Source organism: Cinclus cinclus, chromosome 12 (assembly GCF_963662255.1).
Source record: "Cinclus cinclus chromosome 12, bCinCin1.1, whole genome shotgun sequence".
Lineage (NCBI taxonomy): Eukaryota > Metazoa > Chordata > Aves > Passeriformes > Cinclidae > Cinclus > Cinclus cinclus.
In genome coordinates, this window is record NC_085057.1 from 9,251,617 (window position 1) to 9,374,859 (window position 123,243).

General features: G+C 45.6%; 3 protein-coding genes across 3 annotated transcripts; all 3 read right to left on the reverse strand.

Annotated features, from left to right (window-relative positions):
* Positions 1-2,172: 2,172 nt before the first annotated feature.
* On the reverse strand, positions 2,173-67,364 carry SETD5 (SET domain containing 5). Its single transcript, XM_062500472.1, has 24 exons — positions 67,240-67,364; positions 41,481-41,655; positions 37,626-37,731; positions 36,533-36,744; positions 36,154-36,212; positions 35,562-35,749; positions 34,474-34,512; positions 32,709-32,951; positions 27,730-27,878; positions 27,291-27,408; positions 26,771-26,880; positions 26,239-26,485; positions 25,968-26,048; positions 23,357-23,620; positions 22,183-22,503; positions 21,460-21,702; positions 18,119-18,248; positions 16,687-16,940; positions 14,292-14,348; positions 12,426-12,893; positions 10,458-10,744; positions 7,669-7,802; positions 4,611-4,684; positions 2,173-4,430 (listed from the first exon to the last, which is right to left on the reverse strand). Exons 2-24 carry the CDS (start codon positions 41,549-41,551, stop codon positions 3,831-3,833), a joined length of 4,455 nt encoding a protein of 1,484 aa, XP_062356456.1. The 5' UTR covers positions 41,552-41,655; positions 67,240-67,364; the 3' UTR covers positions 2,173-3,830.
* Positions 67,365-68,452: 1,088 nt separating this feature from the next.
* LOC134048659 (SRSF protein kinase 2-like) lies at positions 68,453-77,776 on the reverse strand. Its single transcript, XM_062500575.1, has 11 exons — positions 77,731-77,776; positions 77,487-77,595; positions 76,913-77,000; positions 74,684-74,771; positions 74,329-74,435; positions 72,329-72,491; positions 71,062-71,147; positions 70,513-70,620; positions 70,042-70,111; positions 69,866-69,958; positions 68,453-68,640 (listed from the first exon to the last, which is right to left on the reverse strand). Exons 1-11 carry the CDS (start codon positions 77,774-77,776, stop codon positions 68,453-68,455), a joined length of 1,146 nt encoding a protein of 381 aa, XP_062356559.1.
* A 7,858-nt stretch (positions 77,777-85,634) lies between these two features.
* On the reverse strand, positions 85,635-121,291 carry PLXNB1 (plexin B1). The gene is made up of 36 exons (XM_062500403.1): positions 120,158-121,291; positions 115,463-115,645; positions 114,918-115,046; positions 113,022-113,122; positions 112,247-112,379; positions 111,402-111,558; positions 108,452-108,560; positions 108,246-108,354; positions 106,796-107,659; positions 106,551-106,676; positions 105,330-105,452; positions 104,268-104,361; positions 103,854-104,020; positions 102,678-102,829; positions 100,712-100,817; positions 99,213-99,349; positions 98,426-98,602; positions 98,074-98,242; positions 96,718-96,960; positions 95,297-95,473; positions 94,815-94,963; positions 94,361-94,461; positions 93,368-93,585; positions 93,001-93,179; positions 92,436-92,502; positions 91,762-91,908; positions 91,113-91,290; positions 90,191-90,294; positions 89,446-89,530; positions 88,550-88,716; positions 88,032-88,192; positions 87,643-87,790; positions 86,871-86,935; positions 86,713-86,788; positions 86,282-86,356; positions 85,635-85,739 (listed from the first exon to the last, which is right to left on the reverse strand). Exons 1-36 carry the CDS (start codon positions 121,289-121,291, stop codon positions 85,635-85,637), a joined length of 6,615 nt encoding a protein of 2,204 aa, XP_062356387.1.
* Positions 121,292-123,243: the final 1,952 nt, after the last annotated feature.

Consider the following 123,243-nt stretch of genomic DNA (forward strand, 5'->3'; position numbering starts at 1 on the left):
CCTCCCCATCCCCATACGGTGCTTTATCTCCACTGGTGACAGCAAGGCTTTCCCTGCCACACGGCATGGCCGGGTGTACCCGAGCACTCCTGTACCCACCCGGCCTCCTGGCTGTACCTCGCTGGCCCACGGTGATGGTGTGCAGGGAGTCGGTGGCTGCTGCTACTGAGTCCGACGGTCTCCAAGGCCTCACACAGCAGCCGAGAGCTGACACCCCGGCACGGGTGGCTGCAGCCTGGCTGTGCCTCTGCTGGCCAGACCAGCGTGTGTGTGGGCTTCCCCTGGCCACAGGGGCTTGGGTCACGACAGCCCTCGCAATGCAATAAAATCCTCAGCACTGGCCGTGTCTCAGTGCGAGCAGCTGGGGCTCCTTGCAGGGCCCAAGGCAGGGCCCCCAGAGGCTTTGTGGGGGCCCTGGCAGGGCTGGACCCAGGCACTGGGCAAGGCCAGGGAACAGGGCAAGTGGGAGCAGGGAGCAGAGCGGGACCACGGGCCTGGGATGGGGCCACGGAGCGTGGAAGCTGCTGGGGGATGGCAGTGAAGAACTCTGCAGGACCCAGTGCTGCACCAGGGGCTGGCTGGAGCAGGTAAGTGCTGCCCTGAGGCCCTGCAGGGTGGCGGTGGGGGATGGAGCTGTGCCAAAACACCATCTGGGAGCCAAAGCCACCCGGGATGGAGTGGGTGCCAGCACTCCTGCCAGTGCCCTATGCCAGCCATGAGCCCAGCGGTGCCCAGATCCCTCTGACAGCTGCCCCCAGAACGAGGTCAACCAGAACCCACAGCGCCCAGGTCTTGCCAGATTGCGAGTGCTGTTGCCAGCTGAATTGGAAAAACAAACCAAGAAAATCAGTGGAGAAAGGAATACAGTAGCTGTAATATATCTGTATTTTAGTACAAAGTTTGATACAGTGTTTCACAAAACCTTATTGAAAAATATAATTCAAACCAGATGAGCTCGGAGCCCTGTGTTGTGGGGAGGGTTGGGATGGGTTTTTCCTGGCCATCACCAAAGGAGGTGGTCTGCAAGGAGGCCAAAGAAGCCCCTGTGAGTGCCTTGAATTGTGGTGTGGAGCACACCCTGCAGCCTGCGGAGCTGAGCCTCCACCCACATGGGCTGGCACACAAAGAGGGGCTCTGGCCAGAGGGAGTCCCCTCTGAGAAAGTTTCTGTCCCACTTCAGGGGCAAAGCACGGGGTGGGGCAGGGATCCCATTCATCTCTAGGAGCCTTTGAACCTGTCCCTTCTGCCTGTCCACACTGCATGACGTGTGGTCTTGTCAGCTCACTAACACAGACTGATAGGAACCTCCTGAAATTCATCAAATTCCAGTGTCTTGATGGAAGAAAACTACATAGCCAGTCAGTCCAGTGGCATTCTCTGGTAGAGTGGGGAGAGCATTCCAGGCTGTGTGAGGGCAGCATGGGGAGCTCTGGGACTTGTAGAGCTTTGGCCAGGTCTGGCTCCCCCGGTGTGGGACACACTCACAGCTCAGGTGAGCCCTGCAGGTGGCAGGAGAGGTTGACACAAGAGCAGGGTTGGTACTACCCACAGTTGCTTTCAGGGAAGTAGTGGAGATGGAACCACTCTTTTGGGGGATGAAAAATGACAGAATGAACCGTGACAGATGCTGTCCCACAGTGCCAGGAGGAACATTCTCACAGTGAGGGTGGTCAAAGACCAGAGGCCATAGGCACCTCAAACCAGCACTTGCAGACACACCTGGTAGGCCCCCCGCCAGGCTTCCTAAGGAAAAGTCTAGCAGTATGAAAACCAGGTATGAATACCGGGTTCTGGCACAGCAGAAAACAGGTTTTAAAGTAGGTGCAGTGGTGCAGGGGACATTCGCCACATCCATCTCCTCCCCAAATGAGCTCGGGCAAGAACAGCAGCAGCAGAGCCAAAAATCTCACAACCCCAGCCAGAAGCTTGGAGAATTTCCTCAGGAAGAGCAGCTCGCACAGCAGTTCCTAGCTTCACCTGGCAGAAGGCAGAAGGCAGGTCTGCAAAGCTGCTTCTGCAAGGATTTGCTTACCCTGCAGGAGACAGGGAAGACTTACATGCCCTCACCCCCTTGCCTTATGTCCTGGGCACCAGCGCTCAAGATAGTAAGAAATTCAACAATACAAGTTTTCAAGTTAAGTATTTTTATTATCAAAATTATTACATCTCTTGTGAAAGTTCAAATGTTACAGCATGGTGTAAAAACTCCACTAGAGTAAGAAGCTACAGCCCTCACCTTTCCTAGAGCTTTCCAGGGTCCCTCCCTCCTGCCCCCTGCTGTGCCCGAAGGTGCTGGAGCCTCTGGGCAGGGCCTCCCTGGCCCCCTCCCTCCACCTGGCAGGGCAGAGCCCGCCTGCCCCGTGCTGCTCAGAGCACGAAAGGGGAGGCTGCACCTCCAGGGCTAAGCCAAGTGAAGTTTACACCTATTTTATACAGTATACAGACACCCAACTGTGGGGTGACAAGTTCCATCCCAACACGCTCACAGCCAGACAGTGTGAGAAAGTTACTCTTTGTTTCAATATTTTAAAAGTCTCCCCTAGGCTGAACAAACACCTGATTTCAATTGTGAATTAGAGAAATCTGTAACAGTCCTAAAAAAAGAGGAAGAAGACTGTGCATCTGCAAGGAGAGGGGAGACAGACTCACAGCATTATGTTATCCAAGAGAAAGGAGAAGTTCCACTGCAGCACCAGGGATGACACCTGTCATATATTAGCTAACCTACTATGGTTATAACTGAATATAAAATTAGATAAATAAAAACACGCCCGATATTACAGTAAACAAGTGAGAAAGAAGCTGGCAATCGTATGGAATTGAACACACAGCGTACTGTGTCTGGGCTGGCTCTCCTGCCACGCTCGGCCGGTGACAGTGGCTGGGAAAGACCCCACGTGGCGCTGCCCGGAGAGCGCCTCTGGCTCGGCACAGACCGGGTGCCCACCCAGCACTGCTCCTTGCAGCACCCCTGCTCCTCTGCCTGCAGCCCCCCGTGCGCCGCAGCATCACTTGACCGATCAGGCCCCCGGCCATCCCCTGTGCGTTGCGCATCAGCAGCCAGAGAGCCACGAGGCAGCACGTGGCAGCACGGCCCCAGCCGTGCTCCTGTTCACAGATTCTTTAGGCGACCTTAAAAACACTCATTCACGACAGACCTGCAATGAAGCAGCACACGACAGCGCACCCCGGATCCTCTGCAGCCACAGGCACACGCTCCAAACCCCTCCCGTGCTGTTTGCATTTGCAGAGACTCTCTTGTCCTGGAAAAAGCTCTGACGGTGGCAGTGGTGACCCAGGCCCAAAGGCAGCCGTGTGCGCTCGTCTGCTTGTGACTGGAATGATCGTAACGGATTAAAGCCCTCCCCAGAACGCACTGAGAACCTGACCTATAAAGAGATCGAAGTTAACTTCCCCCAACATAACATTTCCTTTAAACTGCTTTTGACTTCAGAACTGTGTCCGTGCTGCATGAGTGACTGTGGCCATGGGCACGGACCAGAGACAGAGGCTGTGCCACAGTCATTGCACTTGAACCATTTGCTTTTTTTTTCCTTTTTTTTTTTTTTTTGTTTCTTTTTGTTTTTGCAATGTACCCACATGTCAGGGAACTGCTTTGCTACAGTCTCTGCCTCAGAGAAATCTGTGTTCTCCTACCAGACCAGAGGCCAATACTGCTCACAAATCTCACCCGTGCATTTTCGACCTCAGCCTCTGACCCCTGGCACCTCAGCATCAGGTGCAAGCTCCCAACACCGGCCCAGGAGCCACTTCCAGAGATAACTGGAAGGAGCTATGGGCAGTTTTGTCCTCCTGAAGTCCAGGCAGCCCTAGGAAAGTCCTGTTTGAGTCTTTACTCCAGAACCTTGAAGCTGCTGCAGTCTGTACTGATGGACACTGCTTCCCCCGCGGTGCGGATAGTGTTGTGCATTGGAAATCACAGCGCCCCGGGAGCCCTGGTAGAGAACAGACTGCCCAGAGTTCGGCAGGCTGATAGTCCGCAAGTCTGACTGTAGTGACCGAGCACTTTGGGGAGCAGAGGAAGAGCCCGACACGCCTGTGCAGGGCTGGGAGCCCGACTCCGAGGAGAGAGAGTCCACAGCTGTCTGCTGTGCCGGGCTGGCAGCCGCAGGGCAGCTCTTCCTCAGGAGGCTGCTGCTGACACTGCCAGAGTGCTGCTGGCTGCTGAAATACCCCGAATTCCCTGCAAAAAGGGCAGAGGAGTCTGTGGAGACCGAGTGGGCAGGGCTGGAATATGAGGTGGAGGAGAGGGACGTTTCCGAGGAACCATGGGACAGGCTGTGTCCTGTCCTCTGTGCTGCTGCTCGGTAGCTGTATCCAGGAGACGGCACGAGGTGCCCTCGGTACGGGGAGGAGCTCTGCTGGAGCAGGGTCTGTGATTCTGCCTGGGGACTGTCAGACTGCAGCAGCTGAACAAGGCATGCGGAAAAAAAAAAGGAAAAGGCATGTCAGGCTGACTTCCCCGTTTCCTATCTGCTTCTCATCCTAAGGTGCTTAGGACAGCACTGTGAACAATGGCAGCTAAACACTGTTTCCCTCCTTATAAAAGCTTTTTTCAGAATGGGCAGATGAGATATGAAACCATTTACCTGGTAGCTGTATCGAGAAGGACTGTAAACTGCTGGTCCTTTGTGGGCTTCTGGAGTGTCTCCTTCTGCTGCATCTGCAATGTACGGGCAAGATGTTAAACTTCACCTCACTGACCGAGGTGACAGCAGCTCCCTCTCAAATGACACCGCACAGTCCAGCCCTTGCGCTCTGCATTCAGCACCAGCTGAGATCAGAGCAGCCTCTCCAGCCACCAGCATTTCAGAAACTGAAGAAGCCCAGCAAAAGACAGTTGGGAACTCTTAACATGTGTCAACAGCCACATGTGTAAGAGTGGCAGCTCCCTTCACACCAGTGTGCTCTGGTTTATCACAAAGCCCACCTGCCTTGGACCAGCCTGTCTGAATGACCACACCTGGAGATAATGCACAGGCACAGCCAGGGCTCCCCTGGCTCTTCAGTGGAATATGAGAGGCAGAAGATGTTTTTTAAGGACTGTGCAATTTCTTACACAGACTTGGTTACAGGAATCCACACTGGATACAGTTACAGCTCAGGAGATAACACTGCCCTTCTAAAGAGGGCTCTCAGCAGAATCCTGTGGTGGGTTTTAACTCACAGGCACACCCAGAGCTTCCAAAGCCAGACATCCTGTGCTGCCATTTTGGGGACTATGATTTACAAGCCAACTGAATTGCTTCAGAGATACACCTGGAACTCAGAAATGCCTGTTTTTCTAACAGGCCAAGATGATGAAAATGCTTTGAGGTTTGAAGGTCACTGGGAGCATACAGCACACACTGATCCACCTCAGATAGGTAGGAGACCAAGAGGAATAAAATGCTTCCTGACAGAGTAAGCACTTTCTTGCACTTCAAGGGTGGGTGATTTTTTTGTCCTACCATATCATTGAATTTGACCTGGTGTAGGCAAGAAGTACTTACTGCAGTGACACACAGCCACTGTGCCACCTGTGTGCTTCAGCTGCTACCCCCTTAACCATGGCTGGTGATCCTGCTTTCTGCAGGAGGGGTGAAGCTGCTGGGACTAGATGATTTAATATCAGAAATCTCCTGCAGACTACTGAGACAGAATTGTTTATCTGCAGCATCTCAGGGATTCTCAGCAGCCACGTTTGAAATGCCTTGGTGAAACAGTGTTGGTATTAGTATCAAATTTATATGACAGATGTGTCTCAGTCATGAAACAGGACACGCTGCCTCAGTATGCTCTGTACTTCTGCCAGATACTCTGGCTTTGCCCCAGCTGCACTGGCACAAGCATCAGTGCCAGTACTGTCTGTGGTTCTGCTGTCTACTGTCCTCTCTGTGCTACACCACAGTGCTGGCTTAGCTAACATGGATCTGGATGTAGCTCTTGTCTGTTCTTGAGGCTCAGAAATTCCCTCAGGGCACAGGCCTGCACAGGGGTGTGAAACTTCCAGCATGCCTCCTGTGCCACCTTCCACTTCTGAAATGCCATTGATGCAGCAAGGGGCTGTTTGGTGACATTCCAAGTACTGCAGAATGGCAAAATCCAGACATTTAGGGCATGTCTTGTTAAAAAGTCATGCACGAAGAGCTGTTCAATCCAGAGATCGGTGTGATTAACAGAAGTCTAGTATGAGAATCACAAGAAATCTAAAGATTTCTGCAAGAAACTGTTTCTTAAAAGGCTGGGCACACCAGCAGGGCTGCACAGTTTGCTGGCACTGCCTGTTCCCAGAAAGAAACCTTGACAAGTTCAAGACTACTGAAAGACTAAATTACAAAGGGTAAATAAACTATGACCTTCCTGAATTTGCTTTATGTAAACTTAAAAGCTAGAGCCAACATCTTCCTCCCCTATTCTCAATACCTGCACAAGGGAAGGACATGAATAACTGCTTTTCTTGGCTGTACCGGCCTGTGCCAACCTAAAGCATATATGAAATGACAGGTTTTGCTGAGGTTCTCAGAAGCGTGCAATGCACATAAATTCCATTTCATTGCTACATGCCTCATCAGCAAGCCCTCCAACTTTGGGATTTTTTAACTTCCTGTTAGTATTAGCTGTTATAGCATCAAGTGAAAATGTGCATCTTCATAACTCCTCCAGGTGCTCCCAGGAACAGCAGGGACTCAGCCACCCATTTGTTTCACTAAGAAGCAGAGCAGCAACTGGGGGAGGGGAGATGGCTCAAAGAATCTAAACAAGAATCTAAACAAGCTGCTGAAGAAATTGCCAGAGCAAGCAAAAGAAGAAAAAACATACTTTGCTGTGCTAGGATGAAGGAGACAAAACAACTTTTGTCAGCTGCAGCATTAGGTTTTCACAACTCAAAAAGGAATGGAGTTTATGTAACAAGAAAGAATTTATCACTGCAGATGAAAGTTTAACTCCATCCTAGTTCTTGGGTAACACAGAAGAGCCAGAGCTGTACAGGTTACACTGGGCAAAGACCTGTTCCAAGAGCCTGGATTTTGCTTACCCTTCTAAAAAAATAACTAAGAAAGCCACTTCTACTGGTATGGGAAAGACAGGGAAAAGACTCCCAGTAGGGTCCCATGAAACTGTGACATATTTGATAGGGAAAGAGGACTTCCTCTGAAGACTAGATGAAGAAAAAGCACTAAAAAGTATGTCTAGGGAGAACTCCAAATGAGAAGTCAATTTTTGAAGCTGGTCTCAAACACACCTTACTGTAGCTGGGGAAAAGTGTGATTTGGAATGAAGGAAATACACACTTGCCCTAAACTGCTCAGAAACAAGGTAATACACATGTCTGAATTCACCCAGTGACCATTAAATGACAGCTCTTTCAGAGCACAGAAAGTGCTAACCCATCTGTCCAAGGATAAAGAAGCTGTTCCTGTCAGAGTCAAGGTGCAGGCATCTTGAATTCAATCACTGGAAAAGATCTACAGGTCTCCCAGGTCTAACAGAAGAGGGATACAGGCTCAAGCAATATCTGAATAACAGTAAAGTTTGGTTTGCAGAAGGCAGCTTTGATAATGTTAAAGATGAAGGTACAACAAACCAACTTGAGAGACAACTGGAAAAGTTATCCAAGCACATAATTTCCCACCAAGCAAATGTCCAAAAGTTTCACTGTCCTACCTGCATCTCTCTCAAGAGCACTGTCCTGGGTAGGGGAGGATTCGTGTCTCTGGGACACCTTTGCACCGCTCCGCAGCACCTTCTCCAGCATCCCCCGGCCTTCCCGCAGCCTCTCCACTGATGTTGGGACCATCCTGCAACAAAACCCCAGGAACAGCTGAGGATTGCTGTGACACAGCTGAGAGCAATGTGACCAATGCACAGGGGATCAGACACTACCAGCTCTTTGGATAGATGAGGAACAAACTTCTCAAGTGCTTTTGCCATGTAAAAAAACCTCCAGTGGGATTTCAGGTCCCTGCTGTCATGATGCCACTGCCATCAGAACACCAAGTCTTTAATCAAAAACATGGTATAAGCATCCAGTTCAGTAAATCACATTTCAGAAAAACTGCTTTGAGATTCAACACCTTTCTTAAAATCCTGGTATTGGCTGCAGTTATTTTCCATAATTACATTCATTCAAACTAAGCAGAAGCAAACTCAATACCTTTATGTTAATACAGTGCCAAGACAGTATAGCTCAGCAATACCTGAGCAGAACTAGCTGGGCCATTTTGCCCACTACTGCCACTTTGTCCTGTTTATTTTGTAGTGTGAAAACTTTCCACTCAAGATTAATGCTAGGTATTGTTCCGTTTTATAAGTGTCTGGTCTAAGGATGAAAAAGAGGTGAAGTGGCTTTCCTAAAGCCAAACTGTTGAAGAAAAACAGAGCTACAGACAAACCCCAGGCTGCTGGGTCAATATTCCATCTACCACACACAGGACCATCAAAATGTCTTTGGAAAATGTCTTTTAACCTACAGACAGCATCACCATGACCAGGGATTTACAATTCCTTTACTCTGGACATTGATGAATTTGTGCCTTAAAAATGCCAGAATTTAAATATTTAGATTATATTAAATGCATTGCATATGATGCAAGCATGCAGATTAACTGCATATTGACTGATTTCTTTATTTAATTTTTATTAAGATATATTGAAAACTGTGCTTTCCATTAGATTTTTTTTTATTATTTTGTTTGCTTGGAGACTTGTTTTCTGCAAGGCTGGGTTTACTGGGCAGCAGCACATCTGTTTACATTGTGATGGCTTTATCCTGGCAACTGAAATAAATTTTTCTTAAAGAAAGCTATTCTCAATTATTGCAGAATTCAGCAAAAATCTGGAAAACTCTACACATTAAGGCATAGAATTTTAGTTCCCACCAATCTCTTCTGTTCCTAATATTATTGTGAATGTCTGGAAATGTATCTGATATATAAACACACGGAGTGAAAGATGAAACTGGGTCACTTCACCTCAGTAACAGGTTCCAATATATTTTTTAAAAGTAGAAGGTGAGTGTACAGTTGTCAGCCATGCCCATTAAAACATAGAAACCCAAGACTTTTAAAGGCAACAAGTCTCCTTAAACCCACTTCAAAATGTATCAGCATGGTTTCAACTTTATATCCAGTGTGCCATAACAATAGGATCTTTATTCCAACACAATACTTACTCCTGAAACACGTGGGAAACTGAAGCCAGAGCAGAACCTGCTGAGGGAGCAGCAGATGAAGCTCACAGAACACAAAAGATGGTACTAAAGCAGAGATGCCACACTGATACCCCACCCTGAACTAGTTTTAGTTCATTCAGCTGATTGGCTTTTTGCCTACTCTTTCACAGGCAGAAGGAAGAACAGGAGGAGAACGACATGGGCTATTACCCCTTTTATAGAATATTTGAATATAAAATAATAATGATAAACAAATCATTATCAGACTGCCTCAGCTGTGGCCAGTCCCAGTATCTGGCAGAAGGTAAGCTGGTAGACAGAAAACAATCTGAGAGGTAAAAGACAAATTGCTTCTATTAAACTCTGCTTGAAAAGTGATGGAAAAAGGAAGGAAACAGATCTATTACTCCTCCAAATTCACCCAAATGCTTTCAACACAATCTTCATACTTCTCACTGCCCTCAGCATTGCTTTGAATCTCTGCTCATGCCACCACCCTGCCACTACCCAAACAGTGACCCAACCATGTATGTGGAGATCAGCATCAGGAAAGGGGGGCGTCTGTGTCTGTGTGTGCCTTTCTGCTGGTGATGTGCACGACCAGAACCTGACTCCAGAGCAGCAGAGCCCATGCTTTACACAGCTCCAGTCAGCAGAACCTCCCACCCATCACTGGCACTGCAATGCCACACTTGGCAATTCAGTGCACTACTTCGTGTTTTGGACCAGGTTCAAATGTGTTTGAAGACTTTCCCCTTATCAAACCTTCTCATGGTAACCATGATAAAGGTGCTCTGTCCATGCCTTAGGCACACCACTGACCAGAGTTTGGTAAATTAGCAAAGCTGGAGTTGTAGCACAGTCCCTGCTTCTCTAATGTGAAGTTACAGAACCTGTGAGCTTTCCTTCAGAACAGGAGCGGACTTAGTACCACTCATGTCCAAAAAGAGTGAAAGTTCAGCAAAAAAAGACCTGGATTAGACTTTCATTGCCTGGGCACAACCTTACAACCCCAGACCTCAAAAAGGAACCGGTGGAAGAGCAACGACTGCTTAAGTTTATACCCTTCAAGACAGATTTTTGATATCCAAGTCAAGAACTTAGACAGGCTAAGAAGAGTGCTGGTATCCTTCACAGTTGTTCAGCAATTATGAAAGAGAACAATACCACGACACCCAAATGAATCCATCTCACTGCACATATTTTTAGGGAAATGCCTCCTGGGGAATTTGGTCCTTCCCCATGGAGCAACATCAGGCTTGCCTGGAAGGGTAATACTTACCACCTACTGCTGATGCTCTCCTGGGATTTACTGAGCGATGATGAGGAACTACAGCCCCTCGAGTCTGGTGGGCTGATGTCCTCCACGTGAGGCAGGGAGGGATGAGAAGGGGAGAAGCCACTCTGTGGGGAGGACGGAGTTCGTGCCGCGGAGCCTGGCAGGCCGTTCCCATCCCCGTCGGCCCCGGAGCCGCCGCTGCCCTGCCGGGTGGGGGTCCCTGCCCCGCGCCCGGAATCGCCGCCCTCCTTGGCCTCCTGTTTCCGCTTGCGGTACTCGAGGAGCGATACCTGGGGGAGAAAATAGAGCCATGAGGCAGGGAACGCAGAACACTAGGACAAGGGGAGGAACAGGCCCACGCGGCATTCAAAAAATTCTTCTGGGTCTGCAGGTAAAACTTGAAAAGGCATACTGGGATTATCAACTCTTGCTGGATCTGCAGGCACTCCAGAAAAGAGCAGTGGTGCAAATTCAGTCTGCCATAATCACCCATCTTTTACTTTTTATGACAAATAAATCAGCAGAAACATCCAGCTGATTTGCTTCTCTAACCACCTGGATTTTCACTTTAGTTCAGGAGATGCATATTCAAGCAACAACCTTCTATAACCTCCCTCCTCTCAAAACCCTCCATACATGCTCTCTGGTTCACAGCATTATGTAATTTTTTTTTTTCAGTATCTGTACATCCTCAAAACAGGTAATAAGAGTCTTCTTCAGAGAACTGGTATCTTCAGTGCCCAATTCATCTGTACTAGTTCAGCCACATTAACACTAAAAGCTTGCTGAAGCCTTGCACAGAATTTTAACTTGGTTAGAGCAGGTTCCTGCTATGGAGGCATTGCAAACTTCCAGCACTACCACCAAAACAAACTGCTTGTAGCAAAGGCAGAATGTGTTTTGGGCAAAGCAGTCTCAGATTTGTCAAAGACACCAACCAAAGATAAAGCATCCTCAAAACATAAGGTCAGCAGAACAAAAAAGACACAAATATTTCCAGCTGAGAACTTACCTTTAAGCGTGCCTTCCCTCAGAGTTATTATGAGGCAAGGAGCCATAAAGGACTCACAGAAGGCAGCTCTGCTGAAGAATTTATCAGCTATTACTCAGTGCCCGTGCAGAAGGCTTTATGGTGCTAAAATATTGAACAGGGTATTTCCAAAAGTAACTCAACACATGAAGGTTTTAAGTAAAGTGCAATTTAAAAAGAAAAACCAAGGGAAAAAGAACCAAGGGACTCCAGAAATGAAAAGGAAATAAGATATTCCATGCAGCTGGACTCTTATACAAGTGATCTGAGTTACCACACTTGCCATAAAAAAATCCAAGCACAGGAAAAGGCACTGATATTTGTCCCATGAGTACTCAATTTTACCACAGCACTACCTTAACATTGTACCTCAGTTTTAGTCCCATGAGGGTCACTGGCCTGCTGTAAGAAATGAGTATGTATTTGCTTTTGTTAAGCTATATTCATGTGTTTTCAGTTTCAAAGACCTAAATTTTAAATAACCTTCATGTTACTCGTGTTGCAATCTTATGGAAATGTTCTAATATGTTCTAGTAAACAGCCTATGTTTTCTTTTGAAACATTACACCCTCTTTCCTAGTAAGGACCCTTTTCATTCTGATAAATAACACCTCTCCCAGCTGTACAGCTGCACTGTGTTATTGCTCGGGGTCTTGTCTCAGTTTAACAACTGTTAATGAAAGCTGCCAGCATCCTGCTCGTTTTTCTGTGATCCCAGAAGATGTATTTGCACTGTGGTGTCTTTTTTTTCCACTTCTCACATCAAAATCTTGCCTTAAGGGTAGCTCTCTCTCCCGTAACAACTGTTTTCACCTAGGCACTGGATGCCTGGATAACTTGCCCAGACTCTCTCCATTCTCCCTGTAAGTCTTTGCAGAAACCTGAGTGGGAACTCTTAAACATCATGCCAATCTAAGAATTTCTTTTACAGGAGTACTTGCCTTCTTCCTTTGTGGTGGATTCTGGGGAGCAGCTCTGGTGCCTTCAGAAGCCCTCTCGCTGCAGGGGGACATGGATCCATGCACTGTCTCTTTGAGCAGCCCTGACTCGTGTCTGCTGAAATACCCTTCTGCAGGAGAGCTGCAGCATCCTGCTTCTGAATTCACTGGCTTCCTCTCTCCCAAAGGAGGAGACCCCCGCAACAACCCATCCACACGTGGCATAGCGTTCAGTGGGGAGAAGGCATACATTAAATTAAACTCTGTCCGAAAAGCCTGATCAGAGCTTCGTAGCAGCATCTGTGCTTCCCCACTTTTCCCTGGGAAGTTCATCTCTGAAGCAGAGTTTATGGAGGATTGTGGAGCCACATCAGAGGATGCAAAGCTGAGCAGCGACGGCCGTTCCTGGCAGGTGTTTGCACTGGAATCCAGGTACCCACCCTTCAAATCCAGGTCAGATCGGAGGCAGACCTGGAAAATCCAAGAAGGATATAAGGAAGGGGGTCAAGCAAGGGTAGGGAGTGAAATTTAAGTCAGAAAACCTTCTGTACAGTGCTAGCTTCCTGTTTCCCTATTCCTTTCTGATTACCCCTTTGGTTCTTTCCTGTACTGTTCTGCTCGTTCCACAGGGGAATGACAAAGACTAAACAATGATCAGTTCAGCTGTCCAACATGGGATGCCCTTTCCTGTTCTGCAATCCTTCTGCAGCAAGAAGATAAAGCTCAACACTATCCCCAGGCACTTAATGAATTAAACTCAGCATTTTCAATTGCCTCATACATTCCCGAGTTGATGTTAACACAGAGCAGTAGCCAGGAGAGAATAGAACAGACCTGCTGTCCTTCTGCTGTTTTACTAGCCAAGTTGTTGCCTGTCCCAAGTCAGCCACTACTAACTTCCTAACAATAAAATACCCAGGACCTCTAAGCCATTTGTTTTCACTTATTGTGAGCTTTGGAAATCTCTAACAATAGTACATTCATTTAATTTTTGCTGCAGTCTTACATTTTACAATTTCCAACAAAACCACAATGGCATCATCTTTGTGCTGTCAGAGTTTGTGGAGCACTAGGCAATGATACAACAGTATATTAATTTATCTCCTTAATGTGCCAAAAACCCTCCAGGGCAGCAGAATAATCGTCTCCTTCACCACATTAATATGTCAGGATCTCAGACAATGACTATAACTGACAAGATTTCATCCTCTTTGCAGAGGGAAAAACACAGAACATCAGGCACCAGCTCTGCTCTCCTGCTGTCACTGAGAACATTTACCCTGCTGTATTACAGCTCCAAGTAATCCACCACATTTGAGATGAGCACGTATTTTCTACTATGAAACAGTCACTGAGAGAAGTAGTTAATCTCATCTTTTACAACAGGTCAGGATAAGCAAAGTACTACTTTTTAGCATCTCCTCAGTATTTTCAGTCTGCAAGTAAGTAGGTGGTAAGTCAAGGCTAAAGAGAGCAGGTCAGGTGTACCACTGTGTGTTCGCCAGTCAAAACAAGTGGTGAATGCTTTCCCTTCCCCAGCAGTCATTTGGTCACTACTCAATAAATTTCACAGACCACTCATGGGCTGGTCTGAGTCTGAAATTGGTGATGGTAATTCCAGGGTCCCCAAATCTCTTGCCTGCACCTCAGTAGCTGAGACATACTGAGGCTTTGCACTGTCTGTTTCCCACCAGGGCCAACAAGCGAATCAAATTACAGTCTTCAGTTTGTTTCTTTTTTTTGTGATAACCTTGAAAACTCTCCTCAGCCTTATTGTGACTTAAGCTCCACCCTTATTCCCAGTGCCTGCACACTCCTCCCTCCCCTCCCACCACCCACACAGCCCACACGTTCAGGTGCCATAACTACCTCAGGTGACATGGACTCGGGCCTATGCGGAGGGGAGCTCTCGGGGGAGGATACGTTCTAGAGGAGGGAAAAGCATCTAGTTATTCATCTACTTCAAAAGTCAAGAGGCAATTACAACATACAAATCACACAGGTTAGCAATTGCAATTCTAAGCAACTATCCCAACAACTGGCCCCAGCCTGGATACCATCATGGTTGGTTAAGTAGTTTCCAAAGCTTCCTGGAAGCACAGACAGGACTGGGTTCCTGCATCTCATGATGCAGCTTAGTACCTGAAACAGAGCCCATGAATGTTAAGAAAAGCAGTAGCTAACCCTTTGTATTTCTGATGCTGTCTGATAGACTTTGCACCATGAAGTATAGAGAAAGACACTTATGGTTTTTAGTCTGAGAACATGGGACAGAAGAAAAGCTGGTTTAGCCCAGAAAGTAAACTAAGATCCCCCAAAGACTAAGATGACTTTTCACAGACATACACTATAAAACAGACATGTCTCTTTCAATCCACTGTGGGCCACCTTTCCAGCTCAACACAAGACAAGAGGTGTGAGCAGCCAGCTTTATGAAATGTTGTATCATATGAGCACCCATCAGTGAAGGCAGTGTATACATGTGACACTACAGTTAAAGGCTCTTCTCAAGCACTTCCCTTTCCATGTTACTGAGCAGGCCTAAAATAGAATCAGAGAGGCAGGATTCCCAGAGTTATGTTGCTATCAGAGAAATACAGCAAGAGTCACTGTTTTCTGCAAAGTAGAAAACCTCAGAAAACTGAGGAATCTCACAAATTTCTTAACAAAAAGTTCTGACACACTGCACAAAAATAGCAGAGGCACGTCATCATGCTTTTGGCCACTCTTATGAATATGGAGGGGTCAAGCATCCTCTAAATTGTTTCCACTCTAAAAAGTTCACAAAACTGAGTCTGAAAAACCTCAATCTGTAAAAACATGACAAACAGAGCTTCAGAAGCTTGTGACAGAAGTTTTATAGAGAGCAGCTAGGAAATCAGTCAAGAAGGAAGTTTCTTAAAAATGGTATTTCCTAGTAAGACAAGATGTCAACTCACAACTTCTGCTTGCTTAAGGAAGCTTGTGAACTGATGGAAGAATTTTTCTGTTGCTCTCTCCCCACAGTGCCACAGGTTTTTACTTGGGGAAATGCATTCACTCATTCAAACTTTGGTCCAGTGAGTTGTTAAGATTCTTTTCAAGAGGAAAAAAGGTAAAAGGCAAGTAAGTTCTAGATACCTATCGAAATCAAGGCTAACTAACACCAAAGTAGAAAGGAGTGATTAGACTGTGGAGGTTCATGGCAGCAGTGCCCTGACCTGTCACCTCAACCACTGCAAGGGTTTCCAGTAAACCTTTTTCTGTTTGAAACAGTCTTTCATCTCTCTCCTCAGTGCTCCACAATCTTCCCTGCTAAACTTTATAGACCTGCCTCTAAAACAGCTTGCAAGAAAGGACTCTCAACCAAAATAATCAAAGTACACTACGTTGAAAGTCCCAGGAAGGAATATTTACTCTGTGGCAAAAGAGATGAGGGATTCCTGCAGGACAGTCAGTCCCTGGTATGGAGCAGGCCATCACTAGAGCATTTTTTAAAATGGTTTTAACTGGCAGAGTATGAGCAGCTGTTCTGAAGTCTTCCAATAGGTTTTTAAAATGAAAATATACAATACTATAAAATAAAATTAAACCTGCAAACAGCATGATCCCTATTCACAGGCACAGAGTGGAGTGTCCTGACTGGATGAATACTGGTAAGTCTCCCACAGAGTTCAGAGCAATGGAAACCACCTACAGCTTGCTCATTAATTCTGCTAATTTTTGCAGAAGGAAACTATCAAGAAATTAAAAGTATTAAGGCAATTTCCTTCTACCCAGTCCACTTAAAGAAAACCAGAGAATATAGGGGAAGATGACATGAAGTATTACTACCATACTTGGGATTACTGAAAGCTGTTTGGGGAAAGAGGAGCCATGGATCTCTTACAGCCTCTGAGAAATGGAATACTTGTACTCTTTGGAAGCGGCAGGGATTGAGAACCCCATTTGCACAGAGATCTGAAGTGGCAGAGACGATTAAAGATCACTGAAAAACCTGAGAAATTTAGGAGCTACTCTGCAGAAATAGAAAAAAAGGTAAGACTAATGTTATTGATAGCTACAAACTGAAGGGAGGCTGAGCTGTAGCAAAGTTTGACATTTCACAGAGCAGGAGATCTGTCCAGAAATGAAGGAGAAGAAAAAGGCAGCAGTGTTCTTGAGGCTAAGACTGTGATGCTGCTCAGGAATACATACTCAAAAAGGAAGGCATCCCGAGTTCCACCTCTGCCACAAACATTGCTGTTCTTTTCTTTTTAGCACACCCAGTCCCGGGCAGATTTACCTCGAACTGTAGTGGAGTATTGCAGCGGCTGGCAGCCAGAGAGGGGATGGGTGAGAACATGATGCCGTAACCATTGCGAGTCTCCTCCTCCCCGGGCAGCGACGAGCAAGGCGTGGCCAGCTGCGGGCTCGCAGCGCCGGGGACCGAAGGGACGGGAGGCGGGGGCGTCACAGGAGACAGCGGCCGCAGCAGCTTCTTAACGTTTTGCTCCATCAGGTAGCGAGACTTCCATTTCTTCAGGGGACTCAGCAAGTCTGAAACACAAACCGAGCTGAGGACACGGCTGAGCCACTGACCTTGAGCAAATAACACGCTGTCGTCTTTCCCCTACTCCCAGTCCAAACGAAACCCAGGAGTCTTCAATGTAACTACAAAAGACTCCTAAAAATGAAGTACCTCTGAATTACTTCTACATCAATGTCCAGATGCTGGTAACAGAACAATACATCATCAGGTACATGCAGTGAACAAGGAAAGCAAATATTTCAACTAGAAGCAAGCACAAGAGGGAGCTAGGGGAAAGGAAGACAGGAAAGGTTAAAAAGAGAGGAAAATACAGGAGAGAGGTCAGAGGACACATCATTGTGATTCTTACAAACAAATCAGAGGCAGCTCAATTATCATTACCTGAACCTAATAGTTCCTTATAGGCTACATCAATACAGCCCAAGCACATTTCCATTTCCACAAAAGATTAAAGCCCTTCCCTCAGGCCTGCCTCTCTTCAAAATAATAATTTGCAATGCTTAGTTAAAAAAAACAAAAAACAAAAAATTCACCAGCAAATTCTACAGGTTAGGTCTTGCTCGAGACATACATTTATTGGTTCTGGCATTCTGTTTATTTCCTATTCATCTAACCTTTCAATAAACAAACTTGTATTATCTGTGTGATATCTAGCTTCCTGTCATCCTTGGAAAACTGATCCCTGACTGGGCTGATCTTCACCGTCTTTCTCTGTAAATTCAGACATAATATTTAACCATTCTGCTACTTTACTCACAGATTTTAGCTTCTCCATCCTTGAGACTTAGTAATTTTACTACATGCCTGTAAGATTTTGCTACATCTTCCTATAGTCGGCAGGTATTTAGTTGTCCTTTTAAGAGCATCTTGCTGGAAAGAGATGATCCTGGGCTCTCTTCCTTCTACCCCCTCCCTTCCATTGTACAAGAAATCCCTGAGCACTGAGCTTGATAATGCAATATTGATTATCTTTTCTGAGATAACTGAGCAACTTTACGGATGCTCAAGCTAGAATGGGTCTGCAGAAATATGAATGAACGGCAAAGCAACATTCTCACCTACCCATAAACTGCCATCAGGCAGCAGGACACATTAAGATGTCACTTGTACAGCTGCCTTTGGTATTCAGCACCTTCCCCAGCCTGACTCCAGTGCCCAGGCTGCCCTGATGGTGCTGAGCACTTACCTGTGTCATCTTTGCAGATGCTGGAGGAGCTGCTGTTCTCATTGCTTTGGTATAGACACTGGGTTCTGTTCTCTTGTGGAGCTGGTGAGGTCTGAGTCATCCCCTCTTCCAGGGCTTGTTTGATCCAGCGCTGAAACAGAACGAGACTGCATAAACGTGAAACTCCTCGGGTACTTTCTCTGCAATCCTGCAGGATTTACTCCAACTCCTACACTTGTGTGGAGCAGGGCAGGCTGCTCAGCAGCCTGGTGTTACCTCGCTGGCGTGCGCTCGGTGGGAGTGCAGTAGAACACGGCTGTCAGCACTGAGCCCACCACCTACTATGGTGGGGCTGTGCCCTTTCTGACATGAGTTCTGGGAGCAGCAATCATCAGCAGTAACAGAGGTAAGTAAAGAGCAAATTATAAATATAAAAATGCAGGATGGTGGTACCTAAAACTATTAAAACAACAATAATTGAAAAGAAAAGGGACACAGATATCATGAACGATCTACAACCACTGATTTTTGCAAAAAAAAAAAAAAAAAAAAAAAAAAAAAAAAAAAAAAAAGCTGCTTCCTGCCTGGGGGAGCAAATTTGAGCAAAAAAAAAATCTGATTAAAATGCAAGCAGCAGTTTTCAAGGAAGGTAAGCCAAGAAAAAATAATAAAAGCAAGTCTTTTCTTCAGCTACTAATAAAAAAGATAAGTCATGGTAGTCTTCTGAACATGGCCAATTAATAATGTTTCACATCTCACAGAAACGAACATGAACTGAAGCCTCAGCAAATCAGCTGCTGCAGTGTGTGTGCTAGCCCTGTATCTTGATACAAACTGACTCCTGATGGCAGGCAGGAACCTTTGCTTATTCTATTATAGAAGCAACTGCCACAATATAAAGGAAAACACTCAGGTTATCCAGTTAAATGATGGCAAACTGCAGGAAAAAAGCAAACAGCAATTTTCATTTGTGTAGTTTACCCAGGGGACTCACTTTACCAGACTCTTCTTGTCCTAGAGAGGTTTAAAACTGTACTTTTACCTTTCAGCAATCCACAGTTCATCTTCATGCCAGCAATGTGTATCCTATTAGATATACACGTGTGTCTTACGATTCCTCAAAACTATTGTGAAAGTATATCACAAACTCAGTGGCCACAATCCTCAAAGTGAAAACTTCAATGCGAGGATGAAGAGCAGGTGGCAGGATCTATTTTGATGGCCTTCACTACCGTACAGCAGATGCTCCTTCTCTGTTCAAATGGAACTCAAGGGATCCCACTGTGGCCACCAGCAAAAGGGAGAAGTGCCAGCCAGTCTGGAGCACCTCTACCTCATACATGACATCTGGTCTGACAGCCAAGTCACTACACAGTGTGTGATTAACATGAGAGCAGGTTACACTTCAGTTTCCTTGTGAGGTTCAGACACTACCATGCTTTGGATGCAAACTGACATCATCAGCTGAATTTCTGGCACAGTTCTGAGTAGTTTAAGGATGAGGCCTGCTGACAATCCAAGAAAATATGTAATCTATTTCAACTGCCTTTATAAATCAACCTACTTGGCTGAGTAGTCAAAAGTAGACAAGACACAGATCAGGTCTTAAGAGAGTGTATCATCAAGTTCTGGACTATTTCTAGACCTCAGCCTGGCTGAAAAGGAGTTTTGCGAGTTTTCTAAACATTCCTGAATGTGAGAAGCAGATTTCTACATCTCCAGAGTCTTAAGTCATAAAACCACCAAATGCTAAAAAGCATTTTCCAAGAAAAAGCCAGGGGTCTCCTATGAAATGGATGAAACCCCTCACTAGAATAGATAACAATTACTTACATTCAAAAAGTAGAAATCTAACAAATTATTTCTGCAACATCTGTTCTGGACACAGCAACTTTCAGTACTTTATTAACTACGTAATGGAACAGGCACTGTATTTAAGTTTTCAGATTAAGAAACAAGAATGCTAGATTATACCACTAATAATTGGGTAACAAATAGAGAAAAACACGACACAGCTTAGCACAGGTTAGAACAATCAATTCTACAATTACAGGCTATAAAATTAATATGTTCCAGCTGCAGCACAACATCCGGTCTTGGACACAATTTCAAGGAAGGTGTGGACTAAATGGAAGTCATCCATAGTGAGGCTGACTAGCCTGACTCCCTATCCAGCAGTGAGAATTATCTTTTGACTAGAAAAGAGTCAAATGCAACAGACTAGAAGACTTGTTCCATGACAGTAGTTTTCCCTCAATTTTGAGCTCGCTGCCAGTTGTATGGCAACTGCACCGAGCACAGAAGTCCAAATAACTCTGCCAGCTTTGTTCTGGATGGCTCTCTCTTCCCTGGGATTCAAAGAAACTGTTAAGGTTGAAAAGAAGCTCAAACTTTGCAGTTCTCAGCCTAAGGATGCATGAGGGAGGTTGCCCAGCACACAGAAACAGGGGTTGTCATACACCTATATATGAGCCATGAAGAGCTTTACCTATGAAGGAAATACTGAAGAGATTGTTAGGGCACAACAACAAATTGGCTGAAGGTGGAAAACAGTGAAGTCCAAAGATTCTTTCTGGAAAAGTACCCTCAAACAAAGGAAGGTAAAGAAACCAGGACATGGTACCTGAAAGTCACCACAAGAGGTATTAATTGTTCTCAGGTTAATCACACAGGAACTGGAAAGTCTCTGAGCAAAACCAACAGGCAACAGGGAATGGACTCTGATACAAATTTGACTGAGTGAACTACCCTGCCTTCCCTGCAGATGGGTAAATACTGGCTTTTACTGGTCATCTGTGGAGGAACTAAATCCTTAGCTGGGCCTGGTTCAGGCTTCCTGCATGGCCTCAAGTGTCTGTTGTAGATAGGCAGTCTGTGATGCCAAACAAAGAGCTGTGGACTTGTTCTTGTGAACAGGCAAACTCAAAGGTTTTAAACCACAAAGGCTTTCCAAAGACAATGGATCTTAACTGAGGTATTGGATTCTAGAGGTCCTCTGCAGCACAGCCCTATCCCCACAATGCCAACCATCCTCTGACTATGAAAGTAGTAACATAAAACTTCCTAAGGGAAGCAATCAACACTCTTTGAATTGTGTATGCTGGATAATAAACAGCCACTGCAGATCTGGAAGTACATGTTTCTAAAAGTGCAGATACAGAACAGTTGTTCTACCATGGCAAAAGGCAAGGATGAAAACTGAACTCTGGCAAGGCGATCAGCAGTGACAGCCTGGACACTGCATCAGTACATAAACTCAGCGAGAATACATGTAAATAAACTCCAAAAGGACACAACAGCTTTACAAGGGGGGCAGTAAGATGAGTGTACATCGTGTAAAGGTAGGACATGAACAAACATACCTTCTTACAGGAGCTGTAAATGCCATCCAACAGAAAGGGCCTTCGACGTCTCTCAGGGTTGAAAGGTGAACCAAAGCGAATGTAGTGTTTAGGTGTGGTACAAATCAGCGGGGAGTGCACGAGACCTGGCAACATATTTAGGGTAGTGGCCAAAACTGTTGGGTCTGTAGTAATGCGCAGAGGACACTCAATTGGACACTCCTGCTTTTCTGCCTTGTCGTTCAGCCATTCCGTAACAAGGTACTGAAGGAGGAAACACACACGTCAGTGCAACCAGCACAGGTAAAGAAGAAAGGCAATATGGCACAGTGGTGTATAGGAAGCAATGCTTAGGTCAGCCCGCATGCTAAAACCCCCCTCCTTCTCAACAGGAAGGACTTCCTGTGTCAAATCCAATTCTCACCTGTTGGAGACACAACCCAATGTCACAGAAGTAGCTCGATTTTATGCTCCATTCGTCTTATTAGAAGATTCTCCAAAAACTCGATCACCCTGTTCAAAACTAGTTTCTAGACACAAAACTAAATGTATTAATAGCTAATTTATGCCCAGTATGTAGCAGGTGCCTGCTAGTTTCTGCAATTTTTCCTCCTTTCCAACTTTATCCTAGCTTGTACATGACAGTTGCAGTCACATTCCTTCGTGGTCTTCAATTCTAAGTTGGAAGTTAACCTCTTTCCTGCATCCTAAATGAGCACTTGATCATATTTTGATCATATTTACCTTTTTTGTTTTGGGGTACTTTACTGCAGCTCGATTAGACTGGGATCCCGTAGCCAGGATAGCAGTTGGGTCAGATCCTGTCAACTGTCTGCCTTCTCCTGGCCCTTCCACATTGCTGACATCTGTTGTGGTTACCAAGCTGGCAGTGCTTCCTTCCTCTGGGACAGCCTGTGTGAGTTCAGCTTGCTGGGAACTGGCTTGTTTCTGCCTTCTCAGTCTTTGTGCTGAACTGGTCCGGTATCGAGAGAAGCGACTTTTTGGTCGGGGCCTGGAGGGTTTTGCTGGAGCTGGCTTAGTCACTGTTTTTTCGGGGACAGCATCCTACAAAATAAACTGTCATTAGTCTGAGCACCTCTAAGAGTATTCCTTTTCTCTGCATACAGGATTGAGAATTGAGATTTATTTATTGACACTACCTGACTCTCAAAATCTTGTTGGACTCTGTGTTGGTTCATAAGATGGCCTTGGGGACCCTTCAACACTGGCACATTATCGTTTTGTCTTCTGCATTCTTAAAGGACAGAACATGGGTCTTTAGGAAGAAAGCAGCAATAGGAAACTTGCTGCTTGTCTCAAGGTAACTGCTCTTATTCCTGACCTGAGCTGACACGAAGCACTCCAGGGAAGTGTCTAAGCCCTGCCATAAAATGGGAACACATGCATCCAAAGCAGACTGGGTAAAAACAAACAAACAAACAAACCAAAAAAAAAAAAAAAGAAGAAGAAAAAAAAAAAAAGAACTTTCCATCACTGCACTTATGCATCCAACTTAAGCTCACACCAGTACAAAAGGGGTTCACCTGGAAAAGGAGCTGGGCTTGTTCAGCCCAGAGAGGACTGAGGGGGTTGTAACAGCAGTCTTCCTACAAACAGCCTGAAGCCACTAAGAAGATGCAGTGGTGCATCAGTGGACATACACTGAAATGAGAGGTTCAGACTGGATACATGGCAAATGTTTTTCAACCTAACAGTCATGAATTGGAAGAGGTGTAATCTCCATCCCTAGGGGTTTTGAAGAGAAGACTGGGTAAAACACTGGCTTCAGAGCTGTCCCTACCTAACTCAGAATGGACTAGAGAGCCCACAAAGCTCCTCCCCACCTGAACAATCTGATGATCAGAAACGCTGCACCTGAGCTTCGTACAACATAGCAAACAGTTCTATGTCATCTTACCGCTATTTGTGAGGACCGCCGTGTGTTCACCCCAGTAGTGCTGGTACTGTTAGAAACGGGAGGAGGAGGAGCACTCAGTGCTGAACTTCCATCTTCAGTTTCAGGAGTCTCTGTTTTTACTTCTTCCACCTCAGGAGCTTCAGAATTGATGTTGATTTCAGCATCAGTGCTGTTACGGTCTGATGGTTGCTCTCGTCTCCTCTTTCTCTTTTCTAAGTTTTCAAACATGTGCATGATGGCTTCTACCTTTCTGTCTTCCCGGGACTACAACAGAAGGGTAAATTGAAGTAAGCATGGTGAATTATGCACATAAACAAGGCAAGAACAGATATGGGAAGCCGAACAAAGAGAACAACTACCAAACAACAATGACAAAAGCCAGAGAGAGGACAGAGAGAAGCAGTTCTTATCAGTTATTTGCATTTTTCAATATGGCAAATTTCCCAGAATAACAACATAATCATGTGTTTGCAGCGCAAGTAGAAGAACTCGACTTTGTTCTTAAACAGGACCACTTAGATACTATTGAGTTATATTTATAAAACAGCCACAAGGAAATGCATAATTTTGAAGAATTAAAAACCGTAAGAAAGCCTAAGTAGAGTGAAGAGATGACTTGGAAACAAATAGAGCTATTTGCTAATGACCAAACGTTAGAACCGAACAGAAGCCAGGGGCAACAGAAGTACGTGATTCAGTAATTTGCAGCAAGTGTAATACACCACACAAGCTGATTAAAATGTTCCAGATTCATTCTTCTCACAGCAAGAATGTCAGAAGATGACCCAGCTCAAAAAAAAAAGCTCTAGTCTAAGCAGCTTACATAGTGGATAAGAAAAACGGAACATGAGAGAACAGAGAGGCAAAACAAGTCAATTTAGCTGGTAAACAGAAAGGACAGGAAATCTTATCACCTGGCTGTGTCAGGAATAATTGGTAATTATGCATCTAAAAAGCCCAGTACAATAATGTTGTAATGACTGGAAAGAATCAAGTGGGTTTTAAGAAGTGGGGTCAAGAGTCTTCTGAGATTTATGATGGAGAAAGTATCTTGGAGCTCACAGCGTGGCCTTTACAGTTTTCTGTTAAGAAATACTATACACACACACACACACACACATACAAAGGGAGACTGGGGGAACTATAGATATGGGTATTTACCTGATGCCAAATATAGAAAACTGAATCTCATTAAAGCAGATTAACTGGTGCAATCTACAGGAACAGGGTTACAGGCTGATGGGAAACTAACACTTATGCTTACTGAACTATTCTGTCCCAAAAAGAGATCAGCCTCCCTGCATTAAAATGAAATCTTCTCTCCAAGCTTCAAGGCCAACCTGATGGATGACTGCTCTCTTTCAAATTTCAGTGGAGACTGACTGCTTTATCTCATCACTTCTAAAAAATCCATCAATTAATCCAAGGATCTCTCTGCTGGATGGCCCTTGGTTCTCCAGCTTGCTGCACTATCTTAACATTTAAAGCATTCTCAGGCAATTTACACTTGGCAGATGTGTATCTCTGATTAGAGGAGGACAAGTGGTTATGATATTGGTGAGCAAAGAAAAAAAGGGAATTCCTAGCTTCAATACATTTGTTGGCTGGTAAAAGGATGGGAGCAATTTTTCTGGTTTTCCTCCTTGGGTTTCTGGTTGATTGGTTGTTTTAATTGTGTATTTTCATTTTTGTTTGGATTTTTCTTGTTTATTTAAAGTAATGAATTAAGAGCCAGAGTGGCTCCATTCACATGCATAAAACATTCTAATCCAAGCAGCAGTCCCAGGAGCCATAAGCAACACAAGGAAAAAACCACTAAATTTACTCAGTAAAACAAAGGCTAAAAAAGGACTATATTATCAAAGATCCCAGAGCACTAAGATACATTTTGATCAAGAAGACTGGTTAAGATGACAATAATTTGGAAACACAGAGATTTCCTAAGTAAGTACCAATAGAACTGTTGGTGGTCTACCCCTCTTACTAACTTTTGCAACTTGATCCTACCCTTTTCCCTACATGGCAACATGTTTATGAAACCATACACTGAACAGATACCTGTTTACAAATATAACCCAGCAAAAATTATTAAGTTTTAAGAAAAATCAGGTTCTGATTCATGGTATGATTGAACTGAAGATATTCCTGCTCACTGAGGGGGGTAGGACTAGGTGACCTTTGATAGTCCCTTCCAACTCAAACTATGCTATGGCTCAATATAGTGCCATAAATTCTTGTACTGGCAATAAGGAAGGGCAGCTGGAACATAAAAAACATCCAATTACCTTTTTTGGAATCTCGTGCTGATGGTTTTGCTAAAGCTGTGTTTTAGACTATAGAACTGTGCTGAAAGTAACAGTTAAACCTTTCAACGAAGAAACAAATCTATAGTGTATCTCCTAATGTGCAGCACCTGAAGAACATAAATCCTGTGACTCTAAGTCACAAAACTTGGGGCGTTTTTTACTCCCCCCCACATTAATCACATTACTGAAGATCAGTAACAGATGGGATTTGTGTCCAAACAAGTGAAATAACCAACTGGACCTGTTGGTCACTGCATGAAGCAAGACCTAAAGAGGGTGATACCCAGACAGAGAAAGGTACTTGCCCGTCTGCTGTGGACCAAGGCTCCCTGTTCCTCTACAGGCTCCTCTTTTTCCCCTTCTTGTTTCTCCTCCTTCTCTTGAATCTGAGAGAGAGACCCAGATTTAGTAACCCAGTACTGTTTCAAAGTTACCAAGATTTCTATGGTAATTTAAGGTGCTAAAGCTTTAAAAAAAGGGTGCCTGCAGTTTCTGTTCTGAGGATTCCAATGCCATTGGATCGGACTCCTGCAGCACTGAATGGTAACATACATAACAAGGGGCCAAAGATTTTACCTCATTGTCACTGACTGCTGCAGGTTCCTCAGGAACTTCCTCAGTTTGCTGACTGCTGTTCTCATCCGACGCAATGCTCTGCTGTTCCATTTCTAGCTCCTTTCGGCGGGCCTTTCGCCGGCGTGTTTCTGCCCCAATCAGTGTGCCTAAAACAGGTGGAGGTAGGTGTTCTGCAGCATTTGGGCTACGTTTCTGCACAGGGCAATTCCGGTTCCCCTTGTGACACGCACAGTCCACTTTATAATTGCTGCTCCAAAACACAAACATAATTCGTGTCACTCTTCATTTCTCAACCCCTGCACAGAGACATTCAATACATCTCCTACTAAACATCTCACCACGTGCCAAAGCAAGGACAGCAGGCTACCTTATGGCCTCTATTGTAGAATATGCCAGCAGAACTGGACAGAATAGCCGGGAAATGCAATTCAGTAGAAAACGGAGCAATATGTAGAATGCGAGGAAAGGGCTGGAGGAAGATGTCCAGTCCAGGAGGGCAGTGGAGAGCTCCCGGGCGAGGTGAAGGACTCACCAGATGTTGTACTCATAGTCAAAGGCGATGGTAACCTCTGTGTCCTTGGCAATGGTGGCAACAGCATAGATGCACAGGTGGATCATCCCATCAGCAATCACATGACGAACCTTGTTAACAAAGCAGAAAGAAACTGATGTCTCCACAGGCTCTATTTCCTACTTCCAAGACGAAAGCCTCCTTTTGCAAAATAGCTCTTATTCTACTCTGTGAATAATTACCCTAAATTCTCCACAGGGAAAAGCCTGCTTCACTGCTCCTGTTTCATACTGTGCTCTTCCACTTAAAACTACTACAGCCTGCTTAATCTCAGTATCATTGTGCAGCCAAAAGAAAAGCATAAAAGAAATCTTTCTCTTCCAAAAAAATCTCCCTCATGTTCGAAGTAGAAACCATCAGACAAGCAAGAGACACAGAGAATTTACCACATTTATTTAGTGCATTTTAAGTTAAGGAAAGCACTAAGCTTGTGTAAAAGATGTATTTGCAATTACAGTGACAATGAAGAGAGAGAATTTACCTCTGCATTTGGAGTGCAGGATCGCCTGATGAACCTGGCATCATTACCAAAGGTGCGGGCATCTACACACATCTCAACGCCATTGAACTTGGAGTAGAACAGCACAAAGGGATATGGCCTGGAGAAGCAACAGGACATCTCAATCCCAAAATACCTGATTCCCACAGACTGTTGTTAACAGGTATCCCTCACTTCACTGGAAGCAGCACTTCCATCAGCACTATTGCTCTGGGGGGCTTACATACTTCCAACAATTTAAAACATCTGTTTCAGAGGGTTTGGTCCATAAGCAGAGCATCAAGCTGAGGTGGCATATTTGATTTCCCATTTTTATGCAAGGCACAGCTGACAGGACACTGTAAGTGAGCACTATCCCATAGAGACACCAGTCTCTCTGTGCCATGATGCTCTCATACCAATCATTTCATAGTACTCTTACTTTTTGAAGAAATGCCCATTGACCTCGAATTGCTGTCGTAACATAACTTTCCCTCGATACTCAATTATAAGGGTATCTAGTGCCAAGTCTCTTGCTGCCCTCAGGATCTTCCGGTGCTTCTGAACCCGAGTCACCCTTCCCAGCTGCAGCTGTAACAAAAAAATCAAAGCAAAAGAGGAAAATTTGAACCAAAGGCCTCTAGATTATGAAGAATATTTTACCTAGATAAAAAGAAAATAATATTCTAATAGCAACACACAGAAACTCTGCCAGGTGAAATATTATTTATTTTGTAACAATTTAGTCATGGCAACTAACCTTGATAATATCAATCAAAAGTAAACAGCATTTATTCCTTTCCTTCAACAATAGTCTGACAAATCTATTAGACCAAGTATTTCAGTATTGCAGCTAGGAGGCATAACCAGACCTGTCACTTGCTACTAACTGGGAATTGCTTTGCAATTATGGCCACTTTCACAGCCAGAATAATTCAGATCTTCCCTAAATTGTGGGATGTCACACATTCAGAGGACAAAAATGCAAGCTTTTGCTTCTGCAGAGGATGGTAAATTCCAGCAAACAGGCCAAAGACTTAAGCTGACAATTTCCATCTCCATCCAGAAACTTCTCTATGTATCTCTGCTCAGCTAGTTTTTTAACATGAGGAAACAAATTTTTAATGAAGCAGTGACAGCTCGTTAAAACATATGTTAAATTCTACAGCTCTGTTACAATAGATTTTCACAAGAATGTGTCTTGACACCATGAAACCACAACATTCTTTAAGCACAGACCTCCAAATACAACATATTTTCAGTGCTGTTCTTGCTCCCTCCTAAGCATTCTATTCACTGCTCATAAGGGCCTAGTTCTGATACTTTTCCTGACTGAATTGAAGCATAAGTGCTCTGACTTCAGTAATAATGACAGTCATGCATCTAAACTGGGAGTAAACCACAAAATTTTACTGAAAGCAAGTTCCCGACTTTTCCTGAGAGAGCTCTCATTAGAAACAGCTACTGAGCACTCTCATGAAATGGATAAGAATTAGTTGAAAGGGCTTAGCCTGAATAATGACAGAACACACCTTGTGGAAATAAAAGCTGATGTCTTAAGGCAGCACTCAGCACTGGGAACCCAGCAAAACTCTCATACTGAGCACAAGAAAAAACTGAACCACAGATCTTTTAAACCTTTTCTTCTGACTGTGATCTAGTATCTCCACTGTGTAAAACCTCCTCAGGAAAATGACTTTTGTTGTAGCTCTAAGACATTATACTGTAGATCTTGGATGAGCTAGTAAAGTAAGATCTATTTGTTGACTTCTCTCACTCAGATTCAGGATAAAGACAGTTTTATAAAAATATTAATTTGAAATCTATACATATGGGAGTAATGGTCAAGAGTTCCTCTTGCGATACAATCCAGTGCTACATTTTTCATGCCTATGGGGTTTATCTGTCTTATACCACTCTATCTGCCAGCAATTGGGAAAACCTGGATATATGTATTGGAGACTCTGAAGAGCCTTGCAGAGTGCTCATCTCTTCAGTTCTTGGGTCCTGACAGAAGTTCACAAAGAAATCCCTGAGTCCACTCAAGGGGCGTAACAGAAACATGTTCTTTCCAGATTAACAAGCTGCACTGTTGGGCCTGATTTCTGATCAACAAACCCATGACATGAGCGAACTGTAGGATGAGACTGTTTGCACTACGTGGAGTAGTGGCTAAATTAGTTTTAGCACTTTGACATATCCAACTGTGGCAACAAAGAGTAAATAAATAGGACCAGATTTCCTAGTGTAGGACAGGAGATAAGAAGAAAGTATATGAAGTTATTAGATGAATTAGGACCCAGCGTGTCTCCAGCTGAATAATTCTGTTTCTATACTATCACCAATTTGTTTTCATACTTTCTCACCAATGCTCACCTAAGTCCTACACAGGAGGGTTGGACCAGATGATCTTCAGTAGTTCCTCCCAACCTTAACTGTTCTACGACTCTAATAAACGAAATCATATGTTTCAGAGATGCAAGTTAATGTCTGGTAGCCTTCACTCTCACCTTTGCCCCATGACTGACTTGTATTACTCTTCACCTCATGCCAGAAAACAGATTGGGGAATATAGGTGGGATAAGGTAGAGTGGTGAAAGGAGGAGAAAGTCCGTGCAGGAAAGAGAAGCTCTGCATCTGTAGAACTTATTTGAGTTTGGTGAAACAGGAATGATCTCACAGCTCTTCTGGTAAGACACAGCTCAGCTTGTTTTCATTCTCTGAATTTAGAAATATGAAGTGGATTAGCTGCCATGCCTTCATGTGTGAAAAGAACAAATGATTTTATTCATGTCACAGGCTAGGGACTGCTGACTGCTAATCAGCCAAAACTGTTCTGATATGTTTGTAGAGCAACATCTGCATAATACTCAGTGGCTTTATTTTATAAAGGACCTTTTGCTCTTCACTTCAGAATGTGAAATCAGTCAGGGGTTTGAGCTCAAGTCAGCAATTATCAGAGGCAACAAAGGGCAAACACTAACCCTGGGTTTGGTTTGGCAACAACAGTCAGGAAAGTGATTCACAGCTTTCAGTTTGTCGAGCAACTGGCAGTAGCCAGGACTAAGATGATTTTATTCATAACACTACACAGCTTCATATTTTTACAGCTTTCACTTTGCATCATGAGGACAGCTGAGAACTGGTTTATCATAAAATCACAACATTTAGGTTAGAAAAGCCCTCTAAGATCGAGTTCAACTGTTAACCCGCCACTATCCAGTCCATCACTAACCCATATCCCTCAGTGCCACATCCACAAGTCTTAAATACCTCCAGGAATACTGGACTCCACCACTTCCCCAAGCAGCCTGTTCCAGTTTGGTAAACCTTCTGCTTAAAAAAAAAAAAAAAATAAAAAAAAAATCCTAATATCTAATGTAAACCTCCCCTGGTACAACTTGAGACCATTTCCATTACCTAAAATATTCCAATGAACAAAATCCCGTATCCTCCATGTGTAACTCTTGACTCATCTTTCCCTATTCTTCCTGGTTTGAGGAAGCTTTTAGGTCACATCTCAATCTCTTTTAAGTATATCATAAGCATCATTGTTGACCTAAGTCAAATGACTCTCTGAACTATTAAGAGTATGCAGGGCATATAAAACATTATTTTTATTCCCTTCTCCTCTCTCCAGAGTCTTCACGGCCAAAGAGAGCAGCAACAATATTTCTGCACAGCTGACAAATTTATACTGGCACAGCCTCCTGTGATTTTTCTCTAAATCAAAGCACCTATTTTCTCTTATCTGACTGAAAAGCTACTTTTGTGTTCAATAATGATACCTGGTTAACAGAGAACTGATGCAAACCAAGAAGCCTTCTCAGTTTACCTACCAAAGATGAGACAAATGAGTGAAACAAAAATAGAACACTGTGCCTGAGAGCATGTGCTCCACACCTATGCAGGTGCTCTCCTCACAACGCTCCATGGCCACCTCCTGAGCAGAGACAACAGGACATTAAGAGCAGACAAGCTGCAACCCCATCAGCCACCTGTTTTTTCTTTTTTCCTCAGGGTCCAAGAGAAACTACAAAGCCACAAAGTCCTCTGACACCTTCCCAGCATGTGCAATGACAAGTAACTACCAACAGCTTGTTCACAGTAACTACAGCTCACTATGAAGTTTTTCAAGTTCCTACTTTTTTGTTTCTTTGGTATGTATCACATTTGGAGTCTTCTGATTTGGAATGCTGGCCACATTTTCCTATGGGAAAACCTATGTCTGTACTGGGAAGGGAGAGGTTGAGATAGGATGACAAGAACAAATGCATTTATGTATGGTATCTTTTACAGTCTTGTGTCATGCTGTACATATATCAAGAAACACAGCATGTGTTTTATTACTTATTTCAGGACTTTTCCTAAAACCCATGTGAGGCAGACAGAATTGATTACATTTAGTCTCAAAAAAGATTAAGAATTCTAGAGAAGTAGAACTTCTTCTTCTCTGCATTTCCTCAGCTGCTCTCTTTAGAAATGCTACTCACATAGCCAGCAAGAAGTGTTTCTCCCCAGCACTCCCCTGCCAAGAAATCATATTTATTGTAGAACCAGAGGAAAGAATGCAAGAAAGTTTGGTCCAAAGTTCTCTTCCTGCACTCTCCCTTACTGGCAATATCTGTGCTCTGCCTGAAATGCTTCACCTGCATGAAAGCAGAGGGAAAGGTGGGAGGGAGCACATGAACTTCACTGAGTGAGTCAGCTGATACAAACAAGAATGATTCAAGCACAAACATATACCTGATATTCAGGTTTCTGACTTTGCTCCCTTTACACAGAAGAAGTGCCCCACTTCTCTTTTGGAGTCCACTCTTTGAGATGCAACTATCTCCATTCTCCTGGACAAAGAAGGCCCAGAAAAGCCTAAACTGTGTAGGAATGCTGTGCTCTATTCAATAAAGCACAGGTAAGATGAAACAACAGTTAAGAAGAGTATGAGTGGGGAGGAGACATACACCATACAAACACATTGTTTTCCTGTTTCTGCTTGCTTGGTGACAAGACACTAGCCACTGCTTGTGCAGTATTTGGAATTTGCAAGAGTCCAAATAGTCCAAAATATTGAAATAATATTGAAAAGTTCTTTAAAATAGTCTTCCACACAACATGAGTCGAGAAATAAAAAGTAAATAAAGCAGGAAATTTCCTGTCTCCAGCAAGTGAAAGATCTGGTTCTGCCTCAGGTCATTCAGTGACCAAAGTATTATGGTAAAATACGTGTTACCCACATCCCAGAAATGTGCAAAATATCCCCAGCTTAGCAACACTGTCTTGGTCTAATGCAAGTATTTGTGAATCTCTCTCTGTACTGACATAATTTCTGATTCACTGTGTATCAAACCTATGCCTGTTGGTCTGAACTACAATACTGCTTAACCATGTCCTGACCCACTCCTCTGTCCTGCTTGTTCTTACCTGCATCTGGGACCCAATAACTGTATTATTGCATGCCAGCTCTGTTTTGTTGATTGTGTCCAGCATAGCAGTTTTGCCCACATAGTCTTTATTAGAGTTTAGGTGACGCTCCAGCAAGTTCTGCACATCAGCACTGTACTGGTTCGTGAAGGCTTCCTCATACTGGTCCGTCCAGAGGCGTATCCGATTCTCCCACCCTTCAGCTGTGTTTTCATCCAAGGCATGTGCTTCAGAAGGGGAATTCTGCACCAAACAGCAAAGAATGAATAGAGAGTACACAGCAGGAAAACCTATCCACAGTGCTCCAAGCACATGAATAAGCTACAAAAAATAGGAAAATCTGCTCCTCGGTTATGAGGACACATTTTTCAGCATCTGCATCCTCTAGAACACTGTGCAACAGTGTCACTTAGAAATGTACTGAGATTTCTGTGCAGAACTAAGACCTCTTTAAAGTTGGTATTTGGCACTGCTACATAAAATAAAATTAGGCTAGCACATGCCAGAAAAAAAAATTGTAAGCCACTTTGGAAAAATAATTAAGCACATTAAAAAAGCAAAGGCACAGAATACACAAAGGGAAATAAATCTCACGTAGGATTGTCCTACAGTCAACCCACTCATGGCTAACACAATGATCGATGATGTTGACTGCACCTCAATCTTTGCAGTGACTGATCCAAAAATAGTCCTGAACCTTGTAGCTAAATGGTCACCAGAGTTTCAAGAAACTGAATGTAGAGCATAAGCTAATACCCAGAGGGTTAAAACTGCAAGTCCTAAGTAGAGTAAAGAAGAGAGGGCAAAATCAGGTAATCCGTTTAGACTGTCTTGTAAAGGAGGGGAAAACAGAAGCTGGTAGAAAAAAAAATTACTTAAGCTTCATTTTTTACTTGGCAGTAGTTGAACTAGTTCAACAAATACTCCAGAGCTCAGTAACTCAACTGGCTTCATAAAACACTGAGACACATATGACACTGAGGTCTTAGTAACAAGGACAAGTGAAGAGCAATCATTACTTTAATCATATATATTAAAAACAGTAAGAGTTTAATGCATTTTTACCCTCTCAAGTCACTTGCATACTATGGAGATGGTGCATAGGAACACCACAGGACTGTCCTCTTTCCTCTGAGCCACCTGCTAGAAGCCACTGCCAGATGCAGGACTGGGGTCAGGTGAAAGTGAGCAAACCTTAAGGCACCTCTTGTGTGTCTAGAAACAAATGCAGCTCACAGTTCAATTCTACTTTTTTTGTCAAACCTCCCTATTCAATGGCCACACCTACCACTATTGCAGGAAGTCAGAGATAAATATATTGTCCCATCCATCCCCAGTAGGAGGATGTGGAGAGAAACAAGGCAGCACTATTAGGGACTCCCAGTATTAAACTTATGAACTACTTTGATGTCCAAGCTTGAAATAGCTTTGATGCAATCAAACAATGACTGCCCTCACAGAAGAGCAGCCACAACCAGTTCTATATCCCTTACATCAAACACCCCACTCCCAAGTGCCATGAATCAATCACCTCTCAGAACTGGATTGCATTATCTGACTGGAAGCTATCAGAAGCAAAGGGAAGGTTCAAGGGGCAATTCCTGTGATACCCTTTTGAATAGGCCTCCTTTTGGTGCACTGCAAGGTTTGAGTCTATTACAAGGCTGGCCCCACAAACAGAAATCCCCCAGGCAAACCAAAAGAGGGACAGAATAAAGGGGAAATAACTTCACCACCATCACAGAAGGTTGTAATTTCTACTCACCTTCATCCTCAGAGACTTTCGTGAGCCCTCTCGAAAAGCCTGTCCCCCAGACAAGGAGAGAGAGAGAAAAAAGAAAGTATTATAAATTTCCTAAGAATTAGGACCCTAGAACCACACAAAATCTTAGTCCAATCCTTAATAAAAGATAGCAAGAATTACAGGAAAACCTGTAAACACAAGAAACAACGGACCTGAACAAAAAGAGACTCTGCAATGCAAATCCAGTGGAAACTGCTGAAAAGGTTGATGGCCAGGATTTCTGAACTAAAAAAGCATGCCTCACACTTAAGTAAAAATGCCAAGATCAAAACCCAAACTGTTGCAACTAACCCCACTTGCTTTGATACAAGAAAGGTCCAGCAAGAGAATCAAAGTGGTTCACAACAAAAAAATAACCCCTCCAGACCTCACAGTGCTCCTGCCCCCAGAGTTTTATTTAATCAGTGCCTACCAGAAGAACTTCAAGGGAAACCTAACCTGTGGAAAATCATGGTAAAGCTGGCAGATGATGGGAAAGAACCAGCTGCTCACACATTTGCATTCCAATATAAGCAATTCAAAATTATTTCAGTCCCCAAACCCTCATAAACAAGACAGTAAAGTCATCCCTCAACAAATGTTCAGCACTACCTACACAGTTTTCCACACAGGCACTCTGTCCCCGAAGAACAGTGCCAAGCAGCTCTGCCGCCCAAATTCCTCAACAAAGCCTGCTAAAAAATACCATGCTCTCCTCATTTTTCATTCTATTCACAGACTGACCCTTTTCCACAAACAGCCAGACTCCAAAAGCTATTTCCCCAAATCCTAATACAGCAAAAGGAAAAAAGATGTAATTGAGTCCACGCGCTGAGCATGAATGGACAGCATTGGGAAATAAGGGTGGAGTTCCAGCAAGGTAATTTTTAAACCAACAGCCACGTACCCAAGCAGGTCACAAATACAAGGCATCCCATTATTACACCCAAAAGAGCAATTCTTGACAGAACAAAAATTTCTTGTCTACTGCCAGCTTGTCAACCTGCTCCTAACAACACTCTGCACAGCATTTGGTAGGAACTGCAGCAACCTTGTCTCACTCCACATACCTTGATTTTTTTGGTCTTTGGAGCAGCACGAGCCTTTTCTGTACTCCTCTTCCTCTTCTTGGGTTTGCTCCTGCGGACGCGGTTGACGGTCAGCGTGATGCTGGTCGGCGTGTGCTGCGTGGCCGTGTACAGCACTGTGGAGGGAGAGAGTTCTTCATCCCAGCTCTCAGTGGCACTGCTGTCCCCGCCTAGAGAGACAAGTGCTTCATAAGCAACAGCTTCTCATCCCTGAGAGCACAGCTTATGCTTATGTCCATCTTCATCAGGACAACTTGCTGCACCTGCACAGCTCTTCCCTGAGAGAACTACACCACCTCTGTTTTCCCACCCAAACTGGGAACAGGTGTTCCAAACTTCTGGTATGTCACTGAATGGCACTGATGAAAATTATCCTTTACTGTTCACAAGATAATCTGATTCTCCCTAGAGCTAACTGAGGTGAAGCGTAAGGAGAGGAGAAAATCCCAGTGGTTGGGAGGCAAAGAACATTAGCTGGCACTGATCAGTTAGATGATTACAGCATCCAAAAGACAAAGGTCTTGTAGAAAGAAAATAAAAGTCACCATTATCAGAATTATAACCTCAAACTCACCTGACACGTTGTCCTGCTTCCGGCGGCGGAGTCTGATCACCTTCCCCCTGCTCATTCCTCTGCCAAAGGAGAATGCACAATTGAAGCTGGTTTGTAGGAGTAAAGTCACTTGAAATTCAACAGGATGTCACAAGATGCGTGCCCTCAGTGGGGCCCAGGATGATAAGAACATCGATTTAACATCCTCATCTCCACTCCTGGTGCCACCAACACTTGTCAGGCTGACAACGCAAAGGAGGAGGGTCAATACTGGGTAAAGCACTGGAAAGAATGCTCCAGTTAGCAAAAGGAAGTCTGTCCCACAGCCCAAAGGTGACACGGTTCAGTAAGAGCAGTCAACAGAAGGAGCAGCCCAGATCTGCACTGCACCAAAGCTTACCTGCACTTTTCACACTTGAGGAGGAAACCATCTTGGGAGACACTGCAGTGGCACCAAGTGGGAATTGATTCTCCTTCTGAGGAGCTCTCACTATCCCCGGAGTTCTCCTCATCAGGCGAGTGCAGGCCATTCAGTTCTGCACGAGGTATAATGGTCTGGACAGGAGGAGAGGCTGGCGGCGTTGGAGGAGGAGGGGCTCCATAATTATGATCCTGAAAATGAGTATTTGCAGTACCACTTTTAATGTGAAGATACGATGCCTAGAAACTGAAGTCCCAAATCCACAGTTCCCAGGTTAATATTTAACTGGTGTAAAACAATAGCCTGAATTCCTCAACCTACCAAGAAAGTACAGTAATAGCTCTGAAACATGTAAATTATTTCCTTCAGCACCGATAAATTAAACTCAAAACCTATGAAAACAACCAGGCTATTTCGACATTAACTGTTGTACTGCTAATAATCTGAGATGACATAAGTGTTTAAACAGTGGAACCAGCTGCCCTGAGATGTAGTTTCTGTCTGTAGAGATATTCAAAACTCAACTGGACATGGTCTTGAGCAACCTGCTCAAGCAGAGTCATCTTGAGCAGGGAGGTTGGATTATGTGATCTCAAGAGGCCCCTTCCAACCTCAGTGATTTTGTGGCACCCTGTTTATCCCACAGCTTCAAGCCATGCTCCCACTCTTCCTGACTGCTTCTCGATTCTCATTGTTTTAAGTTACCACTGTGAAAATCTGCACAGTTGAAACAAGTATAAATAGTGCACAATAAACCAAATAGGACATAAAATTACCAGAAAAATATTATATATCCATATATACTCACACTTCATTCATATACTTCATTCAATTAAAAATCTATCACCTAGAACACTAATAAAGCTTGCTGTAGAGTATGCAAGACTTCACAAACAATAAACACAGAAATGAAAAATGTATGGCAGAACTCAGCTTAGTTCTGACTTAGTGTTCCCTAATAAATAAGCCAAAACTCCTAAGGCTTAAAAAAATAGGCAAAGAACTATGGAACAAGGAGAAACGAGTAAAAGTAGACAGTAAAGAGCTGATTCACTGCAGAGAGAGTACTCACTGCGTAAGGCAGCCCGCGATAGCTGTGTTTCTGGGTGGCCCCATAGCCGTGGCTGGAGTACACATTCTTCTCACTGACAGCTGGACTAGCTTCCACAGACTCTGGGCTGCAGAAAGGGCCAGAAGTAAAACCCATCAATACAACATCATTTTTTTTAGTGCCAGTATTTCACTGCTCTTTTCTATTGAACACATGAGCTCAAAATGAAAAAACTTCATGAAATCGAGGTGGTGTCATGTGTTTCACCAAGCATCATGTGTGCAGAAGTTGTACAGGATGAACCTGCTTTCAGAGGGAAGGAACTGAGTATGGGCCACCCTATATAGCTCATTAAACTAGGTCTCAGTCTCGGAAGTTAAAAAGGTAATTAGCATGTAAGAAGCTCAGTTTCCTTATTGTTGAGGAAATTGGGTCTAGTTCAGCATTCGCATCTGAACCCAGCTAGCCTAATCTCAAAGCCACTGAACAGTACTGCCATTTTATCTCTGCAACAGCTTATTTCAACTGCAGCTAAGCAGCTTTCCTGCAGCTGTGCTTGTTTCTCTCTCCCTCAGATACCAATTGTTACTGAGTCCAACATCCTGTGATAAAGCCTGCATGAAAACTGCAGCTATCCTGACAGCAACTACCAGGAACTGGAGATTCCTGTTACAAAGAGACAACAAAATCCATGACCTGGTCAGACAGTGGCCACAGACAGATCAGATTCACCCTGCGTTTTCTATACAGCAGCCTGCAGTGAGCCTAACAGGAAATATGCTGCTGTGGTACAATGCACTCTTCCACCACAGGGTGGTGAAAAAAAACAGCTAAAAATCAAAGGTATATCCTCAGCAGAAAGCTGCAGAAACCCTACTCAGAGAAGGGACAGCTGCAATTCAATGCAGGGGATATTAGATAATGAGGCTACAGACAGAACACCAGCAAGGAAACAGGCTGTCTTCTGTTACAAGTAGAAGATACAAGTCAGATAGCCTTTGCACAGATCAGAAGTAGGGCCTGTATCAGAATATGGCAGAATATTACTGAATCATGTCTGCATTTGAAATCTTCATCAAAATTACAGCATGGAGCTGATCAAGCAGGGAAGAAAAATACAGAAAAGGAAAACTTTACCTCGGACTTTTGCTGCTCTGGTGAGATCTCACAGGATTCTCAGTGGGTCCTACATGGTCAGTGTGAAACAGGCACCATCAAACAATCATGCATGGGGAAGTGCTTAGGCACCCAAGAAGAGTAACCCTTTGCCCTTTGGACTTCCTATTAGCTCTTGAAATCTCTGCTGCACTGAAGTTTGCCCCACCCTGCCACTCAACCTCATCTATTATACAAGGCACCAACCTCTGATCTTCTGACTTATTCTGGCGTAAGGTGGATCTGCCTTCACAACATAAAGGGGCAATAATTTATTGTACAAAGAACTGCAGAAAGCAGAAGACATTGCACCTATGAAAACAACACTTCTGTAGCTCAAGATTTAGGTGCACGACACGATAAATTCAGTTAGTTTTCAATGTGACTACCGCCAGCTAAACTGTCAGAAGCAGGAGATATAGATGACTTCTCTCAAAGGATATACTTCTTAATAAAAGGTACCATGTAGAGCTTGCCACATAATCCAGCCTTCGCAACAATCCTTTAGGACTTTCAGATTGGTACAGTGTCAAATCCCATTCAGGTTTAATAACACTTTCAGAAATATTTCAATATTAGAAGGAAAAGAGCCTAAATAATCTAAGCAGCAGATACATCCTCTGCCCAAGTCACCCACATTCTTAACCACAGACTGGAATACCAGCAATGCTGCCGCAAGCATTAGCAATAAAACTTCAGGATTGTTGGTGCAACGGTGTCCAGGGGCAACAACGCTGAGGCCCATGCTTCCTTCGCAGCAGCACGCCAAGGAGCTTCCACACCTTTCAATATGCAGTCAGATTAACACAGCAAAACTACTCTGCAGCCTCCATGTCACCCTCAGATGAACAGCAACACCCTACACCATTTTCACCTCCTCTCTGTATCAGAGGCAGGGGAAGATGCTAAAGCTCAGCCTGTAAAGAGCATCAGCTGGGTTTCCTTTTACCTTCCTCACTGACTTCATGATGCATATCTTGGAATCAATTCCTGGTAAGAGGTACAAAGCTCAGGTACCCCAGACTTTATGCATCAAACCAGAAAGTTTCAGAGGCGAAGTGAAGGACAGCCTTAACTTTGAACAGACCCATGAAGGACACTTCAGCAGTAACAGTGCATCGATGCAAAGCCTGGAGAATAAAGTTCTGGTATTCCCAGTTTTTAGAAAACAGGCAGAGAAACCAATTCAGAAATCTTCGAATGCCTTTTTTCAAAAAGCACTCTAGCCTAGACTCAAGTTAGATGGACCTACAAATTTCTTACAAGGGAGAAAGAAAATGCTTTGCAGAAGGTTTACAGTCAGTCTTTTTGATACCTAAATGCTACAAGGGACACATGCGCAGATACATCTGGCTCTTCTCCCTTCCACGCTCAGCTTTGAAAGCAAAGTACATGAGCAAACTATTTAGCACTCTTCCTCCTGTCATAAACAGTTTAAAATTCCTGCATGTTGAGTCTTCAAAGTGCTGCTGTGGGAGAAGCAGGGTGACAAGCAATACTAAATGTTAGATCTTGAAAAGTGAAGGATCATGTAACCAGTGCAGATGAGTGACTTACTAGATTCTGATTCCCCATTTAAAAACAACGTGCAAAAATGTGGGCTTTAGGATGGAATGAAGCATCACGAAGAAGAATGGCTAGAATGGGGCCAGTGCCAAGACAGACAAAAAAGAGCATTAGCAGTCTTGCAGAGAGTACGACTGCATAGTCAAACTCTATGCATAGTCAAATCAGGGTGAGATGGAAGGAAAAAACAATGATTCATACCTTAGCCCACCGCTCTTACAGATCAAAATTAATAGTCTGGAGCAATTTCTGTTCTACACTGATCCAGCTGACATGCAGGTTATTTGCACAGTAGATACCTTTAAATAATACATGGGAGAAACCTATCTCCAAAACGTCATTTGTAGATTTTTGTAAAGAGATACTACAGCCTGTGTTTCAAAGAAGGATGCAGGCAAGCAGGAGGTAGAAGCACACAGAAATAAATTTCAGCCCTCACTCTCATCCCTGACAAAAACATACTCTCATCCTAGCTGACATCATCCTAACAAGGGTTTTAAGAAAAGATCACAATGCAGTATTTCCTGATTTTGAAATGCTCCTGACTCTGCAGAAGCAGTCTTTTAAAAGAAATGTAAGTCCCCTCCAACAGGCCTCAGAGATACAGCTGCAGTGAGAGGCCTGTACATGGTCTTGTAGTGGGGACTTCAAAGGATGCTCTCTGAGGTGTGCTCTTTGGAGTCTGCTCAGGGGCAGAAACAAAATTAAGGTGCCTACCCAGGCTAATGCTGTCTCACATCTCTGTCAAACTCCAAAGGTGTCCACAAATCAATCACAGAAGACTGGTACCAAGTCTGAGCTAATAGGCTCTGCTGAAGGAAAGGTTTAGCACACTGATCCCTCACATTACAGCTGCTGGAAAAGGAGCTGGCTTATACTATGCCAACATCAAGCCTGAGTACAGCAAACACACGACTGCCTGCACTTGAATGCCCCATGCTGTTGGAATTCTCCTTTTCCCCATAACCTCTGTCAAACTTACCAATTTCCATAACACTGCATTTGTCAGCACCCATCTCTCATACAGCCAGTGGACCAGCAGCCCCTTTCTCCCGAGAGGAGAAAGCACTGGCACCAATCCTACAGCCCGACTCCAGGTCAGCCCTCTGGCACCCTCCCGTTCTCCTTTCTCCTCATCCATGGGGTAACACTCACTCCGATCCTGCAGCCATGTCGGAGTAGGACGTATCTGGTGTGGTGACTCCCAGAGGGATTGCAATGCTCATGACGCCCGTCGGGGATCACGGAGTCCAGAGGGCAGCGACTGGCCGCTCCGAGGGCGGAGAGGAGCCGCAGAGCCTCGGCCAACACGTCACGGACATGGGGAAACCTACCGGGGTAGAAACAAAGCATTGCATCTCCGTTACAGGATAAGGTCTCCCTGTATGCCTCTAAAGAAGGCCTTCACAGCAAAGAAACGCAGAAATAGATTTCCATCAGTGACACGCCACATCATTTTTACTTCATATTCATCTGTAGGGCCAGAGAAGAGGTAGATGGCAGTACTTTGTTGGGGAGGTCGGGGTTTTTTTTACATTGTTGGACTGACATGCAACGAGCTGCTCTGCCTTAAAGCTGATAATGATAGTTCCTCCCTCCCCCAAGTAAACGTAGGACTAATTATCAGATAAGTAATCTATTAGCTCCTTCTGTATATAAGCAGCAGCTGTCACCTCTCACCCACAGGCCTCCAAACAGCATTTCCTAACTCTTTCCCCAAACAAGCTGCAGGCAAAATCCCATCTCTGTGGAGAACTAGACAATGCCAGGGTGGGCCGAGCTGAGACTCTCCCTGGAGATCAGTCTGTACGTGCATTTGCTAGGCCTACAGCACAGGTGAGTGTGAGCGGCAGAGCAGCTGCTCCCACACCACCGACGGCTCCCCTGGCCAGGAGGCCCGTGCTGGACCCTGCACCGGCGGCTCAGCGGGCCTCGACTGTCCGTGACACCTCCCCACGGCAGAGCCACGTCAGACGCCGGGGCGCGGGGAGGAACGCGGCGGGAGCATTGGCTGCGTGCGGAGAGCCGGGTGAGTCACGGCGGCCCCGGGGCGCAGCCGCCGCCGTGCCGGGGAAGCCCGGCCTCCGCCTTCCCTGCTGCCCACGGCGCTTTGCTACGGCCTCCACAGAAATCGCCCCTAAACGCGGCCTTGCTAGGGTCGGATGGCGGCCGGAGGTGAAACGGGATCAGCTCCTCGTTATGTAAATAACCTCAATAACACAGATGAGTATAGAGGAGCTATTATTCTACACAGCTCAAGAGACCTCCCCACACGCACACAACACAGAGAGAAGCTGCGTTTCTGCACGCGGCAAAGGTAGCTCCAAAACCAAAGAAAAACGGTGACAAGCACCCTGTCTGCACGTCAGACTTTAAGGGCAGCCTCGAATAGTTTCCACTGCCTTTCCCTGGCTCTGGCAGCGCAGACAAGCCAGCCTGCTGTCACATGCTCCCCGGCATCTCGGGGCCCTGCCAGCAAACCCTCCTGGGCTACAGAGAGGCCGTGAGCCAACTTTTCCTGTGGGCAGTGAATTTCTCACATGGAACTGCCTTTGGACACCACAGTCCAGCCATTGTTTAATACACAAAACCCCCAGAAAGACAAAAACATTCACTGTAAGGGCAAATCAAGAGTGAGAGTCAGAAAGTTTAAATGCTACATGCTATGTTGCCTTTTTCTGTCTTAAAAGGCAGGCCACTTCTCTTGGTATAAGGAAATACTTTCCTTCTTCTGCATACATCCCTGTGGAAAATCTTTCAGATATTATGACAGGCAAACAGTGAATTACAGAAGTGGCACATAAAGATTTCTAAGTGGTCTGTGGCAATTCCCTGTTATGCCCCAAAGCAATGGTCTCATGGGGAGGTGGGAGATGAAAAAAGGAAACAGGCAGGACTAAGCTCACAAGTAGTTCCAACCCAAAACAGCCCAGTGTCCTTGAGTGTGTTTCCTGGAAAAAAAATTAAAATAAAAGGACCTTCCAGAAGTGTCTTATTTACCCTTTCTCATGCTTGTGACAAGAGTTGTGATTTCTACACTGACACAAGATGAGACAAATTGCTCCTAAAATACAGCTAAAAGCTACAGACATCAATCCCTGCTTCAACTGAGACACCTAAAACTCTAGCATACGGTTAAAAGAAATAAGACAAGTTTCTCAGTGTCTGAAGCATCCTTCCCTTTAAGGGACATGGAAAACTCTTCTTCTCCCCACACCCAGTCATCCTTCTAAATATTTGTTTAGATGTTTTTCCCTCTATTGATCTCACGCCTTTGCCAATGACCATACCCAGCTGGCAGCAGCCCGACATTTCATCAGGACAAATTCCAGCCTCCTGCCTGCCTGTGACTCAGCAGAACTGGAAGATTTCAGGTGCAGCCTCTGGACTAGAGAGTCACAGGATATCTAGTCAGTCCAGGGGTAACTGGAACAAGTTTTCATCCACTTCTTACAGGAAACCCTCTTTCTATCAGCACTGGGCAAATGCTGCTGCACTGATATGGTCTGATAACTCCCATTTTTAGGAAGATTACTGGAGAAACATGAAATAGCAAACCGAAAGGTTAAACAAGGCAAATTCCAGTTCAGTTTTGTGTTGACCCCAGCAATACTTGCCCAAACTATCACCAATGCTCAGATTTTACTGTTTGGTGCTGCTATTTTATGTACACTATCAACTCTGACAATGTGACAACTGAAAATGAATTGCTGAGACCAACTTCAAGTGCTGTCCAAGACCACATCACCTTCAGGCTACATTACAGTCTGGACTCCATGAAGCTTGGCCTGCTAACATGCAAAACATCATCCTGACAGAAAATGTTTGGGCTGAGATCTAAATGTTCACCTATCAAACTGGCCAATTTCCTGGATATTCAATCCTCAAGGTCCTTCCTACCTCTACTCCCAAAAATACAGCTGTGTATGGGAAAAAAAACCCAAAAACCAGAAATCACACCCAGTTCTCTCTGCTGCTACTGGAGTAAGTTTTGTTAAAATTCAAAGTCTTCATTCAAATCTAATGAGCTTCAGACCACAGCACAAATCTGTCTCCCTTACAACACAATTCTTGAAATCCAATGGAAATGGGAATTTTGATGACCTAACAGGTAAATAATATCTATCTGGTTTTGAAAATTCTGCATTTAAAGACACTTCCCCCCCCCCCCCCCCCACATTTGGCACCTACACACCAGCCTCCTTAACCAGTCATGCTGGTATAAAGATACCTGGTCTTCCCCAACATCATCAGAACAGCTCAGATGAGCATCCACCCACACAGCCACCCCAGCTGGGATCCCCAGCTCTCACTCAGGGCAGGTCACACACCAAGGGACTCACCCATTGTGAATGGCTGCCTTGGCTACACAGAGAATATATGCTATTCAGTTATTTCAGGTAACATCCTGTACTGACAGAAAGGACTGTAATAAATCTAAGCTGGCCAAGCAAAGGTTAAGCAATACCTGCTGCTGTAAAAGTGAATTTAGTTTTTGGAACTGTTTAGGATGCAACGGCTGCAGCACTGCATTGGCTCACTTCCACTGCCAGTCCCATCCATGTACAAATAAAGCAGATGCAGAAAATTTACTGCTGGAAACTCTATTACTTGTGGTGTTAAAAGTCTGTACTAACAGGGAGAATCAAACGTGGTGAGTCAAAGAGCTCACCAGAGCTTCCTCCTTCAAGACGTGGTCATTCCTGTTTTCACTCGTGTCCCAGTCATACAGACACCTCCGGGCACCCATAGTGTGCAACACCTGGTAACAGACTCTACAAAGTATTTGTGAGAGTCATAAAAAATTCACCTGCAGATGAAAAACCCCAGGCACAGCCTCACAGACTGCATGTGCTATCTAAATTCAGACTCCATCACCCTTTGGGGCTGCTCAGGTGATGCTGTCCAATCTCAGGGGGGACAGAACATGTCCCTTGCACCCTCCCATGGTCACAGATTCAAGGGCAAAGCAGTTACCAAATAGGGAGAGGACAGATTCATCTTGTTCCTCTACAGAGTCAGTGTACATATGTGAGTCTATGTCCACAGAGGGCCTGAAATACTTTACCACTGTGCATCCAGTGCCTCACGGCCAAGAAAGATAAAGAGGCAACACTTGTACAAACGTATCATGGACAAACTGACAAAAGCTTTTCCTGAATATGCAAAACTTCAACAAGTGAGCCAGGGCAGAGAGAACAGGGAAATCACCTCCATGTGCACTGATAGCTACCACTTCTTCTTTGCAGATAGTAAAGGACAGATAAACACTTCCTTTACCTCTCCCCACACTTCCCAACAACTCCAGTTATTGGAGTCCCAAACTGGAAACAGATTCCAGACTTTTGACAACCCAGAATTACTAGTGTCTGAACAATAACCACCATCATCTTCTCTATGCTCAGCAATGGGCCTCTAAGTCACCTACAAAGGATGGAGCTCCATGTATATATAACGAGTTGCACATCTTTAAGCTCCCATGCCATTACCAGTCATATCAAATTCAGAGCACTTTTTTCTCCTGCACCTCATACTGCCACAGGCCAGTCCAGAGCTGGTGGAAAACTGGTAATAGCAGCTCTGCCATGTAGCCTTCTTTGGCATCCTCTCCACCAGCCTCATTTGGGACAGAGACAGCAAGGTCTGATGAGTTCATACTTAGACTGTCATCTGCACCAGTGGCAAATCACTCAGCATGTGGAGCAGCGCAACAAGTGTTAGCATCTTAGATCTTCATTCACCTTTTCCCTTGGAAATTTCAGAATAATCAAAATCTATGGGACATCTAATGTAAACAGGAACAGCTTCCATTACCATGCTGAAAACGTCCTCTCATCAGCCAGTGCCAGTCAAAATATGAGCACAGTCCACCTGAGTCCAATCAGGCACTGCCTGTACACATACAAACCTCATGTCAAGGTCAGATCTTCACAGAAGGGAAAGCACCTTTAGAGCAAACAGAATCAGAGCAAGGTTTTCTGTGTTTAACAGGTAAAAAAATGCATCCAATTCCCTGAATTTCAGGCATGTTGTTCTGTAAGGACATCTACACAGACACAGGGACAGAGCAGATAAATCCTTAAATCATTTACCTCCAACTTACTGTGAAACAGATTGCTAAAAGTACTTGAATTATGCCTCAATCTACCAATACAAATGCTTAGCTCTGCTCTGAAAACAAACTGGGTTCACTAAGCAGAAAGGAAACAACTGTGCCAGTTTTAAAGAATGAAATATTGATATAAGTATTCACTATTATCATTAGATCCATAAATCATCTGCTAGTGGTCTGACAAAGCAAGACAGCAATTTTATCCCACGGGGTCTGGAAGAACTCAGTCCTGGTGCACCACAGAAAGGATCAAAGTAACCGGCAAGACTGGTATTCATTACTAGCTATGCGTACCATGATAACCAAATTTTTGACAAGTATAGAGCAATGCTTAAAGATTTATCTGTCTTAGACCTTTCTCAAAACTGTCGCCTGGTTTATATGTATGTAGCCATATGCAAAAAGAAATGCTTGTATGTACACATTTGGTTCAGAGTTAATTTTGCTCTCTGGGATCTAGAGAACTTTCACAGAACACCGACAAGCTCTTAGAACAAGAATAACAGCATTTTAAAATTGTAAAATGTCAAAAAGCAATAGCCCAGTGAGACCTGTTCCTGCTCACCACACTTAGAAGAACTGGAGTCAAAGATCAGGGAATGGTAAGACTACTGCTTTTAGGATATGGGTGATTTAAAACACTTTTGGTATCCATGGGCCTACGCATCAGTCAAGTTGTTCCGTACAAGATATGAAAACATATTAACAATTCCCATTATTCTTGAAGTGCTCTATGAAAGCACTACAAACTACCTAAACATGTTTATGAATAGACCTACTTAGCTATTGTCAGCATGATAAAGTTGTTCAGCGAAGGCTACACAAGCCATTATTAAAACTGAGTTATAAGAAAGTTAAACTGATTTTGATAAAATTTGGAAACAGATGAAAAGTAAGTAAATTTCATTTTAAAAAAGTTAAACTAGGTTTAAGCCATTTTAAGGCAATTTTCACCATATCCATCCACAGGATTCCATCATTTCATCTCATGAAGAAAACATCAATTTTAGTTAAACTCCTCTGTGAACTACACCTTAAGGGACTACATATGATGAGAGAGCAACTGAGAGAAATTAAACCATCAAGCAGAGGAATTACAAAATGCATAGTCAAGTACTCTCAGCAAGTCACCAAGACTGCAAAAATTACTTTGAAAAGCAAAAAGAATAACCTCAAAACTTTGCTGCTGCTGCGTCAGCGGTCAAGACATTACCCTAACCAAAACAAAATCCTGTTTTCCTTTTGAAATCTTTAAAGGTTTCAGATACTATGATAAAAAAATAGATGAGAAATTTAATAAGATATAAAAAAGGGCAGGTAAGACTTTTCCTCCAGAAATACCTTCTCCTGGACAATTCAGTCACATCCTTGATAGTTCAATACACTCCAGAGGTGAAGATGTTAGACAGGGTTTGTTTGGACTTTATTAAAACACCCAGTTTGCACCACAGTACCTTTACTGGAAAGTTTACTTTCTATTGATTTTAAACTGGTTGAAGAGTCAGACGTAAAGATAATTCAATAAAAATGCAGTATTAGAAAGCAGCAGGAAATTACAGAGTAGCAGTGATCATGGCAGACCAAATTATTCTGAGGTATGTTTATGTAGAGGTGGCAGGCACAGTCCAGGGAACTTTGCCTGCACCCCATTCTGATGAGAAGGGACCTGGCAGCATTTGCTGAGCAGGTGACACAGACCATGTTTTAAAGGAATGACAACAGTGTAATACAAAAAGAAGTATCCCAACTAAGAACTTCATATTAAAGTCCACATAACTTTAAGGGTCAAATAGAAGAAGCCTTCAAGAAAATGTCACAACACTATAAAAATTTGGAATCATCAAAATAAAATTAAAAGAGTAACAGAAATAGTGGAGAAATTCAGAAAAATCCCATAGACTCAAAAAGAACCCCTTTCTATGCTAAAAACATTGCTTTACAGTGGCTGTCTCTCACAGCATTCCAGTTGGTGAAGGTGACAAATTCTTCTAACATTGAAGCATTTAAAATTTTATTTTTAAATTTAGTGTATTTTATTATATTTATTACATTTTATTTTTGAAAATACTCTTCCCTAGTACTTTCTGGAAATTATATAGTAATACAAGAAAAAAAAAGGATTACACATAAGGCACTACAGTTGAAGATACAAAGATTACTAAAGTACATGGAACAGGAAAGAGGAAAAATATCCCTTTTCTCTTCCAGTTCCACAGACTTTTGATTTTGTAACAGTAATGGGGCAAAACTATTCTGCAGTGCGGGGAACACATTCTAATTGCTATGCTGGTCCTATACTGTGAGGTTGCTGCTCTCTTTTCCCATGAGGTTAAGGAGAACAGTCAAATGTCTGTATGTCACAAAAATACAAACAAAAAGGTTCGGAACAGATACTCTGAGATTAAGAGTTTGACAACCAACCTCCAGTGGATCCAGCTGTGGCAGCTGATGTTACTGTTGTGACTGTCTCCTCTAAGTCTTTGCCAAAACAGGTGGCAGGAAGGAAACACTGCCATGTCTCATCAATTGCAGTTGATGCCAAGAAGACTGGACTAAAAGCAGAAACAGGTAAAATATATGATCCCTTTTAGGGGCAATACATTTCTGCAATGGGGCAGGTAACTAGAAACAGCAATATCAGAATCACCACTGCTCAGTCCACCACACCTTGTCGATATATATCCCCTTATTTTCAGGTTTTAAGAGACCTGCCTACTCCAGAAAACAACTATGGATCAAGTAAGACTCAAGATTAATTTAAATAATGTAAATAACACTGGTTTAATCTTAGCAGACCAAAGTGCTTCCTTGTTCTAAATTTTGTTGCTTGTGGATGCAATAGTACTCACATGAACGGTTTTATGCATGCAACAATTAAACTTTCCTAAGTAGACAAACCTTAAATTTAAAAACTTGTCAGACAACCCCCCCCCCCCCCCCAAAAGAAAAAACCTTTAGACCTTGAAATTGCATTTTGAAGGTATTTCAGAGAGAAAAGCCTGTACCACATGCAAGGTCAGAGGGAAACTCGGCAATAAAGGGCAATAACTAGGATCAAATCCAAAGCCAGAGAATTACAGTTCCCATGAGAATTCAGACAGTCCAGAGTCACGGGAAGTCGCTGAATATAGCAGGGGAATCAGCAGAATTTACTGGCACAGAGCACATCCCAAACTTACAACCAGTGGAAAGCTAACCACTAACAAGCTGCCAAGAGTAGGACTGCAACCTCCACTCCTAGTATCGGAAAAAAGATTTCTGCATAATCCCACTAAATACTCTGTGCCTGTGCCTCGAGGTCTCGCTGTACGTCCTTTATACATCTATTTAAGGCCCCCACGTGACGAGGCTGCCTGCCCGGCCACTCCCCGCCGGGGCGAACAAGCCAGCTTCAGAGGCGACTCCGGCAGCGCTCCCGAGGCACACGTTGCATCAGCCAGGTGTGCAGGAAGCGGCGGAGAAAAAGCAGCTGCTGACGAGGGGGCTCTCGGACGGAGGCCGCTTCAGGAATCCCATGGAAAGGACGACAGGAAGGAGAGAGACGCTCCGCACACAGAACAAGCTTCATCGGCTTCAGAAAGCCTTTGTGCTGGGGCTCCGGACCTGGCCTTTCTCCCAGAGATGATGCAACACTAAGGAACAAGGTCCGTGCCAGAGAAAACTATTCACAGGCTATGCAGATGGCAAGGCAGCCAAAGGCTCTCGGATCAAAACATGCCAGAGCCCCCCAGGCTCGGCAAGCCCCCCCAGGATTCTCCATTTCACACTGCAGCCTCGCTCCTAGCACGACCCCGGCTTAAGGCGGAATGAAGGACTTTACAACGGCGAGAAAGAAGTTTTTTTTTTTTTTTTAAAAAGTGTTTTAAAGTCCTGCAAAAATCACAGCTCGTTCTCTGATCTGTTGGGAGGAAAGAGATGGGGAAGAGACTGAGCTCAAAGCCTCCAATCTCCCACACAGGGATCCTCCCATCACCGCGGCTTGCCAGCGCACGCCTGAGCTCCCCAAACACGTAGGACAGCTCTGCGCTCGCCGGCAGCCTCGGCCTGCTCTCACACATCAGGAAACCACGCAGGGACTGCCCGGGCAGCCATGGCAACATCACACAGTGTGGCAATTATGGAGCCGCAGCTCCCACGCGAAGGTTCAGCCCTGCTTTCCATTACAGGGCTCGTTTTGACCCTTCCCCCCCCTGCCCAAACCATCACCGAGTGCTATTCCAGCTCCAACCTGGCCTCTGTGGTTTGTGACTGGCAAGTTTTGCAGCCTTGCACCTGGGCTCGAGATCATACAAATACATTTTTCTCCGTGTTGTAAGGAAGTTACTCCAGGCTTGTGTAACGCTCTTGAGCTGCGTTCCACAAACGCTGGTCTGTTCGATGTGCCTCGAGTGAGAAACCAGGTGACAAAAACACCTGCAGCTAGTGCCACACAGGGCAAGAGTCAGATCCATTACTGAGCTACATAATCACTGCTATGCGTTAAAATCCAGTGAGTTTTACGGGATTTTGGCAATATTCCCGTGTTGTGACAGGTTACAAGGGTCAGCCTGCTGCCCTATCCCACCACATCCCCTTCTCAGGGACATCACCAACTGGACTCCCAGGACCTGGTGCCCAGTTGCACTCTTGGTCATGTAAGATGGTTCTGGGACCCCTAGTAAATTCACACATTTCTGGCAGACAGGCTTTTACTAGCACAAAACCTGTAAGAGAGCAGACTGAGTCCATAGGACAGTGGTGGAGAGCAATCATGAGAGCTAAAGGCAGCATCACCCTTAGCTCCCCTTCTGGGGCTTCCAACCACTCTGATGCTCAACAATGTCCAAGAGATGTTCTTTATCATGTTTCACTTGTCTGGATGAGTTGCATCTCACACTATATGGTATTTTGACACTGGCAAGATATACACTGATCCCAAAATACAGGTACTACTGACTTGGCATGCCCCAGCTGTGCATGTTGTATCCTCCATATACAGTGGATGTTCACCCAGTAGTCAGATTTACAGAATAAGACAGCAGCCAACAATATATTGGCCCAACCAGACTTAAGGAATATAAATTTTTACAAGTTATTTTGGTAAGGTTTTTGTAAAACTTAAAATAAAATCACAGACTTGCTCTTACAATCTCAGAGAAAAAGGTGTAGTGCCTATTCAGGAAACTCCCAAACATCTACTTCCTAACTGCTGGCAAGAAATGCAAAGTTTGGTGAGAGTGCTGAGAGCCACGATCCCTTTTTTGAATAGCCCATTTTTTTATTAACAAGATAAAAAGCAGATAATCCAGCTGAACACATTCTCAAAGTAAATGCAGATCACCAAAAATTAGCAGTAAAACACCTGCCACCAGTGACTGAAAAAAGACAAAAATCACTTGAGCCTGATTTATTTCTGATGACTTGCACATAAATTAGTAGTTTCTTCCTCTGAGAAGAGCACAGGACACCATCAACTACACCTTAACTGCTTGTGGGTGGTAACACAGGAACACTGACATCAAACAGTTGGCCAAGAGTGCTCATACAGAGCTCACACGAAATCAATGCTGAGTGAGTGGTTGTGTAAAACATCTTCGTAATGCTATCTGCTACCTTCATCTTTTTTGAATGTTGAATTATGAGCAGAGTAATATTCAGGATATTTGTCATGATTATCATAAATGCAACTAAGCACATATATGTACAACCACACAATGAAGCAAAGAGGTTGAAACGCAAGAAGTTGCCCAGGCTGAACAGACTGACAGCCCTCCTCCAGCAGGTCCTCTCCATCAGCCTTGTGATACTGTGGAGAAGGGGACAATGACACAGCTGAGAGGGAAGGCAAAGAAGAGGGAAATTTCCCTACTTCTAAACTAAGCCCTCACAACCTTTTTTGTGTGCAGCACTGCGAGCTGCTCCTGCAGGTTAAGGCAGACAGGGCTGTCTGGACAAGGTGAGCAGCAGGGGCTGTTGCACTTGATCTCGAAGCTGGAGGTCTTTGCTTTGTGCTGTGCACTGCCCCAACACGTTCCTACAGTTTGCCATCCCTCTAGCCCTAAGCAAGGAAACTTCCAGCTGCCAGACAACTTCTTTCCCACCTCAGAAACTGCACAATTTATGTGACAAATTGATAAAAAACGTTTAGAAAATGTTCTGCTGCCTTCTCTTCCACAGGACATAGAAGCATTTTCTTACTTCACAGTTGTAGAGGTGACAGCAATGGGGCTCCTCCCTGACTCGACCTGAAGGAGGAAGAGAGGAGAGGCAGGAATGCAGCCACACAGGAGAAAAGAGCAGCCCAGGTAGCTCAACGTCCTCCTCTGCACAGGCAAGGACGAGCATGCACTCAGGCAGAACCAACCATGAGAGTTCCACCTGTACAAAGCAGCAGATTTTGAGAGCTACCAGAAGGGAATTTAAGAGCTCTGCATGTCTGCAGAGGCATCTGGAACAAGGTAATCTGTGGAAATATAGAAACTTGGCAGCTGTCAAGGGAGTGGTGGAATGCACAACTGCAAATAAAAAGTAGAAGCATGATCTGGAGCCATTACCAAACTGAGTCACTCGATTTCCCAGGTGAATTTACAAAGTGATGGACAAGTAGAATTGCTAAAGTACTTTCATTTGGATGGCATGAAAACCAGCAAACAAGTGCCATTAGAACACCACTTCTTACAATTATTTGTTTCAAACACAAATAAACTTTCTGAACAAGTCCAGTTAACTTGAGAGATAGAGAATATCCCACGTTCATTTCAGAATTAAATCTACCAGGAGAGTCAGTGCTTACTCTCAGAGGAATTATAATCATATTGCCATTGTGCCATTTTTTTTCATACTGTTTCTAAAAAAGGATGAAAAAGATTTACAGACTTCTGCTGTGGTCAACCAGAATGCAGGAATGCTCATCTGAATACAGTGAGTGTACACAGTTACATCACGGCTTCTCTGCAGGGGCTTTCAGAAAGCCATAACCATATCTTAAACATCTGAAGCAACATAGTATGGGAGAGAGCTGCGTTCCAATCATGCACACCACAAAGCATTACATTTCAAGAGTTCCCTTCACATCTTATGTGTGTTATGCAAGGCAGTATTCTAGCACCAGATTAACTATTTCTCCTCTAAATTCATCTTGATTTCGTGATCTTGGCTGTGACTGCAAGTTCATGCACCTGATCATGACACAAAATCTTCAAAGATTCTTAAACTCCAGAGTCAGGAAAGGCATATTATCATAATTTTAAAAAAAATAAATCGCAATATATTTTCTCCAAAAAGAAGTTGGGCCTTTCATAAAAGACTGAGAGGAATGTTTGTTCCTTTCCCCTCGCCTGTAAACAAATCCAGTGTTTAATTACTATCATCACTAAGAAACTGTACTTCAAAATTGAATTTGTCTAACCTCAGATGATACTGCTATGTCTTTGTCAGCAAAGACACAAATCTCACAAGTCCTTTTAGAGAAAGAACAAGTCCTCTCTCAATTGTCTTTTCAATAAGCTGAGTAAGTTGAGCTCCTTTAAACCTCACATCATGAGGCTGATTTTCCAGTCCCTGGATCATTTCTGCAGCTGTCCTTTGAATTCTCTCCAAATACACTGGCATTCTTCTTGAAGCATGGAAACCAAAATTCAATACCAGTATCAGTCTCAACACTGCTGTGTTTATAAGATTACTTATTTTGCTTCACATTCCTTCCCCCCACTTTTTTTTATTTCTCCTCCTCAATATGCCCAAGAATCACATTAACCCTTTTAAATAAAATAATGGCCCAAGTACAATGTGGAGGCAACAAGCTGTAAAGACCTTAAAGCCTTTTGAGCTGCTGCTTTCCAAAATGCTGTTTCACAGTTTATAGGTGGGTCTGCAACTTTGCTAACAAATGCATCACCTTGCAAGTGGATGGATTCATATCTTTTGTTGAAATGTGACAAAACAACTCAGAGATCCCTAAATATACTTTATTATCCCACTAGCACCTCTCTAGTGATCAAGAATTATCAAATATTTTATGCTATCCAGATAAAAAGAATCTAAAGAACAGTGAGTTAAAATCTGATTTCATCTTACAACCATCTCTAAAGCTAGTTGTATCCTTGCCAAGTTCCAGTCTCACATATTTCAGGTCTCCACTGTTAATGCAATTTCTCCAGCATAAACATTTCCAGTATCACAGCCTTCTTCCTCCTATCTTTTGCCCTCTCCACCTAAAACAGGCATGTCCCCCCACACCTCCTACACCCAGTGTAACTTGCACTCAATCACTGAATAATCCAGATTTGAAGGGACCACTGAAGGTTAAAGTAACTGAAACACTGTCTCCCTCCCCCCAAAGCAGGGCCAACTTGGATCAGTTGCTCAGGGCATTGCTCATTTCTTCTCCAGAGCCACTAAGTCTTTGCGTAATTATGTATTTGAAGGCCAGAAATAACCTCCTGATGATCTGACTTTCCACCTAACAAAGACTGGAAAATCTCACCTAGTCATTTTTACACTTGGCATTGCATCTTACAGGAGAGCTAGGCTGTGTTTGTCAAGCACAGCCTGAAAAACAATATATGGATTTACCACAAAAGTCATGCAATGCATTGCAGCCTTGAGGTCCCCAAGCAGCACCAACTCAAGCCATTAAGTCTTCACAGTGAGCACAGTGTATTTGTAGTTCTTATGAAACAAACTGTAGAACTTTTTTTTTTAGAATGAAACTACATCAAACACTTTCTCAGAAGCCTTTGAGAAATGTTTCCAACTACCCAAGTGAAGCTCAGCTGCAAGTACCCCTCCTAAGTAGACCTTCCCCTGCATACATATGTGACTCAAGATGCTAGCTTCCCCAGTTTCATGAAATGTGTATTAATGGAAAATGTACTGATAGAATTTTAAATGTCATCTTCCATGTCCACAGTCATAAGACTTATCAGCACCTCTCTTTAGCAATACATTTATTTAACAACATACTCACAACATCAGTTTTCTTGACTACCTACACAAGGCTGTCCATCATCCCTTAACTAGCACAGAGTATCTCTCAACTCACACATGCTAGTTCCTACAAAGCTTACAAGTTTCTGCTTGTCACTAAGAAAAATCTCCCCCACCCCTCCAAAACCTCCATAATTACATAAACAAAGGACTTGTGTGGAAATACATTTATCCATATAAAAGTATTTCATAATAGTGAAGTTATCACCCTTTCCTTGAAGAACAGCTAAGTGAAATCCAAGTGACTAAGAGCAGGGCTTCATGTAATGTAACAGCATGAACTACTACACTGAAATTAGACATTAGCCAAGGTCCTGTGATCTCCTCACCTCATATTCTTCCTCAATCATCCATTTTTGGCCCTGTCAGAGATGAACAAACTCTTCAGTCTGATTCAAGAGAGTCACCCTTGTTCTCTCAGGTTACATTCTCTGCTCTCCTGTCTGGAATTATTAGTGTTGTATTCTCTGCCAACAACAAGGAATCTCTTTAAGCTTGAAAAAACGTGAAACAGAATAAAATAAAAAAATCCCATCACATGAGTAAATGAGGCTTGGCAGTATGATGGATGTTGCAGGTTCACAAATATGAAGGTACTCTGAGGATGATGGCTTGTGCCTGTTACAGCTTCACATCTTCACATGAGCATAAAAGGTTTGCCGCATTCAGGAGGGAGATGCTCAACTATTTAGATTGGACGCATTTTATATAAGACTGAAGATGACTAAGTCACAGCTGGACAGATTATGTTCTGGAAACAAGCTATGCATTCCTCCCTGTACCTTAAACAACAGCATTTCCTCATCTGCATCTTTTCTCCTTTCTCTTTCAAACACAAGATGCTGAATTCTCACAAGAGAAAAAAAAAAAACCATCCAGAAAATATTCAGGGCAATGTGCTTTAACCGAAAGGAATTTCACATGCACCACTCATCATAGGGCTAATTTGATTTTGTCATTACGGAAAAACTGAGAATTATTGAGACCTCAGCTGGGTAACAGTTGGATAGGAGAATGATCTCAACACAGAAAGAAAACAGTACAGACAGGAATTATCCTCCTGAATAATGCAGATAGATTTTGTGCGCACTAGACATCCAAACATGGTTTACCAAAGTACTCTGAAGGCCCCTTTACATAGCTTATCAGTCCTGTGGCTACAAATCAGTAGCAGGATTGCTCATAACCCAAACTACCTTGGAGCATTACAAAGCTAGTGAAAAGGGGCAGGCAAAACACCCTGGCTCACACTACCATTCTTCCCCATCATCAGCTGATACAGTTGTTTCCACCTGTATCCACTATGTAATGCACTCCCCACCACACCTACTAACAGCAGTATTAAAACCAATGACAGCTTTACTGAAAGAAACTGAAGATACACAGAGAAGGAACACAACACTAGAGAACATGGACATATAGGCAGAAATGATGACTGGCATGGGTGAGAGAGCCACCTAATACTGCAATTTGCACCACTAGACCAGAAGCCAAAAAAAAAAAAAAACCACCAAAACTAAACATGTTGTACCTCCACACTGACTAAGATATCCTATGTGAGCCAATTCCTGTTTTGTGCCTCAATATTTTTATCAGTAAAATCAAAAAGCACTTAGAAAAAAAAATTCAGTCACTGGCCACTTCACACGTTTCGTTCCTGTTCAGTAAAGGCTAAGGACCCATGCATGCATCCTGGGAGAGAAGTGGCAGACTCCAAAAAATCAGTGATGATCAGTGTAACTGCAGAGATTCTGACCTAAGCTAAATTACACCTTTTCACTACTAAGAAAATTTCATAGAAAGTCCCATTGTTCAAGATTAATTCCTACATTTTAAACTCGTGTACCATTTCTCAACAACTTCAGCAAAAAGTTTCCATAATTTTTTAAATATGTGTCAAGGCCACTTTTTTCCTCCTTCACAACCTTCCCTTCATGTAAAACTGAAAATTTTAGAATTCCTTTCAAGTACTGCCCCAGCCTAGTGACTCTCATGGGAACTGACTGCTTCACTATTACTCAGAAAAAGGAATGACGCCTAAACTCTGACACTGCAAGAGCAAAAGAAAGCTACAAACTTTGCTTACAAGAACAGCCTGCTCCCCATCCATCTCTGCTGTGCAACACTGTTAAAAAAAAAATAAAAATTCAAGCAAATAATTTCACTGAGAGGATCCTGGTTATACTTTCTTACAGTTCTGCAAAAACCACAGAACTTACGTCAACGTTCGGACATCCCAATTCATTCTCCCTAAGATCCACTTTCCACATGTGATTCAACAAATTTCTGCTGACCAGTTTAAAGCTGACAGTCCCAAGCTGCACACAAGAGAGGTTTAACTAATGACTGACGGTTTTAAGGTGTAGTCTCGTTTTTAGAACATGCTAATGCTTTATTCTTTATTAATTTATCACTGCTGTCTGCACATGTAAGACTCAGAAATGCAGGAGCAGGAAACAGGAACTGTGACACATCAATTTCAACTCTTATGTTATTCCATGGCAGCTTGTGGGGAACATCTTTTTCCAGTTTGTGAGTTTTTAATCTTCTTACAAATTCTGTACCTGAACATTTCATAAAGGATACTTTGAACCTGCAGTGGCCAAGAGAATCCACTGGAGATCAAACCTGTGTTATCAGATGCAAACACTTCTTTGCTCAGTTTCTTGACTTTGAGTGACCCACACACCATGCTCCAAGTGTTTCAGGAGCTAAGCTGGAAAGGTAACAACCACCACTCTTAGCAGCACTAATGGTGATTTCCATAGGTGTGAAAAGAATGTCAGCAGCCTGGGACTTGGGCATTCAAGTGTCTTCCACCTCAGGCAGAGCATGCAAGAAACATCTCCTCCAAACAGTCCCACTGCAGGGTAGAGTTAAGGTATTTCCTTTGCCTATCTCACAAGTCACAGCTTTAACCTCAGCAGAGATCTTCCTGCTGATAAGTGACATATCTAAAGAGACAGATTTGGGACGGCATACCCCAAAATGCAATGTCCTAGTATAACTTTCCACCTCCTGCCCAGCCATTGTCACAGATAAACGATGTGTTCCAACCCTGAGTCCTTATCCTGGGGCATGGGCAGGGAGCAGACACAAGCATTCAGATGGAGTCCCCAGAGCTCTCCATACACATCACCCCAGTGCTCACCTGGGCATTCAGATGCCACATTGCAAAAGTCAAAACAACTGCTGTCAGCTGTAAGGATAAGACAGCACATACACACTGCTTGGTTCCCTGATGGCAGTGATTGATTTGGGGCTATTTGCAAATGTTTTCATTAAATAAAAGGTTACCCTTGCAACAGCTGAGATTTCTTGCTTATGAGACATACTGCTCACACCCATCATGAATTTTTTTTGCACAGTAATACGTGTTTGGAGATGTCATGACATGCTAACATTTAAATACCTTTATTCAAACACAAAACAGCCAAAATGCTGCCTCAAGTTCTGTTAGACCAAGTAGTCTCACTAGGTACAAGACAAAGCCTCAGCTTGCAGACAACAGCAGCACACAACAGGATCTGCAGTGCACAGACAATTGCTTTATTTCAAATTTGCTATAACCAAGTTTCCCATATTAAAGAAATAGGATTGAAGTTTCTTCTGCAACTGGCCTTGGCTGAATTACATTTTTGTGTTGCTCCAGTCATACTATATATATTTTCAGTGAAGTTACAGGGAATTAATGCTGTGATCTTTTTTTATACATTTGACAGTCTATCTTCAGTAATTTGCAATTTTCTGCACACCTTGGTATTTCATTACCCATAACAACTGGCAAGAAAATACAAAACACTTCCTAATTCGTAGGTTAAGGAAAAAGAAAACCCAAAACATTGTGTGGTGCATTTACTTACACAGATTAGTAATATTTTTATACTAATTAACTTTTTGCCATCTTCCAAAATGAGCCATCGCTCCAGTTTTCAGCTGTATTGACTTTCTGCAAAAGTATACCTACAAGATTTTGCTGTTTTGAAACAGTTCAGCACGAAGCTTAGGGTGTAACACTTCTCCATCACAGATCAAACCTACATTAAAACTCTCATATGACCAGTTTCTCAGACAAGAACAGATGAAGCCAAGACAATATCAGCAAAAGCAAGAAAGTAAGTGTTTGTCTAAATAAAGCACTCCACACACAGTGATCAAGGGCACAAAGCTCTCAGACTGGCACAGGTTTGTCAGCATGCAGTGGATGGTGGCTCACTCTCCTTTCAGAGGAGTGGGAAGTTACAGGGGACAGCCTGAGCTGGCCGCACTGGGTGCGGCACCAAAAGGCGGAGACCCTGTTCCCCTTCTCCGGTCCCCACCACATCCTCTGCACTTCCACCCATATGCTCTCCCCTATTTATTTCATGAGGGCTCTGGATGCCTGACAAATCTCTCAGTGAGCCAGTTCAGTTCACTATCTTGGCAAAAAAATAATCCAGCAAAACGCAAAACATAAAATAATCCTAACACAGCTTTCTCCTGGGTTAGCAAACTGGAGGAGTTCAGAAAAGGAATCCAGCAGGAACCAGAGCTGGCAAACAAAAAAGGCAGAACTCCCCGTTGGGTGAGAGAGCAAGGGGGAACAAAGCTTCCCCCATTCAGCAGCAGAGCAGTTGGATATGCTCAGCTGTCTCGTGGAACTTCACCCGGAGTAACCTCGCTCGCAGGGTGCAGTTCTGCAATAGTTTCAAGCTGACTTCAGCTGGCACAGCTTCAGTGCAGCGTCTCCATCCCTCCCTGCACTGGTGCTAACCTGACCCCACAGTCAAGCAGTTCTGGCAGAAGCCAGCAGAAAACTCTTCCTTTCAATAATGAAAAGCACTTGTTTTCTGAGTGGTAGTCTTCCTGAATAGTTCACTACTGGGGCAGGCATGGGCCAAAGTGACATTGGGAAGAAGAGGGCTGTCACTCCGAACCGCCATGGAACACTACTGTGCACCAAAAACCTGCACAAAGCTGTACAAGGGAATATACTGTGTGTTGCAAGTACCCATTCCAGTTTAACACACAAATTTCCATACACAAGCAAATCCTGAGGTGGAAATCAGAAGAACTGCACAACAAGGCGAGTTTGTGACAAGCTCAGAACCTGACTTTCACCCTGCAAGTATTCTTGCTCCCCCTTAACTTCCAGGCCATCTTGAACACCAACATCCTTAAGTTTATAAAACTGCAAGAGAACTTTGAACCAACAAGTCAGTCTCCTTTACAGTCAAGCAGAGCCTACTTAATCAAGCATTCATCTTTTCTTCAAAGATTCCCTTTAGGTGTATTTATACAGGAAGCTTCCAGATCTTTGCTGCAGGGAAAGTTAATCTAGAGCCACATTACTGAAAACATTTTTGCAACATTTTAAGTTACTCCACCACTGAAACACAGCAAATAATGTTTTAGTGTCTTCAGTTAAAGGCCACACAAATGCAAAAGGCTTGTGTACTCTTCCAAGTATCTATAAATTGATAGTGCAGCTCAGGTTGAGGCATGCTATTTTAAGGGCTCCATGTTAAACCCCGAGGGCACTTCAGTTTCCCAAATCACCGGTTCTCAAACTTTTCCCAGTGTACTTCTTCCTGCCTACAAACAAGGATACGTTCTCACCTCTTCACCCTCTCCCATAAAAACAGTTGAGAAGTGCTCCTTTGCAGCAGTTTCCACACCAGCATCCTGCATGGGTTCCAGTCCTAAAATCTGACTTAAAGCATTCCCAGAAAGATGTAATTTGGGCAGAGGCAGCACTGGGAAACATGACCACACTGAAAAATATGCCTCTGTTCCCATTCTCTGCACTACCCAGAGCTGTGATGAGAAGTTTCAGTCTTCCTGGTGCCATCCTTCCACCAGCTATAACTCTGCACCTCCCATGTTCTGCTCCCAGAAGCAAGAAGTGACCTTCTGTCCTACTATGTGAGCAATACTGTCTTATGTGGGCTTCCTTATTCAAATACGACCATCAACATAATCCTCAAAAAAATTCTCTGCCACTTATTTTCATGATTCAAAGTCAGGCAAAACCAGGAGGCCACATAATCTGATACCAATGAACTAAAACTCCAAGCTGCATCCTCTTTTTTTTTCCTTTATTGAATCAGTAGCAGCAGGCATGTTCTCCATTACTGAAGTTTGGTGGAAGCCTCTCACACACCTTCCCTATCAACAAGCTGCATTTCAAACTGCCTTCTTTAAAGTCAAGAAAGAAAGAAAGTACCAGAAAGAACTTCAAACTGTTCTCCAGGTTGCTGGCACAGTCACTGAAAACATTTTGTCCTGTAAATCAGCAAGGCTGCAGAAGAAAACCCTGGTATGAGTTCTGTGAGGACAACAGGAACAGGCCTGAGTCACTAAATGAGCAGCTACCAAATCCACACAACATCTTCTTGTCAATGTGTATGATTGTAATTGTAATCATGCTCTAAATACGAACACATCAAAAACACCGTGACCTTTCTACTATGAAATTACTTTGAAATATTTTAGGGCATTTTGGTTTTAAAGCTAACTCACATTCTGCCTCAAAAGGCTGCTTGTAAGTGGAAAAAAAAAAACCCTAAAACAAAAAACTAGGCTTGTTTAGAACAGGACGAAAACAGAAAAGTTTGCTGCCTTGAAAACTAGATAGATCTGAGTGTTTGGGATACCTCCCCTTTGCTAAACTTAGCCCTTCTGTGACCCTCAGGGAGGAATGCAAGACCTGTCTACGTTATCAAGTTTATAAGGATTACACTTTAGCATAAACAACAGATTATTTCTGAACTTCATTCTAAAAGCCAAATTCCTGGCCATTTCTCAATGCCACTCTCCTATGTTCCTCTCTCTTCACCCCCCTTTTTTTCTTCATGTTTGGTGAATGTGGGACTATTAGATTCCTGACCACAAAAGAAATTACTTCTCCCGCTCACTAAAAGCTTGCCACTCAAACTGCTGACAAATCCTCCCACATTTTTCCACCTTTAAGTCTGAGTACATCAGTACACTTAATCTGTATATGCTGAACATTTCCCATATTGCTCATTAAAATAACTGGGGTTTGTGCATGTTTAGCAGGAGAAAAATAAAACTCACCAAGAAATACTTTCTTTCTCAAATATACTATTTAAAATATAGTTTGTTGGTTCTACTTGTTTCAGCATTTAAATTAGATTTAAGGGTCAGAATGATACAGATTTACAATTTGAACAACCATATAGATGCTCCTATAGGACTTGTGGCAACAAAAACTAGCTTTATTATCTGCTGAAGGTTTCTTTTTTGGGGCTACAGCTTTTCAAGTTCAGACTCATCAACTGAAGTGAGGGAAAAATCCCTTTAGCTATTTTTGTTACAGGAAAATACTACTTCACCACTGGCTCGAGTGGGGGGGAAGGGGACGATGAACCAGAACCTCCTGATTTGTCCCACAGATCATTCTTCAAGACAAAGAACATCTTTGCTAATTATAGAAAAAAAAATTTCAACTAGGAGCAGTTGAAAAACTGTTTCTCAGCATGCTCAGTGGGCATTAGCTGCGATTTCAGCAGCTTAGCAAGTCCCACCCCTGTGTGAGCTCAGCGGGGAGGCCTGGAGCACTGCACATTCTCCCTGCTCAGCAGGGACAGGGGCTGCAGCTTGGCTGATTTGCTACAGGAATACTGGAAAATTGCCACCAAAATAGCAAATCTTGTGGAAAAAAAAAAAAAAGAAATCCCTAACCAAGATCCCCCATGCAACTTCAATAAGGAATTAAAAGGAAAAAGTAAAAAAAAAAAAAAAAAAACCAAAAAACTCAGCTCCCATAGTTTCAAAATGGTGAACTCTTGCTGCATTATGGTCTGGGCTTTTTTTTCATTATCAAAATAAGCAAAAGCCAGATTTATACAAACCTGTCCCTAACAATGCAAGTGCAAACTTACTATGCACTAACTCTTGCCACAAGTTGGTCATGGGAGCCAAAGACTGAAGGTAGAATCTGTAACAGCTGTAATACCCAGTTATTTTTCTTTTAATTTGGAAGAGGGGGTAAAAAAAAAACTAAATAGACAAGTAAAACACAACAAAGTCTTTATTTTAAATTCAAATAGCAGTTTAAGTTTCATAGGGGCAACTGAGACTTAACAGCACACATGCTATACACTTAAGCACATTTAACATTTCAACTCAAGCACTGCTACTACATCTTGTACACATAAAGAACACTTTCCCTATTGCAGTCTTCCTCATACACTGCACACAACACAGCATTTCATTGGCAAAATTTCAGAATTACACACACAAGCAGCACCAGAGTAAAAACACAAATGTGCTTTTGTAATACAGCAATAATGTCATGAGAACAATGATTTTTGAATTTTCAAACCTCTGAACAGCCATTATGTTTGTTTGAATATTGCCAGAAGAGATAGAAACATTTTTATCTCATCGCATCATTCAACACAAGTTTGTAAAAGTCTGATCATCCAAAATGGGCGAAAGCATAGACTGGACAGATGAATAAATTACATACATGTCAAAGACATCACACACTTAGTTCTTCCTTGCACACTTTGCACTGGGAATTTGAATTAAAAATGTCTTTTTTTCCTTCAAGGAACATCTGGAAAATTTCTATCAATGATTGCTAGTTGGTTTTTCTCCCTCAGAAAAAAACAGCATAACTTTTGTATGTTCTGAGATTCCAGTTCAATGCCACCCCTTTGCTGTGTTTTTTCAACTTTGACCTATCAGTTTTAAAATAAAATCTCACGGTAAATGAGGCTCTTTCTAAAAAGTGATTTAAATGTACATGGGATTTCATCACCCCACCTTGCAGTAGGGATATATCAGACAACATTAGCTAAGGAATATTACTTTCAGGTCACTTGGGATTTGACAGTAAAATGAAGAGCCAGGGCCTTGTCAAAGCAGTGCCAGCTATCCAACAGAATGTGAGGCAATAGACCAATTCCCCATTAAAACCTACAGAGAGACTGTAAACAAAGACTAAGGGGCCTTGAAGATCACTTTGTGTATTTCATTAAAACAAGGAGCAGTTTTCATACTCACAAAATTCAGAGTTCAGTACTGGTGTCATGTCACTCCAGGTTAGGCAGCAGACGACACCTCCTGCCCCAGAGAAGGATGTGTTTTAGGAGGGTTAACAGTTGCTCACCTTGTGAGGCAATTTGGGTGCTACAGATCCTCAAATATAAAAGCTACTCAGAGTTTGGCATCTACCACATGATTGCTGCCAGTCAAGCGGATTTAAGGGCATATTTTAATCTCTCTCACATTATTCTGGTCCTGGAATTTTTTGCTTCGAGCTCATAGTAATTCTGAGTTGGGTAACTCAGGCCAGGGCAAGGGGCTCCCCATGATAGGTGTTAGTTTACAAAGATGGCAGTGTTTTCTAACACTAATACATTCCTACTCTGCATACCTCAACTAACAGTTTCATCTCTAACAAACACACTGGAATATGCTGATAGCTCCAACTCAACAGCACAATATCATACAGACAGGGGGCCAGTGCCAAATGGTTAGTTAAGCAGATAAGAAAGGCACTCATTCTTCCTTTAAGGAAAAAAAAAAAAAAGGAAGCTATTGCAGTCAGGCAGACAGAGTGTGGATGGGAGCTGGCAGATTCCACAATACAGAGTCACGTCAAAAATGGCCTCCTGCAAACTGTTCCTTCAAGCATTTGAGTCAATCGAGAGGGAGGACTCCTTCCCATTATCCACAGGAGTTTTACCTCCCTATTCCACAGCAGAGCAACATTTCCTGTACATTTTGACACACAAGCACGTAAGAAGCTCAGAGAATAAAATGTACTCTGCAGCAGAGGAAAACCCCTCTCCCCATTTTCTGTTTCCAGTCCCAAAGTTGAGTCGGGACTTTATTTTGACAGTTCCCTGGTCTGTGAATGGAAAATCCCTCCTCAGCACTAGCAGGCTGGTGTCTGCTGCACACACCCACTGCACACAGCAGAAATTCCAGTCAATAAGGCAAGTGGGGCCCAGGCGCTGGAAGGGGAGGAAGGAGACATACAAACAATAAGAAAAGCATCTGGCTCTGTTACTGGCTGGGAAGGAGACTGGAGTTCAAAAAAGACACAACTGCAGCCTTCACTTCACAGGAAGATTATATCAATTCTTGCTGCCCTACTTTTCACACAGACCAAAATACGTGGAAAGGGTAACTGGAGGCTTCCAACCCACACTTTAATGTAATACCATTAACTCGAGAATGGTGATGAAACCCACCTTGGACATTTTTGTCCCACAGGACCAAAACTTATCCCTGCTCCTGCTTTAGGCCCGTGGAAACAGCCCAAAAAGTAAAGTCCTTTGCTGAACATGAGCCAGCCATCCCTCTACCACCACACTAATGGAGGCTGCTCTGCTGTCCTTCCCTGGAGATAGCAGCCAAGTCTAGTGAAGCTTCTCTCATAGCAACCAGAGCTCCAGAGCCAACAGCAGCTGCTGTCACTGCCTTCAACGCTTACCCACAGGATCCAGAGCACAGCAACACCCTCCTCCCTGCACCTCTACAGCAAAAAAAAAAAAAAAAAAAAAAAAAAAAAAAACAAAAACCAAAAAAAAGAAAAAAAACCAAGAAAACCCTGAATGCTGGCAACAAGACGACTTCCTGGGTCAACCACAAGAAGCAGAAAAAAATAAATCCTAGTATTTCCTATACAAGTAAAAACAGGAATCTCTGATTATTGAAAAAAAAAAAATCCTTTTTTGGATTTAGATTCTGGTAGCAACATCCAGTCACGGTGGGAGCAACTTCCCTGAAATCCATAATGTATACCAGCACACCATCAGACACCAACAGCAAGTTCTTTCCTCACCCAAAGAGAGGGATTCGCCCCACCGTAGCCCCAACGCTCCCATTACATCATGGCCCGAGCCCGCATCAGCCACAGGAGCCCTGCAGCACCCTGTGACCTCTCCAGCCCCGCAGAACACCCTCTTCCCCACCAGCAGCACATCCAAGATCTCAGCTGGTGTCAGACGAACACGAGGACACGGCCGGGAAGGGGCTGCGAACCCCCCCATGCCGCTACACCCATTTCCCCGCTCCCACAGGGCCACACGCGGCCTCGCCTCTCTCCCTCCCCCGGGACGGCGAGACACTGCCCGGCGCCGCTTCCCCACCCGGCCCGGCGCTGAACTCCGGCTACCGGCACCCAAGGACGAGCCGCCGGTCGACAGTGACCTTGCCGGTGCCGTCGGGGGTCGGAGCGGGGCCGGGGCAGCGCGGCGGGGAACACCCCCGGCAGCGGCCGCGCTGATGGGCGAGGAAGTGCGGGAGGATCCGCGCTGCAGCCGCCGGCGCCGGGAGCTGGGGTTACGAAGGAAGGCGCCGCACGGGCACCATGAGAAAGCAGAAAATGCAGGTCAAACACCGCCTCCCCCGAGGCCTGGAGGGGTCGGCGGCTCGGGGCGAGCAGCCACGGCCCAGAGGCTGCCCCGAGCCGGACAACGACTCCCGCGGCCCCTAGGGACAATGCAGGGACACGGGGGCGCGGAGAAGGCCGGGCTGCAGCGGTACTTCCCCGGCGCTCGCCTTCACCGACAAAGCCCCGCGGCCGCTCCAGCCCCAGCTCCGGCCCTGGCACTGCACCGGCCACCAGCGTCCCGAGCCCGCGCACCGCCGGGCCCGCCATGATGCCCGCAACACCGCGCCGGACCGGGTCAGTTCGGGCCGGGCCTCAGGGGACACGGCGGGGCGCTGCCGACCGGACTGCTAAGGCAGCGCAGAGCAGAGCGCCAGACCACGGGCCGCGCCAGGAACCCCCCGCGGCCGTCCGCCCAGCCGCCTGTCCCAGCGTTCCCTCCCGCCGCCGGGTACAGCCGGTTCCCGCCTGCCCGCGCCTACCTGGCCGGCCCGTTCCCCGGGCCCCTGCGCGGCACCAGGCCCGGCTCGGCGCCACGGCGTGTCCCGGGCAACCAGCGAGAGCGAGCGCTCGGCCGCGGCAGCGGCGGCCCCTCCCCCGGCGGCGGCTTCTCCCCGGGCCGGGCGGAAACGGCACTGGGTACACGGGGATCCCCGGCGCCGGCGCCAGGGGCGCCCCGGGCACGCCCACCCCGCTCCCCGTTGGCTGTCACGCCGCCGCGTCCCGCCCCGCCCTCCCGCCTTCGCCATTGGCGACCTCGCCCTGCGGCCCCGCCCTTGCTGCCGCCTCATTGGGCTCCACGCGCCCGCCCCGCCGCGCGCCCCATGGCCCCGGCGCCCCATTGGCGCGAGGTGCTGCCGCTCGTCGCGGAGAGGAGGGGGACGGCCGCCGGCAGCGTCGACGCGGGGCGGGGCGGGGCGGGCTGGCTGCGGCAGCGCCCGCCGGGCGAGCCGCGCTACGTGCCGAGGGGCGGGGCCGGCGGGGCGCGATCGCTCGGCGCGGGGCGACTCCCGCGTCGGGACACGTGGCAGAATGAAGGGGCGGTGCGGGGGGCGGCCGGGAGACCTGGGCGGAGAGGGGCGCAGGGCGGCTGCGCGGCGGCGCGCGCGGGGCCTGCCGCGCGGCACGTCCGCGAGCGCGGGTTTGAGGGGGAGGGGGGCTGGGCCGGGGGTCCCGTCACGGGGTCCCGGCGGGGCCGCCCGGGGCTAAGACCGCCCCTCCTCGGGCCGGGCCGGCGGGGCCAGCGCACCCACAGCTGGCCGGTCCCCGTCCCTGGAGCCCCGAACAAAGGCCGCGGGGCAGTGAGGCGGAGGGATGGTCCCTCCGCGGTAGGAGGGGCGGCCGAACAGGGCAGGAGGGGCCCCGCGGAGCTCGGTGCACGCGCTCGGCCGAGGGGCTCCGCCCGGTTCCGGTGTCGGTGTTCCGCCGCTGCGGCTGCGCGCAGTGAGCGATGCGTGCGATCCGCAGCGCTGCGGAGACGCGGGAGGAAGGGAGAGGAGCCCGGGCGCTGCGGGTTCGCGGCGGGGGCTGCGCGGCCGCCGCCCCGCGCCGGGGTCGCTCGGCAGAGGCGGCGCATGGGGAGTTGCGGGCGGGCAGCCGCCCCCTCCGTGGCAGCCGGCCCAGCCCCGCTATCCCCGCGGGAGGGCGGTGCGGCCGCTGCGGCGGGTCCCGCGGAGCTGGGACAGCCGGGTCGGGTCACGGTGCGGCGATCCAGGCGTGCCGCAGGCTCTGCGCGGCGCTGGCGCGGCGCTCGGGCGCGTAGTGCAGCGCGGGCAGCAGGAAGGCGGCGAAGGCGGCCGCCTCCCGCCGTGTCCAGCCGTGCCGGTCCGCCAGGATGCCGGGGAGGCTACGGGGGAAGAGCCGGGAGAGCCGCAGGAGCGCGCCTGGCAGAAACAGCGTGGGCACGGCCCCTCAGTCACACCTGCGCGGCTGAGGCTGCCGCGCCTTGCCTCAAAATTAACCCAAAACATCCTGAAAGATCTTTGCCGCCTTCTTGGAATTATCTCTGTAAGCTCCAGATGCGCTGCGCCTTGCAGGTTTGGCTCTCGGGTGCTTCTCAGCAGCCACCTTTCCAAGCTCGTGTTTGGAGTCTCCCTGTTCCTGAGTACTTTTCTTAGCTGAGAATGTGCATTCTTGGCACAAAGTGTTCCCAGAATAACTATGCCAGAGCCATTGCTGCCTGTACCCTGTGCCTGCCCACAGGCACCCGGATGCATCATGCTATTTCAGTGTCAGAGCTAGCAAGACACTGCTGTTGAGTGTGTTGTGGGGCCCAGCAGAGTGTATGACTGAGCGAGAAACAGCCCTCCTCTTGGGGAGTGCATGGTGTAGACACAGTGATTCAAGTTAGGCATGTGCAGTCAGGCCAGGCTCGTTCACAGGGAGAATGAATGTGGAACTAGTTTTGACTCATTTCTTTTAAGCACCATAGGAGACGTAAATGTGAGCAAAGGATGTGGATGTGCAGGGAGGTGTTTGTTTAATTCCAGCATAGGACCAGTACTAAGCACTGAATGAACTGTGGGTAGACTGGTAAGCATGAAAGCAGAGGATGATAGGCCAAATGCAGAAGGGTAGAGTCATGTGATGCCTGTGGTCAAAGAAGGGTTTCAAAACTCATGAGTCAAAGGGAAAGGAACTGGGGAGAATAAAACAGAAGAGATGTTGCAGTTGGGTCAGAAGACTAAATATAGCAGCCACATTGGAAGGATATGAGTACCCCATTCCTGGTCAGCATTGTTCTCTGCCAGTGAAGGGGTGAAAACCAGCCTGTTACACACTCTTCAGCCTTCCTGGCATGGAGCCATTTCCTGTCTATTTCCATTTTCTCCAAATCCAAAGGAGAAAGAATGGAAATGCTTTCTCTGTTGGGTGTTTGCTATGACTATTTTTCAGGATTTTGCATTTACCCCTGGAATGTTCATGGATTGCAAAGTAGGCAGGGCAGGGAGTGTTACTGCTCTTTATGAAATTTCCCTTTGTGTTACATCCCTGCTTGTAGCCTGCATTGTGTGGGTAACTTCTGGGGGAGTTCAGCATGAGCTGAGTAGGAGTGTGTCAGAGATCTGCAGTGATTTTTAAAATAAACTTCCTTATGCCTGTTCTTACCTGGCCTGCTGAAAAATTTTGTTGACTTGTTCCATGAGTAAACAATTTCAGGAGGAATTCTTCCCAACAGTTCAATAATACAAGCAACATGATCTAGATGGAGGGAGGGATGACAAATTTAGACACAGACTGTGACACTTCTGTCAGTGAAATGAATAAAACTCATGGAGTCCTACCATCATCTCTGGAGAAGTATTTCCCAGGTCGAGGATCAAATAGAGGCTCTCCAGTTGCCATTTCAAATGCCTAGAAATGGAGTAGCATTGTTAATTCATTGTCTTGGAGATTTCCTTGCTCACTTACTGATAGTACCAATTGCTCTCTTTATCACATAAAACTGGTCTTAAAACGCTGTCTTGATCTGTACCACAGTGAAACATCACCTTTAGCTCTGAATGAAAAGCAGCATGTGCCTGATAGGCAAGCCTCTGAGCTAATCTATATGGAGTGTGAATTGCCTTAGAGCTCAAACTAAATTAGGAGTGGGTTGTACCAGCAGCAGGCTTTTGCCCTAAAGCAAATGAATGCCAACAGCCCCCTTTGCCTTCTCATTTTTTACATGGATAGGTGGATGCTAAGGACGTGCTGCCCTGGCCAGGTAATGTCTGTCACCTCCCCTACACACACAGTGTTGTCCCCAGTCCTACCAGGCAGGCTGTACTCCAGATATCCGCAGGAGTGCTGTAGTCTAATCCAAGAAGCACTTCCAGGGCACGGTATGGTTGGGTCTGTATCTCCTTGGAAAAAGGCTTGTACTAAAACAGAAGCAAACTCCTTGTGACTGGTGTCCCTAAGCCAGTCACAGCAACGCTGGTGGTCAAAAGCTTCTTGTGCAGTGACAAGACGTTGGGGCACAAATGAATATGTGCTCTCAGCTCTGCAAGGGCACGACCAGCATGTTGCTGGCCCCACTGATACCAGTGGAAATCTACCTCCCACCACTTCACATTGAACAGAGTTTTAAATTTCTGATTATAGGGACTAACTGCAAATTGGAGAAATGTCCAAAGCTGACAGTGTCTCAGGAAGACTGTGCACAGCTTGAAGTTGAGTGTGCAAAACATAACACCCCCCAATATCAGCATCTCTGAAATAGCTGTCCAGCTGTAAAGGCACAGACAGACACACGATGTGGGATGGAAAGAAGCACACAGCATCCCACATTGTCATGGGATTGAGGGTCAGAACAGACTCACTGTCCAGCATGCGCTTCCTAGATCTGCAATTTTCACCTCTATGCTCATTAAATCAGATTCTTCCAACTGATTGCCAAGATCGCCTCCTAGGTGGAAAGGACAAAAAGAAATCAGGTCTTTCTGAGCCAGCAGGCACCCACCACTTATCACAGGAAAGGCATGTCTGCCTTCTCTTAAAGTTTCTCAGCCTAAAAGGTCCTAAACACTTCCTATCATGAATCAAATGCCTCCCTTTTGAAGGAACACAAGACCTGGTATCCAGTAAAAACATACGAGAATGTTTGGGAGAACAGTAGCTTGGAGTGGAACAGTATGACCATATGCTCCTGTCCTGCTGCAAGGTTCCTCTAGTAGCAAGGTTAAATTACTGAGGGGCCAGAGGAGAGCACCAGTCAGAACCAAAACATCTGTAATTTCTCCTCAGCCTTTGGCAACTCTGGCTGTCACAGACCTTGGATATAACCTGCTTGGCATGCAACACGGAGGTTACACTTCTGTATGATCCCAGAAAAAGGTAATTCCTGGTTTAGTACCTTACAGTAAGCTGTCAGCCTATGCTTAATATTGTGCTCTTCTGCTCCAAGCAAAAGACTCGGTCAATAATTTAGCATTCCCTGATTGCCCCTGAGTTTGAGAGACAAAACAACACTGCCATGGGAGAAATGCTCACAGGAGAACACAGTGCAAGGATAATATGAAAGGTCTCATTGCTGGGAGATGAGATAATCTCTTGAGAAACTCTCCAGCCCTACATCTTATTCAATATTCACACCATTCTGTGCAAATAAATTATGTCTCAGAAGGCCTCGAAGATTAGCAGCACACACAAGTCTCCCACAAACCTCAGAAATGAGGGAAACAAAGAGTAGGAGTGTCATACAACTTTCTGATCAAGCCATTTTGTATATGAACCTTTCAGTAGCTGAAAACATCAGACATGTGGAACTGTCCTGTACCTAAAGCCTTGAGAGTGAGCTCTGAGGTCATGGTGGGGTTGTTAACAGATATCTGTGACCTGTAGTTGTCCTTCACGCAAACCCACCTGCAGGACCACATTTCTGTAGGTGCCTTGAGTCCAGCCTGGTGTTTGTGTTAAGCAGATAAAGGAGAGGCCTTTCAGCAGCATAAGCTGGCTATAATGTTTTATACTGGTTGTAATGTTTTGTACTGGCTGTTGCAGGAGATGTGAACCTTTCCTAAGGTATCTGTACTGGCTGCCTCTCATTTCTCTCCTGCCAATAAACACATAAAGCTCTGGAGTGCTCACCTCTTCCCTTTAGCCTCACTTCTGTTCTCTGGTTGCAGTCGAGTGTATCCATGAGAAGCCCTTGGAGCCTTTTGCTGCATCCACACAGCAGGATGTTCTCTGGTTTGATGTCTGCGTGGATGATGCGGCAGCACTTGTGCAGGAAGTGCAGTCCTGCCAGCACCTGGGCAATGAGGCAGCACTGTCACACCAGCCCTGAGAGGGTCCCCACTGCCTCTCCTGCCCCAGCAGCTGCCAGAGCAGACAGGCACAGTGGGAGTGCGAGTCAGGGACAGTCTGGCCACTGATGGCAACTGCTGGCAATAAATGATTTCCTGTTGGGGTGGCCTGTGGGAGCAGGCACAAGGGTTTTATCACCCCACAAGGCAGCAGAACCCCGGGACCAAGTGGAGGTCTGGACAGCTCAGCAAGGAAAGGGCTGTTTGGGATGACACACAGTGTGACAATCCACAGATATCAGCATGGATGGGCAAGCCCAGGGAGGTAGGAAGAGGATGGGGCTATGAGGAGCCTTCAAAGCTGAACTTTCTCCTGAAAAATGTAATTGTTTGTATGACTGCTGTGTCCTGAGACCTCTGTGCCTTCCCACTGATTACAACCAGCCCCCAACTTTCATCTGAATGACAATGACATGGCATAGGAGGGTGTCCCATCTTATAAGGAAAGAAGACACAGGACAGCACAGACAGGAGGGGGAGAAACCATGAGTGAGTGCAGAGAGAACATTTCAGGGCCCTGCAGGAAAGTCATGTAGGGAAAAAACAGCTTGTGATGCAGCAGGGAGAGCCTGGCCTGTCACAGGGGAGAGATAAACAACACCTACCAGAGATGAGCAGTCACTATCAGAAATCAGTAACAGAAAAAAGGCTATGGGGAGATTTAGGTTTGTTTTTTAACACTCTGGACAGACATAAAGGACTGGTAAATATTCTCTGTATTATCTATTCTGGGATGAACACCAGCCCCAGGGAAATATCAGCCTTAAATGGTAACTGTGAAACATGGGGAAGATTTAAATAACTAAACTGGAATGAATCAGAAGTAAGTACTGTCCCAGTGCTGATCTGAAGGGGGAAAACAGATCTGAGATTTTACAATTAAAGCAGATAATGTATCAAGAAAAAGCCCGAGTGTGAAATGGAGCATAGAGGTAGTGCCACTACATTTTTGTGTAACTTACTCAGATATTAGTGGAGATTCTTTAGAGAAAGGAGAAGCTTTCTGAAGTAGCCTATTTTCTGTAGTAGGATAATAGAAAATAGGATGAAGGAGGAAGCAATTTTCTTTCTTAGTATTCCTAGAAGGTCACAGGAATCAGGATAGCAAATCTTCATCTTAGCAAGTATGTAGACTTCTGATAAATCTCAGCATGAGAAGCAAAATGTAATTTTAACTATTCTGAGGCCTCACTCAGGTTTCCCATTTCTTAAGCAGAGCCAACCCCGAAGAAACTCAGTTTTCACCATCTTTTAAATAGGCCCAACACATCCTTACAGGGAATGAAGGAAAAATTGGCTCTGCTTAGGGAATATTCAACATGGAAAGAGAACAAGCTGACCAAATCAGCAATCTAGAAATTTGTGTAAAGATGGGAGGGAGATCTTGAGCAGCCTTCAGTGGTGCCATGCAGAAAGCTGCTGGAGCTGGCTGGATGCCAAGGCACATGCCAGCAGTCTGGCATTACTGCCAGAGGGGGCTTCTCTGGGCAGCATGAGGGCAGAGATGGTTTGCCCACAAGAAGTAGAACTATGGCAGGCTCTTTGTCCCCTCCTGCTTCTACAAGCAGCAGAGAACCCAATGATTACTGAGCTGATGGAAACAGAAGTGCCAGCCCTGACTCCCTGGTGTACAACTGCAGGCTGTTGGCACTTTGTGGCCCTGACTCCTTCCCAAACCTGAGGAGGCTGCAGGCTTAGGCAGTAACACCCAAGCCCTTCCCCTTGGGAGGAAGACTGTGACAGCCCCTTGGTGCCCTTGCCTGATTGCAGCTAAGTTCTCACCTGCTGTAAAGACTTTTTCACAAAAGGCAAGGGCAGTCCCTGGGCTGTGTAGTTTCCCATCAGACATCGAATGGAAGGACCCAGCACCTCAAATACCAGGCAGGCATGTGGGAAAGAGTTAGGGATTCACTAACAGGGAAAGGTGTTACCACCAACCCTTTGCCTTTCACCAAAGCAACCAAATTGCTCCTAGTTCAGCTTCACCCCTCCAACCACGCCCATGTGCCCTGGTCCAGCTACAGCCCTGCTCATCCTCCTCATGGCAGCACAGCACTCAGGTTTACACCATCCTGTGGCTCTCCAAGACAAGCCCAGGCCTTGCTGGCCCAGAAAAACATTCTCCACAGAAGGATATGAAAACCATTCTCTCCAATCATTCTGAAGTCGTCTAACAAACAGACGATGTTTTCTCCTGCCTGGTCCTTCTTCTTCATGCAGCTTACCTGAGGGGGAGGATTCCAAGAAAGCTGCAATTAGAGACATATATATGCACAAGGACACCTTGCATCTGTTTTATCCTGTCTGACAGACTTTCTTTTCTGGGAGTTGGCACTTCATGACAAATCCCGTGAGAACATCAGGAAAACCAGGAATGAGTTTCTGCATATTTTGTCTTGCTGTTGACCAGGTGGGACCACCACACTCACACCAATCCTGCTGATAGTATCTAGCACATTTCCTGCTGCTTATTCCCTCCAGGCTGACCCAGAGAATGCTGCTACTTGTGCTGGAAGGGAATTCCCCGAAGAAGACAGTTCCCTGCTCCCAGCATCAGTGGCTGTCCTTTTCCTTTGCCTCACAGCAGCCCTTCAGCAATTTCCCTCAAGGGGTTGTCTTTGGCCACTCAAATGCTACTCATCAGGGTAGAGAGCAGCTTCCACATCTGGAAGAACCCAATGAAGGGGGATTATTTGTGCTGGAACATGGCTGGCTGTGGGCAAGTACTGCAGTGATCTATAGGATATGGATGGGTGGTGGAGGTGGTGAACACATCTTTTGTACTAGAGCCAGGCATGTAGTAGGTCCAAAAACAAAGCAGAGATGATTCTTCACACAGCACATGGGTAACTGGGATCAGTTCTTGTTACAGAGGGCTGCTGGTACTGAATCTCACAGGGGCTGGTACTGAATCTCACAACCCTCTGAAAGGGTTCAAGGTAAATCCATTGAGAATTTCTGCCCACACAAGCATCATCCTTGGCCTGAGAACTCTGCAGCTGGAAAATTCAACAGGCCAAGGGAGCATTCAGTGGGAGCAGCACCCTGTGCTCCTCTTGTCCATACACCCACCTGGACATGTGCTATTGGCTCAGGGTACTTTGTTGTGTGAATCTCCAGGCACAGGTGCTACAGCACCCCCAGCACCACACACCTGTGTGACAAGGAGCACCAGGGGCTTGCTCTCCCAGAGGACTTATCCTGCTACAGCAATTCATGCTGGCTTTTTTCTCTCTTCACAGCCACAACTACCAAGGTTTTGGTTTGGCTCATTTTGCAAATGTCAGATCCACTTGTACCAGTGCCAAGTCTGTTCTGGCACAATAGAAGTGAACAGCCCTGAAAGCAGAGGCCAGATCATCTCTCCTGGCAGCTCTGCAGGCACTAACCCCCCAGTGCTGGTGGGAACAGCCTTGGGAACCAGCTGTGTGCTGCTGAATGGGCAGATATGTCTCTGAGAATTAATAATAAATCAGGGGTAAGGCTCTCTCTACGCAGGGTTGTGCTGATGCGTAGAAAAGCAGCCCTCTGATTACATTAAATTTGTGCCACTTGGTACTTCCTCTTGCATCACTGCATCTGGCTCACCTGCCTTAAGATAGGGCCTACAGATTTACAGGTGTTAAGTAAACCTTTCTCAAACCTGTAGGAGAAAGGCCACAGAGTAATTTAGAATGCAGAATTTAATGGCTTTACTCATCTGAAGCTGATGTAACTTTGTATTTGAGCAAACTTGAAGAATTGTAACCACAAGCTTTCTAGAACTAGCAGTTCAAGCCAACTTCAAAGGCAACTTGCTACAACCCAGATGCAGACACCTAATTACAACCTCCATTAGTAGAAGCCAGAAGAAGCTGACTTCAGATATTTATTGTATTTTGGTACCTCATATTTTTTTTTTCTATTGCAGATATTTCCTTTTACTTCAGTATCAGTGTTGTGATACAGCAATGTCCTCTGGGTGACGTTCCTCTGTGAATGACACAAGTACAGCAGACATGCTCCCATCTCCTCCTTAAGAACATTGCTATCTTCTTCTGTTGATTATCTACCTTATCATTCTGCAGATTCCTCCTTTTTGCTGGATTTCAGTCTCAGATAAAAGAAATGGGCTGACAGAGCAACTGGGATAAAGCCAACATGTCACAGTATGGTAGAGGAAGGAAAAGATTCCTGTTTCAGAGGCCAGTGCTAAGGCAGGGTGATTTCTATGAATTCCCCAGCTTCCTTTCTTTTTTTTTCCTATTCCCTACTGAGCTCCTTGGACTGAAACTTGGAGGCAGAGCATGATGATGAGGCTGATACTCAAACCTGAGCTCCATGGCCATCTGCTAGACCAAAGCACAGACCCACAGAATATACTTACACAGCGGAGGAAAGCAACTTCATCCTGGGCAGTCTCAGCAAAGCCTTCCCTGCTTTTCAGAACCTTCACAGCTACCTCTTTCTTCCTTCTGGGAAATGAACCACAGCTGTCAGCCAATGGATGAGAGTGGCCATGACCAGCAACACATCCCTTTCTCCCAGTCAGCCAGCCCTAGGCTCCCCAGGGAAGGTGCTGCTCTTCTGCAGGCACCCTTGGCCCTGGTCTACAGCATGCCAGGCCCTTGGGCATCCCTCCCACTGGCATCTGGCAGCACAGCTGTTCCAGGGACCAGCAAGGGATTGGAGAGAAAAAGAACACGGCTACTGCAGGGTCTAAGTGAGAAAAAAGGAAAAAGCAGAGCAACAGCTGATCCCACCTCATTTACATTCTTTGATATCTGGGGACTAGCTCTGCTCATTGCACCCCACTGATGTTGTTATCAGATGCTCCTTGTGCTTAGGGGTGCCTGGCATGCTCCCAGACTGTGCTCTTCTGTTTCTGCAAGAGAGGCCAGCCCCACCCGGGACATCAGCCATGCCTTCCGACCTCCCTGAATTGGCACTCAGCCCCTCACCTCATGTCCTGGCACAGCCACACAGTGGCAAAGGTGCCGCATCCCAGCTTGTGCAGCACCCGGTACCGTGTGTTGAACACCTCTCCCTCCTGCACAGGGTGGTGACCTCCTGTGGAAAACCATCGCCAAGTGTCTCTAAATGCTCTTAGACTGAACGAGCAGCTGAGGACAGCCTGACAGGTCCCAGTGGCCTCCTCTAGCCTGGGATGATCTCATCTCTGGAGCCTCATGCCCAAGGACTGACCTGTGTGCTGGGTTGATGGCATCTCCTGCTGCACCTGCTCCTCCATGGCCCTGGAGCACAGCAGATCCTGGCACGAGAGGATGGAGGCAGTGGGACACCAAGCTGTGGGACACGGGTGATGTGATCTTCAGCACTTTACTCCTTTCAAGAGAGCTCGAGAGATGCAGGGTGGCCATACCTCTGCTGTGCCCTCACCCCTTTCTTTCCCATTCCCTTCAGCAGCTCTTGGAGTCAGGCTGTTACAAACACTTTTGGCACTTCAGGGACACAGGGATTATTTTAAGAGTTCAGAAGAGGAAAGCTGGCAGGCTGGTCCGGGGCCAGGGCCAGGTGGGAGTCTCAGGTTTCCTAGTGTGTATTTTCAGGGGCTTAACAGGGTCTGTGGGATCCCCTCCTAGGGCCAGGGAAAGCTCCCCCTCCCTCTCTCTTTCCTGGCTGAGGAGGGAATTTGGGCTTTGGCTGGCAGGAGGAGGCTCCTGCTCGAGAGGGGTGTGAAATAGAACTTGCATTCTAAACACTACATTGCTGGTCCTCTGCCCACAGTCCAGCTCTGGGGCTGGAGCACAGGTTTATCACTGACCATCCTGTGACATCCCAGCAAGGCCACAGGACATCCTGGCAAGGGGCTGCTCCTGGGGTTTGTTACTATGACAGCCCAAGGCATAAACACCAAGACAGCACAGACAGATTAATACAACTTCTGTTCCCCAGTGCTGCAGCACTGATGTAGGACTGGCTTCAGTACTGGTCACCTGAAATAGAAACCCAGAACCCTTGTTGCTAATGAAATACAGATTTAAGCCACAGTAACTGGGGCACTCCCAACCCAGCTTTTCATAATTTGGAAATGTCACTTGCTGTACAGCTGAAGCTTCAGGCTAACACACACTGTCAGAGCTTGAGACAAGTAATAGTAATGCCCATAGATCATTAGCGCAAGTAGAAATATTGAACTTTAAATCCTCCAAATCAGGTTGTTAAAGCTAAGAACTCATCTGAACCAAAGGATTTTCAGAAATAGTTATAGAGGGCTGGCAGTGCTGGTGGCAGGGAGTTGTTCTGGAACAGCAACATCTTCCAGGTGCTGAGACAGAGCACCTGTTTTAACTTCCTCAAAACATTAAAGTTTCTTTCCATGTGCTGATTTTCCTCTCCCAGCACAGCAGCCAGAGACACAGCTTGCCTTGTGGCATGCAGTGAGCTCCCAACACAGTTCTAGTTAAGGGTCAGACTGGGCTCAAAGTTTTCATCTTGTCAGGGAAAATCCAAAGTGCCAGGGCTGATGTTACTCTGTTCACCCAAGCCTGCACAGAAGTCTGAAAGGAGCTAAAAATACATCTCCTTCCTTACATTTCTACACCTGTAATCCTTGCATTTATGGTGTTCAGAATCAGTCTCTTTAGGCATAAAGCCCCTGGATGGTGCATGTCTGGATGGCCACTCTTTACAGCAAATACTTGCTGACATCTTAACTATGAAACAGAACTGAAATCAAAATTTTCCTTATTTCTGCACAGAGTAAGCTTATCAGTACCCTCACACTGCTGCACCACCAGGATCTGCCTGAGCCTTCTTCACTCACATCCTGAGGACAGCAGGGCCTGAGCTGAGAGCAAGCAAGGTTTAATTATGTGGCTTACCATTCACCTACCAAGGGAAAACTCCTGAGTGTGTGGAGATGGGAGTTCAACAGCTTCTTCCCTTGGTGGAGTGTCCTGGCAATAGGAGACTTCAGTGAGAAAATAAGACCCAGAGGCAGATCCAAAGTGTAAGACTTATCCTAGTCCTAGGGCTGAGGGAGCTTTTGTGCCATTCACTGGGCCATGGTGGCCTTGCTGCTGCAGAGGCAAGATAAGTCTATCCTTAGGCATGCAAGATCTACCTCCATCCACCCTCTCTGGATGGAAGCACTGGCAAAAGATGAAGAGTGTTGCTATGCAACTTGGTACAGAAAAGTGAAATGCACTTTTCTAAGCTTTGTGATAAAGGACAATTGGTGCTTTTAATCCTTAATTTCTTGTCATTTTCATATTAAATACAACTTATTTTGCTTTTGTCATTACAACTATTTTGTGGAGAACCCACCGAATTACTGCAAGCCTGGACTAACTTGGAGAACTTCAGCCCTAGAACTGTTCCTGCCTGGTTTGTGAGAGCCATGGACAAGGAGTGATGCTTCATGTCTGGCCTGGACTCAGCCACCCAACCCACAGGGAACAGCGTACAGAGCTGCCCAACACCAGTCACGCCTTATGACACCAGACCCTTGGAGTGATGGAACTCACCAGAGCAATACACATTTTCAGCTTCTGCACTACCACAGATCTACAAGCCCTTGCTGAGCACGACATCCCTGCAAGTCACAGCACGCAAGCAGCCCTGGTGGGGCTCTGACCCCCAGGGCCCAGCAGACTCACCATGCAGCAGCTCACGCCATTCCCTTTATCATCTGGCTTGTTCTGGAGCTCCCCAAAGTGAGATACCAGCTGGTCCTGCTCAGATTTTAGTCTGCACTTCCCCAGGAGGGATGTCCTTGAGCCCACCAAACTTCTGCATCGCTGGATGGACGTGGTGAGGAGTGGGGCAGGGTATCAGATCACAGCACCACTTCTGGGAACAACCTTGGCTTTGGGAGAGCAGGAGACTCAGACAGCTGCGGTGGAATCACTTTACTACTGGCCTCTCCCTGCCTCCCTGGCAGCAGGCCTGTGAGCCTGCAGTAGATTCAGTCTCCACAGCAACTATTTATAGCGGGAAATTCACAGCTCTACTGAGATGGAAAGAGAGAAGTCCTCCCCCTCTGCTCTGCCTTCTCCAGACGCAGAAACCGTGGGGCTGCCCGACTCTTTCCCCTGCTCCCAGCAGTGTGTCTGCAGGACTTGCTCCTGCGGCACCACCTTCAGCCAGGCAGAGCCATCCCTGTTCCCAGACCAATCCAGTGTGTGCCACACTGCCGGACCTGAGGAACCTCAGTCTCTGCAGCGGTGCCTGCACACAATCAAACACCGTCACAGCATGGTGCTGGTGGCCACAGAGCCTACATTCCCCCTGCTCCTCTTCCCTGGAGATCAAGAGTAGCAGCATCTTTCCCCCCAGCCCTGAGGGGACCCGAGCATCCCACACCATGCAACGCTGGGTAGGAAAAGGCCACACACAGCAAGAATCACTTTTTTTTTTTTCCCCCCACTGCCACAAGCCTCACACCAGAGCTGGGCATGGCCTGGCCTCCCCCTCACTGGGGCCCTGGGCTCGAACAGCTCGGGTTTCCTGGCTGAGGCTGCAGAGAGCAAACCCCAGCCCTACAGCAAAGGGTTAACCCTGCCTGCAGTAGCTCTGCTGCAGCTCCAGGCTGCCAAACCCAGGCCAGGGCCTCCCAGAGCGGCTCTCCCCCTGCCTGTGCCCCTCTGCTCTCACCTGCCTTCCCTGCACTAAAAATACCAAGGGAGGGGGCAGAGACTGCGCCAGGCCGGGTGCTGAGCCCTGCGGGGCAGCATGCAGGGGACAAGTGGTTTGTGACCCTGAAAAGGGCAACAAGAACACACAGAGGAGGGACTAAAAGAGGGGGAGAAGCAGACTCTACAAAACTCTGCTAGTAAAAGGAAGGGGAGGGAAGAAAAGAGGACAGATGGGCCAGGAGCCAGATTGCTGTCTAGGAAGAACTGTGAAATTTATTTAAGAATAAAGTTGTTCTGGTAAATTAGGAACACTGGCTTCTGCCTCACGCTGGTGGACAAGTGACCAACAGTGACAACAGTTGCAGCAACCCTTACCACAGTGAGAGACCACAGCCAGAGCTGCCACACACCGTGTGCCCCCAGTGCCAGCCCAACACCAGTGTCTGTGCAGGGAGGCTGCCTCCTCCCGCAGGGAGGGATGCCATTTGAGCTCTGGAAACTGTAGAGGGATGCAGAGTGGATGGCACAAGTTATCTTGAAGAAACATAGCCTAGGGAGGAGGGAAAAGCCTCACTCCTCACACAGCTTCTGGGTCCTGGTGCTTAGAAGCACAGTTTCCACTTAGGAAGGAAAAGAGGCAAATACATTCTCCATAATTGCATCATCATGCAATACAAGCATGACACAGAGGTTGTATATTAAAATTTATTGAATTATTGTGTAAGAATTCTCTTTATTAAAATCATTTTGACTCTAAACTGATTATTTACAGACAAAACCTCTTATATCACCAATAGATTCCTACATCTCAGAACAGTATCTACAAACAGTTATTACACTATGTAACAAAATTCATATTTTTTCAAGCTTTTTATATTAATTATTAATTCAAACTTGAGAAAGACAGTACCTTGGGTGCTCTGAGCAGAACCTAAGGTGTGGCAGGACATAAATGCAGGTCAGGCCATACCATAACAGACAGACAGACACCAAGTCACAAGGCTGGGAGAGGGCAGAGTCATCATGACAGAGGACCAGGAAAAAGACTACAAGAGCAAATGCCCTGGGTGTTCTGGAAACCAAAATAATCATCCCCACAAGAAAGGCACACACACATACACACACACACCAAAAAAAAGGCAGCATCTTGCTGCAACCAGGGCACACCCTGAAAAAGAAGTGGCATTCCACCAAGGCAGCAGCATCCAAGAATAACCCTCTATTTTCATTAAAAAAAAAAAATCAGCCATAATTTCTGCAAAAATAAAAAAGGTACAGGCTAAATTTGCCACCAGACAGATGAAAGCAAGAGCTCTCACATCTACGTCACGTGGGCACCAGCTGTGCTTCATCATGCCAAAGGGAGAGACATTCAAATACGCCAAGGGAGATTTATCTTAATACTGATCAGTTCTCAGCCTTTTGCCCAGACCACAGCAGAAGCAAGACCCTCCCTCTGACCACAGCACTAAATGAAGCTGGTGCCTGCCACTCCTGGGAGTCCCACTGGAGCAGTGACATCCCTGTGTCCCACAGCAGTGGTGGCAGGGCTCTCTCTGCTGGTGCCCACAGAACTTGCTACCTGTGACCAAACAGGAACATCCAGACACGATTCTCTGTCCTTGACAAGGAATTGGTTGTGGAATCGGGCAGAGACTGGAAAAAACTTGGAAGGATTGAGAGAAATAAATAAATAAGTTTTCCCTGGCAATAGGGAATTTCACAATAAAACCTGTTTTGTGCAAATTTAAATGCAACAGAACCCTGCCACAGAAACTGATTTTGCCACAGGAGAGGGGCACGGACGGAGATTAAGAGGGGCCATGCCTAAACACCCAAGTTGATCCCTATGAGGGCCTTCAGTGAGCGTCCACAGGGAGGGGGATGCTGATATCTAGAACACCAAGGACAGATGGATGGGAGGAGATGGGCACTACCAGCTTTCCACCCTCACTGATCTGCACCCGGCAGTGTATCCTGTCCAGCCATGCAAGGACAAGATGAAGATGTTAAATAAATCAATCACCTATGTTTAGCTCTATTTTAAAGTCTTGATTATTGCTCTAATAAAAGTAGACTTTCACAGATAAACTTGGAGAAAGCAGATGATTTCCAACATCCAGGAACAGTACTGAGAAGCAGGGAGAATGTGGATACCAGTGGGAGGTGGAATGAGAATTAAGCCTCAAGCCACCCTGTTCTGGGAAAGTGCAGAGATAATTCTGCAAAAATAGGGGCAGACACTGACAGTCTGCAGAGCCAGAAACCCAGCAGAGATTCTGTGGCTTCTGTCAGACACTCAGCAAGTTGGAGAGGCCACAAACCAGGCCTTGTTTCCTAAGGCAGAAAGTCTATCCACATACACACAAGGGGACAATGCTACTCCACCACTATACCTGCACCTGCCTCAAATCAAGCAATCTCCTCCTGCAGTCCCTAAAAGAATGGACTTTACTAACATGCATTGTATTGGCTTTTTCCCATCCAGCAGTCCTCTCCTCCACTCAGCTTTTTGGGGCAACCAGTTTAATCAGATTTAGCCAAGACAAAGGTTTCAGAGTTGCTAAGTCCCATTAAGTTTTGTGGAAATGAGTGTTTGGGAAGGAGTGAGACCTTAACTGGTACTCACCAGGGGAAAGAGTCAGACTCTGCAACCCCCAGATTTCTGCCAGCCAGCCTGCTGCTCCATACAGCACAACAGGAGCAGAAGGTTGCAGAGGGACGCTCATACTCTGGGCACCCCATGTACCTGGGAATACTGTTACACTGCTCAGAGAAGGTCACAGCAGAGCCAGCTTTGTAGCAAGAGAGGCCAGCATTAGCCTGATGGAGAAACAATTTTGCAACTGCACAGCATTCACACAAAACCACAGGGCTGATGGAGTAGACCTGGAATTAGTGCTATATGCAATGTAAAGAGAGGTAGGGATGTGATCCTTTTCTGTTCTAGCTCTGCTACCTCCTGGCCCACACAATCACCACCACAGAGGAGTCAGACTTGTCTACCTGTCCCAGGCACACAGGACATCAGTGTGGAATTAGCAGGTGGGGGAGAGAACAAGTAAAGCCCCCTTATACATTAGCTCCTAGAAGGGCAGAGGACTGTTCACAAAGTGGAGGAACTAAGGAGGGAGAAGTGAGGAGCTGCCAGCTAACTGCTTGTGCCTGGTCCAGGCCTCTCCTCGCTGCACAAATCATTCCTTTTTGCAGGACACTCAACCCTTCTTGGGAACATCGTGGTTGTGCTTGACAGCTTCTTTGAGTTCACAGCTCACCAAATAACCCTTCCATGTGCCACAACAGGAGAGTCTGAGCAGTGGAGCTGAGAGTTAGGTGTAAGGCAAGCCTATGAGAAGAGCACAAAGAGCCTGGGACTGAGCCATGGGGAAAGGCGAGCTGCTGGTACAACAGAGACACCTACAAGTTATCCCTGCAGACAAAGCAGTGGAGAAAACTGCTCCAGTGCTGACAGACGTTTGTCAGTAGAAGTGCACAGAGATACTTCTCCAAGAAAAGCTTTGTCTCAAAGCCACGAAGTTAAACATTCTCCTTTAGCATTTAAATACATTAACTTTCTGAGGGTATTTACAAGTCCAGTTCAGAGCAGCAGAACAGCTGGACACTGGAGGAAGGGGGAGTGGCACAAGGCATTTGTTGTGCTTTTCCAAAGAGCAGGGCAACCTCTGGCCACAAGGAACCAGGAAGACAGATCCGAGCTGAGTCAGTGGAGACCAAAGGGAGCCAGGTAGCTACACTCACACACTGAATTTGTCCTGAGAGAAAGGGTGAGGGGGTGCTCTTCATTTACAGTGGGCCCCATGGCAAGCACCCATGCTGGTGAGCACATTCCAGCCAAGTAGGTGCCATGCACGTCTTGTCAGAGACCAAAGCACTGGGGAGCAAGAGACCTTCACCGTTGGACACTCTCCTTTCTACATCCAACATCTGGGACCAGGAGGGACATTGCTGCAAGGAGTCTCTCAGGAGTGCTTGCTAGCTGGGAACAGAGGTTAGCACAGTGCTCAACCCAAAAAAAAAAAATAAACCAAAAAACAACCTTCCTGATCCCCAAGGAAGTGAGTGGTTGCAGCGGGGAGTGTTCCAGCACTGGGAAGGGTATCTGTGCAAGGCTGAGGACTCCACAGACACTGTGCTCAGTGTTGTCACCTGGCTCTTCAAAAACATGGTTGAGGAACTTGGCACATTCACATAACATCTGTAGGAAGGACCTGAGTGGCCCCTCAGCAGTCTGCCAGGGAAAAACCCAAAGTTTGTCCTTTTTTTCTTTTTTTTTGTTTCATTTTACTTTTAAAAAGAAAAAAAAACTGTAAAAAAATATTCTCTGAGATGCAAGGACGCTTGTACTTTGTACTGCCTTGGCCATCCCCTTGCTCATGTCACCCGCAGGTTCCTTGGAGTCTGCTTCCAATGGCAGCAGGACACCCTGTTTATCAACTAGGAGGAGCACTGTCCCCATTCAGCCAGGGGAGAGCAGTCTGTCTGTGCCTGTCACAAATCTGTGACTTTATTCTCCACAGCTGCTGCAATCTGTTGCAGTCTATATCCAAGCTGCATCTTCTGTGCCGTTGGGTCTTCTTCCAAGGCAGTAATGATCTGCAACAAGACAGAGCTCACAGGCAGCCTTTCTCCAGCACGTGACACCCAACCAAGCTGAACACCCAACTCCAGAACTCCAGGCATTATGGAGAACCTCAAGCTGAAATTCAGCATGCTCTGGTCTAGAGAGGGTATGGAGCAATTAATCTCAAATCAACCACAGAAGAAGTATTCTAGATTCATGGCAGTAACTTACAGACTTCACAGGGAGAAAAGAATGCTAAACTTCTCACATGAAAATTAAGTCTTTAGTAAATTAATCTGAACTGACTTTCTTTTTTTAAGTAGAGTATTTGGATATTGGAGTAAAAATGAAGAAGTGCACATGAATTCCCAAGAGCCTCCAAGTCAGAAGTTCTTTTCGCTTTTGCTCTTCGATAAGAATAAAGCACACTCGTGACATGAGTTATGCATGCCAATGAAACAATACACAATACTGGAATAGTCTGGCTGTTCTCAATTGTTAATTTTTGTAGTTTTTTTGTTTGGGTGGCAGAAGAAGAAAGGTATATTCATACCTCCTGGAAACACACACTCACCTGGTCATAGTACTTATTGATGTATTTGTACAATTCATGTAGAGCCACCAGGGAATTGAGGTCGCCTGAGTAATTCTGTTTGTAAGAGAAGAAATTAGACAAAAGTATGAGACACTTAACAATTGTCCTGCCAAATTCTGTGCCCTCACAACTCAAAGAGAAAGCAACAGGAAAGAGAATTCACCAACAGTTCCTTGCAAAGGAAAAAAATCACGCTTATTTATGGCCCTGAATCCTTGACTATCCCCTCTTCTCTCCAGTGCTCCCTGGGCAGAACCTCACACTCCCTGTGGTGCAGGGCAGCCACTAGGCACAGTCAGTGTGCCTGAACAGAACTTATACTCAGCTGGAATATCTCATCTTTGCATTAATAACTCTCTCTTGGATACATAGGTGAGGGGCCAGGTGACTTCTGAAATTCTTTTATTTACCCGTGATAGCTCAGCCAGGGCAGAGTTCATCTCCTGGTCACTAGCAGAGATGGTCTGACGGATGTCTGCGTAGTACCTAGACAGGGGCACACAGGCAATTAGTGCATAGTCCCTCCTCCTCACTGCTGAAATGACAACTCCTCACATCCAGCACTTACCTTTCCACCATCTGCTTGTAGCGAGGAATGTCCCGGGCATAAAGCAGCTTATTGATTGGAGAGTCCTTGAACATCCAAAACCAGAATTGGTTATGAAAAGTTCCTTTACCGTGCTGTGGACTAACCTCAGCACGTAACACCATTACTTCTATTTTCTGCCATTTGTTTGGGATCAGGAATTTTTTGTCCTTTGCATGGAGAGGCACTTCAAATAGCAGGCTCTCCCAGTAATGCAGTCTGAGGTACCCTGAGATGTATTGATGAAGGACCCTTGGGATCCCTAGTCCAGCCTTCACCTTGGAGCAGGGTGATCACCAGTATGATACCACACTGGCTATGGCTTTGCACAGCTGATGCCTGATGTGCTCCAGAGATCCACCCATGCCATCTCTGATGACCTGTGCAGGACTGTTCCACCCTCAGCACAGGATGAATAGTGATGGTGGAAAGTCTTTCTAATGGCCAACCTGAATGTCCCAAGTTGCATTCTGTGACTCCCACTGTCTGCCACAGCCAACTAGAGTTTACCTCTGCCCCCCAAACAGCTGCAAGCTGTAAATAAAGAGTAGTCCTCAATAATTTAATGTTTCTAAACAAAATCTGATCGTCCCTCCTCTCTTTCCAGGAGTCTCCGTACTCTCCAGCTGCACATGGAAGCCACGGGGAGCCTGGCCTGCTGTCCCCATGGTGCTATGCAAACGTTATTGCCTCCCCAGGGCAGCACTGCTCAACTCTCTGTGCCAACCATGCTCTCTTCTCCCTCTGTACTCACCCGCCCTAACTTATGGTCAGCTATTGTACAAGAGTCCATGAAGGTCTGTGCAATGACCAGCAGCACAGCATCCACATTATCTGATGTCTGCACATCAAAAACAAACTGGGGGTTCTTGATTATGTTGATCCAGAACCGCAGGGGGAGGCTGTAGAGAAGACAGAAGTGCAAAAGGGCATCAGCAAAGGTAGCAGCTACATTGCCGAAAGAAATTTTACATGTTACTGCACCTCCCTGCTTTGCCCTCCCAGCAAAACCAGCTCTTCACCCTATGGTCTGTCGCCCTGCACTTGAATTTTGCTCTTCCTCAGTAGGCAGAGGTGGGTGTCACTTTGCAAGCTCTAAGCAAGTCAGCAGTGCCTCCTCCAGGACCCTCAGGAACACCCTACCTGTTTGTCTTCCAGATATGGATGGTCTCAGGGTCTGCGATCCCATAGTGTATGGCCTGCTCATCTAACAGGTCAAAGAAATATTTGACTGCCAGAGGAACAGGGCGGTTGGTACTGAGGATCACCTGGAACAAGTCGTCCACAAACTTCTGCAGAGTGCCCTGTGGAAAATCAAGTAGGACAGGGTCAGCACAGGCAGAGGAGAGTAGAGAGCCTAGGCCTCACAGATGAGAGGTCAGCCTCTTCTTCTCAGTGACGGCTCCTCACTCATCCAGCAAAGGTACTCCTTCCCCACTGAAGGGAGCAGTAACAAAGGAGAAAGGAGGTCCCAGTGGTTTGTGGAAGAGAGGCCAGGGAGAACCTCGTGAACAAAGCAAAAAATGTGGAGGCAACTCAAAGGTACTCAAAGCCACTGTAGGTAAAGGGTATTGCTTCATCTTCACACACACCCCTGCAGTCTGCTGGGGGATATGAAGGAAGGCAAGATCCCAAGCACAACACAATCATCTTCTTCTCACCTTCATTGAGAGCAGACGTGTCAGATAGATCTCTGGGATTGCCTTGGCCCGCTCCCGATCTCTTAAGCTCCCACGCCGATGCTTGGGAAGTTCTGGCTCCTCTGTTGGTTTTACCAGGTGCCAAAGTTTGATCCCACCTTCATCTGCATCCTCCAGCATTGGTGTTTCTAAACCAAGCAATTGTTTACAGATGAGTGTTGGCTCTCTCACGGTAGACCTTGCCAGGTGAGCCCCAGGAAAGCAAGATTTCCCAGTATAACAGAAAAACAAATGGGAAAGAATCTCTGGAGGCCTCTATCCATTCTTCTCCAGAGTACAATCATTGCCAACAGTACAGCAGGTTGTCTTTGTTCACCCAAAACCTTCAAGGTCTTGGAAACTTCCCCACATGGAGATTCCCCACCACCCCAGTCTGTTTCTGTTTCAGGGCTGAACCACCCTTTCGCTGAAGAAGTTTTGTTCCATATCCAATTTGAATCTCTTAAGCTGCAGCCTGTGGCTATTATCCCTTATGCCACAGGAATATCCATGGAGTTGTTCACTCTACCAGGCAGTAAGGAAACTGCCTGGCATCCCATCATTCCCCTCAGGCTGTGCTCAGCACCTGAAGGTATTAAGATTTCTGCAAGCTGCAGAGTGTGGTCAGCCCCACAGAGTCAGACAACTGTGCTTGTTCTGCATTTTCACACCCAGCCCAGCCCTCCTCTGCTCTCACACTTTTGCTTTTCTCTGACCTCACCTGACCAAGCTTTCACATTTCCTGACAATCCTATGACGGTCCAAGGCATGTGTCAGCCTTCTATATCAGCATAAAGCTGGGGCTACAGCAATAGACTTGTTCCACTAACTGGCAAGTGCTCTAAAATAATTTTATGAGAACAAGACATCAAACTCACTTTCTCCTGGGATGTAATCCTGATTTTCCCTGTGGATGTGCTTGGTCAGGCGTGGGACAAGTGCTACTGTTGCTCCATCAGGAACCTGCACACAAGCAAAACAACAACATTCCAAGTAAATGGCATGTTTCTCATCAGCACAATAGGCAAGCGTTTGCAGAGCAAAACAGGCTCTGCACCATCACTAGAAATAGAGACAGAAACAGGGATCTTGAGGCACCATCACTGTCTTTCCTGAGGATGAGAAAATCTTGTCTGTGCCAATTAAAAAACAAATGCTCAAAGTACAATGAAGACAGTACTCAGGGACTGAGGTCATTCACATCTAGAACATGTTGCAGCAAGGCACTGACATATTGGTGCAAAGTAAAACATACTGGTGCAAGGTAATTTAAAAGATCCCTCTTTCCACTGTTAGAAGGTACTTGGCAGCTCAATGTGTCATCAGCTCCTAACTCATCTGGCCTGGAACAGGAACAGATCCAGCACATCACTTTCACTGCAGTATGAACTTGTGCCTATCCTTCCAAGCCCTACACATGTCCACATCTCAGGTATGGGATAAGGACAAGGTTGTGTGTGCTGAATTCAGGCCGCAGCCACTGCACCGACTTAATTTGAATATCATCCGCAATAAAGGTCCAACCTTTTGACAGAGGTCCACCAGAAGCCAGAGCCACAAACAGAGCATAACCGCGTAGAAGAACAAGAGGAGAGATAAAGCAATGGCAGACCGAGTTCTGACCTTGTAATGCTGAAGAGTGTTCAGGCGTTTCCAAGTTCCTTGAACAACAGATGTCACATCCTCATCAGACAGTATCAGATGACCTGCCAGCCCTGATCTCCACTCTATGGCCATTGAAAAACAGAAGATGAAAGGATTAGCTGCTAATTCGAGGAACTATGTGCGTCAACCTGGCTGACCTCGTTAAACACCCTCTGGTCCTCATCCACTTTTACCCGTACTATTTCAAAGACAACATAACCTGAGCAAGTGCAGGACAGAGCCCTCTGAGTACAGGGACAGGTGGCCTCATGGCCTCCCAGGTTCCACCTGTCATGTTGCTACAAATTCTGTCAGATTGTGATTCTTCAAGAAGGTGGCTCAAACCACAAATACACACCCATAGTTCTTATCAGCTACTATTTCCTCGGTCCCTTCTCATCCCTAAATGACACCATTATTCATCAACAGAATTAAGAAGATGGAAAACTGAGTGTTTTCTCTCCCAATGTAAGTTCTACCATTCATGGCCTACCGTGGGCAAAATCCTCCGTGACATATATTAAGAGGCTTCTATTGATTTCACTGCCAGAAAGTGCCAGTTTATGCCCACAGCATCTTTACACTGCACCTAAATCCCCCTCCCTTTCTACACATTTTCCACACTTTTTTTTCCCATATCCCCTTGCCCAAGCCATTGCTGTGGTGCGAGTCTGGCAAAGAACACCATGAAGTGAAAGAGGCTGAACACAACTGTTTTCCCAACCCTGCCTCCTTTTCTGTTACAGCCTCTTCCCTGTTGTGTCCAGCTAGAGTGGTCAGTGATTCTGCACACTCAGCAGAGAATGACAAATACCACATGTGCCAGGGTGCTGTGCACAGACAGCAAACCACCATTTCTTCGCTTTCTCATTGAGTTTTGTCACCAAAGAGCTCTGCTCACCAAGGTCCAGGGTGTCTGGGTCTGGCCGGTGACAGTATGGCATCCCTTTATATATCTGATCTAGGATCTTCTCCTTCACCTGCGTTATGGTGTCACAGTCCAGCACTTTTGCAGAAATCCCTTGAGAGTCTTCTGCCCCTCCTGCACCAACTCCTGCTTGTGTCAAAGCATTTAAGGTCTGGGGAAGAAAAGGTCACAGCTACTCAGCTGATAAGATTACATCTGACACATTTACACCTTTGATAGTTGGCATTCAGGCAAGTTAAGAGCTAGTCCTTTCACTGGGAGATTCAGAAAAGAAAACATCATAGATGTTAAACACCTCAGTCTTGTGTTCTTAGCCTTGTGTCAAGAGCTGGAAGCCAGTTCAAGAGCATTGGGGAGGAGCTTCGATGTGCCATCAGCAGTGTCACCTCCTTATTTCTAGACAGAGCACAGCAGTACACCAGATAACTGTGGTAAAGGCTCCTATTAGCCTGGGGCAAAAGTGCCTGATTTAGCAGAGGTCTTCATCATCTACACACTTGCACTGCTGGAACAAACCTGGCTCCCAGGAACCAGTGGCAGGATGCTGCACGTGTGCCTTGGTTATGGGAGCAAAGACATTCAGCCCTGTTGTACCATAGCGGACAGAAGATTTGGGGCTTACCAGAGTGCGGTACTCCAGATCCTCTCTCAGAAGGCGGTTGTCATTCAGGGTGTATTTGGCTTTCCCTGTCACCCAGTCAACTGGCCCTTTGTCCACCTGGTGTTTGATTCCTCGAAACAGCATGTAAAGGGGCTCCCCAACAGAATCCTGGCATGGTAAGGAACGAGAGAAATTCAGTTTGTTCAACCCAGCAGAGCCCCAGGCTTGGAAAAAATGGATATCGAGCAGGACTGAGGATACACCAGCTGAGCCACAGTAGACAAAGACAGAGCCATGCCCAGGCAAAGTGCACTGTCCAGCTACCAAAGAGATGCACATGACCAAGGCATTGCTCTGCCTCTGTGTCACTAATCTGAGAGAACTCTTTCTGCCTCCCCCAGCCCTCCAGAAAAGGAATTAGACCAGCATCTGTCCTCCCATGCAAAGACCAGCCTGTGGCCTGTGTATTTCAAGATAAAGGAGCTACACTGAGGCCTCTGTGACCTGGTGACACATCCTGGTATGGATGCTGATTTAAGAATCCCTGCTCCCAGTGAGCAGCCCAGCCCTTATTCCTCACCCTGAAATACAGGGTGACACTGGCACTATTCCAGCTATGACTGAGGCACAAAGCAAAACTATGCCTGTCTCCCCTCTTTCGGCCCCTCTACATCACAACAGGACAAAGTGCTCACCCTCACAAATGCATACAGGCAGATGGACATCCAGTTGGTTAACAGCTTCTCTACCACTGTTTCTGTCCTGAAAGAGAGCATCAGGTTGGTCACAGGAACGTGGTGCAGAACTGGGGGAAATTTAGAGGTAAAGATCACGCCCTTTGGGAGAAGAGCACACTAAGTTGTAACACAGAATGGAGAGAAAAAAAATGCCTTTCGAGACCAGCACGGTTAACGGTTTTTGACATTACTTACTGGAAGCACTTATCAGCCTGAAGGAGGCACCAAATTACAGAATTGAAGATACAAGAAGCAGGGAACAGTGAAAAGCCTCTGACAGATCTCACACAAGGGAAATGTACTCAGATCAGAAGGATGGACCAGACAGGAGGCTATTTGGGATCTAAACATGGGAGATATCTCAGTTTAGCTTGCAAACATGGCATGACTGTGAACCTAGGGACCTCTAAACAGCAAAGTGGGATTGGAAGACTTGGTGGAGCCTTTCAGAGTTTTGCCAGCCAGGCAGAAAGGTTCTGTGCCCTCAGGTAGCTGCCAGTGAGATCATGGCTGGCTCACTCACCTCCGCAGCATCAGCTTGGGGTTCTTGGCCACATACTGCTCCACAAGGTCATTCAGGAGAGTTTTGAGGATGTCAGTGAAGTACTCCAGCTTCCCATGCAGCGACACCGTCAGCAGCGACGCCACATAGGCCCGGTCTCTCGGAGAGAAAGTGCGCTGGATCTCCAGAGTGTGGATGAACTGGTGGGGAGAGAGATAAGCCAGTGTGTGAACGTACTGAAAATGAAGCAGTCACAGCTGCTGGCTCTTGGAAGAAATGGTTCAGGGAACTATTAAGGAATGAACCTTAGCAGACACTGCCCATCTCCTGCTGCCAGTGCCATGGCTCTGGCCCCACAGCAGGCTGCCAGCAGACAGAGGGACATTACCTTGGTGAGGAAGAGCTTGCTGTTGAGGAGGTTGGAGAGCTGGACCAAACCCTGCTCCACTGTTTGCCGTCGGCACTCAGGGATGTCAAGGTCCCTTTGCAGTGGTGACTCACGGTGGCCCGGAAAGAAAATGCGTTCTGCGTAGGACTTGTAGTCCAGGAAGGGGATCCCTGTGCCCACAAGGTCACTTGTGAGGTCCATCATTTCAGTCATCAGGTCTGAGGGAAAAGAAAAGGCCCATGAAAATTACACAACTGACATGATCTCAACAGACAGTGCTGAGCATGAGGTAAGTAAGTGGAGGAACCAGGGACAGCAGCATAGGACTGAGCAAGAGGAAGGATGTTTCCAGTCAGGAAGAGGCATATAGGGGTCTCATTGCTAGAACATTTAAAACTAGACTAGGCAGCAGGAGAAATAGCATGAGTAAAGTTCCAGTCAGGAGGTGTTTTCCAATTTTATAAAGAGGAAACCACTATTCAACACACATCTGTGGTTACATGCATTACGTACAGCAAAGATAGATTATTAAAGACCTGCTCCTCACTCCTTCACACATTTATTGGGAACTATGGTCTCAGTCACTGCAGAGTTTCGGAGCCCCAGTTCTCCTACAGCTGTAAAGAGCTGAAGTACAAGGTTTGTAAGCTCACAGCATGGGCTGCAATTCAGCTTGCCCTACACAAGTAGGCTATATGGGCTAGTAGTTGTCCTTAAGATCCCTCCAAGTGTTCTGTCTCGACTTCAGCTCTTCATCTGAGTCTGGAGGATGAAGTGGTGAATGAGAGAGATCTGTGTAGATCACTGTGGTCTAAATTAAAGAATTAAAAAACCAAGAATTTGGCTCTATGTTTCTATGCACTGGCACAGGATAAATTACTGTCTGCTCTGAGCTATGCAGACAAGTACACAGGAATGGGAAAAGAGGTAGGGTTGAGGGTGGTTCCCCAAATTTCTGTGAAGCTGCAAGAACCCAGGAGCTCAGTGACTGACCTGTGAATTCCTTTTTACATCTGTCTCGAACACTCGTTTCCAGATTTTCCAGCTGGATTTGAACTTTCTTGTAATCCCTCAGAGCCTGTTTGCTCTTCCTCCTGCAATAAGAAGCAAAACTGTTCCTGATGGCACTAGCCCAGAGACTGTCCTTGCCAACTGCTGTGCTGCTGCCAAAGACTTCAGGGCAGTTGGGGCTGAGGCGATTTCTACAGAGCATTATCTTTGCAGGATACCACACAGTGTTCCATAAACTAGATGCGTGAATGAACCACGGTATAGACTGCGACTAGCAGTGCAACATGCCTCCAGCATCCAACACCACCAGGGGCTCAAATTTGACACAAAATAAAAAAAATTGTAACCTTGTTTAGGCCCAAGATGTACACTTGGTCAACCCACTGAAAAACATTGTGAGGAACTCAAAGGTCTTATCCATGCCAGAACTTCTTACCTGTATATGAAGACAATAACCAGAACAATCAGTGCCACAAAGGATGCACCAACACCCAAACCAATCTGTGCCTCCAGCGGGAAGGTGAGCTGACTTTCTGTGTCATACTGCACTCGGCCCAGGAGGAAGTTCAGGTTTCCCATCTGAACCTGTAAGAAGAAAGCATTTGCCATGATGATACCATTCCTCTGTGCAGGAATGAAATACAAAGTCACAGGGCTTCTCCAGAATGAAGAAAGAGGGCACACAGCTGCCCAGAAGAGCTGTCCCACAGCACAGTGAACCCAGCTATACTGTTTACTTTCAGGCAACTTTAGCCTTGAAGAACAGAATTTGAGAATAAGATCAGTTCCCTGCCAGCCCTGTTACCTCCCCTGTCCCTCAGCAGGGCTTCTACCTTTCCTAACTTCACATCCCACTCCGACTTCTTGCACACACTTCAAGAAAAGGCAGGATTTCTGGCGGTGCTGCCGATTCCCTACCGTGAACTCAGGGAGCAGGTCCGTGCCCTCCCGCTTGGTGCGGTGCCGTGGAGCCGGCTGCTCCGACGGGGGCTCGCAGTAGAGGTGATTCCTCGTTAGTGTTTTCACCACACAGACTCCTTCCCCAATCATAGCCATAACTTCATCCTTGGAAATAGCCAGATCTAGATTTTCCCCCTGAAATAGATTTGGACAGCACATGAGATCAGGGAAAAAAAAAAAATCTATGTATTGCCATGGCTTCAGAGAAGATGGAGGAGACCAATACCATGAGATGAAAACAGCATTTTTTTCTTCTTTGTTTAGGCTCACATGTAAATAGGCTGCAGGAGTTAACTTTGTAAGCTAATCATTAATTTCTATATGATTTAGAGTTAACTTTAGGACCTGTAACACGCTGCATAAGTACAGTTATAAATAGCCTGTCCTCTTAAGGCTCTTCAGCCAAAACACAGCTAAGCTCAGCTCTTCACTCTGTATATTTAAAAAGGCAGTCTCATGTCAGTTAATCTGCACTCTCAGGTGAGTCAATCAATGCCTTTCAAATGTATAATGTATCTGTGCTATTTCTCTTATTTGCTTTAATTTTTGGGGATTAAGACTTTCTTTTTTTAATAAAACCATGCTGACAGATGTTAATTACATTTTCATGCTTTAATGCTTTCTAAGCCCAGAGCTCTGTCAGGGTATCCCAACAGGCTGGCAAATCAACCTTCTTGTCTTTTAAACTTCTCTTCCAGTCTTCTCAAACTGTCCTACACCCCCAAGATGCATTAAACTCCAATGGCAGTGGTCCAGACATTTCTAGGCCCTTACATCCTCATGGCTTTTACCCATATGCAAAAAGAGAGCATGTGCAAAATTTGTACCTACAGCTACAGCCATTACTTTCTTTGAGTACTGGACTGAAAAGTACCTTTCCATACAAAAGAAATAGCTCAGAATTTTTTTCTTGCATGTACAGTAAAAATAGAGTCACTGTGCTCTTCTGTATCATCTTTAATGAGTGATTTTCCTGCCTTCACTTAGTAACAGGTCTTCCCCACTGGCAGGATTCTTTTACTCCTAAGTTACTTCTAGAGGAAACTGAAGTAGTTATGAGAGAGTCAGCAGCTGAGAACAGGATGTAGGGATAATGTAGTACTAATATCTCATATACAAACAGTTTATTAGGATTAAAAACCCCAAAAAACAAACCACAGAAGTTTCCACAAGCCTCGTGAAGCCCCTAACCATGATTTATGGACTCAGGAGGCTTTTTAAACTTTTTTTCCTCCTCTATGTACTGTTTTTCGCAGACCAAAGCAGATGTGCTGTGACAGGTTGTAACCAGTCAAATGCTTTAAAAACCTTGGATGCTGCATGACACCAACATAAAACTTCATAAAAGGAACATGAATTGCAGCTGGTTTTTGTCTTACCTCTACAGAGATGACACTTCCTGGCTTGTGACGATATGGTTTGGCAGGGTCCTCAGCATTCAATGGTTTTAGGATGGGGTTGACTTCATAAGAGAAAGGCATGGGATGCAGGGAGTTGAAGTCAAAGCTCAGATTATCCAGAATAAACTCCAGTTTGATACGGACACTTCTCAACAGCAGGTTAATGGCTGGAGTTTTGCACAGGATCAGGTAGGAAGAGTTAACAAGACATGGTTCTTCAAACTAAGTGGAAAAGCAAAAAAAAGTGTCAGTAATGGAACACCAATGCTTCTCCTGCAGCTTGGCAATCCTTTCCACCCCAAACAAACTGGGGCCAGTCTGCATTCTTCTAATCTGGAGAAATGCCAGAAGAACCCTGATTAACTAACTGTAAAAGGGGAAAAATCCAAGATCTGAGGAATTCCCCATGTTCCTCTAAAGGAAAGCTTTCACAGCACTGGTTTTGTTGGAAGGTCTCAGCAGTGAGAATCAGCTCTGACATTCCCCTGGCAGCAAATTCTGGAGAGAGACCAGCTTTGTATTTGCTGGCTCTGAGAGAATAGGAGCAAATACCTTCAATGCAAGGCTGTTTTCTCAGTCTGAATGCTTCTGTGAAAGTGTTCCCATGCCTGGTTGGATATGTTTTATATATTGGGTGAAAGTATAAGAGGGGTTTTTTTTCTGCCCTACAGCCACAAATCTTTCCTAAGAACATTGACAAAACCAGCTGTTATTGATGCATGTGCATCAAGAGAACATTTATCTACAAGAAGTTCTTCATAATTTGCACTAATAATGCAAATCCTTCCTTGTACTTGGGCTGCCAAACCACCCTCTACCTCTGCAAATTCTTCTGCATGCTCTGTGACCTTGGTGACCACATCAATACTTCTGTAATGACCCATCTCAGCAGATTGACAGCAGGAGAGCATAAAATGATTGTGGTGCTGGTAATTTCACCGCCTGGTTTTGTATCTCAGAGTGAAAGAGATTCCAGGAACTATAGGGACAGACTGAAATATGCAAAAGGAAGAATCTGAAGCACAGACACTGAGCCACACAAGCTCCCTGATGTAGATTCCTTTATCTCCACACTGCTGCCTTGCTATTTCTATCCCACTGCACAATCCTGCACACCTCTAGGCAGAGGCAGATCCAGACCATGGAAATGTTTGTGGAAGTGCTTAACCTCTCAGTCTGGCAGAGAATGTTTCCATGGGCCAAGACTGATGGTACAATCCAAGCAGGTAAAAGTAAGTGGTGGGATGAAAAAAGCCCCAGGGGCAGAAAGTCCACCTCTTCAGAGGTGGAACATCAACCTTTGTGCACCCACATCCCCCCTGAGTGCTGTGCTACCTGCTGGATGCTGCACAGAGAATCCTCAGGACACTCAGAGTCTGGGATGATCCTTCGCCATCGCCCCACTCCTCGGCGCCGGCGTTCAGATGGAGAAACTGTAACTCGGATCTTTGGTTTCTGTACAACATCCAAGTTGTATCCATGAACTCTGAGCACTCTCCCTCCACTGAAAGACAAAAAGTAGCTGATCTGACTCACCTGTTATTCATTAGCTCGATTTTGTCCATGCTCCCATCCTTCTGTTTATGCTCATTCTTACAAGCCTGGTTTTACCCCAAAGTGCCACCCAGATGCCACTGGTGCTGCAGCCCCAGCACAATGCCCAGGGGAATGGACGCTTTCTTTCTACCTGAGGAAGCTTTTAGGTGGCTCTGCAAAAGTGATGTTGGGATCCAGAGTATATTTAAAGAGGGATCCTTCTAATCTCCGCTCTTGCTCCCCGTATTTGATGGTGACTGGGAGTTCTGTGGAGACATTGCTGGGACTTGTCTGGCATGCCAGCTGATCCTCTGTCATCTCAGAGAGGCTTGGAGAGACAACAAGAACAAGGGATTAACACAGCCACTGCAGAAACAGATTTTACAGTACCGTGCCTTTCTCTTTGCAGAGAGTCTGCAGACCTCTTCTGCTATTTTCCTAAATCTCATGCTGAAAGCTCTTGTGCCTTATCTGTGTAAGTAATAATTGCTGGCAGCTGTCAGGAGCAGCACATGGACAAAAAGCAGGTACAGTCACTATCCAGGCTGAAGGGACTGGACACATGCTACCAAGGCATGTGCACCTTCTCACCAGCAGTGAGGCGAGGCAGGTGTACATGTCCCAGGGTGAAAGAGAACAAGCAGCTCTTGGGATCAGGCTGCAGGAGCCAACTGCAGCTCCCCACCAGCAAAAGCAGAGTGTCAGCATGGGTTACAGTCCTGTCAAGGGACAAGCAGAACAGAGGTGTGCAGCCCTGCTCACATCCAGGTAAGGTGGGCCAGAAGTTAAGATGGTTGAGGCTGCTGCCATGACCCTCACAGGGAAGATCCCCTGGAACACAGAGGAAAGCAGAGCTCCAGGCAGCATCACACCCTAGAAGGCTCAGGGAAGGACTCAGGGCAGTGCACAGCTAGCACATTGGCAAGTTCTGATCTTACATTTGACAAGGGAGGTCTCCAAGCAGGACACTGATCTCATTGGGATGCCCAGTCAGCAGCTTTGAGCCTAGAAGAGTAAGGCAGGTTCCTCCTGCTTTGGGACCCTGAGTTGGAACAATGGATTTCAGTTCTGGATTCTAGAAGAGGGAGGGGAAAAAAAAGAAAAAAAAAAAGGGGGGAAGTGAGTGACAAGGACCTCAAAAGACAAAACAAGGAAAGAAAACAGCAGAATGTGTTCAGTGTCCTCCAATGCTCTGAAAATAGAAGCCACAAATCCAAACCACAGGGAGGCCTCAGCTATACTCCCACAGCTACTCTACTGAGCAGAGGAGGGATCAATCACACCAGCAAGAACCATGAGTCAAGGACCTTTCCACAGACTGCCAAAGGCATATGGATGCTGTAAAACAGCAGAGCTGTGAGCCTCACACACAAACCCGAGGATTAACAGTTCAAAGGGTTTGTTCAGATCAGTAACTGGATTAGTAACTCAGGTTAGGAAAAACAAGGTAGCAAATAAATTGCCTGTTTGCCTAGCAGATGAGGAGATTAACAACAGGGAGCCCTATGAATTTTTGTTGAGAACTGTGCTGTAACAGAAAAAAAAAACTTTACCACTGAAGAGCTGCAGCAAAATTTAGAGAAACCAAGCAGAATGACACAAGTAAGTCACTGCTGACAAACAAAAAGCAAGATCCATGAAATAAGAAGGAGGATGGAGACTACAGGAGAAAAAGCAAACATGTATACCATTGCTAGTCTCTAAATAGCATCCTGGTGATAACCAAGAGAAGAGCAACAGAGCATAATCTAGTACGTAAGATCAAAGCCAAAAATGGAAGAGTTTAAGACTTGCCAGAGTCTCTTTCCCCTGCCCATGGGAGAGGAGGACATGCAACTAGATACATAACTTGCAAATTGCACAGAAAGGAAGGAAAGGGAGCAGCTGCATTTAAAAGTTACTTAAGTATTATTTCATAGTTGCTGGGTTTAAGACATCAAAAAAGTTATCAGAAACATGTTTAAAAATGATAGGAAACATTTCTCCACACAATGCACAAGAATTTTGGACTTACTGCCACCAGGTGTTGAAGGTCAGAAGATAAAAGCATGTTCAAACAGCAATTTGCATATTAACAGAAGAAAAGTCAGAAGTCTTAGTAAGATGTTAAGCCATCAATAAAAAAAATTAAACTGGAAACAGAGGAAAAATACAGTGTATCTTTAAGTATTTAAGAGATACCATTGTCAAAAAAAGAAATAAAATCACCAGAATACAGGATCTTTAGTATTATCCAGTACAGCTGTTCTTATAATCTAAAGGGGAGTGAGGGAGGAACAAACCAAACCAAGAAAAACCCCAGCACACCACACAACACAATCAGCAGAAAAATCAGATAAAAATACCAGCAGGAAGTGCCTGGTAGAGTCCTGTAAATTCATGCACTAAACAGTCATTTAGCAGAGATACTGGGAAAACAAGGGAGTTATTATGTTACCTGATAGGTGAAAACATGATCAGAAACTCCACGACCTCCTCCAGGCACTTCCACCACAATATGCCCAAACCTCTCTGTCCAGCTCCCGCCGGTGACGCACACGATGCTGCAGGACAATCCCAGAACAAAGTCACACCAGGGGATATCAGGGCTGCATCCACTGCAGCATGTCCTAAAAACATCTAGCAACCACAGTTCCCTTCTTCCAGCCTTATCTGATGCTCAGAATATACAACCAAACATCAAGAAACACCTCTAGAAAAGCTAGGTTAGGTGCAGTAGAAAAAAGCAGGGACCACTTCCTAACAGGCCCATCTTATCTAAGATAATTCCTTCTGGGACAGACAGGATGAATCCCACTGTATCACAGATGCACACAGTCCAAGAATTCTTCTATTTTCCAGAGTTGATCAAAATCAGTAGCATCTGGAGGGAGCTCAGGCCAGCAGTTGTCAATCCACATATCAGTGCTGTGTCTGATGCAGAAGGCTCAAGACCCGGGTTTAGCTGTCACTGGTCTTCAGCCAGTGGCTTCTGCAAGCAGCCAGATCCCCTGATCTGCACCAGCCATTCTTTCCAGTCCTTTTTCCGGACATAATTTGCTATGGGAGATGCTGACAAGATGAGAAGTCAAACTGCACTCAGAGCAGCAAGGAGTCCCATGTTACAGCACTGATTTGCTAACAGAAAAGCTAATCTGCAGGAGACTTCCCAGCCCTCCTGCATTGCAGGAGATTAATTTTGTCTGGGCCTTGCTCAGGAGCAGGTTCCAGGCTCACAGCTATAACCCCTCAGCTAAAGAAGCTGAGGAATTTGAACTTAGGCAGTACAGTCCAAGACAAGACCCTGTGATGCCAGGTGATTTACAGATACAGAACACAGACAGTGCTAACCCACAAAGATTATGCTCTAATTCTAGGATGAGAACAGAAAGCAGATGCATCCAGACAAACAAATTGCACAGACAGGACAACACTGCTCAACACAGCAGGCCATTCCCAGCAGGATCTTACCTGGCTTCTAGAGGGAAGGGTGCTACAACTACTGCTACTATGGAACGGAAAAACATGTTTGTGATAGCTCTGGTAAGAGGTTACTCACAATTAGTCTCCTCTTCTCCTGCTGGCTGTTTGGCTCCTCTCCCTCCCTTATTCAAAGCTCCCACCTACCTGCTCTGCCAAAGGCCAACTACACAAATATCACAAATATCCTTTTCTCCTTGCTTCCTAGTTATCCCCCACTAATACCTCTTAACACCTAACTACTGATTTATTGTTTTGCTCAGCTGTACCTGGTCAGACACACCAGCTGCAAAATTCTCTATCACTGACATGAGACAGATTCAGGATCATTTCTGCTTCTCATCCTTCTCCTTGCCATTACTTTTACAAGCACTGTGTGACCTGTTAGGCACTCCTGGCCACCAGAAGAGTGGCACTGGGCCCACCAGGACTTCCTCATCTGTTCCTGGCAAAGAGAATCTTTTATTTGAGTTTGTTCCTGGGGGGAAGTCCCACTAGCAAGTGAAGACTGACAGTCTAGGGATGTGCCTTCAACCACGCGTTCCCATCCTCACCCTGTGTTAACGTGGTCAGGCAATTTCCCTATCAGTGACACTTGCACAAGCCATGTCCTTTGCTTTATTGAAATCTCCTGTGGCTGACTGAAACACCCATGAAACTGCAGGATTCTGAGCCCACAACTCCCTGACCTGACTGTGGGCTCTGTATAGGCAACGTGGTTGGAATATGGCATCACTGTTTGGCTGTTGCCTTGTACACAACCTTATCTCTCTAGGGTCACTGCCTGAGCAACTACTCACACAGTGACCTTACTCAGGGCACCCCCTGGGAATGGGCAGGGCTCAACACCTACTACAGCAAAGGCAAAGACATCTCAGGCTGGGTCAGCAGCCAAAGGAAAAGCCAGTGCCTGCCTCTGGGAGGAGGTTTCACAGATACTCTACCTGCTAGAGATCTCATACTCTTGAGCATCTACGGCACAGGGAATTCCTGCAACAGTGACAGTTTCTGCAATGTCTTGATGTTTCTGCCCGAGGTTTGAGCCAGTGATGGTGATTCTAGTGCCACCTTCCACTGGTCCAGACAGGGGGTACACCTGCAAAGACATCCACGCATGTGTAAATGTCACAGTATCTCAGACCTCCGCAGTCTGGTGACTGATCTACAGCACAGGTTCCTTCAGCTGCCCTGGGGCAAACTCTGCCTGCTCAGGTCACTGCTGTTGACTCCTTTTACTGGCTTGGACTAGTCCCAGGTTGCAGTCTCATCAGAAGAAAGGCCATAAAGAACACCACAGTTGGAGCCTTCTTTCCCGTACCTCACTGTTGCCAGCAGTCCCCACCCAGAGGTGATAATCCACTTAGAAAGCAAAGACTGCCCTGCTATGCCTTCCCATCAACATGCTGACCACTCCACAGGGCATTTCTGCTGAAGAGTGGGAATGCACCAGCCAATACATGTTACTAGTATTGAAGCAGCAAGCACCATTCCCCCCCTCAGCATCAGGACAACAATGAATTACATGCTGCACAAATGTCAAAGCTCTGTCCCTGCAGCATCCAAGGTAAACTAAGACAAAATGCAGCACATGGATGTTGTGTGCCACTGAAGGGAGGACAAGCTGACAGGAAAAGGGACACATGGCTAAAGACACTTGTCATGTGGCAGTTAGCAAGCAACACTTAAGATAAATAGACAAATAATTAATTCCAGTAACCTGTCATGCTTTTCTCATTGTTGCTGTGCTATTGTAATTAGATTTTAACCCTCCTTTGCCCCAGGCTTAGCTAGGCCAACCTTTTTCAGGGTCTGGCTCATGACAGTTGGAGGATCCATCCTGTGGACCATTTCCCAGCTCCTGAATGATTCTGGTGTACCAGTTTCAACTGAGATACAAATGAATCATGCCCCACTGCTCACCAGCAGCAAACTGAAAGCCCAGCAACAACAGTCTAGAATCCTCACAACACTGAGGGACCCCAACTGAACTTCCTCTTCAGAAGGTCAATAAATTAATAAGCTGCACTGTTTGCACTCTGAGTTCACAGCCCTTTGATTTCCACTGCAGAACAGAGCCCTCTTTGCCCTGTGTGCAGTACACCAGTGAGCAAATTACTCACAGAGTGAATGAGAGGTGCTGGACACAGGTCCTCAATTTCTTCCTTGCAAGAGCCCCTGAAGATACAGCTGGGGTTGTCACCTCCACACCACACACAGTTGTACTTTGAGTCAGCTGTTTGGCAGCGGCTACAATCAGTGTGTCCCACAGAGCAATTGTAAAAAGTCACTGCAAAGGAGAAAAATTCAGAAATACCTGCAAACATTCCCCATAGGGCACAGCATAACCCAGCAACCTGGTGTCTTTTATGGAACCCACTCCTCCTCCTGCCCCCATGACAAGTGACAGAAGTGAAGCTCTGTTTTCCTTAGTTGTCTTGTGATAGGTCTACCACAGGTACAAAAAGCCTCATTTGAGGATTTCTCAATTCCCTTCCTCATCTCCTGTGTTTTTACTGGGAAGGTTGCACTCCTACCATGAAGATCTGCAGCACTGTCCACTCGAAGGTGTCGTCGCCTCTGTACAAACACCACAGCATTGAATTCGAGTTGAGGTGCTGTGTAACTGTACTGCAAAGACAAAGATCATCAAGAGGACTTAACAGAGGCAAAAACAAAGCAGCTGAATAGGCAAGAAGCACCAGCATCCACACTGAATAGTGCATGGCACATACAGCCTACATGGAGCTTCCATGCATGCAGACAAGGCAGTGTTGTGGGGGGGGCAGTGGCAGCACAGGCTTGTCCTCACTGGTTCACAGCCACAATTCTGCTCTAGAAAGAGTAGCAGGTTTTGGTTTGCTAAGATGAATACTGAAAAACAAGTCCATGCTCACAACAATACTTTTCTAACTTCCTAACTGCATTCCTAAGTGCCCAATTCCTACCTACAAGCCAACTGCTCAGAAAGCTGCTCAAGCTGGCATTTATGTGATTTCAGTAGAGCTGATGATGTAGGATCACACCTGGTCTGCAGGGCTCATGTGCACATGAGCCTGTGTTGCTCTTCTCCCTTAAATATATGAGTTTGTGAACTAAAAATAACACCTCTGCTTGCAAATCTGCCTTAAATAAAATTCACACAGCATCCAGAAATGTACATGTCTGCTTTAATTTTCCCTGATAATTTTACAATCCACAGTCTTGCTTCTATCACCAAGGACAAAATCAGTACTAACAGCATTTTTCTTCTCACAAAAGAACAATCATCACAGGAGTCATGATGCAGAGAATGACAAACTACAGTGCCCCAAGCTAAAGCAGGAGTGGCACTGTGCTGGCCAGTTCAGAGACAGCACCATCCCCTGCTGCAGCCAGTATAGGAACATGTAATGTGGCTCAGACTGCACAATATTCCTGAGGCTGAAGGTACCAGTACTGGCAGGCAGCAGCATCACAGCTGAGGGCCCCAGAGCGCTAAATATCCTACAAATACTTTTTCAAAATACACTCTTCTCCAGAGCTTGCCTTCCATCCTACTCTTTTGCTGAGCAAAACCAGTGTGAATTGTGAAATGGCACAGTCATCCCAGCACTCACCTGGTTCATCTGGCAGGTGATATAACAGAGGGACCTGTTTGTTTCTTCTCCTTCTACATAAGCTTCCATCACCACTGTCCTCCCCTCCAAATTCAAGACACACTCATAGTCCCACTGCTGGTCCTGCAGGAGGAGACACATGGCACCATTTCTCAGTGACAGAGCCTCAGGCTGCATAAGTGTCCTCCTGCCTCTCCAGTTCAGCACCCTTCCCCAAGCCACCAAGCCAGCAGTGTGCTCCTCTCAGTCCCCTTGTTATGCCACGTCTGTGCTGTACTTGAGGGCTGTCTGTGCTGTCACTGCCTCCATGTATGAAAGGCAAACCAACACAAAACACCTAGAAGGGAGCGTGTGTGTCACCATGTGGAGAACTTAGCACAGAGGGAGAAAATAAAAAAAGAAAACAAAAAACAAGCAAACAGTGGGACTGAAGTTATGCCAGTACATCCCTGTGAAACACTAGCTTGGAGATGAAGAACAGTGTACAGGGATTAGGGCAGAGCATGTCAAAAACAGTAAGTGTGTATTTTTCTTCCCTGTCTCTTTCCTATAAACCTTCCACTGAATTGCTTAGATACTTCTTATAAAAAACCTAGATATGCATCTCTCTGGAACCAGCTCTGCTCCTCTGAGCAGTGCAGTATATCAGGTTTAAAGTATAAAGTGACAATTAGACTGTGGGCTGCATGTTCTGAGTTGTTTTTTTGTCTAAGGTTACTAAATTATCTTCTGTCTTGAGAAGCAAAGAGAATTTTTATCAGAGGCACACCCAAGAAACAGCTGTCAAGGGTGGTTTTCCCCACTGCAGAAGTTTCAGGTATGGCAGGAATAGCCACATTAACATGAGCACACCAGAAAGGAGAGGAAATAGATGACTTGTCTTTAGCTTATGGAGACACAAACACAGATTCAGCAGAAAGTTATTCCAAGAACTACTATCTGCAGTGCAGCACATGTGCAATTTAATCCAAATACATGCAGATCTTCTCCAGCAGGATGGTGCACACCTGTACTCTGCCCTTCTCTGGGTGACCTTCTACACACCAATACATCCAGCAATGGAATTCTTTCTGCACAGAAATAGGTTATTCCTCCAGGAGAAACCTAGGCAGAATCACACCTGTATCTTACACATACTTTTAGCAGTCCAGTAGCCAGGTTGCCCAAACAGTGCCCTGTATTAATGCAACTTCTTGGTGGTGATGGCATTGAGCTGACTACCTGATAGAGGTGGAAGTTCTTTCCCAGCAGGGTTATCTTCCTTGCCACATTAACTGGAAACAGCGAAGTTCCCTGGATTCCCTGCACACAGGGACATGCATTTGGGCCCCAGCTAGGCTCTTCACTCTGAAAAAACAACACAGGACACAACCCCTCCAGTGTGCTGAAATACTAGACTGGCAATCTGTAAGAAAACTTCAGAGTTACAGCCTTAGACCATGAATTACAAAAGGCCAGTAACTTACCTCCTCCCAAAACTCAGGGGCATCATACTGATAATCGAGGTCAGGGTGAAGGATCCTGGGAAAGTCAGGAACATCCCTCTCTGAAGAATCGCCATCACCCGACAGAAGAGTAGAAGCAGAGAAAAGAGATGTGTCATTCTCAGCCTGCAGCAAATCCATCCAGTCCTCTGTGTCCTGGAGCTCTGTGCCTTCCTCCAGCAGCCACTGTGAGGGAGCTGATGTTGGGAGCTCTGAAACAGAGAGCTCAGTTCCTGGCAATCCAGGAGCATCATCAGAGACCACAGGGCTCCCTGGCACCTGGCTGGGGGTCTGGGGAGATGAGATGGCAGATGTCAGTGCCTCTGTGGTAGGAAAAGGACTTGGAGACCACTTGAAACTTATGACATGAGGGGAAGGTGTTATGGCTGCCACTGCAGAGGTGTGCAGAGGGCTACCCCCAAGGGTGGTGGATGGGTCTGTGTGCTGGGCCTCCTGGGCTGTGGCTGGCCCTTCAGTAGGCAAGGCTATGTGATCCATGTTTTTAGATGGGCTGAAGAGGACAGAGGCAGCAGCAGAAGTTGTCTCTGGCACAGTGACAGCAGGTTTGTCTGCTGGTGGTGGCAGCGGGGATTCTGTGGCAGCCTGGAAGGAGGTGGCTTCTGTGGAGAGGGCCAGGTGGGTGTAGCTGGGGGTCTGTGCCAGCTCCGTCGTTGTCTCCGAGGCTGTGGAGGGCGTGGCGTGGATGGGCTCCGTGTGGGGCACAGTGCTCGGGCCCACATGCACAGGGGTGGTGACGGGTTTTGTGGCCATGGTGGGGGCTGCGGTAGAGGACTTGGTGAGGGGAGCAGCTGAAGAGGGGTATACACTCGAAGTTGGGATCTGGGCCTAGAAAGAAACAACACAGTGGGATGAGAAGAGGGAAAGAAATGAAATAGAATAAAATCCAAGCAAAAAAACTCTCCATATGACTTCTCAGACAAGAGGCTGTTTCACCCTCTGGATTTAAATAAGAGCTACATCTTATACCATCTTTTGCAACGGGGAATGTTCACACTGCAGATCCAGCAACACTCCCTCTTCCCACAGATGGCACTGACCTCCTCTCAGAGGGAGGTCTACTAATCTTCGTCCTCCACAAAAATACAAGGCCACCTGCGGGAGCCACAAACTGGGCACCTGCTCCATCTCCCTGGCACAGCCTCCCTGCAAGCTTTCTCTTGTCCTTCCACTTGGACAGCTCTGGCTGCATAGCCCCAGTACAAGGGTGACCTGCTTCATCTGAAGGCACTTTCCCAGAAAGCTGTAGTATCAGGGAAGCAGAGCCTTGTGTCACTCCAAGGGGAGCTCCTCTTTGCTCCAACAGTTCACCTCCTTGCTTAATATGACTGACAGCTGCTATTTTACCTGAGAAGAGATCTGACTCACTGAGGCTGTGAGAGCGCATGGGACTAGGACTGAGCAGGAGACGCACCCTTTCATTGTAGATAATGGATCCTTCCTCACAGGTGGCTTTGTGGGTGCAGAGGTGCTGCTGGATGCACCAGTTACATCTCCAGAGACTGCTCACACACTTCTGGCACCTGAAGAATGATAGAAAAGCAGCTGCTAAGACAGGACAACCCAGAAAGGGACAGCCACCCTCCCTAAAACTACAGAAGAGAAAAAGCAGGTGCTCACGGTGCCGATTTCCACAGCAGGGCCACTGCAGCACAGTCATAGAAAGAGAAGTCCACAGAAGCAATGAAGATGTCATGGAAACGCACTACAAGCTTTATGGTGACATGATCTGAAAATGAAAATAAAAATTTCTTAGAAATGGAGCCCCTACAAGTTTGCCATACTGTTAGGAGACACAGTGTGGTTTAGGATAGACACTGTCAAACACTGAGATAGATTCCCTTCCATGCTTTTAGCATCTCAATCACTGGATTACCCTATGGACACTAAAAACAGGTCGGACAAGTTCATCAGGAGTAGATTGTGACAGCTCTTGCCAACCCATGGGAAAGAAGCCTACTCTGAAGATCTGTCCATCTTTATCTCTAATTGCAATGCCATCTCTGCATTACAGGAAGAAGCAACACTGAGGTTCAAAGCTGATTGTCTTCTTTTGTCATCCAAAGGAAAATGAAACCCTTACAGCTGATGTGCCCTTCACAGGCTGCCTTCACCTTGAGAGCTTTATTTTATGACCAGACTAAGAAGTGAGTCAGGGAAGAGGTTTATAAGATTTGTAATCTCACTTGCAACAACTGAAGGCTAATCTGCTTTAAAATCCAGGTCTCACATCAACTACAAGCCTCAGGATAGCCCTGTTCTGTTTGGGAAGAGACTGTCACTGTTTTCTGTAGACCAAATAGCTACAGAGATGGTCAAAACTCACTGCAGCTGATAGCATCAGCTGGAAGGAGATATTTTGCATATGACAGTACTAAATGAGCTAATTAATCTTGTCCCAGACAAATGCCTCCAACCTTAGAGCTGGTTATTAGCTCTCCAAATAATAGGAATATACTGCATTCTCTGCTCAACCCCAGTAGCTGCTGTTTCTCTAAAGCACTTTGCAATAAAAGTTAAGTAGCAATAACCTTGTGCACTGTTCCCCTCAGAATGAGATTTCAGAGCTCCTCTTGCAAGCAATCTTTAGTCACAACAGAACAATCAACATGTGAAAAACCAGTCAGCTCTGAGCTGGGTTTCTGATAGGATGGCAAGGGAAGCAGTACACTAATAAAACAGTGATGAGGGGTGTATTGAAAGCCTGGATGTGCAGAAAATAAGGGTATATCCTATGCAGTTGGAGGCTGAAGTCACAGCAATACTGCCAACTCCTATCACTGTCATAGAGGTGATTGCATTTGGCAGTGGTGGAAAGGCTAACACGTCCCAGGATTTCAGGGTTATGACACCAAATTTATAAATACTCCTTTCTCCAGAAATACCATTATTACCCATGACCGCCAATAATGCTGTTTGACAGTACAGAAAATGAAGCCAAGCACTTGAAGATTGAGAGCAAGAGTTTGTGCTACTAACTTGGAGCTCAACAGCTACATAAGATGGGTGAGCTGGTATGCAACCTTTAAAATAAAGCTGGAAAATAGCAAATACTTTAGTGAACTGGGGAAAGTATTATAAGTAGGAATAGAAAAGTGTTGGTATCTAAGGCCCTAATGAGATCTCATTTAGAAAACAATGTATGAATCTGGTTACCAGCTTCAAATTCATTCTAGCAGAGTACAGAAGCCATGCACAGAAGTAATAACAATACAGTGAAGGAGAGAGAAGTCTGAGGAACAAGAGAACATGAAGAAGAAGCTGGCACAGTTAAACAGCAAAACTCTCTGCTAGGAACACCTGGCCATAGTTCACTGAGTGGGAGAAGCACTGAGGAAGCAAAAGGACAACACAAATAGATCAAAGAGACAGAAACCATCCATGAGCAAGTTAATGCTACAGAACAGGAGTCACTTGACAAGTCTCAGACAATATGAAAGTAATGTAGGTAAGGCATCTCAGAATAAAAGCAAGACTGACTTACAAAGGAGTTGATAAGAATATCTGAAGCCTGGAATAATGAGAACTAGACTATGGCTGTATCTACACTGATTTTTCACAAATGTGCTTAAATTCAGGCCCACACAACTAAACAGAGAAGCAAATCCTACCCACTCTGCTTGCACTGGCAGTGCATACCCTCTTCCTTCTTTGCCTGACCACTCTGAATGAAGACCTGGATGGATTTGCTCCAGACTAAAGCAGTGTGAAGGCCAGATATTAAAGTACTGCAAATAATACTGAAAATGAAGGAGTTGGAGATTGAATGAGCGTGTTAGCTGAGTTCTAGTATCATGTTATGTCCATGGAGATTGCTTTATACCTATTAGCAGGTGCATACTTGCACAGAAAAATCTGTTTAGTCATTTAGGTGAATGGTGTGGAATGTATCCCAATGGACACCTGCCTTTTACTTCAGATGAACAAACTCTTTGAAGAGATCAGCTAAAAGAGCTCATACTGACAGGCTGGGTAAAAGCCAATGCAAGGAAAACAAACTGAGAACTTTCCAGGTCCTTTAGAGTGGCCAATCAGCAATACTCAGCCAGCTATTGTTCACAGGCTGACTCTGTATTTTCTGAGGTTATGCCACATTGAAGATTTACTTCTATCTTTAAGGACCATGGGTCTCTTCTTGTCTTTCCTAACATATACTTCCTTCTCCCACTACATGGGTTTAGAGAAGGTTGTGTTTTGTTTGGTTTTAATAATAAAGCAATATTTATGAGCATTTTCTCCCCAGATTTATGAAAAATCTGCCAAACCAGCCATCTCTCTAGACTGCATTTCAGATCACATTCAGATTTGCATACAACCCTTCAAACAGGATCTCCTTTCCAACTATCAGAATTTGGCATTGGAATTTGGCAACAGCCCAAAATAGCACAGGATGTGTGTGACACAAGTAGAAAGCAAACAGATATTATGAGGAATGAAATGAACACCTGCTGACAGTCCTGCATGACATACATTCATGGCTGCAAATCCTGGCAATACAACGACCTACAACATACTTTCTCCCAACAATGTTATCAGAGCTATCATGCTCCATTTAAAGCATTTCACTAACCTGTTCCTGTTGGCAAAGCTGGTGCTTGGCTGGGATCTGGGGAAGGACACATGATTCCTGACTCTGTCAGAACTGCTGGGCTTTCATAATCTTCAAAATAACATGAGTAAAATTCTTCCTCACGCAGAGAAGGTAAGTCCAAGATGGCCAAGAATATCTGTCAGTTCAATAATATCCAGTAAATTTAATATAGTTTTTTGGCTCTGTTTTCTTAAAGGAAGAATCCCATAATGTAGTTATCTATGAAAACACTAGTTTTCCTATAATGTCTCCTAGGACTGACTGTTTCATTCATCATCTCTTGCCATTCTCAAACTGAACTTGGCATCCCTCCAGCAACTAACAACTTCCCCCATTGTCCAAGCCTCTAGAAAAAGATAGGTTCTTGCCACTTCCTGACACAATGACAGACTTCAAATCACTCCAGCACCTTCTTAGCTTTTCTGCCAGTTATCACATGCCAGACAGGAGCTGTAATTCTGGGCGACTCCTTTCAAGCCTTCCTGACAGCAAGTGACAGAAACATCGAAAGCACAGACACAGGCACCTTATAGATACTAAAACAAGGAGGGTCCCCATCCAAGCAGGCATCACATACTCCAGAATACCCAGTAACTCTTTGCAGTCAAGGACACTTAAGTTTTAGGGAAAAACAAAAACAACCGAACAACTGAATTAACAGCTTGGTTATACTAGGAGATAAGTTCCTCATGTGAGGCAGAAAAAGTACCTGAAAGTTCAGTGTTTCAGCCCCCCAGTGAAAGCAACAAAACAACTTATGACTCCTCAGTTTGCAGAAGACTTTTTATAAGCTTGAGCATCATCAGAGGATCACCATCACTCACATTTCTCTTTTCCTCTCTGCTGATATTGGCTGGAGTTAGTGACTGGACAGACAGACACTGCTGCGTAGAGTTAAAGCTCCAGAGCCACTGCTCACTCAACCTGGACCGCAAGCACTCGGAGCGACGGCTGCACCTGCAGGGAAACAGCAAGAAGCCCTGTGAGAGACCTGAGCAGCAGCTGGTGTTTGGCTTCCAAGCAGACACTGCCTGTCTCAAGTCTTGCTAGAGTCTTGGGGGAAGCTGCTACACCAGCCACCGGAATCCCAGCCTTCCACCATCTTCAACAATAGAATGAACTGTTGTGAAACTATAGATGGGTAGGCACTTCTTGGGATTCAGGGGTCATGAACTAGTTTCTACAGGGAAGCAGAGAGAGCCAGCTAGCAGACACAGCAACCCCAGTAGAGGATCAAGAACTAAAAGAGTGCCAAGTAAGACACCAGAAGAAGAGAAAAGATAGTTTCTCTAAACTTGCAATGTGGTAGTTTGAACTGAAGTCAGACTAAACCCAGGCTGAAATCTAATGAACAGGAGAATTATGAGTAGTGCCAAAGACCCAAAAAGCAATGGAAAGATGCCCCTGTGTGCAACTGCTCTTGCTGCTGGCAGTGTTTTAGGGAAGGAGACACAGGAATGATAAATTAGACCAAATATCCCATAAAGGAACTAAAAATAAACTAAATCCAGAAACAGATATAAGGAAGAGAGTAAGCAGAGGCAATCCCTAGGCACTCTCCCTCCAAAATCCTTACAGGTGAACAGGGATCCGTCTTACCTTCCCTGAAGGACACACCAGCCACAGTAGGGATCTTTCAGTGCCAGACAAGACTCACAGTCCAAGTACAGGGAACATTCCATTATGGGAACCTTTACCACCTGTCAGAGAGAAATGAAAAATGGAAAACACAGCACACACAACAAAGCTCCCAGATCACTGGCTACTTATGCCTAACTATCAAGTCCCATCATCCCCGTGCTCATTAAAACAACTTCTTGATCCTCAATTTATCCTCCCATAATGACAAAGAAGGAAAGAACAAGTTTCCAGAGCCCATCAGAAAGGCCATTTCACATATTGGTGAAGGACATCTGAACATCAGCCTGTAGAGAGGGCACTGATGAAAGCAAACTGTATTGCTCTTCATTGGTTATTCTGCAACACACTTTTCAAGGAGGAAATTTTATGTAGTCATAAAACTACATTTTAACAAAGTGAATTACAGACTAGCTGACTGAATGTCATCCACTCTCCTGCTTTTCTGGACTCTGTCATGTGAGATCATCTCTCCTGACACACAGGTGAATGAAGCTAGAGATGGCAGCTACAGCTAAGGTCTCTGAATCTATCTGCACTATTGCCAAGCTCTCCCTGGCAGAAGTATAATTTTGACTGCAAGTAGACCCTGAAGCTTTGATCAATGTGGAACAAAAACTCTCCGCCATCTCAGGGTAAATTTTACTTGCAAAATTCTTATGCTTTAACTTACCATCCTTGCTGATTTCAGCCTCTTGCCCTCTTTAATCTGCTACTACACTTCAGCTACTACTGTCAGCTACTTTGAAATACCAACTTCTATAATCCCAGACCTATTACTTTAGCTAAGTACATGATGTAATTTGCATCTTTTAATTGGCAGAACAATTACTGTTATGGATGTATTTCAGATTTCCCTAATCTTCTTCTACTCACAGATTTCAACTCCTGCTTTGAAGTGTTACAAATTTTACAAGTATCTCAAAGTGCACTGGGGGAGTGAAGGGAAGCAGTGGCTCTCATTTTTCGTTTGTTCTTTCCTTCAGACTAACTCAAGGACTGCTTTTCCTTTATTAGGAGGATCCTTTTCTTTCCAGCTCAAGGAGCTGATACAAGTGGTGGTACAAATCCTCTCAAATATAGTATCCATGGCTGGATTTCCTACCCAGCAGATACCAATAATCCAAAAGCCTGAGGCATTGCAATGTCTCTTCTCTTCCAGCTGCCTCTAGGCACCAACAGAAATACAGAAAGCAGGGATAAAGAGAAAGGTGCCTCAGATGGGTCCTTCCACAGCTTGATTTCATGTGCAAGACTGTTACTATATCCCTGGTCAGAGAACACCTCTGCTATTTGAAGGCATGTCCCACACATTTCTGCTTTTTGTAGGTTACAGAAGAACAGCTTCATTTTTTTAACTGATTAAAACAGAAGTGCTACACTTCCATTAAAAAAAAAAAAATCTCTTTTCTCTTTTCAATCTCCTACAAAACCAAGATGGATCACACGTGAACCCAGAGGCTTTCTTCTGGTCAAATGGAGAAACAAACTGTTGTCCAAACAGTTCCTGCTCAACACAGCAGAATCCAGGAAGTGGTGGTCCCTTGTATTCATGCCAGCAGAGCAGCTTTTTTACAGCCTGCAGTTCAAATTCTTCCATCACCACTGATACAGCCTGACAGACTTCAGAAAATGCACATGCAAACAAGCCATGGATTAAGGTAACAAGGTTTCTCCATGCTTTCTTCACCTTTTGGGAAAGGTCAGTCCCTGTTCCTGTAACAAGACTGGCAGGCAGCTGGTGCCCAGCACAGGCTTAGCCAGGTGCAGCTTCCCTGCCTCCCTGCTCCTGTCAGCAGTTTGTCTGGACATCTAGTGCTTTCAACTCCTCTGTGGAAGGGCTTGTATTGCTCTTACCATTGACTGGGTCATGACAAAGAGGTGCTCTTGCAACTGGTCGAACAGCAGGTCTCCACTCACCATGCTGTTCACCTGGATAGATACCGAAGCATAGGTGTGTGCCTCTCCCTGGGCTCCCAAGTACACCTGCAAGAGAGCCACAGCTGTGAGCAGGCAAAGCACCACCACAGGAGCTGGGGGCACCCATTCAACAACAGGAACAAGCTGGAACCACAGCTGTGTGCAAGGATTTTAACCTCCCACCAGAACCTCAGTGCAGTGACTCGAGCCACATGGAGTACATGCCCAGAAATACCTGTGCAAACCACGTAGGATGCACCAGCCCTGCTGCTAGCTCAGTGCAGATGTAACCAAAGGCAATGTGGCCACGTTTGGGGCATTCACATTTTCTCACGCAGTGCAGGGTGAGAAGAGACCGTCTGATAATAATGATCCTTAGTAGAAACTCAACTCCCCAAGGAAAAAAAAAATAATTGCCTTTTTCCCCTTCTGCCTGAGCATACTTGGTTAGTTTTATCCTTTTTGCTGCATGCAGATCATACCTTGTGCAGCCTTCCTCTGCTGTCTCCCAGAAAAGCAATGGTGTGGCCATCTTCCACATTCACTGCCACAGCTGTCAGACGGGCCTCAGTTTTCTCCAGGAGTGGGGCTGCTTCCAAGGGCACCCGGCTGGCCATAGGGCTGGGAGTGTGGTCAGAGCCACAGGGGTAGGCATACAGGGTGTCCTTTTTGGAGGAGTAAAAAGAACAGGGAAATCAGTACCCAAAAAATGGGTACAAATAACATTGACACATTAAACTCTTCCCACCATCCCCTTTTACCCAGATTCCCCAGCAGTGATTTCAGCTTTAACCCCTCTAAGCTTTTCTTACTGTAGGCAAAAACACCCATATTTTAATATTTAGTTTAGGTATGCTGGCTGTCTGTACCCTCATAGAATCCTACAAACATTTCAGCCAGTTCATTCAGCATCAGTAATGAAATGCATTGAAACTCTCTCACGTTCTCCAAAAAACACTGCTGTTACACACTGCCATGATACTGCTTTAGGGAAGATTTATTGTGTTTTCCAATCAAAGGAAGAATAAGAAATTTTCTGTTTCCAGTGCAAAGGCACCTTTTGACAAATTTCACCTCAAGCAATTTGCATGATTTTGCTGTAACACCTACAATTTAAATCCTAAATCTGTCCTAATCCCAGTGCATCACGACATACATAAACACATGGTGGGACACAACCTGCTCCAAAGAGCTTACTAACTACACTTAGAATAAAAGAGCACATACAAGAGACATCATTGCACACTGCTTCAATCCTTCTAAGTCTTGTGAGAGAGCTCTGCACATTAACTCCACTGCTCTGTGCACAGTCATTCTCCTGTTCCAGTTAGTTCCCTCCCAGTGCCACCAAACCTTCACTTACTGCATTCTAAAAGAGGGACAATGAAAGCTGCCAACTTGTTTACTATTTGTTACGTGCAGTGAAAAGACATCCCATTATGATTCATCTTTTTCCTAAATAACAAACTCAGTCTTGTCTAGGATAGTTCCTCTGTTGCTTTATATCTTTCTTGGTGCCTTGTTCCATGTCCATTTCAATTTTACAGTACCCTTTTGGAAACTGAATGCAGGATTGTTCACGCAACAATTAATATCTAAAACATCATTTTTTAATTGATCAGCGGCTTGTCTTCAAACAATGTGGCTTGTGCAAATTCAAGATTTTCATCACAAAATCCCTTATGGATAATGTTTTCACTCTCCTCTCCAGCCCCTTACTAATTACTCTGACAAAGCTGAGCGTGGAGCAGCGCATTAACTGTGGTCCATACTGACTCCAGCTCTCTCTTGCCTCAGGCAATTCAATTTAGACTACTTGTGAGCAGGGTTATGTATTCCTTCTGTCTGATGTCTGTGGCTTTGCATTTGGCAGCTCAGGCTGCGTGGTACCAACCGGCACCAGGCAAGGGAGCTGCCCCTGTCACAGATCCATGATAACAGCACATCATGGCATTCCTGAGGCTTCTGCTTATCTCCACTCACTGATCCCGTGGAAAACCTGGCCCTTTCTCCTCTCTCCTCCCATTTCTCTCTCTCTCTTTTTTGTATGTTTGTGTTGTTGGTGGCTTTGTTTGTTTTTTATATACTTGACTGCCTCCTGGAGAAACTAGAAGCAATCAGCAGCTTTTGGTAAGGTCTATGGAAATGCCACAGTAAAATATATTTAACCTGCTCAGCTCTGTTCCCTTCTCAAATGCATTGTTATCTTAGCAGGGAAGCAAGGCTTGACACAGCAGTTTCATTAACAAACCATGCCAGTTAGACTAGCACTGCTTTCAGTCCAGTGCTTTGCTGTTTGCCTTTCAAATATTAATCCAATTATTTTCGTGCACATTTGGTGTAAGGTTCTGACAAAGTCTGAGGAGGTTATAGCTTTTAGTAATTGCTACCATTGTCTTTTAATGATTTTACCATCCTCTAAATTATCATTCATTTTTAATGGCATACGTTTTTCTTACCACGTTGTTTGATTTTTAAGCTTCTTCCAATCATCTTCTTGTTACTTAAAAATTTCTATTTCTCCAGCTATCCAATTCCTATAAGATTTATTAGGAAGCAGGCCACTGCCAAAATTCCATGCTTCAAAGCATTAAGCGGTTATTTTGAATGGGATTCTAGATATCTTTTGCAATCTTTGTACAAATTCTGGAGCCTAATGACCTCACTACTGGCTGCCTAAAAAAAGTCTACATACAAGTCAGAAATATTTGCAAGCCCGTCGTGATCACACTGCTGTTGCCTATTTGTGATGCCAAGGGCAAGTCACTTCACATACAACATTTATCTACCACAAACCAACGTGACTTATGCAAGCTCTCCCAGCACTGGCACAGCCCAGTCGTGGCCTCGTAGGGGCTGTCTGTATAAAGTACTCATATAAATTTACATAGAAGCTGTTTGAATTGCTTGCAATGAATAACATCTTGGCAACACTGCAGAAAATGCACTTGAGGGATCATCCAGTGTCTTAATGAAATGCAGCAGCTGCTGCTGTGAATTCTGCTGTGCGTATCCTATCTGCACAGGTAGGAAACAACAATAGGACAAGCTATATCTATGTATGAAGAGGACTAAAAACAAAAGGACAAGATCCATGCCTTGAAAACTATACCCACAGAAGACATGCAGCCTTCCCAAGCCTTGTAGAAACATGTTTCACACTTCCAATTTATCAAGTCACTAAACAGCATCTACATAGCCTCCTGCATCTCAGAACTAATCAATCTCCAGCAAACTGAACAAATGAACTGCGTCTGAAAATCTCATAAAAACCAGCTGGAGGCTTTTTTTCCCCCAGTTGAAGAGATTGTACCAAACTATAAAACACAATTTCAGCTTCCCTTTTTGGGCTGAAACCCAGAGGCAGAGCTAACTAAGGAAAAGGGCATACCTTACGCGCTAGTTGGTTTGGAGGCAGAAAAATGTGAAATTAATTAACATTATCCTTACATCCAGCAAAAGCTGCCACCATTGAAAACGAGTTAAAACTGTTCCTGCATAAAATATCCATTGACAGCTGCTTCCACTCAGCCCTGACTGGAGCAGGCAGGAGCTGGCACAGACCTTTACATGATGTTAGATACAATTTGAACGACAACCGCTACCGGTGCTGAATGGCAAAGGATCAGGTTTGTTAGGACATTTACATATCATTGGACACACTTGTTAGTAAGACACCACTCTATGGTCATCCCACTAAAGCCAAACCATGCAGCTGGGACCCTGGGATCATGCACCAGGAATCACAGAGAAAAAACTGTTTTTCTCCCACCCTGTGAATCCACTCCTCCACCGGATCAAATGGTATAAGGGCACTCTACATCATTCTGAATGAAGGATTTTTCTCATCTGCTCATACCTGTTTGACATTTAACTCCCTAAAGCTCCCCTAAAAATCTCATGACAAGTCCTTCCATGTGGCCTTTTCCAAGGACCCATGCCTAAGAAATATGGTGAAAGCAGGACATCAAGCTGAGCAGTCTCCTGCTTCTCAACTCTTACATACTCCTCCTACCCTTACACTCATCCTGCTCCAAGTCTGCTCTTTACCCTTCCCTCGTCCCACAAGTACTCTACAGTCAGCTTTAGCTACTGAAAGGAAAACCATAATTTTAAGACTGGTTTTGAACCACACACCCAACCCCAGAAATTTCTAAAGCTCTGTGGTACCAGTTTGCTTTTTGTAGCACCAGGCTGGGAAGAGGCAATTCTCTGAACAGCCTGTTCTGTAAAGGGAAGACACAAGATAACATACTGCTCTAAGGACCTGAAATACCCTTGGTGCAAACAGGCTGCTCATAGTAACAGAGCCTCATGCCAGTGACTGTATCCAGGAGAGCACTGCTGCCCCGTGTTTGTATCACTGTCCCTGATTTTGCAGCCAGCGTGGCTTGCCAGATGGTGAGAATTCAGGGTCATAGCCACCTTAGGTCATATTTTTATCCTGCAACATCCCATCATGCTTTTGTCACGGAACTTAAAGGATTATTACCCCTTACAGCTCTGGGGAAAAAGAGCCAGCTCAGGAAAAGGTCCTTCTTGTGCCCAGAATTCTATAGGACTAAAGCAGTCTATAAGAAACTGGGATTTTCACAGAATCACAGAATTATTGAAGTTGGAAGGGACCTCTGGAGACCATGTAGTCCAACACCTCTGCCAAAGCAGGATCACTTAAAACCTGTTACACAGGAACACATTGAGGAGGGTTTTGAACATCTTTGTTGATACTTGGTTTTGTTAATGTTCCTTTTTGTTCCTGAGTGCTCTTGGAGGAAGCTGTTGTGAAGTGCACTTCACCATAAGCAACAGGGACCCCAGCGCACCCCTTAAATTCCCTTCCCAACACACAGGGATGCACACAGAGGAGCATGCTCCTCCCTCCCTTCCCTGCAGGAGATGACACAGATAAAGAATGACTTGAACAGCAGCTTCAGTGCTCTTGCCTATTATTGCCACAAGACAGGCCTCAGGGCCAGGTCACACCAGATGCTCTTCCTACTGCCACATACAGTTCCTCTCCCTCTGCAAGGAATCTTGCCCATGTGAGACACAACAGACTGAGCCCAAAGGCTTTTAACCCAGATTTCAACATCCATCTGTATAAGCAAGGTAACTTCAGGAACACAGAACAACACAAGAACATGCTGCAGGCTGCTTAAAAGCGCAAAGCCACTTACCGCTGGCAGCTGGACACAGTTGGAACTGACATCATATTCAATATATGCCACTTCTGTTCCTTCTTCTGACTTCCCATCTCTCATGTAGCAAACATCCCTAGTCCAGTTGGTCAGGCGATCCACCTCCTCCATTGCGTACACACAGAGCGCAGACTCCTCGCTCAGTTTCCCAGAAGATGCCTGCCAGGCAGAGAAAGCTGCAAATAGCACTTCCCCATCGGTGTCCAGCTGCCCCTGGGCCAGTTCCTTTCCCGGCTGGGTGACATAGGCTGCCTGCAGGAGGCTGTAAGTATTGGCTTTGCTCTGGCAGAGCAGAGGTAACTCTACGTACGAGTAATAGTGGGAGTCATCCAGGCAGATGCGGGAGATGTAGGTCTTGTACTCCCGCGACTGGGATTTGAGGTCCCGCCGGTAGAAGAGGAAATAGACACTGGAGCGGTAAGTGAAGGATTTAATGAAATGGTGGTTGTACTCTGACAGTCGGCCTACAGCCAGTTTTGCTGTTTCTTCATAGGAGAAAATGGAGTGAGAGTCTGTTGCTTGAACATCGCCTCCGTGGGCCCTGAGATTCCGGGTTGTGATGGGAGGAATCCCTCCTCCCACTCCTCTGCTGGTGTACCCTCGTCCCACAAACAGCAAGGGCACCTCGTCCTTTGAGTACGCAATGAGTCCCACAGTGGTGATATTGGGATCATTGGCAGCAACGTACTGAGTGTCACCAGGGCTCTCTGGGCGGAAGAGGACGTGGTCGATGGACGCCAGGCTCCTCTTCTCACAGATTCCCTGGTGGACACTGCCACACACAATGAGCTCCTTCTGCACAGTGTTCACCAGCAGCAGCTTGTTGTGATTGTCAGTGTGGTGTGCCTGAGGGCATTCCAGCTTTGAGACTGGGGGGAGGCAATCCTTACTGTCCAGAACCGGTCCAGTCTGAACCATGTTCTCCAACAGCAGGTCAGATGTCAGCTGAAAGAGAAAGTTGGTGGCCCCCAAGTAAATGGTCCCAGACTCCAAGTCCATGGACAGGTGGAGAAATTTTGTAGCATTGTGTGAGAATGTGACATACTGCAGTCCCCGTGGAATTGATGCTCCCAAGAAACAGAGAACAGGAAGAAGGAACGTTCCCAGAGGCATGGTACACACTCTGCAAGAGAGGAAAGGCTGTTATAACTCCTTGGAGCCAGGAATAAACAGTAACACTCAAAATCCTTCAATAGCACCCACAGTAAGAGGCCTTTAGGAGTATCAAAGATTTAATTCAGTCATCTCCATATCAAGATGACAGGTGCAGCATCCTCAGGAGAAGGTGCAATGCTGCAAGTAAATGCAACACTGAAGCTGATCATTGCTCTTGTAACATCAGAAAAATCCACATTTAACTTGACTCCTGCACACCTGAGCTATGATGCTGTATTGGAAGTTCTCCAGGAGAGAACCAAATTTCCACAGGAGCCAGCACATTGCATACAGCATTAATGAGCAACACTGGAGTAAAACAAACCACCGTCTAAGGCAAACACAACCTGCAGGACCACTGTTTAAATAAACTGCATCTGAGATTCAATTTGGAGTGAACTTATAAGCCCTTCACCCTGTATTTGATCTAGATATCATAATTAAACCCTCTCTCTGTTATCACTTATGGCTATCAACAGCCTCTTGTGGGTCCAAGGCTGTTCCACTCATGTTTCAAAAGAAACCTTCCCATGCCATCTCTGCCACTGAGCATCATCCACCCACGCAGAACCTGGGTGCCAGGATGAAGCCTCTGGAGTATCAGTCACATCAGCTCCCAGCCTACCCCTTGGAGCCACCAGTCTGCCCCCAGTCCAGCCAAGCCAGACTCTGTGGGACCCCATCTCCTTGGGAAGTTACACAGCACATCCAGGTGTGGGGGAGACCACCTTTACCTGTTCACCTGTTACTGCACTCTCTGGGGTAGAAGTCTCTTATTGGCACTCACTTCTCCACAGCACTTCCCCCAGTACTGTGATTTGTGATTTAAACATGCCTGTTTTGTGAACAATGCTCCCTGTCCCATCTCTCAAAGTGCAAGCAAGTCCAGGTAGGGCAGATGTTGGACAGACCCAGGGAACCACCAGACCTGTTCAACTCCTCTCCAGAGGATATTTAGACCAACTCTTTTTGAACCCTACTATGATCCACTCAAGCCATGCCATAGATAGGAGCAACTGCTCTGGACAACATGGGGAACCCCACAGCATGGTGGAAATGTGGTAATATGTACCTGCAACATTTAGATTAATGCTTTCCCCATGGATAAAGGGAAACAGCTGCAAGTACTCAATAATTTACTATGAGTACCACCTCATCTAAACTGAGAAGTAGGTGGTGATGCAGCTGTGAATCTACTTCCTTCCTCCCCTCCCTCCCTCTTGCAGACAGGGTATCAAAGCTGCATAGAGCTATACAGCTGCCAAGCTGGGTCAGAGGCTCCACAGAGCTGACGAGTACAGTATCTCCTCCAGAACTGGCCTGTAATCTGCTGTGCTCATTTTGGCAACTCAGCTCCTCAGGGGTGATATTAATTTTGTAGTTCAAGTTAAGAAAACTATCATCACTTCCCTCCTAGGGCATCAGCCCTCTTGGGTCGTCCTTTTAAGCTCAAAGTGCTTTTAGCTCAGAAGTGCTTAAAGCACAGAGGTAGAGAAAGATCTGCAGCATTTAAAGACCAAACTGCTCCAGAATTTACTGCAGAACTTAACCAATTTAGGTCACAAACTGTCTCACACTCATTCTATACAACGCCCAGCACACAATGTGCAGAAACACAGTAGTGATGCTGAGAACAATAGCTGTAAGACTCTAGATACACCTTCTACTCCCCTGCTATTGCAAAAAAACCCCACAGAAGTCTGCTTTCCGGCTCCTTTGTCAGTAAAACTGGCATCTTTGCTCTACCTAAAGACCAGCTGAGAGGATTAGTTTACTTGTGAAATCCAGCGGATGGAAGGTATTATAAAAACAACACTTTATTAAATATAGGCTTTGTGAAGCTCTGGAAAAGCTCCACTTCACACGGTTCTTGTAGGTAAGTAGGCAGCACTGTCAGGATATGCTCTGGC

Excerpts from the sequence above, each read along its gene's own strand:
- SETD5 (XM_062500472.1), bottom strand. The coding sequence starts at position 41,551 with ATGAGCATTGCAATCCCTCTGGGAGTCACCACACCAGATACGTCCTAC. Across the intron at positions 37,732-41,480 it reads GACATGGCTGCAGGATCGGA|CCCAGAGTCTGTGGAAGCTA; the intron begins GTGAGTGTTACC and ends CCCTTTCTGCAG. Across the intron at positions 36,745-37,625 it reads ATCGCGGGCTGCCTTACGCA|GATCATAATTATGGAGCCCC; the intron begins GTGAGTACTCTC and ends ACTCATTTTCAG.
- LOC134048659 (XM_062500575.1), bottom strand. The coding sequence starts at position 77,776 with ATGGAGGAGCAGGTGCAGCAGGAGATGCCATCAACCCAGCACACAG. Across the intron at positions 77,001-77,486 it reads TGGCTGTGCCAGGACATGAG|AAGGAAGAAAGAGGTAGCTG; the intron begins GTGAGGGGCTGA and ends TTCATTTCCCAG. Across the intron at positions 72,492-74,328 it reads TGAAAAAGTCTTTACAGCAG|GTGCTGGCAGGACTGCACTT; the intron begins GTGAGAACTTAG and ends CTCATTGCCCAG.
- PLXNB1 (XM_062500403.1), bottom strand. The coding sequence starts at position 121,291 with ATGCCTCTGGGAACGTTCCTTCTTCCTGTTCTCTGTTTCTTGGGAGCA. Across the intron at positions 92,503-93,000 it reads CCCAAGCTGATGCTGCGGAG|GACAGAAACAGTGGTAGAGA; the intron begins GTGAGTGAGCCA and ends GCTCTCTTTCAG. Across the intron at positions 91,909-92,435 it reads GCCTGTATGCATTTGTGAGG|GATTCTGTTGGGGAGCCCCT; the intron begins GTGAGCACTTTG and ends TTACCATGCCAG.